Below are 130,932 nucleotides of genomic sequence, written 5' to 3'. Positions count from 1 at the left end.
TGACCATCTTAGTCCCCCATGATTTTTTTCCTCATCCAGACTCCAATAGTCCTTAATGTCTGTCCCACTCGTTTGATACATACTTAGATCCTGTCTTATGGTAAGGTTTACTTCATGGATGAAAGTCTTCTCTCTCCAGCTACTGGATAAATCTTTGAAGTCATGGGTGGCTTTGGCTACAAGTCAATTCAAGTATTTTCAATACTACCTCTATGCCAATCATCCACGACTCCCCTCTCTTAATCAGTGATGTAGCCAAAATGACCTCTCTGCTCTTCACACACAATGCTCGCTCCCAGCTGCACCAGCTGTTCCCAGGCCTGAGATAGTGCCCTCCTTCTCTTCCAAGACACAAGTACCTACCACCTGATACATGAAGTTCTTGATCCACTGAGCCGCTGGGGCCTCGCGCTTGAACAATTTCATGTATAACTATTATATTTGTTCTCTTTATTCTGTATATGTCTGGTATATGGCCTTGTCTCCCCGTTAGAATGTCAATTCTTTGTGAGTATGACTTGTTTCATTTGTTGTATCACCGTCTGGCACGGTGGCTGGCACCCAGTAAACACTTAAATACTTCTAAATTATAGAGCTAACTGCCAAGACCTGACTTTCAATTTCCACCTTTTTTACACACCTCTTCTGTACTAAGCAATAGATATGGCATAGACCATGAGAGGCCTTGCTCCCAAGGAGCTTACAATCAAAATTCCTTCTTTAAATTTCCTGTAATAAGTAAATACTCATAGATTTAAAGGTGGAGGGAATTTTGACAGCTAGCTCTTGTTTTTACACAAGGATTAGGTCCAGCAAGATTAACTGACTTGGCCAAGGTCATGTTGGCAGCAAGCATCAGAGGTGGCATTTGAACCCACATCCTCCGATTCCAGAGCAAGTGTACTCTTTAGATAACATCACCCTTGAGTTTACCTGCAGAAGTTAGAAATGGCCCCAAAATGCCATTTCCTTCAGCCTATTAGGATCTAATCTGTGTTTTGTAACTCCAAATTTCTCCCCAAAACAAAGGTCCATTTTTTAAAATGCCAGTATTCTTGTACAACAGTACAGCTGCCAGTCTTGTAATGCCCCGGTCTCCTATTTAAAATGAGTATCACCTAGAAGATAATGGGAAGGCGAGTGTGAGTGAGCAAGGTGTAACACATAACTCAAAGAATAAAGAAATGTATGGGGGAGGGGCAGGGGAAATGTCTATGGATAATCCATGTGCTCTAGTGATATGCCTGGAATATGAAGAGAAAATGAGGAAGACTGCCAGCACTTTGGGTGGATCTGTGTCAAACTTACGGGAAAATGTACAAGAGTCCGTAGAATGAGCAGGCATTGAGTTTTGTATCACTGCAAATACCCATGTTGATAAATCACAGATCTGTTTGGGTATTACCTCTTAGCTGAGTTTAATGGTTTTTTTTAATCCAAAAAGCCCCATTAATCCTAAATTTACCCCGCTTCAGTTCATAGAATGCCCCCTTCTAGAATTTTGGAATTTGCTTCGTAAGAAGCCCTGGGTTCACCTTGTCCATACTACTCATGATTATAAAGATTTCAATGCTATCCCTTCAGCTTTTGTCTTTCCAATGTGGATTTCTGAAACTTTAAAAATCTGCCTTCATATGGATGCCTCTGGATCCTTTTGTCATCTTGGATGAAATTCTTCTAGTTCTCACTGATGCAGTATGACCAGAGCTGCCGGTTAACGCGCCAGGAAGGGCTGCAGTTTTATCTTAGGTCAACATGACATTTTCTCTTGCTTCCAACACTTCTTGGTGATTATCCACAGCAATATTCTGCCTACAGTAAACATCTAACAAATGTGAAGGTAAATTGGACGCCCAAGATTTTGTTGGCCTTAATAGCAGAGAGTGAAAGGGATATGCACATCCTGGGAAAAGTTTTAAAACTGCCCTCCTGTGTTGGAAAATGATGACAATGATGTAATGCTGCCCACTCGTCCATTCCAGACTTCCCAAGTAATACATGTGGCTCAGTATCACAAAATAAATCACACGAAGACTGAAAAGTGTATACTTTAGCAAATTGTCAGTGATCACTTGAAAATGCCCAAATTCTAATCAGATAAATGCAGATTTAAACAGTGCCTTTACACCCACCAAACTGATGGTACAAAATGATGAAATTCAGTCTTGAGGATGGTGTCATGGAGGAAGATTTGCTTATGTTTGTGGAATTGTGAGTTGGTACAATCTTTGTAAAGCAGCATGCTATTATAGAGTGTTATGAAACTTCTCATAGACCTTCAACCCAGATATCTTCCCTCCTAGAACTGTTCCCTAAGGATGTTAAATAAAATAACTAGAAATCCATCTGTACAAAAATATTCAGAACAGCTTTGTTTGTAATAGCAAAAAAAAAAAAATCCTGTCCAACTATTAGGGAATGGTTGGACAAATTGTGTAATATAAAAATAATGGAATATCGTAGCACTTTCAAAAATTACAAGTACGAATTTTGTAAATGTTGGGAAATACTATTAGATGCGGTGAAGGTAGAACTGTAGCAATATTGGGAAACTGATATAGCTATAGCCAACTGCAGAGAAGACCAGATAATAAATGAATAGCAACAAAAACACTTTAAACACACAGAAAGCCATCAGAAGAGGATACAGCAGTTAAAAGGAATGTTTTTTGCTATTTTATTAACATGCGTGTTCTTTTGACACATGAATATTTGGAGATTCACAGTCCTAACCATACACTGAGCCATTCAATTTCTTCAAGGAAGTGACTCCCAGATCCCTTTCCTGGGTGTAATACACAAGATGAGGAAAACAAATGTAAAAAGATGAGATGAATAATCTAGTTTACCATAATCTAAATCTTCTGAATCATTTGTGACTGTGCTGACTGGTATTCATAGAATGAATGAATAAAACTATCAGCCACAATTTTTTTTTCATTTGACAATTTTCATCACTTTCTTTTAAGGGCTTGTGGCATTTTAAATGAACTATGCTCTTAAAGAAAAAATATTTTAAATGTAAAGAGGGAGCTCAATATTTGAAGGAATCCTGTTGTCAAAACAGAAACTACCACAGGCAAGCCAGGATTCTACCTCAAATACTGATATCCTTCCCTCTGCCTCCCTGTTCCTTATCTGTCTCAGAACACTGTCCAACTAACCAGCCTAATCCCTTGTTTGGCACCCAGGTTAGAGTCTGTGGCCGCCACACCCTTCAAGACAGCTAGGTGGTGCAGTGGATAGAGAGTGCTGGACGGGGAGTCAGGAAGACCTGAGTTCATATCTAACCTTAGACATTTACTAGCTGTGTGACCCAGGGCATATCACTTAATCCCTGCCTGTCTGAGTTTCCTAGTCTGTAAAATAGGTTATTGTTCGCATCAAAGGAGATACTGCCAAAATGCTTTGTAAACCTTAAAGCATTGTATAAATGCTAGCTATTACAATGCTCCTCTCCCAGCAGAATGGCTTTAAGTGCCAAATTGCCCTGGAGACCCATACCACAAAACCCACGTACACACTGTTCCAGAGTACTAGCCCTCCCCAGGCCCTACGGTTCTCTGTCTTCTTTTCTTTACAAAACCCTGGGCTCTGTTGTTGACAAACTCCCCTTCATCCTAGATCTCTTAGTACACTGCCTGGCATACAATAAGTGCTTAATAAATGCTTGTTTCCTCTCTTCATTCTTCCTATATCTCAGACACTCAGATCTGGATATCAGCCTAGAGCTGGAAGTCTCTTAGGAGTCAGCTGATCTCATCCCCTCATTTTATAGATAAGGAAAGTGAGTCCCAGAGAATTAAGTTGACATGGGCAGGGTCACATGGGTATTAAGTTTCAGAGCCAAGATTCCAACCCACGTCCTGTGACCCCAGAGCCAGAGCACTCCTCAATGCCCCATGTTCTATCGCATTTCTCCCTTCTTCTAGTGGTCACTGAAACCTAGTTTTCTCCTGAAGATACACTTCTAGTCACCTTCTCCAAGGCCAATGATTCCATCTCTCATACTCCCCGACATACAGGACCCTGGGAGGAAGAGTTGGCATACTATGTGCTCCCCACTGCCACTTTCAGATGCTCTCTTTGCCACCACTGGCAGGAATTGCCTGTTTGAACGTTCACTGCGTCCTTTCCAGATACTCATTACTGTCATCTCTGATCCTCTGGGTCATTCTCCTGCCCATCTCTCCAGCCCTGTTATTGTTGTTTAGTCTTTTTCAGCCATGTCCCCATTTTGGGTTTTCTTGGCAAAGATATTGAAGTGGTTTGCAGTTTCCTTCTCCAGCTCATTTTACAGATGAGGAAACTGAGGCAAACAAGGTTAAGTGACTTGGCCAGGGTCACACAACTAGGAAATGTCTGAGACCAGACTAGAACTCAGGTCTTCCTGATTCCAGGCCCAGCAGTCTATCCATTGTGCCCCCCTAACTGCCCTCCCTGGCCCACCATTAAATAAATTCAGTCTTTGTCTCACCATCTGCCACTCTGGCCTCCCAGTTACTTAACTTCCTCAGCTCTCATGACATCTGTCTCTAGATGTCTACCTGTCAGCCATACGCATCCCTTTTGTCAATCACAACAGAATTTGCTCCAGGGCTCAGAATTCCTAGTTTATGACTTTGCCTATCATGAATGGTTTAGTAAAGATTCTACTACTAGACCATAAGCTGGATAAAGATATGGAATATGTTCTATTATAACCCCTTATAAATATTAGAATCACAGAATGTCAGAGATGGAAGAAACCATCTAATCCAGAACTTCTCAACCTGGGACTGATGGATAGATTTCAGAGGTCTGTGAACTTGGATGGGGGTGGGGGGTGAGGGGGATTATATCTTTATTTCAATGATTGGTTTCCTTTGTAATCCTATGTATTTTATTTTGTACATTTAAAAACATTCTGCAAAGGGGTCCATTGGCTTCACGAGACTGCCCAAGGGGTCCATGGCACCAAAAAGGTTAGGAACTCCTGTTCTAAACCAACCTCCCTCTTTTTAAAGAAGAGAAATCTGAACCCCAGAGAACAGATGGAAAGAATTATAGAAGAAGAGGGGTTGTTAACAGTAGAAGAGAGTTCCAGGGAAAACAATGGAATACTAGAAGAGGAGGGAAGAACTGGATGGGGGCAAATTGTAACCAGAGACAGATTTTTTTTTTTGCCTAGTTGGTCTTTGACTGAACCACAGGGATTCAGGTGAAGAAGAGGAGAGAATTTCCCAGCCAAAGGATAGCAGATTGTCATCCCTCTCTCAGTAACAATAATTCTACCTCCAGTCCACCTTGGGTGTTGATTTTATTTTCCCCTTCAGGTTTTCTAACTCCCAGACCAGTACTCTTTGCCTACTCCACTAAGCATTCAATACATATCTGTTGAATGAATGAATGAGTAAATGAATGAACGTAGCTATCAGTCGTAGGAGCTAATGCTGAAAGAGATGATGGAGGTCATTTAATCCAGCTCTACCATTTCGCAGATGTCTGATTACCCCAGAGAGACTCAGAAACTCATCCAAGGACAGAAAATCAAGTCAACATCTGAACAGAAGGCTGAGGTAGAGCTGCCATTGGGAAGGATGAGAAAAGCAACCAAGACAAACACCAGGCCTCTCACCACCACAGATTCAAGGACTCAGCTTCCATCCCCAACACCCTTCTCCACTTCTTGTTATTCCTTCTTTATTTTTTGAAGAGTACCACTGACATCACAAAGCGTCTTGATTTGCCTGCGAATTGGATTTTAGTGAGGCAGAATTGCACAGTCATCAACCTCACTCTTCCGGAGTCAAGGTCCGATGGTGAGATGGCTGGTGATGGCCCTGGGATGCAGCAGATGACCTTGGCTTCTTTGATGCCCTAAGCGCTCCACAGCACTTGCTTCAGCCGCCCTCATGGCCATTGGAACAAATTGTTCTCATCGCCCCATTCTGCTGGGAAAATCTTCACATGCTTGGGGTAGACATCCCACTAACTCACCAGTGGGTTTGAGACCTTTTGGTTGCCTGGTTTAGTCCATCTGCAAGATGGTCTTACTGGGATGGGGCCGTTGCTCATGCTACAGCTTCTTGGAGCCCCAGGTGAGAGTAGCTATCAAATCAACATCTGAGCTGGACCTTGGAGCTAAGCTGTTGCCTCCTGAGAAGGAGGTGATCATCTACTGTCCCTTAGCAAGCGAATTCTCTCCTCTTCTTCCTTTTCTGAATCTGAAACTCCTATCCATGCTCTCTGATGCTCATCTATCGATTTTGCCCTGTCCTTCCTTTCTATTGCCAATATTTGTTTCGAAATTCCCTGAAACACTAGGCCTCCCAATTTCTCTGTTTCTCACTTCCCATGATCTATTACCTTCTCTCAACTTGTCACATACAGGAATGTCCACACCCATGATCTCACCATCAGCCATGACTATTCATCATCCAGAACTCTGAAATTCTGCTCAGACCATCACCTCTTATCATTCTGTCTCTTCCTTCTATCATAGTCCTCCTAAATCTGTACTTCCTTCAGCCCACCCCACTTTCCAGCCTCACTTTTCCTCTGTTCCTAATAATGACTTTGTAGTTAACTAAGTTAACTTTAGACTGTTCTCTACTCTGAAATCCCTTGTTTCTGCATTCTTCTGCCACTCATAACTTTCTAAACACAAACTCTGGGATTTCCCCACCATCTCCCTTTTCTCACTCATACTCACATACTACTGAATGTCACTGGAAGAAGTCAGACAGTCATGCAGATTAGGTCCACTATAAAATTATGTTATCTAAGCTCAGCCGGGCTCTGGGTAGCAAAGAGTAATTCTTTTAATTGTCCTTGATTGACTCTATCACAATACTCATAGCTGCTATAACCCAGTAGAATTAGAAAGGAAAGTCTTCGTGTGTGGCTTCTGTTTTATTTCTTTTAAGACTGTTGGCTTGTGCATCAGAAGACCGAGGTTCAAATCTCATCACACTTACACCTCTAGGACGTTGTTGTTTGTCACTTCCTTCTCAAAGAGGGCCAATGACATCAGGAGAGTGATATCTTCACAGGGAGCTGGATTGAAGTGAGGCAGAACAGAGCGAAGTCATCGGCCTCACTCTCTCCTCCAAGGTCATGGAACCTTAGACAAGTCACTTAATTCTCTTGGCCTCAGTTTCCTCATCTATAGAATGAAGGAGTTGTACTAGATGGCCTCTGATGTCAACTCTAGATGTATGATCTTTCGATTTTTCTCTTTAAGTTATCTACCTCATTCCTCCCCTTCTCTCCTTCCAGAGTAAGACTTTTACCTAAAAATTTAAAAATCTCTCTCTGGGTAGAGGGGAGATATGTTTGTAAGTGAAGATATTATAAAAACAAAATATATCAATAAATATTTAAATGGTGTTAAAAACACATAATAATACGTGTTAAGGTTAAGTGACCTGCTTAAGATCACACAGCTAGTAAACGTCTGAGGCCAGATTTGAACTCCTAACTCCAGGGCCAATGTTCTATCCACTGCAGCACCTAGCTGCGCAACAACACACCTTCAAACAGAAATAAAATAGAAGCCACACATGAGGACCCTCCTTTCTAATTCTCCTCAACATTCTCTCTTTCTTTGTTCCAGTCTCTAAAGAACAGTCCTGTCTCCTTGTTAAAACCAACCTCTCTCCTTGTGCCATCGATCTCACCTCTCCCATCTCCTCCAGGAGCTCGTCCTTTCTAGCATCCTCTCTTGCTATGTAAGGTTCAATCTCTCTTTATCCACTAGCTTCTTCTCTGCTGCCCACAACCATATCCAGATATTAAAAATCCTTAAAAATCATTCACCTGACCCTTTTATCACCTAAAGCTCCATTCTGTCGCTCTGGTTCTCAGACTCCTAGAAAAAGCCACCCACTTTGGCTGCCTTTACTCCCACACTCCCCTACTCACACCTTAGCCCCTTGCAGTCTGACCCTCCCACTTGACTGAAACTGCTCTCTCCAAAATTACCATCATCTCTTGGGGCCAGAGAGAGAGACAGAGACAGAGAGAGAGAGAGAGAGAGAGAGAGAGAGATGCATATACAGAAATATATGTATATATAAATCATATATATTTAAATGTGTGAATACATGGACATGTATGCATATATACATATATTATATACATGCATGTGTTTTTCAGTCATTTCAATTGTGGCCAACTCCTCATGACCCCCTATTCGGGGTTTTCTTGACAGAAACACTAAGAGCTATTTGCCATTTCCTTCTCCAGTTCATTTTACAGATAAGGAAACTGAGGCAGAGTTAAGTGACTTGTCCAGGGTAAAATAGCTAGCAAGTACCTGAGGCCAAATTTGAACTCAGGTCTTGTAACTCCAAGCCTAGTGCTCTATCCAATTCACCATCTAGCTGCCCCCATAATGCATACAGATAAAGATATATATTTTTAATATATTCATGCAAATACATACATACATACATACATATATATATATATATATGTATATTGAGGGGGGGAAGGAGAGACACAGAGATACAGAGAGAGACAGAGAGAGAGAGAGAGAGAGAAAGTCCGATCTCTCTCAAGTGGCTTGGCCAGGATCACACAGAGATAAGACTTGGACCCAGGAGTTACTGGCTTTGAGGTCAACTCTACCCACTATATCACATATAAATATGCATCTTCAACTCTTAGATATATATATTCTCTTTCTCTCTCTCCCTCTCTCCCTCCCTCCCTCTCTTCATATCTCTCTCTCTCTCTCTCTCTCTCTGTCTCTCTCTCTCTTTCTCTCTCTGTCTCTCTCTCTCTCTCACTCTCTCTGTATCTCTGTGTCTCTCCCTCCCCCCCATTCTCCTCCCCCCAGCCCAGATATATGTATGTGTAAGAGGGGGCAGTTGGCCACTGACCAACTGATTTGCCCCACCAGAATGTAATCCCAGATGATGAGGTTTTAATATGTCAGTAAAAAGTTAAACATCCTGTTACTCCTTTTCATACTGAGAACATTTTTCTCTGATTGGACTTGAAGCAGCACCATTGGCTAGTCTACACATGAGCTCCACCCCTAGGGACCTTTGAATAGGTAAAACCTAAAGAGTTAGAGGCATTTCAGGCCAGGAGCAGTTCTGTGGAGGCAGACCTTTGTGCCTGTACCAGAGGGCATCTGGAGAAGGAATTTTCTCTCCTCCCTACCTCATCAGCCATGATGCTTTTTTTTAGCGGAGCTATGGGATGCTTAGGAGGCACTCCATCCTACATGAAACAGACAGACAGATGGACAAAGAAAAACATCACTTTGAAGAAATCAAAGAAGAGAGTTGGTTATGGACTCTAACTTTGCACAGCTACCCTTTTTAATGGCGAGTTGAGAGGCACAGACCAGAGGAGCCCAACTGCGTGAGCTGCCCAGCAGAAGGCACTTCATCAAGTGTCCTAATACCTACGAGCAGATAAAGGACAGTGGCTCACTAGTTCCAGAGTCATGAGTTGCTTTGGCCACATGTGTTCCCTACATATGTGCCTCCTAAGTTTGTGCACACTTTTCCCATGGGTGATGCATTTATTTGTGAGGGAGTGTACCCTAGATTTCTGGACAGGGATGCTTTATAGCTTCTTATTAGTTGTTCTTATCAAGTCATTATAGTAAATGTCTATGCCGTGACCCAAGTGGGTAGAGCGCTGAGCCCAGAATCAGGAAGACTGAAATTCAAATCCAGCCTTAGACACTTCCTAGCTGTGTGACCTCGGACAAGTCATTTAACCCCAATTGCCCTGCCTTCCCCCCTCCAAAAAAAATTTAAAAAATAAAAAGTGCTTAGCACAGTGCCTGACATATAATGAGTGCTATTATTTGTTTATTTATTTATATTATTTCATTTATTTATATTTGTTATTATTTATGCTTATTATCTTCCCTCCTTCTATTGTCTGACCATTAATGGAAAGTGAAGATTTGTGAGCTATGGTTTTAGTTCAGACGCATGAGGTACCCAAGAACCTGAACAGTAGCAGCCACTCTCTGAAGACCCAAGCCGAGGGTGGGCTCTGAGTGCAAGTTAGGAAAGTAGCCCAGATAGATAGATAGATAGACGTAGCCCCATGTACATACATGTATGTATACATGTATGCAGACATCTATATCCACATATTTTAATACTTTTTGTCTGTACATCAGTTCTTTTAACCCTCCCCTATCCAGATTGAACCCTTCCTTTTGATAGACAAGCAGTTAAGCAAAAACGTCCAATCCAGTAATAATCTATACAATATTCTGTCCTTGTTATCCCCTTCTACTTTCCCCTGAGAAAAGAGGCATTTTTCAGTATTTGTTCCAAAGCCTTCATTCTTTCTTGCCATTCCCCAGAGTTTTACTACCTTTTAGTGAACTTTTCACTTAGGAAGCTCCTCCTGATTCCTCCAGTTGCTGGTGCCTTCTCCCCCAGAAATTATTTTGCATGTAATTTATATTGCATTTTCTAAGAATATGCTGTTTTCTCAATTGAATGTAATACCTTGAGGACAGCGACTGTTTTACCTCATGCTTCTGTATCTAGCACCTAGCCCAGTGCCTGGTACATGGTAGAGATCACAGACTAACGCAACCAGAGACCCTAAATGCCACCTAATCCAACCCCCCTCATTTTATAGAGAAGGAAACAGGTCCAGGAATTTTAAGTAACTTTCCCAAGGTCACAGAAATAGCAAGAGTCAGAGGTGGGGTATGAACTCAGTTCCTCTAACTCTTAAGCACTTTAGCTATTGAACTGTGCAGGGCATTGTAATAACTGCTTATTGAATGAATGAACAAATGAATTAATGAATGGATATTGTTGCAGGTGTGTATATTATTCTTGTTTCTGCTTATTTCACCTTGCATCTGTTCATACAAATCTTCTTGTATTCCTCTAAATTCCTCATATTCCTCGTTTCTTGCTGCACTGTAATATTCTCTTTACATTAATAGGCCAATGTTTTTTAAGTCATTCCCTAATTGATGGGTGCCCTTTATATTTTCAGTTCTTTGCTACCAGAAAGAATGCTAGAAAGGATATTTTGGTTTACATTAGATCACTGTTTTTGTCTTTGACTTAAGTTCATGTGATCCATAGTAGAATCACTGAGTCAAGGAGTATAGACGGTTAGTCATTCCTTGCATAATTTCATACTAATATTTATAAGTTAAACCAATTCATCACCTCCCAACAATGTATTAGTGTGTCTATACTCCCATACTCCTCTAACTTTGACTATTCCCACTTTTTTTTTTATCTTTTCATCAACTTTCAGGGTAGAAGGGGAAATTTCAGAATTATTGTCATTTGCATTTCTCTTGCCACTAGAGATCTGGATCATTTTCCTATGGACAGTTATATTTTGCAATTCTCTTTTTGAAAACTGTTTGTTCCTCTTCTTTGGACCAGTTATGAATTTGGAAATGGACTCATGGTTTCTTCATTTCAAAATCTAATCATTCTTTTCTTTGTCATCACCCAATTTTAACCTCTCTTCAGCATTCAACATGACAACCCCATCCTCCTGGATATTTCCCTTCTGGGATTTTCATGACACTTCCCTCTCCTGATTCTCTTTCTGCTTTTCTGACTCACTCTCCTTTCTTGGCTCATCATTCATGCTCTGCCCTGCCATATGTGAGTGTACCACAGGACTCTCTCTTAGGGGCTCTCTTGTCTAGCTCAGACCTTTTATCAGTCCATCCTATCCTCTCTTCTGGTTCTTGCATGAATTTAGACATAGGTTCAACTAGCTAACACACAATTAAGTCAGAACGAATCAGAAAACAGAGTTTATTACACAGAGTCTCTGTGAGTGAGAGAGGTGACAGGAAATGTCTTTTACCTTTCAGTCTGCTGCACTTACACACTTACAGGAAATTAAAAACAAACAAAAAAGATGGTTGTTCATTATACAAAGTATTCGTGTTAAGGAGAATGTATGCATATTCTTAGCTAGAGGAGAAAGGTAAGGGATGTGTCCTTGCTAGCATATCTGGTTTCACTAAATCAAAAGGAGCTTCTTGAAAGGCTAGATAATGGAGGTGGACGTCCCAGAGGATGAAATCCTCTCTTTTTAGCAATTTAGTCTTTTTGTACCAACGACAGCAACAAAAAAAGACACTTAAGAGAACCAGCCACTGCCACTGGTCCTACAGTTCATGCATAGGTCCTATATAGCAAAACATTAATTACGTTCTCCCAAAAATTCACTTTAAACAAAAGTTGAGCCAGAAATTCTCTTATGACATGGGTAAACCCATCAAGTTCAAGGATCATCTCTATGCAGATGACTCCTAAATCTCCATATCCATCTGAAAGGCAGCTCTCATGAGAACTGCCTCTATGTTAAAGGAACACACAGAAAGCCTTTCATTGGTTCCAGGTGACAGAGACCCAATGGGGCACACTCAGGGGCCATCTGCTTCCTTTGATCTGTGGGTTATAAGTGAGTTGGGAAAGAACTCCCTTTCTAGCCCCCTAGAACTCCCTCATTGTTTTTTCCCTTGCATATTCTTCAGGAATGCAGCCAGGGTGGTTGGGAGAGGGGGATGGAATAGGAGAGGTTTTTCCTTGTCTATTCCCCCACAAGAGAAACTTACAATTGACAACAGAAGCAGCACATGGCAGATGCAGACTTCTTTCCACACTACCTGAGGAGGGGAATGCAAAAATTCTGTTCCTGAATCCCAACTTCCTGCCAAAGAGGGATTTTTAAATTCCCTAGGTAGCATGATCCTAATCTTCTAGTCTGAAAAGATACTGGGTAGCACCAGCTTTGCAGTTAATTCATGAGTGATCTCAAATTTGAGACAGCCTAGGTTCAATGATTTGGGCGGGAGCATCCTCTAAGAAGAATTTCTACGATGTGCTTCTTGGATAAGGAAGAGAATAAAAAGGCCAATAGAAGCTGACCTTTCAGCCGAAGGACTAAACCTATGCCATGAGACATCTGGATCTTACTAACTCTCCCTGGTATTGCCTGGGCAGTGCAGACTCAAGGTGAATGGGGGAATGCCATGGAGCAACCCCAGAGTGTCTTTACCTTATGGCCTGATGGTTTATATTTCTGTATTTGTCCACAGGTTCCTGTGAATTCTATGCATTTTCTGTGGCTGTCAAAAAAAAAAAAAAAAGGCTGACCCGTCTATTGAATGCCTGTGTAAGAATTCCTGCTACCCACATTATGAAAATTTAGACATGAACCAAACCTAAGCTTTATTCTGGAGATATCCCCAGAGTAAAATGTATAGGGTTGGGGCAAGAGCCAAGGAGAGAAACTAACCCTTCAGGGAGTCTAGCCTCCAGGATCAGATCCATGTGAGCCGAGTTCTTTGGGAAGCTTTGAGCCACAGGCGGGTGTTTGCTGGTAAATTTTTAACAACCAGATCTTGGTGGGTGTATGCACAGCTTACTGAATTTAAATTTAATCTGCATCACTAACATTTTCTCCACCACTTTCAACAAGACAAATCTAACTATTTCAGAAGGGCAAATGCTTACACTGAAAATTTAACAATTGGCACTTTGGAGCAAAAGTTGGCTCAAACACACCCCTGTCAAGTTACTTTTATTTATGTTCTTCCTTTCTTTCTACATTTCTTTTCTTTTTAAATTTCATTACCTTTTCCAACTGGCTTCCCTTGCCTACAATAGAACCCTCCCTTTTAATAAATAAGCCTAGTCAAACAAAACAAATCATTGGCCATATCTGGAAATGTATTCCTCATTTGGCATTTCTAATCTACCACCTCTCTGCCAAGAGGTGGGAGGAACACTTGGCAGTCAGTCTTCTCAAGTTAGGACCGACTACCACACTGACCATAAGCCTGAAGTCTCTGTGCTATTCTCCATGGTACTGTGGTCAACCTGCACATGGTTCTGCCTCTGATAATACTGCCCTGTCTCAGCTGTTAGGAGTCTTGCCAAGTTTCTCAGAATTCTTCATATGCATAATTTCTTTTTTTCTCTTTAAATATTTTATTTTGCCCAATTACATATAAAGACAATTTTTAACATTTATTTTTAAAAAAAAATTTCAAGTTCCAAATTCTCTCCCTTCCTTCCCTCCCTCTTCCCTAAGATGGTAAACAATTTAATACAGGTCATACATGTACAATCATGTAAAACATATTTCCATATTAGTCATGTTTTGAAAAAAAAAGACATGGACCAAAAACAAACAAACCATGAATAAAATAAAGTTAAAAATAGTATGCTTCCATCTATATTCAGACTCCATCAGTTCTTTCTTTGGATGTGAATAACATTTTTCATGAGTCCGCTGAATTGTCTTGGATTGTTGTATTGATCAGAATAGCTAAATCACTCACAACTGATCATTGTATAATATCGCTGTTACCATGTACAATGTTCTTCTGGTTCTGCTCACTTCACTCTGCATCAGTTCATGTTTTTCCAGGTTTTTCTGAAATCAGCCTGCTTGTCATTTCTTACAACACAATAGTATTCCATCACAATTATAAACCACAGCCATTGCCCAACTGATGGGCATCCCCTCAATTTACAATTTGTTGCCACTACAAAAAGAGTTGCTATTTCCCCCAGCCCTCCCCCACTTTTAAAAAATCTCTTTGGGATACAGCCCAAGTAGTGGTATTGCTGGATCAAAGGTATGCAGTTTTATAGACCTTTGGGTATAGTTCCAAATTGCTTTCCAGAATGGTTGAATCAGTTCCCAACTCCACCAGTTAGTACAACATTAGTGTCCTAATTTTCCCACATTGCCTCCAACATTTATCGTTTTCCTTTTCTGTCATATTAGCCAATCTGTTATGTGTGGGTGGTACTTCAGAATTATTTTAATTTACATTTCTATAATCAATAGTGATTTAGAGCATGTTTTCATATGACTATAGCTAGCTTTGATTTATCTGAAAACTGCCTATTTATATCCTTTGACCACTTGCCAATTGGGATTTACATTCTTATAAACTTGACTTAGTTCTCTATACATTTGAGAAATGAGGCCTTTATGAGAAATACACTTACACTATAAATTTTTTCCCCAGCTTTCTGCTTTCCTTTTAATCTTGGTTGTGTTGGTTTTGCTTGTGAAAAAGCTTTTTAATATAACCAAAATTATCCATTTTATATCTAATAATGCTTTCCATCTTGTTTGGTTATAAATTCTTCCTTTCTCCATAGATCTGACAGGTAAACTATTACTTGCTCTCCTGGTTTGCTTATTCTATCACCCTTTATATCTAAATTGTGTACCCATTTTGACCTTATCTTAGAATACATGTAAGATAGTACAGTGTAAGAGGTTGATGCATACCTGGTTTCTGCAATATTTCCAGTTTTCCCGGCAGTTTTTTGTCAAATAGTGTGTTCCTGTCCCAAAAGCTAGGGTGCATTTGCATCTTCTCTGACAATAACAAGTCATCCTTGGCAAATAATTTGCCCTCATCCCTTTCTACCATTAAACTGGACCCACCCTTGGCTCTGATTGGTGAATTTTTGCCTTAACTTTCAGGGGCCTAGGCCACTTTGTCTGCTCCATGCCCTGCATGTGTAACTCACTGCCCCCCCTCCCCAACTCTCCCTTTCCAGGGATAGTCTTTCCCCATTAGAATGTAAGCTCCTTGAGGACAGGGACTGTCTTACTTGCTTGTATTTGTATCCCCAGCTTAGCATAGTGCCTGGTACATGGTAAGAACTTCATAAAAGCTTCATCTCCCTCCTTGCTCTCTTTCTCCTCTCTCTTGCTTTTCCTTTCTCTCCCTCTGTCTCATTACCTCTCCCTTTTTGTCTGTCTTTCCCCTTCCTTCTCTGTCTCTTTCCATCTGTCTCCCTCTCTTCCTCTCCCTCTCTCTTCATCTGTCTGTCTGTCTGTCTCTCTTACTCTCTCTGTATATTCATATATATATATATGTATATATATATGTATATACACACACACACATTTTATATAATGTATATATGTACATATGTATGCACACACACATATATAGGCAGTTAGGTGGCATAGTGGATAGTGTTAGACCTAGAGTCAATAAGTTCTGAGTTCAAATCCAGCCTCAGACTCTTACTAGCAGTGTGACCTTAGGCAGTCACTTAACCTCTGTCTACCTCAGTTTTCTCATCCGTAAAATGAGAATTTGGGGAGTGGTTCTTTTTTAATTGTATAATTCATTTATACAGACCTCCCCCCATTTGGTTTCATATATGTACAAATTTCTCCAATTCTCCTTTTCACTGCAAAATATTTAAACTATGATTAAAATTTTAGCCAGTATGGGGCCGCACTACACTTGTGTGTGGTTTTTTTAACAGATGGAAAATAAAATTCTAATTACTTTTTCTGATAAATTAGCCTGGAAACATTTTGGAAAGACCTCATAAGCCTTTCCTTCCTATAAATAACCACCAAAATACTACCACTATCCGACTTTGTCAAGATAAATGAGAATACTAGTAGCACCTACCTTCCAGGCTTGTTGTAAGAGTTAAATGAGATAATATTTGTAAGGCACTTAGCGCAGTGCCAGGCAGAAAGCAGGCACTATTGGCTATTATTAGTACTTAACCTCTGGCTGCCTCAATTTTCTCAACTGTAAAGGGGCTGGGTGGGGGAGGAGGGAGGGGTAGTGATGGTGATGGTAATAGCATCTACCTGCCAGGGTTGCTGTGTAGATCAAATGAGATAATTTGTAAAGCGTTTGGGATGAACGTGTAGTAGGTGTTTAATGAATGCTTGTTTCCTTAGTACCTACTATGTGCCAGGCACTGCTAAATGCTGGGAATACAAAGGCAGATTGACAGCCCTCAAGGAGTTATAATTTATAAAGCGCTTTCCTTTCAGCAACCTAATGAGGTAGAGTGTGTGTTATTAACATTCCAAATGAGCTGAGGCTTAAATAAGTGAATTGATTTGTCTGCTAACAGACTGGAGAGATGGAACCAGATCTCAAGTCTCCTGATCCGAAAGTTCAGGGTTTGTTTGATACCTGCCAGGTGCGGCCACCAGGTGGAGTGACAGTCCCAGGTATGGGACTGCTCTAAGGTCCCCTGATCTCAGGAATGAGGGGCAGAGCTATTCCTGGGCATGGGGCACATGGAGGGGAAGGCAATACCCTGCAACCCTGTTCTCAAATGACTTTCCAAGGCCAGGGCTATTCCCCATTCCCTGCTCTTTCAAAACACACACACACACAGAGCCAACTTCCTTCCCCGGTGGGGGGGGGGAACATTCCTAACCAACAAGGCTGTGAAAGGGGCAAGCCTGGGACCTAGTCCCTGTGACTCTCCAGGAAGATGATGAGTGCTAGGGGTAGTGAGAACATGACCAGTCCAGTCAGGAGCTACTGTGATTCTTGCTTCACTCAGGATAGACATCCGGTTTCAGCCGGCTGGGGAATTTGGGGGCTTAGGAGAATGAGTCATAGGTTGGGGGATGTGCGTGTACTATGGGGAGTTCCCGGCATAACCTGCTCAAAGCAGCCTGAAGGTTGGAATTGTGCCTGACAAAGAGGAAGAGGGGGATGGGGGGAGAGGGTAAGAGAACATGGCGGTGGGATACCCTATGGTTTCTACTATGTGCCCCAATTTCAGATGCAATGATTTCCACAGGGAGAAGAGGCAGCCAGCCCCAGGAAAGCTTGAGGAACAAGACGGTCATAGGGGCCAGAGGACTATTCCTTCCCTTCTTAGCCAGGGAGACGAGCCAGGCTGGGGGAATGAGAAGAGAAGGCTGCAGTGGGAGACCGGAATGAGATAACAAGATAAGGGCTACCCAGAAGGGTCTTTCTCCTAAGCCTCCATCTGTCTTTACTGGCCTCTATTCAATCTCTGGCTCTATTTCTGTCACCATTTTCTATCTCTTAGCCTCAGTCCCTCCCTCTCATCAGGCCCTCGATTCCACAGTTCTCTTAAAAAGCCCCAGGGCATCTCTGGGCTGTTGGGGTGGGGCGAGGAAGGGAGGTCAAGACGTCAAAGGAGGATGAGATATTCCACAATTTCACAAAGTTTTCGCAAACTGAGTCCTCGCTGTCCCAGACCCCTGCCCTGCCCCCCCTCCCCACTCCACCCTAAAGCATTGTCTTGGGCATTGATTTGCATAAACCTGGGAAGTCATTACTAAGAACTTTCAGCACCAGGTAATTTCCTCCCTGAATAGCCCATCTTATAAAGGCTTCAGGCAGCCAGCCCCAAACACAGTTCAGTGCCTGCAGCTCCCGACCCAAACGGGCCCCATCTACCAGAGCCCATTCTACCTAGGCCCCTCGACCAGACCAAAGCCCCATGAAGCTCCCCAGTGAGTCTGGCGACATAAAGGCCCTTTTTCCTTTGTCTCCTAAGATGGGACTGCCTGGTCATTCTGCTTAGGGTTAGGAAAGGCGCCTGAATGAGGAGGGATGGGGATTCCCATTGACTTTGCAATGGGCGAGGTGGGGAGAATCAGGAACAGTAGAGGGGATTCCATGTTGGGAATGGAAAATGTGTCTTGGAGTCTTGGGGTGGAGGGACTGGGACCCTTCTCTAATGAAAGGCTCTCTCTCTTGATAATCCCCTTCCCTCTCACTCCCCAGACCTGCTGCTATTCTGGCTGAGTGCACTCTGGCCTCAGCTCCTGGCCATGCCCCTGAGCTCCTCCAACTACCTACCCCAGAGCTTCCTTCCTCAAATCCAGGAGCAAGTGCGGAAGATCCAGAATGACATCGAAGGGCTGCAGCAGAGATTGGTGAGAAGGGGACCCAGGGGTAGGGAAATGAGAGGCCCAGTGGTAGATTGGGGTGAAAGTGGTAGCACCTGAGAGAGCCTAGGGAAAGGACATGGGGAAAACAAGTGTGAGCTAGAATAGAGACCAGGAAACCAAATGAATGGGGGCATTAAGAACAATCCCATTGAGATAGAAACTGAGGAGGTACAGGAGGCAGATAAGGATCATAGAATTTCCAGCTAGAGATCATGTGGCCCAAGTTCACATTTTACAGGGTGGGATATTAAGAAAAGTTGAATCTGTTCAAGCTTGCCACATGCTATGATTAAGAGCCAGGATTTGAACTCTGGCTCCAAATTCAATATTCTCTATCCACTGACATCAGGACAGACAGTCAGACAGAAGCTAAGAAGCAAAGACTCTATATAGAGCCCAGGCATGATCTCCCACCTCCAGCTCTACTAAGCATTCGATTTTTGCCTTCCCAGTGTGCCGACTACAGCCTATGCCATCCAGAGGAGCTGATTTTGGTTGGCCAGTATCTGGGCATCCCCAAGCCACCTCTGAAAAACTGTTACAGCCAGGACTTAAGATTGGTAAGTGCCCCCAAGCTCTTCTCTGATCTCTGGAGCCAGGGATGGAAGGTATGGGAAAGTATAAATTCTTCCTTTCCTCTGTGATGGTGGGTGGCCAAAAAAAAAAAAATCCCAACTGCCTGGATTTCACTGATTCTACCCTGATGCTCAGTGCCATGAATTAGGGAGGGGAGGTGGGGATTTGAGAATTTCATGGAGGGAACATGGGGTTGGAGGGTGCTCAGCCCAGCCCCAGGCCCTTTACCCTAACACTGCCAAACCCCAGGTAGTCTGCCTGAAGCAGCTGCACTATGGACTCCAGCTCTACCAGGGTCTTGTGAAAGCACTGGGGGGCATCTCCCCTGAGTTGGCTCCGACTTTGAACATCCTGCAGCTCGATGTTGGTGATTTTGCTGCCAACATCTGGCAACAGGTGAGACTACTGTCTAACTCTTCATTCACATTCCTTTATCTGTCAAATGAACATCCTTCCTTTTCCCTTCCTGATATTATAGACCTGAAATGATGTTTTTGTTCTTTAGGGAAAATCCTATTTAGAAGGGTTGGCTAGGTGAGGTTATGGGTCAAAGGTCCAAAATGAACCCATCCCTATTGTTGGTCTCAGAGGGCTGTTAGGGTGTGATCTGTCAAGGAGGCAGGAATCTCCTAAAGGGTGGGATTCAGCCATGGAAGGCAGTGGCTGAGAAGCCCCTTGGACACAGACCTGCTGGCTTCCCCTCCAAACTCTACCTCTGACATCTTCCTCCTTCCACAGATGGAAGATCTTCAAGTGGCTCCTGAGATCATGCCTACCCAGGGAACCCTGCCCACCTTCAGTTCCTCTTTCCAGCGTCGAGCAGGGGCTGTCCTTATCTTTGACTACTTGCAGGGCTTCCTGGACATGGCATGCCGGGACCTGCGCCATCTTTCCCAGTCCTGAGTTAATCCCATATTTATCCCCTATTTAATATTTATATATTTAACTTTGCAAGATATTTAAAGGGTGGAAGGGACTGGAGTCCTCCCCTTCAATCCCATTCTAGGTCACAGTCTCCCTGCTCATAGCAGGAGAAAATCCTGACCAGCCATCCTGGGGGCTGGAAGACAAATAGGTAAATACCAAGTATTGCCATTAAATGACCAATCTCCAGGTGGGAGATGCTCCGTTGTTTAATATTTAAACAGCAATGTTCCCTAGGTGAGTACTGGTACCCACTCTCCTGGCCTAGCCATGGCTGGGTGGGAGGCAGAGCCCACCAGACTTGCCAGGGCCAATCCAACTTTGTTCTTTGGTTTTTCCTGTGCCTCATGGGAAAGGCTCTTTGCAGAACAAAGGAAGCTATGGCTGGGAGGTGCTGAGAATGTAAGCTCTTGAGAGCAGACTGTTTTTCATTTTTGTGTTTGCATCCCCAGCGCTAAGCACATTGTAGGCATTTTAATAAATGTTTGTTGAATTGCTCCTGAAATCCTATTGATTCTGTGTGGAGTCATTTTCTTTTCAAGAATTTGGGGTATGTAAAAGGTATTTATAGGAGATCAGAGGAGGTCCCTGGAGTCCTTCTAGGCTCTGGGCATTTGTGATGGCCTGTTATTTTTATTCCTGGTAGATAGCTACCCAGTAGATCCCCAGCTAGCTTTCCAAGAAAGGAAGGGAGGGTTGGGTGGGCTCCCTGAGCCCGAGGTTGGTCCCCTTCTTTTACATTCCCAGACAGCTCTGCTGTCAATCCCCTCTGAAGAGAGAAGGGGCTGGGTTTGAGTCTTCAAAGCCTGACTGCTTCTATTAGCCTGTCTGGGTTGCAACTGTCGATTTAATTATAATGGCGATCATGGTAGGAGAGGCAGAATGGGGTAGTAAATAGAGATATCCTTAAAACTAGAACAGAGGGAGGCCTACAGATGGCAACATCTGACAAGTTAGGCTCGGTACACTCCCTACCACCTCCATGCAGACTCTCCTTGCTAACCTCCCTCCATCCCCACATTTGTGTCAATTCTGTCCGAGCCAGATGAGCAGCCTCCAGTCAGGTAACCACCATATCCCAGGGCAGTTCCATTGGCCCAAAGTGCCACAACGGCTAGCTTTCTCTCTCCATGCCTAACAACTGCCCACCTTCTAGTTCACCAGAAGCCAGATTTCCTTTCCCTGCCTAGTTTCCAGAAAAGGAGTCTCACATAAGCTGTGCTAGAACAATTTCTCAGCTTGGAATTACAAAGAACTTTAGGGTGCCTAGCTCTAATGGACTAGGAGTTAAAAGAACCCCATCTTCCAAATCCCCCTCCTGAAGAAACTAGCTAAACTAGAAGCCAACTTTGGTTTGGCCTCCTAAGTAGTGTTAAAGAGGGCGAGGGCTGGAAGGAGTTACACTCACACATATGAAAGCTGGACTCCAGACAGAGGGGGAGCCTAGGGGAGGGGGCAGATGGCATTTATCTCTTCCCTCCAGTTGACACTCTAAAACTGAATTGAGCTACTCCTGGATGCCCCAGAGGAGTGCAGGCCAGACCTACAGAAGGAAACACACCAATCCTCACGAGGAATAGCAGAATAGCACGTTCTTTATAATGAAGATGGGGTGGAAATTGGACCCAAAGGCATACAAAAAAATATTTCTCAACCCCAGCAAGCTGACTGCCACTTGGAAAAGCAGAATACAGAATTCTGTCTTACTTTACTGACTACATTTGTTACAAGGGTTTTGTTATTCTTATGTTGAATCAGGGAAGGGAGAAAAGGAGGGAGAGAAAACAAATACTTAGTATGTGAAAAAATTTTAATTAAAAAACAGAAAGTTCCTTCAAACTCTAAAACAACCTAAAAAAAACAGAAAGAAAAGAGGTAAAAAGGAGGTTTAAATCTACAGTCTAATGAACTAAGGTATGATGAGAAGCTCTCCAGGAATTTATTCCTTGACCAATAGTCAAAGAGGCAGCTGGTGGCTCAGTAGATAGAGCTCAAAGCCTGGAATCAGGAAGACCTGAGTTCAAAATCCAGCCTCAGACATATACTAGTTGTGTGACCCTGGGAAAGTCACTTAATCTCTGATTGCCAGACAAAAGGATCCACTGGGGAAAGAAATGGCAAATCACTCCAGTATCTTTGCCAAGAAAACCCCACGGACAGCTAAGGTCCATGGGATCAGAAAGGATCGGACGCAGCTGAACAATAACAACAACAAAGGCCAAGGAGCGGACATTACAAAAAAGGCTCAGAGAAGTCCTAGATTGGAAGTCAAAGGAATGATTTAGAAATTGCCCTCTCATCCCAGATAATCCCTATCCCCTCTGTGGGTGCTGGGGGTGCACTGCCCACACCTCCCCAGATTCACTCCCCAACACCAAAGAGCAGAGCCACCAGCTCTCTCCTTTCAGCAGGATGTGGGAGATGGAAGACAGTGCCCTAAGGGGCAGCACAGGACCCCACACACACACACACACACACACACACACACACACACACACACACATCTGCCATCCCTCACTTGGGCCCCACAACTTACAGTGGTGAAAGGCATGAACTGCAGGATGCTGCCTCGGCTACCAGGCAGCCCACACACTCCTCCATGAACCACTGCACAAACTGGGTATGAGGGCCTGCCGTCTTGGCCCCCAAGATGGAGGAGATGAGCAGGAACAGGTTTGCTGTGCATAGACAGAGACAAGAGGTACAAGAGGATCAGTTAGAGGCACAAGGGATGAAGGAAAATCTGTAGATGGAGAGGGAGCATAAAGTGCAAAGGAAGCTCCAAGGTAGGAAGAAAGCAGAGAACGGAGAGGTGGAGAGCAAGAGGAAAGGAGAAATCAGGAGAGGGCAGAACAGGTGAGGGTCAAGAAGAAAGACAAGAAAGATGGTGACAGAAGAGAAGATAAAAAGGAAGAAACAGGAAGAGGGTAGAAGGGAGAAGATGGTTTGGTACAGGGGAAAACAGGAAGTCCTCAGGGGAACACTAGGAGAGTGTCTCCACCACCAGGGAAGACAAGGTAGAAGAAGGGAGTCTTATGCCCAGCTGGCCAGGCTTAGGGAAGACAAGGAACTTACCAAGGACTCGGTTCAAAGGGTCTCTTATATTCACTGTGTGCATCTGAGAGGCTGAGAGAGAACTGCTCATGGATATGTCAGCTGGAGAATGGGAGGAAGAGGCAGAGGTGAAGACAGTTTGTTTAAAACCCTCCCTTCCCCCACAAGGGAAGCCCTCCTCAAACCCCGAGGCCTCCCCAGCCTGCCTTCCTGGTGAGATGAACCCCACTCTGTTTAAAGTCCAGGGAGGACCCTAAGTCAAGGTACACCCCCTTCCTCACAGAAGAGAGCCTCCCAAAATAAGGCTCCTGGCCTAGGAGGAATCACACAGAGGGCTAAAATTCCTGGCTGCTGACAGGAGGTCTCAAGGAGGAGATGAGGAAATGGCACCCCAGGTTGCACAATGGGAAGATAATGAAATCAAAGGAAGAGAGGAGGGGAGGAAGGGGGCACCCAAAGGACACCAATGCTGAAGAGATCATGGGGTGGGGGGAGGAATGAAGCCTCTCGAATCGAGTGCTGGAGGGGGACAAGGGAGAAGGAGGCTGCAGTGACCTGCAATAACTAACATTTATGTTGTGCTGATAACCTGTGTGATGAAGAAAAACCAAAGCCACAGAGCCTGGTGAGTGAGCTCCTGGGGCTACCAGCGCTCACTTGTAGGAGCCTGCTTCTTCTCTCAGGGCATGGGGCTCAGGGAGAAGGAAGCTGAGCAAATGGGGCTCACAGGAATGAACCCAAGGGGGAGCAAAGGAATTTCAATCCTCAGATGAAGGAGTCCCCACAATGGGCTCTGTGCCAGCCAATGGGAAACGGAGAGAGGAACACCAGATCCCAGAGACAGAAATAACTTAGGGACTGGAACCAGGCAAACCCTGGCCATCGGGCCACTTTCCCTGTGCCCAGCTCCTTACAAGAACTTGACAAACTGCTCCCAGGACTAGGATAGCACTAGAACAACCTCCTTTGGGGACATCTGTCCTGAAACCTACTTTCTGCTCTACTGAACACTCTCTCTCAGGTCAACAAAGACCTCCTACGTGTCAAATCCAGTGGCCTTTTCTCAGTCCTTATCCTCCTTCCAGACCCATTGACACCACTACTCCATTCCACCCCCTTCTCCCTTGCTTTCAGACACCACACTCTCCTGGCTCTCCTCCCTCCCCACCACTCACTCCTTTTCCTTCTCCTTTCACAGTCACAGACCTCAGAGACCATCCAGTGCCATGAGTACCTGAACAAGAACATCCCTAAGAAGAGATCATCTAGCCTCTGCTTAAAGACCTCCACTGATGGGGAACTCACTCCCTATAGAGGCTGCCCATTCTATCCAGTGTTTTTGGACTACCCTGATTATTAGGAAATGTTGCCTCAGACCAAGCCAAAATCTGCTTCTTGTACCTTCCACAGACTTCTCCTAGATCTGCCTTCCAGGGTCAGGGAGAACTAGGCTGGACCATTTTCTCTCACAGACAGTCCTTTAAATACAAAAAGCCAGCTAACCGGACAGGACCCCATATATACATAAATACTTATAGCAGCACTTTTTGTGACGGCAAAAAACTGGAAACAATGTGGTTATAGACTTGAGAACAGCTAAACAAATGGTGGTGCATCAATGTAATGAAATATTACTGTGTTGTAACAAATGAGGAACATGATGAATACAGAGAAGCATGGGAAGATCTACATGAACTAATGCAGAGTGAAGGAAGCAGAGACAAAAAAAAAGATACACTGCATTGGAGTAAATGGAAAGAATCACACACACACAAAAAAATCAGAAGTCAATATTTCAAAATTATGAAGAACAAGACTCAAAAGTAGAGATAAGGGAAGACACCACCACCCAACACCTTTAAAGAGGTGGCAGGTCCACAAGGACTGTACATTGCATGTATTTTCAGACTTTTTTGATGTACTGATCAGTTATGCTGGTCTTTTTTCTTCTTCAGTTTCTTTTTCTTTTTTGTCTAAAAAATGTCTTATATGGGATGGCTCTTGGGGAGGGGGAGAGAATACTAGAGGAAATGTAATATATAAAAAAGAGAACAATAAAACTTATTCCTAAATAAAAAAAAGAATAGTAAGCAGGGCAAGGAAAGTGACAGATGCACTTTATTCTACTTTGGTTGGACAATATCTGTAGTAATGTTTTTAGTTCCAGTAACCACATTTTAAAAAGGATATTCATAAGCAGGAGAGAACCAGAAAAGGGCAATGAGGATGGTGACCAGCATATGCCATATAAGAATCTATTGAAGGAAATAGGGATGCTTAACTTAGAGAATCAATCCATCAACAGACATTTATTCAGCACCTACTATGTGCCTGACAAAGAATGAAACAACCTCTGCTCTTTAAAGAGCTTATATTCCACTTGGAGAAGAGCTGACTTAGAGGTGAGGGAACATGGGAGTTATCTCAGAGTACTTGAAGGCCAGTCATGTGTTAGTAATCAGTCTTGTCTGCTTGGCTCCAGAAGAACAAGGAGCAAGGGGCAGAAGTTGTAAAGATGTGATTCTATGACGGCATAGAATAGGGGGAGACAGAGAACTCACAGGGCAAGAAAGGACCAAGAAAAAGTTTAGGAAGAGTAAGGCAGTTGGAGAGCTGGGATCAATCAGAGAGACACGTTTTGGGAGGTGGAACAAGTTGGGATGATGGTGAGATCTAAGATGTGACCACCCTGGGGATGGCTGAGTATAGAGGAAGGCTCAAGGGCACTGAGGTTGGTGAACCTGAAGTGTCATTAACATGCACACTGAAATTATCAGAAATGTGGGCAGGGGTTAGAGTAGCAAGGAAGACCATCAACTAAGCACTAAAACCATCAAGAAAAGAGAAGCCATACAGACCAAAATATTTATAGAAGCTGTTTTAGTAGCAGCAAAGAAAAAGAGAGATCCTTTCTTCATTGTAAAGGTGAGGGGTCAAGGCTATGGAATATTGCCTATAGAGTCACAATTCACTGGTATAGGATTATTTTCCTTGAAATGCTTTTTTCTTTCTATAGACAACAGACAATGCAGATTCAGGCAGATGTGACACCTGACAAGAAGGGGAAACACTATTATGGTTAAACCTTCCCCCCTACTCTCTACAGATCTATGCTACAGAAAAACTCCAGATCAATTAATCTACAACAAGAGGAAGCTCCCAGTGGCTCTACCACCAAGGCCTGTCTTGTTCCACAGCAGGACTGAGAACACTCTATGTTCAAAGGGGAAATAGCCCCCTTCCTACAAAGCATTCCAACCTGTTTTCCCCGGCATGGGGCCCTGCCACATTTAGTGTAAATAAATAGAAGTCATTTCCTATGAACCAAGTACCTGGGTGGAGAGGCAGGAGGGGGCAGGAAAGGGGGACCTCATATTTCTCAGGCTCTAGCCCAGGCTTGGCCCCAGCCCAAAATAAACCAATACTTCCAGGAGAAGGAACATAAGCAGGGACTGTCCCTATACAGCTCTTCCCGGCTCTGGGTTAGTTGGGCAGAAATGGGTGGAGGCAGAATTCTCTAAAGAACAAAGAATCTTTACACTTAGGTCATGGTACTAAACCCAGTTCTAAGAATGTTAACTGATCTTTAGAGAATGCATCTCTCTTTGGACCATAATTTGTTCATGGTCCAATGGGTAGAGTGCTGCACTTGGAATCAAGAAGATCTGAGTTCAAATCCTCGCAAAGAAACTCAGAAATTTGCAGGGTCCACTTAATTTCTGTCAGCCTCAGTTTCCCATCTGGAAAATGAGGGATAGCACCTACCAGATGAGACTATTGTGAGAATCAAATGAGATGATGCAGGTAAAATATTTTGCAAATTTTAAAGCGCAACGTAAACATTAGCTATTATTATTATTATTACACTGGAGTCCCTGCTTTTCATCCAGAATTTTAGCAAGAGAAATCCTTGAGAGAGGGAACAAGCTAAATGTTCTCATTTATGGTCAACTTTCTGCTGAGGGGAGCAGAAATTATCACAATGGAATGGACTCTACAGTGACAGTGAAAACATTTTAGCTGAATTTTGTCATCTCTTCCCTTGACAAGGCATGAGCTACAATTGTTTTCCTCAAAAGAGGTGCTCCACAAGTATTTACTCAATGAATGACTGAAGGAAGGTGAGATCCACAGGAGCCTAAAGAGCCCAAGAAAAGGGAAAATGACCCAAGGATCAACGGCTGGAAAGGAAGGCACAAGGCCTCTCTGACCCACAGATGAGGGCTCCCTCCCACGAGCATGCAGAATTAGCAGCACAACAGAAACGATTGGTTTTTCTAGCCCAAAAGCCATCATGGTGATTGGAGGCACTGAAGGCAGAAGTGCATGGAAAAGCCTCGAGGGGAAAGGGAAGATTACAGACCTCTCACTGTAGAACTGCAGGGTGTTTTCACTGCAGAGAGGCCCCACCAGCTGTCGAATCATCTGCAGTGATTTCTCACGCTCATCCAGGCCTAGCATACGGACATGGGCCACAAGCCAAGCAACCGCACACACTGCCAGGCTGCACACCTTTCCCTTGATGTTGTCTGTGATTTTCTAGGATGGGAAACATGTTAGCTGCAGGTACCAACTCCAACCCCAAGGCCTCCCCTACACCCTCTCCCTGGTCACTGCTGCCCTTGGGAAGCTTCAGATCTCACCAAGTTGAGCCCCGGGACCACCATAATCCACTGTGCCCCCACTGACCCTGAGAGCTGGGAGGGAGAGGGAGGAATGACCTAGAGACCTAGAAGTGACCATGGCTACAGAAGGAGAGACTCCAGATCCTAGAGTTCTACAGATGGGGAGATCTGCTACCCTAAGGAGATGCAGGATATCTGGGACTCACACCTGGCTCTTAGGGGAAGAGAGAAGAGTGGAATGGATGGGAAATGATGTCATATCCTGGGACCAAAGGGCATAACTGGGAACTGAGAGGAATGGCTACCTGGATGGACTCAAAAGCCAGGACTCCATTCTCCCAGGCATTCAGAATCTCCAAGATGGCTGCTGAGATGCTGAGACAGGCTTCATGCCACTTCATCTGCCTGTTGGGAAGAAGTGGGAGGAAGGTCACCCAAATGGCAGCAAGTGTGGTCTTGAAGGAGAAAGACCCTGACTGCTGCCCCCACTTGCATCTCTCCAGGCCACCTACATGTGCTTCATTTCAAACGTGCTGTTGAGCAGGGCAACTAGGGATTCCACGTTGGTGGAGTTAGGCCGGAAGCAGGGGTGGTCAGGATTCAGGATCTTGCCCTCCTCAGGCATACATGTCTGCATCCAGGTCTCAAAGAAGGGCACTTCATCCACAGTGCTTGATTCTGACAGAATGACCTGGATGGATGAACAATTCAAGGAGAGGGATAAAATATGTACCCACCAGGTACCCTTTACCACAATGATAACTGACAAGAGCCTTCAGAAGACCACTGCCACCCCATCTCTGCCTGGGTGGGCCCCAACCTTTATCCTCCCAAAGCTGACATTCTCTCCTACCCACCCAGATAGTTCTAGGGGAATGAGAATCAAATGAGACCCATGCCGCCATCTTGTGGTCAATGAGGATATGATTCCTAAAGGTACGGCAGGAGCCCAAGAAGAGGAAGGAGGAAGAAGGGATGCCTCTCCTGATCAACTAGGCACCCATCAACTACTAGCATAGTGTGTCCCAATTCCTGAGATCTGGTGATCTATGAAGGTTTCTTTGGCTTTCACAAATGGTTTCTTCCCCTTTGCCGCAGCACCAAGCCCCTTGTCATCCCCTACTCCATTCCCTACTGCTCTTCCCCTCTCACTGACCTCTGAACCATAGGTCTGGGCCACATGGCACAACATGAGGAAGGAGATGTCAAAAAGCAGAGCACGGACTGAAGCTCCTTTGGCTGTGGGGAGTAGATGCAAAAGTGAGAAGAAGCCTTGCTTGCCCAGGGCTGAGGGCAAGAAAGGTTCAAGTCAAGGAAGGTCAGGAAGAGAGCAGCTCCATCACAGACCTGGGACTCAGGCTCCTTTTCTTGGGGTTTCATTTTGAGCATCATTCCTCCCTTGAAATACGGGTACTCCCTAAAGTTCTGAGACCCTCCTCTGCTCTCCCTTCCTGCCCCCCCACCCCACCCCAAACAGCAGACTTGGGTTCACAAAGAGGACAGGCAGGCCCAACTTCAGAAGAATCCTTGGCTTGTCCTCACTTGGCCTTTCCAGGGTCCTTAACCAACCCTGATTAGTCATCCATGGTAGGGCAGGCTACCTCCTCGGTGTGAGAAAGAAAGAGAGAGAGAGAGAGTACACTGGGGTAGAGGGCAAGGAGATGACTTACAGTTTTCATTATTGATGTGCTTCATGAATTCATTCAACCTGTGGAAAGAGACTGGGTCAAAAGAGGGGCCTGGGACAACAGGGACAGCTACAGACAGCTGAAGGGAGGGACATCTGTGCTTCTCAACTAGTGTCAGTCACCAGCATTGAAGTTATAAATCATGTTACACTAAAATATGGCTTTATCACCACAATCTCTAACAACATCAAACGCCAGCTGATGGTCCACTAAATACAAGTTCTAGTACACCTGAAGAACTCCCTTCCCCTGATGATGGCTGCAACAGGATTGCACAGGAGATTATGAACAGTGGAATGGCATCAGCTGGAAAGGTCCTTAAGTCAATCTAGTCCCCTTATTTTAGTGAAGAAATTTATGCTGAGGGGCAGCTAGGTGGCACAGTGAATAGAACACTGGCCCTGGAGTCAGGAGGACCTGAGTTCAAATCTGGCCTCACACACTTGACACTTATTAGCTATGTGACCTTGGGCAAGTCAGTTAACCCCAATTGCCTTGCCTTCCCCCCCCAAAAAAGAAATTTATGCTGAAAAGGGTCAAGTGAATCACCCAAGGTCACAGAACTCCTTAGCAGCAGAATCAGAACTTTCCAGGTCTCCAGGTCTCCTGCCTCCCTAGTCCAAAGCTCTTTCCAATATAGCCTCTTCTAACTTGTATTTGGCTAATGACCGCTCACTCCTCATGCCCAATAGTTTTAAAATTAATTTATTTATTTTTAGTTTTCAACATGCACTTCCATAAGATTTTGAGTTTCAAATTTTCTCCCTCTCTCTCTCTTCCCCCCTCCCCAAGACAGTGTGCAATCTGATATAGGCTCTACCTATTCATTCATATTATATATATTTTCACATTAGTCCTGCTGTAAAGAAGAATTAGAACTACTGAGAGGAACCCCATGAAAGAAGAAACAAACAACAAAAGAAAAGCAGAGCAAATAGTATGCTTCCATCAGCATTCAGACTCCACAAGTTCTTTCTTTGTATGTGGATAGCATTTTCCATTGTGAGTCTTTTGGAGTTGTCTTAGATCCTTGCATTGCTGAGAAGAGCTAAGTCTATGAAAGTCAGTCATCACATAATGTGGTTGTTACTGTGTACAATGTTCTCCTGGTTCTGTTCATTTCACTCAGCATCAGTTCATATAAGTCGTTCCAGGTTTTTCTAAATGTCATTTGCTCATCATTTCTTATAGCACAACAGTATTCCATCACATTCATATACCACAACTTGTTTAGCCATTCCCCAACTGACGAGCATCCCCCCAATTTCCAATTCTTTGCCACCACAAAATGAGCTGCTATAAGTATTTTTTTACACGTGGGTCCTTTTGCCACTTGCATGATCTCTTTGGGATATGGCCCTAGAAGTGGTATTGCAGGATCAAAGGGTATGCACAGTTTTATAGCCCTTTGTGCATAATTCCAAATTGCTCTCCAGAATGACTGGATCAGTTCACAACTCCACCAACAATTATGCCCAATATTTTTAAAAATATTTTTCCCAACTATATATAAAATTATTTAGCATTTGTTTTCTAGAATTCTGAGTTTCAAATTCTCTCCCTCTTTCCTCATTGAGAAGGCAAGCAATCTGATGTTATACATGTTATGCCCAATATTTAAAGTACCTTCACTTCCACTGGCCTACATTCCATCTTCTTTCCTACTCTCATCTGAGAGAAAACTGAGGTAGGAGATGAAAAGAGGTAATCCTACCATGCCAAAGGAAAGAGGAAGGAGCGGAAATGAGGATCAAAATCAATTCCTGATCTCCTGAGATACAGAGAGGGGGCTGAGAGGCTAAGGAATAAATGAATGCCTAGACCCCAAGCACAGAGTACAGGCATTTGGCCCTTCCCTTGGACTCAATAACCCAGCCACAGTCACAAACTCAAACATGAGGCAGAGAGGCCCCATCTGGGTCAACAGGCACAGAGAGTGGAAGAGAGAGCAGCCAGGGTTGGCCCAACTACACATACACTTACCGCTTTTCCTTCAAGTTGTTTGTGTTCAATTCAGAGAGCAGTCCTTGTTTACTACACTCCTGGAGAAGCAGGTCGATACAGTCATAGCTGGGAGGCAGAAGAGGGGGCAGTGGGGAGAATAAGGTTTGAACAGACACACAGGGGAACCTTTAGAGCAGAGGGAATGTGGCTTTTCCAGACTTGCTCCAATCCTGGAAGCAGAGACTTCTAGAAGCTTCTCTGGGGGCCTGAGACAGGGAAGCAAGGAAGCACTAGACTGTGCACAGGCTGCAGGTTTGCCTGCCCCACCTGGGGCATGTCTACCCAACTTGTGGGGAATTCTGTCTGACCAAGGTCTCTTCAGTCCCACTCTTTCCCAGGGAAGGAGGCATCTAAGGGGAGTGAATCAGGAGATGAGACATCTTCATGTGTAACATTCTAGAAGTATGTCCCAGGAGAGCCAGAAAGGAGGGGAGACCTAGAAAGAGAATGGCTTCTCTTGGGCACATCAGCAAGACAGAGGCCATGGGAGTACCCACTTGCACCGCTGGTCAGCCTTGTCTAGCAAGGGTGTGAGCTTCAGCAGGAACTCAAAGGCACAATTGACATCCTCAGTGAAGTCCTACAAAGAGCCAGAAACCCCAATCTGGGCTCCATGCCGCCTTTTCCGTTTCTAGTCACACATGGCAATGCTGGGCACAGGTGTTATTTTGCTAGGCCGGTGGCCCAGGCCAACTGGCTGGGTATGCCCAATGTTGTGATGGAAAGAGAAGTGGCATCTTGCCTATTCTGGTAGTAGGATGATGATGATGATGGTGATGTGTGTCTGGACATGTGTGTTTACTTGGGGGTGAAGCCTTTATATATAACAAGTAAAATACGCAGGATTATAAAGGAATACACAACTTCCTGATCTAGGGATATTCAAACAATTCAGTTCCCTGAAGAATTCCCAGTTGCCCAGCCCCGGCATATGACCACAAATTTACTTCTTTCTCATCGATATCCAGTTCTGGGCTGGGCCATAACTGTTCCCTTCCTTCCTGTTCTCCTAAGGCAGCAGTTTAAACCTTAAAACTGCTTTTCTGGTCTCTCCAGTCGGGGAAAGCTTAACTCCTTCCCCCTCAGGGTATGTGTTCACTTTCACCCAAACCTAAGGAATCTGGAGGGAAGATGAAGAAAAAAGCCACACAGCAATCAATTCCTTCACCCTTCTTCCGCTTGGGTAATAGTGGTAGATGGGGAGAGTGGGGTGGGGAGAAGCCCCATCCCAGGCATAGACAGGAACATATCTATCTCAGTAGCAGACAAGAATTCACTAGTGTCAGAACAGAGAGACTAGTATGTGTCAAATCATCCTGGGCTTGTCAGTCCTCAACTTCTAGGGGCTATGGCTTTGGCCACATTCAAATAACCAGAGTTAGCAATAAGTATGATCCCAGAGAGCTCCATGCTCTGGCTCCCACCCTACCTTCCTGCACTAGGATCCCTGTGGTAAAGAGCAATATAACACAGAGCTCAATATAACTAATTTATCCAAGGCAAAATATGACCTTTCAATAAAATAGAGGACTTTCAAGCTTTCTCAGTGAAAAGACCAGAGCTGAATAGAAAATTTGACTTTCAAACACAAGAATCAAGAGAAGCATGAAAAGGTAATCAAGAAAAAGAAATTGCAAGGGACTTACTAAAGTCGAACTGTTTTGTTTACATTCCTACATAGAAAGATGATGTGTATGATTCATGAGACCTCAATATCATAGTAGCCGAAAGGAATATGCATAAATGTATGTGTATACATATATACACATATGTGTGTGTCCATGTATGTATATATATAGGTATATATACATGTATATATATATACATATATATACACACTCAAAGGGCACAGGGTGAGTTGAATATGAAGGGATGATATCTAAAAAAATAAAATCAATTTAAGGGATAAGAGAGGAACATATTGAGAGAGGGAGAAAGGGAGAGATAGAATGGAGTAAATTATCTCGCATAAAAGTGTTAAGAAAAAGTGGTTCTGTAGGAAGGGAAGAGGGGGCAGGTGAGGGGGAATGAGTAAATCTTGCTCTCATCGGATTGGACCTGAGGAGGGAATACCACACATACTCAATTGGGTATCTTACCCCACAGGAAAGAAGGAGGAAGAAGATAAAAAAGGGGGGATGATAGAAGGGAGGGCAGATGGGGGAAGGAGGTAATAAAAAACAAACATTTTCGAAAAGGGACAGGGTCAAGGGAGAAAATTCAATAAAGGAGGATAGGTTAGGAAGGAGCAAAACATAGTTTATCTTTCACAACATGAGTATTGTGGAAGGGTTTTACATAATGATACACATGTGGCTTATGTTGAATTGCTTGCCTTCTTAGGCAGGGTGGGTGGGGAGGGAAGAGGGGAGAGAATTTGGAACTCAAAGTTTTAAAAACAGACATTCAAAAACAACAACAAAAAGTTTTTTCATGCAACTAGGAAATAAGATACACAGGCAATGGGGCATAGAAATTTATCTCGCCCTACAAGAGAAGAAGGGAAAGGGGGATGGGAGGGGAGTGGGGTGACAGATGGGAGGGCTGACTAGGGAATGGGGCAACCAGAATAAACGCCATCTTGGAGCAGGGGGAGGGTAGAAACGGAGAAAAAATTTGTAATTCAAACTTTTGTGAAAATCAATGCTGAAAACTAAATATATTAAATAAATATGTATAATCAAGCAAAAAAATATAACTAATTTAAAGCTCAAGAGAAAATGAAAGGAACCTGGCAGAGGCAGAAGTTGGACCTAAAAACCTGGATAGGTGGCCAATAGCAGTAAGGGGGAGAGATCACTTGGGTTTCCTAAGACAGCCCTCTTGTGCCCATCCCTTCCCACAGTGATAAAAGAGCTCTGGGAATTTGGGATGGAGTTCATGCAAACAGTCATGCCGGGATGAAAGAGCCCTTCCCTAGCCTCCATTCTAAGAACTAAGAGATTAAGGGGTGATCTCGAACTGTATTAGAATGGGGGTCCTCAACTACTGAGCTCTCTCCTCCATTAAATAAGGGTTCTAGGGCCTATCAGTAACTGTCCAGAGGCTTCTTCTCCCAGTGCCCAACAAATGCAGCTCAATGATCTGATTTCTAGCTGGATGGACTGCCCTAGGGATGAAGGCACACACAGTCCCCACACCTGCAACCTCTTCACCATCATCAGCTGTTCAACCAATAGCTGCATCTCTCACGTCAGATTCAGCACTCTCCAGGAGGACCACAGAATGCACTGTGGGGAACCCAGTCTTGTGCAGCTATTCTGGGTGCACAGATAGCATGATGGGAATGTTGAAAGGAAGCCAAACAGACTAAGTTTGGGCAAGGGAGTAAAAAGCAGAGCTCAGAGAAACATTTTCATGATACCTTTTTTTTTTTTACATCACATACATTTCCCAATGTATTCCTCTACCCACCCTCTCACCCCCCAAAAGCCATTTCTTTTGATAAAGAAGTTAAAAGTCTGGTACTTTCCAATCCACTGGAAAAGGAAATGACACTATTCCAGCATATTTGCCAAAAAAACTCCAAGAACAGTATGGTCCATGGAGTCACAGAGTCAGACACCACTGAACAACTGAACAACAATTTTCTAATGAACTCTTTAACGAGCTCCACACTCTTCTGTTTGACCCTGGAGGTGGCAGTTGCTAAGACTGGCTAAGGTCTTCCCAAGCTTCAACACTGACTGCTCAATGGCTGTCCAGGAGGCTGCTGGAGAAGAACTGGAGGAGGTAGGAAACAGTGGCCTCTTTACACTATGCTTTACAGGCGACAACTCACAAAACAGGTACTCTTGGAGAACAGCAGGTGCCTGAGTGGCAGCAAGCACTTTCTGCCTTTTTCCAAACAGGATAGAACAGTGGCTGACATTTCTAAAAACCCTTCCTAGTACTCTGGCATCCTGAGGATGCATACTGCTGGACCTGAGGACTAGGTACGACATTATCACAAACAACAGAGGCAGGGTGAGAACCGATGGCAGCTGGGAGGTTCCTCAAAGTATTCCTGTCTCTGGAGCCAACCCACACATGGCCTTGAATCTCGAGTCTAATCAAGCTGCTCTCCTCACTCTCCCGCAGTCTCCATGACTTTGTATTTGCTCTTCTCTCCCAAATGCCATTTCTTTTCATCTCTAACTACCCAAGTCCTATCCGTCCTTCAAGACTCTGTTCAAATCCCTTCCCAAGGTTATTTCAGCTCAGATTGCTCTTTCTGGTTCTTCTCTGAACTTCTGTTCCATTTCACTTAATTACATGAAAAAGAGAAGTATAGTGGAAAGATCCCTGGACCTCAAAAGGATATGCATACTTGAATCTCAAGCTCTGACACTTACTAGCTTGTCTTCTCAGACAGACCGTAAGTACACACACACACACACACACACACACACACACACACACTTCTCTTGTATCCTCAGTAGCACTGAACACACTAACAGGCACATTGTAGTTATTCATTAAATACTTATTGTTTGACTGGGGCGGAAGGCAGGATGCATAATGTGGCTGGGGACTGGATTAGATGATCTGACATAACCCTTCCAATTCTAAGTCTGTGAGTCTACAGTGGCAGGGGTGGTAATGAAGTCAAAATCCCCAGAACATACTCAAAGTTTACAAGACAAAGAAAAAAACGATGTGGAATAGTTTCGCAACCTGCTAAAAAGTGTAATGCTGTTGTGCCTCATCTTCTTTCACTTCATATACTGAGTAAAGAAACGGTGGAAGATGTTATCCACCTTCAGAGAAAAAGATGTCAGGAAAAAATAAGCCAAGTGCAATCTTATATGTATGTGTATGAGTGTATATGTGTGTATGTTTATATATATGTATATATATCCCCGCTCAAGTGTAGACTTCTTTAGGGTGCTGGAGGGAAGAAACGGGAAAAATAAAGCAAAAAGTACACATCAAAGAATAAAAGAAAATCACTAAGGAAGCAGAGAAAAGCTGGGTAGTTTTGAAAACAATGTGTAGTATTTATTATGTAGGTTTTCTTGAAATAGAAATGTATTGTTTGATATCGAATCCTCTCATATGGTCTACTGTGTAACATGGCAATGTTTTTTTTTATTTTCTCATTTTGCATTTAAATTTAAAATAAAAAATTTAAAAACAGGAAGTTTTTGATAAATGTTCCTTGCTTGTGTGCTTTAAGTACATCATGACTTCAGCCCATTAGTTCCAAGGCTGTCTCACTTGCCTGTATTTCGCTCTGAATCTTCTAGAGCCGGCCCTTCCTGGAGGGTTCAGATACTGTTGCTGTTCTGTACTTCATAACAGGGCAGCTACACCGCACGGTGGATACGGCTCTGGAGTCATGAGGACCCGAGTTCAAATGCAACCTCTTTGCCAAGAAAACCCCAAACGGGGTCACAGGGAGACTCAATTCCATACCCATCACCAGCAGATCCAAAGTTTGGTGGGCATGGAACCAGACACTCTCCGGTTGCAGAGAGCATATCTGGGGGCTGACGGCATACTTCAGGTACGACGGAATGGGAGGGTTAAGGGCCGGTCCGATCACGGTCTGTCCCTCTTTTCCGACTCCACGCTGCCGTCCTCTCCCTGCTTCCCTCCCTCCAGATCTTCCAGAGCGAGGACTTCCCAGGTGGCCCGCGGAATAATTTCTTCACGTTGTCGGCTCCCTCCGCGCCTGCAGGACGGTCGGCTTGGAAACAAGAGGGCCGCGGGTCAGGGCCCGGGAGCCGAAGCTGGCCTGGTTTCGGGGTCAGGAACCCCTACGGTCTCGGAATGCCCTGGAAAGGGGCAACTCTCAGGGTAAGCTGTCTCCGGCTGTCAGCAGCAGCCCCTCATTCCGGGGTCCCCTTACCTCACCACCCCCCAACACTCTAGTCACCCAGACTCTTCCTTGTTCAGGCCCTCTCCCCAGTCACGGAGTATTTCGCAGAAGAAACTCAAGAGCCACAACAGACACACACGCCGGAAGCGACTTCTCTAGCCGGGAAACAAGGCCAAAGAGCTCCTATCTGATTGGTCGGGCGCGACCACCGAGAGCCAATAGAAATAGAAGCATGAGTTTGCTGGACCTTAGCTTGATTTCTGGGAATTGCTGTTTTAGACCCTACTAACAAGCCACCGGGCAATTGGATTTTGCCTTGGCCCTGCCCCTACTTTGCCTTTCCTAGGACGGGTACGTCATGGCAGGACCTCGCTGTCTTCCAATGTTTTCATCGCCCTCTAGAGCTAGGATTCTGAACCTTTCTTGTTTTGGGCACCGCTCTAGTAACCTGGTGGAGCCTATTAACCTCCTCTAAGAATGTTTTTAAATGCCTAAAATAAATTACAACGGATTACGATAGAAACCAATTCCACTAAAACACACTAATTTTTTAATTGGTCAATTATTCCAGATTAAGAAACTCCAGCAGTTTGGCTGAGTGACGTCATACCTGGCCGTCTCTAGGAGATCACGCCTGCTAGGGGTGGGATGAAGGTGGAGGATAGGGAGTGCACTGAATTCTGCACCTCTTGCCCCTGCGAGTGAATTGTTTTACACACACACAGAGGGACAGGGACGGGGACGGGGACGGGGAGGGCCCATCTATTCCCGGGAGGAGAATTTAGCTGTAAGGAACCAGAAAAAAAGGGAGAAGGCAGTGGGGTGTGAGAGTGCAGCACTTGAGCACCCTTTTCCTCCACCTTCAAACCTGTCTCTGACATCTGGTGTTCCTCTTCTTTAGGAAACTTCCTTCTCTCTGGGTCCAGAAGGGAGACTGTCCAGAGTATTGAAAGGAAAAATCTGAACACATCTTAGGGCAACCTCACTGTTACCTTTCTACCTCCCTCCAGTCTTCTTAAAGTCAGCTCTTTACCTGTCCTGTGCTGAGCTCTTTCACTTAGTTTTCTCCCATGGTGTTTCCTCTAATACCTTTTCCTCTCTTTTTGAATCTCTAACTGGGGGAAGGAAAATCAAAGGCCAAGGGATCAGAGAAGCTAGGGCTAATTATTGTGGGGGACTTAGGAGCCTCCTTAGTATTTACCAGGATGATTGCTCAATAATTTCCCAACTATCTGCCTTTCCAGTCCTTTGTTCTCTCAGCTATACAATTCTGCTTTCCCCCACCCCATCTCTACCCTCACCACATTCTCACCAACTGCTTCTTTCTTCCATTCCCTATAACCCAATAACCAATCTCTTTTTTTGAAAAATAAAGATTCCTGGTAGAAAAAGCTGTATTCCTAGTTTCATCAACTGTGCCTCAGTTTCCCCTGCTCTCCATTTCCTTTTCCCCAATTCCCAAGAGTCTGCCAAGCAGTGAGGTAGAAAGTCTGAGGGAGCTTGTTTGACCCACAGTAAATCACTTAAGAAGCATTTATTAAGCTTCTACTATGTACCAGGCTATGTGCTAAACAATGGAGATAATAAGGGAGGGGGGAGGAAGAGCTCAAAGTCTAATGGCGAGGAAGGAGTAGGAATAATATGTGAATCACTATACATAAACAAGATACATACAGGACAAATTTGGGATAATCTCAGAGAGAAGCCACTAAGATTAAGGAGGACTTGCAAAGGCTTCTTTCAAAAATTGAGACTTGAGGGAAGCCAAGAAAACTGAGGTAGGGGTGAGATGGGAGAGAAGGGAAACAGCATTCTGGACAGCCAGTGAAAACAGCCTGAGGTAATATGGCACCACTGGAGTTTACTGAATAGGAGAATGGGGTCACTTTGGTCTCGGGATCAAATATAAATCCTCTCTTTGGCTTTTAAATACCTTCGTAGGGGGCAGCTACATGTTGAAGTGGATAGATCACCAGCCCTGGAGTCAGGAGGATCCTAGCTCAAATCCGACTTCAGCCACGTTGGGAAGGTCCCCCTAGGCACAGGCCCACTTGCTTCTCCTGCATTCCAAAGTGTAAAGGCCACAGATGATGGAGCCTTAGGGATAACATCAAGAGACACAAGCTCCCAGCCCGATGCCTCTGTCAAGCTCTGAAGCTGGGTCTTATTAAGGAGAACTTGGGGGAATGGAAGGTGCTTTCAATAGCTGCCCACCACTTTCACCATTTCCTATTGGGTGTGGTTGAGGGATGGCCTAGTGAAAGGAAGTGATCAGGGTTTCAATAATCCTAAAGAGTTCTATCACTTTAAGCAAGGCTTAACAAAAAAATCAGTAAATATTTCTATCTTTTTTTGTATGACCAGAGTTTCTCAGTACCCATCTCCCTCCCAGAAAGTCACCCTGTATAACAAATATTTTTAAAGAAAAAAAGGAAACTAGAAAAACTCATCTATACAGAAAAAAAATGTCTGAAAATATATGCAATGTTAGTTTCCAATGGAGAAGGTATTGGAGTGAGGCAGATTAAGTGAATAAAGAGAACCCTAAATAGCATAATATAATACATCTAGAAAATTAAAAAAAAAAAAAGAAAATACATGCAATGTGCTATACCCAAAGACCTCCTACAACAAGGGGGCCAGGGATGAGAAATGAGGCAGTCTGTCCTCTCATCTCTTGTTCTTTGTAATTTTGTAGCATTTACTCTCCGTTGTTTCATGCTTGCTCTTTCCATTTTCACTATAGCAGTCATCATAGTGCCTATTTATTTCTTGGTTCTGCTTCTCTGTATCAGATCTTGTGAATCTTTCAATGCTTCTCTATATTCATAGTTTGTTACAGCAGAGTAAATCATGGGCAACAATTTGTTCCACAACGTTGCCAGTTCTTTGCTACCACAAAAAGTGGCTGCTATAAATATTTTGGTATACATGAGAGACTGTTTTCTTATCAACGACCTCCTCAAGATATAGGCCCAGTACTGGACTCTCTCAGTCAAATGGTCATGTATATTTTAGTCACCTTATTTGCATAATTCTAAACTGCTTTCCAAAATGGTTGTCCTGATTGACAGCTCCACTAACAATGATCTAGTGGGCCTAGCTTCCCACAAGCCCTCTGCACTGACTATTCTCATCTTTGCCAATCTGAAGGATGAGATAAAACTTCAGGGTAATTTTGATTTCTATTTTTCTTATTATTATTGACTTAGAGCAATCTTTCATAAGGATAATAATTTATAGTTCTTTTGAGAACAGTTTGTTCACATTCTTTAATCATGTTTATTGGGGAAAAGTATTTGGTATATAGCTAAACTATACAAACACACAAACACACACATACACACGGGTTATTTATATATCTTGGAAATGAAAGCCTTATGTGAGAAAGTTGATACAAAAATTTTTGTCCTATTCAACTGCTTCCATTCTTATTCTAGATATAATAATTTTTTTTTGTGCAGAAGTTCTTCAGTCTCATGCAGTTATCTATTTTATCTTTTGTAATTGCCTCTATTCTGCATTTCAACATGAATACACTTCCTACCTGTATTTGTGAAAGGTGTATGACCTGCTTCTCTTCTAATTTTTTTAGGATAGGATCTTTCCTATGACAAATGTCTTATACCCACCTTGAACTTAGTGTAGGATATGATGTAAGATAGTGGACTTAGTATCGTTTTTGCCAAAATACTCCCCACTTTTCCCAGCAGCATTTAACAAACAGAGTTCTTTACTAACTAAAATGTGTTTCCCACTTATGAAACGCTAGGTTGAGCTCCACTGTTTCTGATTCTATTCTTTTAGCCAACAGCAAATAATCTTAAAGACATTTGCTTTACAATAATTTGAGGCTTGAAGTGCTATTATCTCTTCATCCTTAACCATTATTTTTCTTTTCTAGCTCTTCTATTTCTCCAAATACATAGCTGTAAGAATATTCAATACTTGAGGCCAGGCTGTGCCAACATAATACAAATGATAATTCTCCTAAAGTTAATTTACACTTCGAATGCAATACAAATCAAACTATCAAAGCAATACTTCACAGAACTCAATAATACAATAATAAAAGTCATTAAAGAAAGGACCTATTCTTTCCAAGTCTCAGTTCCATTCTGTAATATGGGAAAAGTTATCACAGAATCCAGAGATAAAAGGGACCTCAGCATCCATCTATTCCAACCCATACTGGGAAGAAATCCACACCATGGAATAACATAGTAGGCTAGGAGAACACGAGAGACTGGTCAGGAAACAAAATCAAGCGCTTGTCTGTGGTAGTGTATGGTTTATAAAGGACTTTACCAATAAATAATCTTGTGGGACAGGAATCATGTGTATTTATTATCCTCATTTTATAAAGAAACTGAGACCTATGGGGCAGCTAGGTGGCACAGTGAGTAGAGTACCAGCCCTGGAGTCAGGAGGACCTGAGTTCAAATCTGGCCCCAGACACCTGACACACTACTAGCTGTGTGACCTTGGGCAAGTCACTTAACCCCAATTGCCCTGCCTTCCCCTCCTCCAAAAAAAAATTAAAAAAAAAAAAGAAAAAAAAAGAAACTGAGACCTAGAGAAGTTACATGACTTGCCCCATGGTCATACAACATGATTCAGCAAACAATGATTAAGAGCCTACCAGGTGTAAGGGGCAGCATGGTATAGTAAATAAAAAGCTAGCCTTGGCCAGAAATCCTGGGTTCAAGTTCTGTCTTTGACAAACTGGCTAGTTCTGTGACCCTGGGCTAGTTATTTAACCTCTTAATGGCCCAAGCAACTCTCTTTATAAAGACTCTTAAGTTTATAGGTAAGTAGAGCAGGTACCAATCTTCATGACTACAGAAAACTGAACAGCTGGCATGTGTACAGTGGTTTAAGACTGGCAAAGCTCTTTACATACATTATTCCATCTGATCCCCACAACTGTGAGGTAGGTGTATTATTATCCCCATTTACAGCTGAGGAAACTGAGGCTGGGAGCGGGTAAGTGAACTGACCAGGATGGCACAACCAGGAAGTCTCTGAGGCCGGATTTGAAATTGGGTCTTCCTGACTCAAAGTCTAACACTGCAACATCAACTGTGCCACCCAGCCTTGAATTTCCTCACCACTAGTTCCCTGGTCTGGTCTGAAAAACTGCAAGATGCTGTGCCAAGCACTGGAATATAAAAATGACAGCAGTCCCTTATATTCTGCTGTTTATGGAGGGGTCAGAAATACAGTATATACATAAAAAGGGAGTGAGGAATAACAACCACCAGGAGGGAAGGGGCGGTTTTCAGGAAAGGCCTTGTTGAAGAAGTTGGCATGTGAGTTGGGCTCTGAAAGAAGCCAGGGATTGCAAGAGGCAGAGGCAAGTAGGGAAGGCAATCAGGGCATCTGTCTCCAGATAACAAGTGTTTGCACCAAGATTCAAACTCAAGATACCTCACTCTGTTCTGTGACTGGAGGTAGGAGTGCAGAACAGATGGGAGGGATTGTCATTGTCCTTCTACAGTGGTCCTGGATGACTCAAAGAGGGTGGCAAAGCGCAAGGTGATCGAGGAGAACCGGGAGCGGAGGTGCAAGGATGATCCATTTCCAGGAGCCACATTCCGTCCCTGAGGAATGGGACTTTACTCGTCTGGTAATGGAGGCCCACCAAAGCACCAATTCCTAAGGCAGGCAGAGGAAGCAGAAACGGAAATTCTGGGTAAGCAAAGGAATGGGAAGAGAACCAGGAACAAAGAAGGATGGACAGAGGACAGATGGATGCTAAGACAAGAGGCACAGGCATTCTCCAGAAAGTCCTCCCTGATTAATAATCAGTCAATGCATAGAAGAGTTCCTTGGTCTCTCAGTTGTTCAGTCTCTCCTGCTGCTCTATCTGTTCCTCAGTTTCCTTCATTCCTCAAATGTAACACCCCCCCAAAAAAAGTACTTCACCTCCACCACTCTCAGAGTGCAGCAATGGCTTTGGCAGCCACCCGTCGGCCCAGAGGGAGACTGAGGTCCGTGATGGCCAGAACCACCTTGGGGCTCGACATGGCTGATACCTTGACCAATTCTGACACCTGCCACAAAGAAACAGAGGTAATTACTGTGCCTTCCTTGCAGTGGAACAATGGGACACCACAAAAGGAAGTACACTCCTCCCCCACCACCAAAGAGCACAGCCGCCAGCTCTGTCCCCTCAGCGGGATGTGGGAGATGGAAGACAGTGCCCTAAGGGGCAGCACAGGACCCCCGCCCCACACCCGCCATCCCTCACCTGGGCCCCACAACTTACAGTGGTGAAAGGCATGAACTGCAGGATGCTGCCTCGGCTGCCCTGCTCCAGGCAGTCCACACACTCCTCCATGAACCACTGCACAAACTGGGTATGAGGGCCTGCCGTCTTGGCCCCCAAGATGGAGGAGATGAGCAGGAACAGGTTTGCTGTGCATAGACAGAGACAAGAGGTACAAGAGGATCAGTTAGAGGCACAAGGGATGAAGGAAAATCTGTAGATGGAGAGGGAGCATAAAGTGCAAAGGAAGCTCCGAGGTAGGAAGAAAGCAGAGAACGGAGAGGTGGAGAGCAAGAGGAAAGGAGAAATCAGGAGAGGGCAGAACAGGTGAGGGTCAAGAAGAAAGACAAGAAAGATGGTGACAGAAGAGAAGATAAAAAGGAAGAAACAGGAAGAGGGTAGAAGGGAGAAGATGGTTTGGTACAGGGGAAAACAGGAAGTCCTCAGGGGAACACTAGGAGAGTGTCTCCACCACCAGGGAAGACAAGGTAGAAGAAGGGAGTCTTATGCCCAGCTGGCCAGGCTTAGGGAAGACAAGGAACTTACCAAGGACTCGGTTCAAAGGGTCTCTCATATTCACTGTGTGCATCTGAGAGGCTGAGAGAGAACTGCTCATGGATCTGTCAGCTGGAGAATGGGAGGAAGAGGCAGAGGTGAAGACAGTTTGTTTAAAACCCTCCCTTCCCCCACAAGGGAAGCCCTCCTCAAACCCCGAGGCCTCCCCAGCCTGCCTTCCTGGTGAGATGAACCCCACTCTGTTTAAAGTCCAGGGAGGACCCTAAGTCAAGGTACACCCCCTTCCTCACAGAAGAGAGCCTCCCAAAATAAGGCTTCTGGCCTAGGAGGAATCACACAGAGGGCTAAAATTCCTGGCTGCTGACAGGAGGTCTCAAGGAGGAGATGAGGAAATGGCACCCCAGGTTGCACAATGGGAAGATAATGAAATCAAAGGAAGAGAGGAGGGGAGGAAGGGGGCACCCAAAGGACACCAATGCTGAAGAGATCATGGGGTGGGGGGAGGAATGAAGCCTCTCGAATCGAGTGCTGGAGGGGGACAAGGGAGAAGGAGGCTGCAGTGATCTGCAATAACTAACATTTATGTTGTGCTGATAACCTGTGTGATGAAGAAAAACCAAAGCCACAGAGCCTGGTGAGTGAGCTCCTGGGGCTACCAGCTCTCACTTGTAGGAGCCTGCTTCTTCTCTCAGGGCATGGGGCTCAGGGAGAAGGAAGCTGAGCAAATGGGGCTCACAGGAATGAACCCAAGGGGGAGCAAAGGAATTTCAATCCTCAGATGAAGGAGTCCCCACAACGGGCTCTCTGCCAGCCAGTGGGAAAGGGAGAGAGGAACACCAGATCTCATAGACAGAAATAGCTCAGGGACCAGAACCAGGCAAACCCTGGCCATCAGGCCTCTTTCCCTGTGCCCAGCTTCTTACAAGAACTTGACAAACTGCTCTCAGGACTAGGATGGCACTAAAACAACCGCCTTTGGGGACATCTGTCCTGAAACCTACTTTCTGCTCTACTGAACACTCTCTCTCAGGTCAACAAAGACCTCCTACATGTCAAATCCAGTGGCCTTTTCTCAGTCCTTATCCTCCTTCCAGACCCCTTGACACCACTACTCCATTTCACCCCCTTCTCCCTTGCTTTCAGACACCACACTCTCCTGGCTCTCCTCCCTCCCCACCACTCACTCCTTTTCCTTCTCCTTTCACAGTCACAGACCTCAGAGACCATCCAGTGCCATGAGTACCTGAACAAGAACATCCCCAAGAAGAGATCATCGAGCCTCTGCTTAAAGACCTCCACAATAGGAAACTGACTCCCTATGGAGGCTGCCCATTTCATCCAGTGTTTTTGGACTACCCTGATTATTAAGAAACGTTGCCTCAGACCAAGTCAAAATCTGCCTCTTGTACCATCCACAGACTTCTCCTAGATCTTCCTTCCAGGGCCAGCGGAGAACAAGGATGGGCCATCTTCTGTCACAGACAGTCCTTTAAATACACAGAGCCAGCTATTAGGTCCCCTTCAGGTCCGTCGATGAGGTCCTCCTCTGCCGTGTCCCCTAGCTTTCTCACCTCCTGGCTGCCCTCTTTTGTCCATCTCTTCCAGAAGTATCCTCAGCTGGCTCTCTCAAGGCCTCAAGGGCTAGGGGAACTCCCAGACTCTGCCCTTGGTCTTTCCTTCTCTTCTTTCTGCATTTTCTGCCTTAGCAGTCCACTAGTGTCTCTAGGCATATGACTCGCCACTATCTATCCTCAACCACTCCTCTCTCTAGAGCTTCAGAGAGGCATTTCCAACTGTCTGTAGGTAGAACAGTTCCCTTTGGATGCTCGTTATTACCTCCAACTCACTGTGTCTCACCCAACCATGTCTCCTATCTTCCCCCACATCTGCTGCTCTTTTCTGTGACGCCACCTTCAACCCAGGCTCTTGTGTTTAAAACCTCAAGGTTATCTTTGTTTCTCTTCAACCTGTCATATGCCAGAAGTTACCATGTCTTCCCACTTCTACTTCACCAGTCCCTCAGGCACTCACTTTTTCTTCTCTATTCCTAATGACCAAAGTAATTCAGCATCTCCTTGTCATTACATAATAGAGATCTGAAGCTTCAGGTACAATCCTCTCCTTCTGTGAGTGTATACACACATGTAATATGCATATATACATACATGCATCTATGCATAAATACACACACATGGGAATTCACTTTATTTGATGTTTGATTAGTTCATAATTTTTTTTTAAAGTCTCATTATCAACCCAGGATTCCTCAGAGTTCCCATGGCTCCACTTTACATCTCATTAACATCCTCTTTCATATCAATGCTAGGTTAATTTCCTTTATGAACAGATCTAGTGATATCACTCCTCTGCTCTCAACCCTTTAAAGCCACCACCATCTCATTCCAAAAGGAAGAGGAAGGTGGGAGAAGGCAAAAGAGAGCTTCCTTGCAGACCACTGTGCCTAGCTGGTCCCAGTTAGAAATGAAGAGAAACTTACTGAGAGTGAGCAAGTTCAAACTTTTTAGCTTGGCATTCAAGGCCCTTTACAACATAGCACCATCCTATCTTGTAGGGAAGAGGAAAAAATCTGGAGTGCTAGTGAGCCTCCAAGAAGTAGGAAAGTGATACAGATGAGAAGCACAGTGGAGTCCTGATGCACTTTTAGAAGAGAGGCAAAGGAATCTGCTCATTCCCAGGAAACTGGAGCTTCCCAAGACACAGGCTGCATCTCCTCAGGCAGATTTAGGCACAGCCATCAGGATGAAGCCTATTTCTAGCAAACCAGTCCCCAAGTCAGCACCATCACCAGCATGTCACTACAGGCCCAGAACAGGGAGATACCAAAGGAAAGACCAGGCTACAGGCCCTTGTGATTCATTCCTCTTCCTAGGCCAGGGGTGGGGAATCTGCAGCTTTAAGGTCACATGTGGCCTTCTAGTTCCTTAAGTGTAGCCTTCTGAATGAATCCAAATTTTACAAACAAATTCTTTTACTTTTATTAATACATTTTTGTTCATCTTCTATATTTTTGTTTTATTTTTTAAATGAACATAGTTAAAATACCAAAGAATAAAATAAGTTTCAATGAAATCATCCTCCTAGATTGACCAACACAATTAGAACATTAGTAAGCCATAAGGGCTAAATTGATGGCTGCTATGCTCATTATTTAGTTCTAACTTCCCCTGCCTAACTGGTGCCACTACTGTAAAAGGCTGGCAATCTGTTACCAGCTCTTGACAGTGGTGCACTGTGTTTCTGTTGGAAGTAGAATTTGTGAATAGTTGCACAGCTTGACAGTATTTTTTAATTGTTCTGCTCAGCAGCCCACCCTGTCAAAGAAGACCAAGAGAATGCTGAAGGAAGAAAACAGATTTTTTTAATGAGGATTGGGAACTGCAAAATTATCTTGTTTCTGCTAAGGATAAGATGATTTGCTTGCTTTGTGATACTGCAATATCGACATTAAAGAAATTCAATGCTCATTAGCATTATAATACTCATAAGGACCACAAACATTTTAAATTAGAGGGAGAGGCACAAAAGGTTGTATTGCAAAAATTAAAAGCAAAGACAATTTTTTCAAGCAGCAATAAGACCTGGAAATAAGGTCACTGAAGTAACTTACAAAGTGGCTTATATATCCAGGGGGGACAAAAGGGAAGCCATTCAATGATGCAGAAATTGTGAAAAATGCATTGTCGAAGTTGTAGGATGCTTAGACCCCTATAATGCTTCGAAGTACAAACATATGCCTCTTTCAAGGAGAACCATAACTGATCGGCAGCATGAATTAGCCTTCAACTTAATAGAACTTCATGCAATCCTTCAAAAGGAAAATATATATCATTCAATGACTTTGGATGAAATCAACTGACTCAGCACAGGTTTTATACTTCATTCAGGTCATAACAGAAGATGGTCTTTGTTATACGAAGAGTTACTCGCTTTGGGCACTCTTCCAAACAGAACATGGGGAACAGATATCTTCAACAACTTTCAAAATAAATGTGAAAGTGGACTCAATGTGGTAAATTTAGTGAGTGTATGTACCGATGATGCACCTTCCATGATAGGAAAACATGAAGGGTTTGTTGTACAGGAAAAAAAAGTACTAACAGATACAGATGCTCTCAACTCTTCATTTTATCTCTCATCAGCAAAATCTCTTGTGCTTAAGTTACTATTTTAAGTGACACTTTGTAACAAATTGTAAGTATTGTTAACTATATTCATGCAATTGCAACATGGCATCATCAGTTTAATAACATGCTAAAGTTGGACAATGAGGTATTCACTGTGGATCTGCCTAGCCAAAATTTTGTCTCTGCGAGAACAGAAAGTTAAATTTTATGAAGAACAGAATCAGCAATATGAATTGTTAAAAGAAGATTTCTATAGGAATGCTGGATTTCTGCGTGATATGATGTCAAATCAAAATGATCTGAATATTTCTTTGCAACATAAAACTAAGTCTGTATATATGATATGTGGCAAAAAATCCAAGCATTTAGAAAAAAGCTGTCTTATTTCAAAACACTTCTTCCAAAGGAAATTTCAGATGAACATTTTCCCCAGTTAGCAAAGGTCACTGATAAGCAGAATGACATATTCGAATCATGTGAACGTATACAGCTGTTATAGACCTATTAATTGCAGAACACAATGAAAGATTCACTGACTTTGGGAACCACGACATCACACTCAAATTAGCATTTCTGCCTCACCTAAAGAACTATAGATGGAATTGACTGAACTCTCATTAGATGACATTTTAAAGTCATTGTTTGATGCTAAGAAAGATCCAAGTGAAATACGGAAAAATGCAATAGAATACCCATGCCTTCCGCAACATGCCTGAAAAATGCTTTCATGCTTTTCAACCACTTATTGCTGCGAATCTACATTCTCCTACCTAGCCCAAATTGAGATGCCATAAAGGTCACAACCAACTGATACCCATCCAGAAGATCAACTGAAACTGTGGACCTCCATGCTGCAACCAACTATTCAAATGTTTTCCAAAAAAAGAAGACACAACAAAGTCACTGAAACGCTAGTTAGCTTCAAAATTAACAAAGAGTTTTCATTTTTTGAAATTATTAAGTACCTAGTAGTTAGATTTTTACAAAATAATGTGTATTTTAAGTATATCTAACTGAAGTTTCTCGAATGCAGCCCTATTTCATTATAGTTAAATATTAACGTGGCCTTCAAACACAAAAGGTTCCCCACCCCTGTCCTAAGCAAATTTGGTCACAAAGGCAAAGATGACAGAGATGACTGCCAAGACACTTGACACAAAAATGAATGTAAAGTACCACCAAGGGCTGGTCTTCATTGGGGAGATGGCTACACAGATGAGAACACCATCTGGAAGAAGAATGACTTTCTGCCCCAGATATCTGAGAATGGACCAAGGGAAAAGACTGAAGGCCTATTCATTAGGATGAAGTGATATAGCAATGCCTGGTATAAAACCACTGACCTTGGGTAAACAGGAGTCATGAGCTGGTCCCAGACAAAGAATTCACGGAAAAGCACCACCATGGCATGGTGCACACTGGACTCATCAGGCCCTGTTCATGAACCTCCACTGACCAATGTGGCCAACACTATGCTGCAGAGAAAATGTTATCTTCTTCTCCCCAAACATAGTGCTACCTCCTGGGCCTGGGAACCCTGACTCGGTCCCCGCCCAGCAGCCCCAGGACCTGTCATCCTCACCCAGGTTTTCAACCTAGGGGTCATTCAACACTTGACTCTCACTCACTCTCAATATCTGACCACTTACCAAACGTTACTGAATCTACTTCAACATGTCTCAAAGTCCTCCCTTCTTAGCTCTGCTCAGACCACAACCACCCAGTCTAGGCTCTCGTCACATTTTATATGCACTAACCTCATAGCCTCCAGGCTCTCCCTTCTCTAATCTATTGGCCATACGGGGCCAAAGGGATATTGCTAAAGCACAGGTTTGACCATGTCATGTGCTTCTTAAGAACCTTCAGTGCTTACCCAGTGCCTTTAGGCTAAAATACAAATTCCTTTCACTGGTGATTCAAACCCTTCCCAGTATGCCTCCAGTCTGTTCCCAAGCTGATCATACATTGCTCTTCCTCCTTCCCTCTACACTTCAGCCCACATGGCTACACCACTGTTCCCTGTACACAGCATTCCATCTCCCACCTTTCAGCCTTTGCCCAGGCTGTTCCCCACCTTTTTTCCCTCCCCGCCAACACACCTCCCCCAGTTCAGTAGTGTCTTCCTCCTCACCCCTTAGACTCAGCCCAAAGGCTACTTCCTTCAAATAGCCCTTCCTGATGCCCCCAGGGTCTATCTCAGTACCTACAACAATGCCTGGTAAGTAGTATATGCTTAACAGATGCTTGTTGAATGATTACCGAGTGTAGTTATGAGCAAGGGAACAAATTATCTGGGCCCATTTTCTTATCTGTAAAATTAGGAACCTGAACTAGATAGTCTTTAAGGTCCATTCAGCTTTAATCCTATTATCCTATTAATCCTAAACATCTGTTGAAGGACACTCAAAGTTCCCTCAAAGGGACCTGGAAAAAAGTTTGCTAGGGGGTATCTATTTCTAGGGTGTCCAGCCCCTGCCCATGCCTGCCAACCTCACATACTCACTGGGGCTAGCAAGAACATTGGCATCATCCTCATTGGAACTCAGAAGTCGCATTAACTTTGACGGCTGTGTATCATCCAGGGGGAAGAGGCTGATGTAGTCCTAGGGAATGGGATCAATAGGGTTAATGTCACTCAAAATCTAAATACCATGAAGAGGAAACCAACAAATCCATTCCCCAACTCCTACTCCCATGAGTGGCCTTCTAACTTCAGGAAAGTACAAAGAACCCGGCTATGAAGCAGGAAGAGGCTCTTGCTTTGAAAGGCCTTTTGAACCTCAAAATTCAGAAATCCTTCTGGTTACTGTCTTCCTCTTCCTTCTCTCCTGAAAAGAGGGAATGAGGGGATGGAAAACAGCTGCTCCCTTTCATGCGAGAAGAACCTCCTAGAGGAGTAAAGATTAAGTCCCTGCTTCAATTTTATACTCAATTTTAACAGTCAGAGGAGTCACTTCTGAGTCCAGGGTACCAATTGTGGGCTACACTTGTACTATAATTATTTGTAAGTACTCACCTCAATGTCCTCACGGTGTCTCTTTTTCTGTCGGGAAGATGCCTGCCCCTTGTGAGAGGAGTACGAGCTCAGGGCACACCACACTGCAAGCCTATGCAAATAATTGCAAGAGGGAAGGAGGAGAGAAGAGGAAAGTCAGTAGAAAACAGGCAAGGATCTTTGTATCTTCTAAGCAAACCCAAACCAACAGTAAAGAATAGGTTGTAGGAGGCTAAATTCACACTTTAACCCCTCTGCTGTGACATGGAGGGGACAGGCTCTCCTTTCAGGATTACTCTGAAGCCACAGGAAATGGGAAGGAGGAGGGGGGAAGCTTACTTGGCCAGGGCTGTGCCTGGGGGATCCATGAGGCTATGCCACTTGGCAGAGTCTGTGAGAAGGCCAGGAAGGATGTGGCCCAGCAGGATCAGGGTGACTTGCTGCATGTCTAGGCAGAAGATAGAGTAGAGTAGATCCACAGCTCGAAGGGTATACTCCTTTCGAGTCTCCTTCAGCAGCTCCTGGAAAAAACAGGGAAGCAGAAATAGGTACATAGGACCCTCAACCTTAGGCAGATGTCATTTCCTCTTCTTCTGCAACCAAGTTCCTTCTTTATCCGTTACAACCTCTGACTCTCCAAGAATCCTTCCCAGACAAACTCTACCTAACTCTACTCAGCATTTCTTGGCAGCTACCAGTCTTGATTTATGCCTATTACATTCAGTTCAATAAAGATTTATAAAACATCCACTATATTTAAAGTGCTAAGGATACAAAGATAAAAATGAAAGTCCCTGACTTCAAGGAGCTGAGAGATACATTACAAGTGGCTCACAGAAAAAGAGGCAAAGAGAAAATCAGAATGTCCTAAAGATGGAGAAAGCGAAGAGCCCTAAGAGTGATACGAGTGGTCAAGAGCAGAGAGGGAGAACAGGACAGTTTCACACACGTTTTAGCTCTTGAACTGAGCCCAGAAGGGTGGAAATGTTCCAGAAATAGGAGATGATGAGTCAATGCAAAGACTCAGAAGATGGCATGGACCCCCTGTTTGGTTGAACCTATCAAGAAAAATAGGGCAGGAAAGAGTCAAAGGAGATAGACTTTAAACACCAGAATGAGGAGCTCCTAGGGGCAACAGCAACCTACTGAAGGTTTTTGGAGCAGGAGAGTGACATGGTTACAATTGCAGCTGTGTGAAAGATGGTTTGGAAGCAGAGAAAGCACTGTTATTACAGGAGTCCAGGCAAGAGAAAACAAAGACTTAAACTAGGGTGGTGGTGGTTGTGGAGACAGAACTGACAGGACTTGCCAACTGAATAGATGTGGAAGGTGAAGGAAAAGGAGGGGTCAAAGATGATTTAATCTAAGGCTATGAACCTGGGTGACCAAGAAAATAAGTGGTACTCAAGTGGAACACGGAAGTTTAGAAAGGAAGGCCTCATGGCAAGAGGGAAGGGATATTTAAGATAAGTTCACTTGGATTTTCTTTTTATCAACCTAACAAGATGAGATTTTATTAAAGAGTGGGGGGCGAAGTGATAAAAATTTTGAATATGGTATCTTTTCATTTTTATATCATAGTCAATTCTTTTTGGTCTCCAAGCACCATGAATTCAGTTTTCAACATGCTCAATTTGCGGTGCCAACAGGACATCCATGTAGTCATCGCCAAACATCAGTGGGAGATACAGGGCTGGAGTACAAAGGAGAGATCAAGGCTAGATTTGAACATTTAGGAGTCATCTGCATGAAGTGATCACTTAACCCATGGTAGCTGACCAGATCACCCAGGGAGTGAGTCTATAAAGAGGACCAGGGACAGAGTCCTCAGGAGGCACCCAAGTTTAGAGGGCACTAAATAGACAATGGACCACAAAAGCAAATGGAAGAGAGGTGACTCAGACAGGAAGAGATCCAGGAGAGAGTAGTGACCCAAAAGTTAAGAGAGGAAAGAGTTTTGCTAAGGGAATTGTGGTCAAAGAGTTTCTAAAGCCACAGAAAACTCAAAGAAGATGAGGACTAAGAAAATGCCAGTGGATTTCACAATTAAGAAATCACTGGCCAAGAAAAAGTGACTACAGTAGAGCAATAGGGGATGAAACTAGAGAGCAAAGGACAGAGAAGTCAGTGGTAAGAAAATGGGGGCAAGCAGAGTAAAGATTCAATTGTAGATATTTAACAGGGAGAGCTACAGAATGAAAGAGAGCTCTAGGAACTGGCAGAGTCAAAGGAAGGAGCCAGGAGAGGAGAGAGTGAAAATGGCAGAGGGAATGACATAGGGCAAGATATCAGAAGACACAGGGGGGATCGAAGGAAGAAAGAGAAGGGTTAGTCTTCAAAGGAAACACCAGCTCATATTCTCAGACTAGACAAGAAGTAAAAATGTATAAATGTTTTGAGGTAAACAGAGAGATATAAGGGCGTTTATAATGAATGGCCTCAAATTTCTCTGTAATAGGTGACAACATCACCTACTGCGAAAGAAGGTTTTGGGGACTCAAGAAGATAGAAAGTTAGCAACAGCACCTATAGGAAGTGTGTTTGGAGAGACAACCAGAGATCATCCAAAAAAAGGACCTCCATGACATATTAAGGACCCAAGCAATGTTAGATAACTAGTACTTATAGTGAGCCTCATTGGTCTGGCTACATGACCTTCTTCAGAAGTGTTTAGTGGCTTATGGAATAAAGGTGGAAGTAAAAGTGGTGATGGTGGCACCAGATTGAAGTCTGGCAGCTCATTAACATGAGGATATGAAAAGAAGAGATTCAAGGATCAAGGACAGTGCCCTGCTGATCTGCCTAACTCTAGGGCTAAGACTACGAAGGGAACAAGTAAGGTCAGAAAAGGGTGAAAGACTAGAAAAACAGAGACAAACAATAAGGGTATGGAAGCAAGGCACATGAACCTATTAAAAAGACACAAATTAGACATCACAAGTATTAATTACTGAGATATGCTGGGACTGGAATATTCTTTTAGGAGAGCACAGTATTCAAAAAGAACAAGAGAAGTAAAGCTAGAGTAAGTACCATATATGCATAAGATGTGGAAGAACCAATAAGAGGAAATTCTATTCTCGATTTAATTCTCACTAATAGGGAAGAATTTGTTCTTTGGGATGAAAATGATGGAAACCTTTAGTGCAGGGAATGACCACTCACTCCTGGAGTTGGGGAAAGCAGATTTAAAAGGATTCAGACAAATGACAAGTAGCACACTGTGGCCTAAATTCTACTAAGGAAGTTACTCCAGGAGGGAGAGGAAGCTCTAAAGGATACAAGACATAAAGAAATAATTTCAACAAAGAAAAAAAAGGGCAGTTATCTAATGAGAATAGTATAAATGCTAAGGAAACTCACTGAACAACTTAAGATTAGAAAATTTAAGAAAAAGTTAAGAATTAGCAAAATCAGGGGGAAAAACACTTTCCATCAAATATTTATGTCAGGAAACTGACACAACTGTATAAGACTCCATTGGATAAAAGGCCAAAGCAGTTGTCAAAAAAAAAAAAAAAGCAAGTTGTTAATACCACATGAAAGATTACCCCACAAATCACTGAAAAGAGACATGAAATCAAAACAGCTGTGAGGTTTTGGCTCACACCCTGACAACAGGTAAAGATGAAAAAAGACGGAAACATAATGATGGAAGCATGAGCTGCAACAAGATAGGAATACTAATAAATTGTTGGTGGAGCTATGAATTGGTCCAACCCATTCTGAAAAGCAATTTGAAATAATGCCGGAAATATGACAAAAATGCTGATTCCCACTTCTAGACAAATCCCAAAGGTATCAAAGAAAAAAAGAAAAGTCCCATATATACCAAAATATTCACAGCAGCACTTTTTGGTTGTAGAAAAGAAGCAGAAGAAATTAAACCTGAAAAATGTCAATGAAATATGGAATGACCAAACAAATTGTGATTATATAAATACAATGGAATATTAATGCTCCATGGAAATGGTGAATATGAATTCAGAGAACCATGAATTTATATGACCTGATGGGAAGTAGACTAAGCTGAATGAGGAAAACAATATATACAATGACTACAGAAATGTAAAAATACAAAACCCCATACCTAGAATGTTCTCCCTCAACTCTACCTACTGACTTCCCTGGCTTTCATTAAGTTCACACTAAAATCCCATCTTTTCCAGGAAGCTTCACTTAGTTCTAGGGCCTTCCCTCTGATGCTTTATACATATTTGCTTGCATGATGTCTCCCCATAAGCTCCCCAGGGCTTAGCACCCCACCTGGAATTTAATGCTTCTTGACTGGACATTGAACATCTAGAAAAGAAAATAGTGATCACAGTCACACCGTGGATTCATCAACAACAATTCACGCAAGACTAAGCACATTTCCTTTTTCGGCAAGATCAGTAGATTGGTGGGTGATGATGGTGAACGCTGGCCAGCATTTCGATAGGGCCTACATGTGCCAGACATGGCGTTTCACAAACACTATTTTTGTCTTCACAACATTCTGGGAGGTAGGTACTACTATTAGCTCCACTTCAGAGAAAGGTTGTAGATAGAGTTTACATGTGACAAAGTCTCTCACGCTCTTCTTGTGGATGAAATAGAGAGATGTGGACTAGATAATTACTCTTAAGTGTATTTCCACAGGATGAATGGCTGAACTCTCCCACAGACTAGTCCTGGTGTGTTCACTGTACACTTAGAAGGAACTAGTTCTTTCACCCTCACTGAAACTCTTCAAGTCTGACTGACCCCTTACTGGACAGGGGGAGTGGGTTCTTACTCAGGTATGGGTTTGCCCACGGGGTCTCTGAATTCCCTTTCAATTCCAAGATTCTATGGTAACCTCTGCACCAAGATGAGGAGGATCTATCCTTCACCCTGGGACATAAATAACAAACACATCTAATTTCCTAATGACACGAATTAGGGAAGGATCGCTAACATAACAGATGACAGAGTAAGGATCCCAATAACTCTTAATAGGATACTGATGTAAGAAAACCTAATGGGGTGACATTAATAGGGGAAAATATGAACTCTTACCCAACTTCAAAAAACGAACTTCAGTGACATGGCTCAACAGCAATTCTACAAAAATGATCTGGGGGGGTTTGACGGCTTATTAGTTCAATGGCAGTTAACAGTGTGGTGTGATATATCCCAAAAAACAATGTAACTTGACTTTAGGCTACATTAAGACAGACAAAAGTGAACAGGCCTAGGGAGCTGAAGACAGCACCACTATACTCTGTTCTGCTCTGACCTGTGACACTGTGTTCAGTTCTAGGAAACATATTCTAGGAATGACACTGATGATCAGAACATCCTGAGAAGGGCAACCAGGATGATGAGAAGCTAGTGTCATACAAGGCTAAGTCAAAGGAGCTTAGCTTGGTGCATCAATCAACAAGCACGCAGTAAGCATCTACTATGTGCCAGGCAACGTTCTAAGGGGACAAAGAATGAAATGATCTCTACTCTTACAAAGCTTACATTCTACTTAGAAAAGAGCTAACTGAATGGTCAGGGAATTTGAGAATCATCTCAGAGTACTAAAAGGACTGTCATGTGGAAGTCATCAGCTCTGTTCTGTTTGGCCCTGTAAGAACCAGGAGCCATGGGCAGAAGTTGTAAAGACCTGATTCTGTAACAGGGAGGACAAGGAGGGACAGAGGACAGAGGTGAAGAGAACACCAAAAACAGGTTTAGGAAGAATAAGGCAGCTGGAGAGGTAAAAACATGTGATCAGAGAGATGTATTTCAGAATCTGTGGAGACAGAACAATTTGGGATGACAGTGAGAACCAAGATGTCGGTGGCTGAGTGTACATGGTAATCAAGGGCACTGAGACTGATGAACTGGGAGGCCATGGTGTCTGACATGTCACTAACATGAATATCAAGATCTACAAGAAGGAGGGCAGAGGTTAGGGTAGCAAGGAAGATTGTCAGCTAAGTACCAAAACCATTAAGGAAAGAGAATCCATATAGACCAAAATCTTTACAGTAGCACTTTTTCTAGTACACCACAAAAAAGAAGACAATCCCTTCTTTCATCATAGAGGTGGAGGGCTAAGGGTGTGAAATACTGCACATACAGTCAGACTCCACTGTGTTGATTTGCTTTTTTTCCCCTATGTTATAACACTACTACATACAGAAGACTGGAGACAGGAGGAAACGTTTGGAAATGAACTTGATTTAAAAACCAAAGACATCAATAAACAAAGGATAAAAAACAAATTTGTACAGGAGGAAGAACGACCTAGTAGTCATCAGATGATAGCAATGGGACATCAGATAGGTCAAAATGATGGTTTGCTGGGACACACTAGATGTTCGATAAAGACTTCTTAAAAGGTAACTGAGACCAAGGCCTTCTCTCCTCCCCAGAGCTGTCTGGCTTATTTCCAGCCCACAATACGCACCTTGACCAGGTTGTTGCAGAACCAGTAAACACCACCCATATGCAGCAGGGTGTCAAAGATATGGATGGACCGGCTATCCACCCAGCCCTTCTCCAGAACCTCTGCAAAGATGCTCGTTAGCACCTCCTTGATGGGTCTTTTCGGGGGCAGAAGGTTCCAATAGGGCATTGTATCCATACCAGTAGATGGGAACTTGATCTGTGTGGCTGTCTGCTGTAGAACATCAGCACACATGTGCTCCAGAATTGAGCTCATGATCACCACCCTGGGGACATGGAGAATGCAAATGTGAACAGATGTGGTACCTGCCAAGAAGGAGAGATACCACTAGGGCCAAGTAGCAACCCTTGCTCTCCAACCCTGGCTGGTGGTACAAAACAACTCAAGAGGAAAAAAATCCACATTCTGCAGTAGAAATTAAAAAGAGGAAGCTCCTAGCAGTACTCCATTGGACAGCAATGGCCTAGGAAAGTGACCTAACCTACATAGAAATAGGAAATACCTCTCCTTCTTCCAAGGTATTCTAGCAGGCTTCTCTCTTTCACAAGGCATTACCAAAACCTTCATCTAAGTAAACACATATCACATCCTAAGAACTAAGTGGCTACAGGTAAGGTAGGAAATAGGTCCGTGGATTTTTCAGGCTCTAGTCCAGGCTTGGCCACCACTCAAAACCAAATAATTTTTCCAGACACAAGAACATAGGCAAAGACTGCCTTGATACCTATTCTGGGGTCTGGCTCACCTGGGCAAAAATAGATCCAGGCAGAATTCTCTTAGGAATAAAGAGCCTTCGAATAAGAATCACTATATTTGAATTGGGTGCTAGCTGTTCCCAAGACCATAAATCATCTTTGGAATACTATTATTAGTATTCAGATTCTCAATCTCTACACTAAAATTTTTCCTTTTATCCAGAATTTTAGCAAGAGAAATTCTTGACAGAGGGGACAAGCTAAATATTCTCATTTATGGTCAACTTTCTGCTGAGGGGAGCAGAAATTATCACAATGGAATGGACTCTACAGTGACAGTGAAAACATTTTAGCTGAATTTTGCCATCTCTTCCCTTGACAAGGCATGAGCTACAATTGTTTTCCTCAAAAGAGGTGCTCCACAAGTATTTACTCAATGAATGACTGAAGGAAGGTGAGATTCACAGGAGCCTAAAGAGCCCAAGAAAAGGGAAAATGACCCAAGGATCAAAGGCTGGAAAGGAAGGCACAAGGCCTCTCTGACCCACAGATGAGGGCTCCCTCCCATGAGCATGCAGAATTAGCAGCACAACAGAAACGATTGGTTTTTCTAGCCCAAAAGCCATCATGGTGATTGGAGGCACTGAAGGCAGAAGTGCATGGAAAAGCCTCAAGGGGAAAGGGAAGATTACAGACCTCTCACTGTAGAACTGCAGGGTGTTTTCACTGCAGAGAGGCCCCACCAGCTGTCGAATCATCTGCAGTGATTTCTCACGCTCGTCCAGGCCTAGCATACGGACATGGGCCACAAGCCAAGCAACCGCACACACTGCCAGGCTGCACACCTTTCCCTTGATGTTGTCTGTGATTTTCTAGGATGGGAAACATGTTAGCTGCAGGTACCAACTCCAACCCCAAGGCCTCCCCTACACCCTCTCCCTGGTCACTGCTGCCCTTGGGAAGCTTCAGATCTCACCAAGTTGAGCCCCGGGACCACCATAATCCACTGTGCCCCCACTGACCCTGAGAGCTGGGAGGGAGAGGGAGGAATGACCTAGAGACCTAGAAGTGACCATGGCTACAGAAGGAGAGACTCCAGATCCTAGAGTTCTACAGATGGGGAGATCTGCTACCCTAAGGAGATGCAGGATATCTGGGACTCACACCTGGCTCTTAGGGGAAGAGAGAAGAGTGGAATGGATGGGAAATGATGTCATATCCTGGGACCAAAGGGCATAACTGGGAACTGAGAGGAATGGCTACCTGGATGGACTCAAAAGCCAGGACTCCATTCTCCCAGGCATTCAGAATCTCCAAGATGGCTGCTGAGATGCTGAGACAGGCTTCATGCCACTTCATCTGCCTGTTGGGAAGAAGTGGGAGGAAGGTCACCCAAATGGCAGCAAGTGTGGTCTTGAAGGAGAAAGACCCTGACTGCTGCCCCCACTTGCATCTCTCCAGGCCACCTACATGTGCTTCATTTCAAACGTGCTGTTGAGCAGGGCAACTAGGGATTCCACGTTGGTGGAGTTAGGCCGGAAGCAGGGGTGGTCAGGATTCAGGATCTTGCCCTCCTCAGGCATACATGTCTGCATCCAGGTCTCAAAGAAGGGCACTTCATCCACAGTGCTTGATTCTGACAGAATGACCTGGATGGATGAACAATTCAAGGAGAGGGATAAAATATGTACCCACCAGGTACCCTTTACCACAATGATAACTGACAAGAGCCTTCAGAAGACCACTGCCACCCCATCTCTGCCTGGGTGGGCCCCAACCTTTATCCTCCCAAAGCTGACATTCTCTCCTACCCACCCAGATAGTTCTAGGGGAATGAGAATCAAATGAGACCCATGCCGCCATCTTGTGGTCAATGAGGATATGATTCCTAAAGGTACGGCAGGAGCCCAAGAAGAGGAAGGAGGAAGAAGGGATGCCTCTCCTGATCAACTAGGCACCCATCAACTACTAGCATAGTGTGTCCCAATTCCTGAGATCTGGTGATCTATGAAGGTTTCTTTGGCTTTCACAAATGGTTTCTTCCCCTTTGCCGCAGCACCAAGCCCCTTGTCATCCCCTACTCCATTCCCTACTGCTCTTCCCCTCTCACTGACCTCTGAACCATAGGTCTGGGCCACATGGCACAACATGAGGAAGGAGATGTCAAAAAGCAGAGCACGGACTGAAGCTCCTTTGGCTGTGGGGAGTAGATGCAAAAGTGAGAAGAAGCCTTGCTTGCCCAGGGCTGAGGGCAAGAAAGGTTCAAGTCAAGGAAGGTCAGGAAGAGAGCAGCTCCATCACAGACCTGGGACTCAGGCTCCTTTTCTTGGGGTTTCACTTTGAGCATCATTCCTCCCTTGAAATATGGGCACTCCCCAAAAGTTCTGAGACCCTCCTCTGCTCTCCCTTCCTGCCCTCCCACCCCAAACAGCAGACTTGGGTTCACAAAGAAGACAGGCAGGCCCAACTTCAGAAGAATCCTTGGCTTGTCCTCACTTGGCCTTTCCAGGGTCCTTAACCAACCCTGATTAGTCATCCATGGTAGGGCAGGCTACCCCCTCCATGTGTGAGAAAGAAAGAAAGAAAGAGAAAGAGAGAGAGTGTGTGTGTGTGTACTGGGGTAGAGGGCAAGGAGATAACTTACAGTTTTCATTATTGATGTGCTTCGTGAATTCATTCAACCTGTGGAAAGAGACTGGGTCAAAAGAGGGGCCTGGGACAACAGGGACAGCTAGAGACAGCTGAAGGGAGGGACATCTGTGCTTCTCAACTAGTGTCAGTCACCACCATTGAAGTTATAAATAACGTTACACTAAAACATAGCTTTATCACCACAATCTCTAACAACATCAAACACCAGCTGATGGTCCACTAAATACAAATTCTAGTACACCTGAAGAACTCCCTTCCCCTGATGATGGCTGCAACAGGATTGCACAAGAAATTATGAACAGTGGAATGGCATCAGCTGGAAAGGTCCTTAAATACCAGTTAGTCCAGTCCCCCTATTTTAGTGAAGAAATTTATGCTGAAAGGGTCAAGTGAATCACCCAAGGTCACAGAACTCCTCAGCAGCAAAATCAGAACTTTCCAGGTCTCCTTCCTCCCCAGTCCAAAGCTCTTCCCAATATAGCCTCTTCAAACTTATATTTGGTTAATGACTGCTCACTCCTTATGCCCAATATTTAAGTTGTCTACACGTTCACTGGTCAGCCTGTCTTCTATCTTCTCCCCTACTCTGCTCAGAGGGAAAACTGACACAGGAATGGAAAGGGACAATCCAAGAGGAAAATTGATAATTCAATCCAGAGAGCATGGCTCTGGACTTTGTACGCATCCTAGGGGCCAGTGCAACCAGACCACCTACTCTTGGGGCTCCAAGCTTCTGTCCTTGGGATCTCAGGGACTTCTAGGGATTTACCCACTACCACCACTTCCCAGATCTTAACACCTGGTCTCCTCTAGACTGTGGACCTTTATTTCCAACTTCCCACCTTTGTTCTCTTTCAGAGCACAAGCATCCTAATACTCACTTAATGAATTTTTGGGCAAAGGACTTGAGCTTTCCAGTGGCAGCAGCAGCAGCTAACAACAAATCCAGGCTCTTCCCAGAAAGCATGTGGCCGAGAACCCCCAAGAGTCCTTCTGGGGTCTTGGAGTGATCTGCATCCATTGTCTGGGAATAGGGACAAAAAACTGAGCTCTGCTGGGAAGTCCCCAGTACCCCCAAAACTCTCTTGCCTATGATCTAGACCACATAGTTTTCTATCCAAATCCCACACATGAAACAGGACATTGGCCAATATCCTCTCATCTTTTTGTCCTCTGTTCTGGGAAGCCCTTTTGAAGTTTTGTTTTCTGACACATCAGACTGGGAACAGTTCATCAGACACAGAATGAGGGAAGGGGCTTTTAAGGGACATGAGCCTGACACTTATCTAAAACACTCTAGTAGTACCATGGTAACTATGTAAAAGTAAAAAGAGGAAGACAGGAGCTAAAGACTGAATTTCTTTAATCAGGAGAGAGAGCTCAGGGAAAAGAGACCTCAAGATGGACTGAGATGAGGACACACCTTGAGAATGTTAGTGACTGTGGGCTCTGCTCGGAGAATCAGCCTTGGATTGGGCTGGATGTTGGCATTTTCAGCTGATTTCAACCAAGGGGCCTCTTCTCGGTCAGCTGCACTGTGGAGTGCATGGGAGTGGGGAGAAGCAAGAATCAAGGTCAATTCCTGATCTCCTGAGATACAGAGAGGTGGCTGAGAGGCTAAGGAATAAATGAATGCCTAGACCCCAAGCACAGAGTACAGGCATTTGGCCCTTCCCTTGGACTCAATAACCCAGCCACAGTCACAAACTCAAACATGAGGCAGAGAGGCCCCATCTGGGTCAACAGGCACAGAGAGTGGAAGAGAGAGCAGCCAGGGTTGGCCCAACTACACATACACTTACCGCTTTTCCTTCAAGTTGTTTGTATTCAATTCAGAGAGCAGTCCTTGTTTACTACACTCCTGGAGTAGCAGGTCGATACAGTCACAGCTGGGAGGCAGAAGAGGGGGCAGTGGGGAGAATAAGGTTTGAACAGACACACAGGGGAACCTTTAGAGCAGAGGGAATGTGGCTTTTCCAGACCTGCTCCAATCCTGGAAGCAGAGACTTCTAGAAGCTTCTCTGGGGGCCTGAGACAGGGAAGCAAGGAAGCACTAGACTGTGCACAGGCTGCTGCAGGTTTGCCTGCCCCACCTGGGGCATGTCTACCCAACTTGTGGGGAATTCTGTCTGACCAAGGTCTCTTCAGTCCCACTCTTTCCCAGGGAAGGAGGCATCTAAGGGGAGTGAATCAGGAGATGAGACATCTTCATGTGTAACATTCTAGAAGTATGTCCCAGGAGAGCCAGAAAGGAGGGGAGACCTAGAAAGAGAATGGCTTCTCTTGGGCACATCAGCAAGACAGAGGCCATGGGAGTACCCACTTGCACCGCTGGTCAGCTTTGTCTAGCAAGGGTGTGAGCTTCAGCAGGAACTCAAAGGCACAGTTGACATCCTCAGTGAAGTCCTACAAAGAGCCAGAAACATCAATCTGGGCTCCATTCCACCTTTTCCATTTCTAGTCACACATGGCAATGCTGGGCACAGGTGTTATTTTGCTAGGCCTGTGGCCCAGGCCAACTGGCTGGGTGTGCCCAATGTTGTGATGGAAAGAGAAGTGGCATCCTGCCTATTCTGGTAGTAGGATGATGATGATGATGGTGATGTGTGTCTGGACATGTGTGTTTACTTGGGGGTGAAGCCTTTATATATAACAAGCAAAATTAACAGGATTACAAAGGAAACCAACTATATTGAGTTATCAAAAATATTTTCAATACACAAGTTCCTGATCTAGGGGCATTCAAACAATTCAGCTCCCTGAAGAATTCCCAGTGGCCCAGCCTGGGCATATGACCACAAATTTCCCTCTTTCTCACCAATATCCAGTTTCCCTGTTGGGCCATAAATGTTCCCTCTCCTCCCTCGGTTCTCCTAAAACAGTACCTTCTACCACAATACTGAATATGAGCCCTCTTCAGTCTGGGGCAGCTCACCTTGTCCCCTTGAACATATTTCTTCAACTTCACCAAAACCTGAGGAATCTACAAGAAGGAAGAAGAAAAAGGCCACAGGGGAATCAGTTTCTCCTCCTTTCTTCCACTTGGCCCAGGAAGAGAAGCCCCATCCTATACACAGACTGAAATGTATCTGTCCCAGCAACAGCCAAGACTTCACAAGTGCCAGACCAGAAAAAGAGTCTAGTGTGTGTCAGAGCACCCTGGACTGGACAGCTCCCAGCTTCAAGGGACCATGGCTTAGGGCACACAATCACAGAAGTGGAGTTAGCAATGAGCATGACCCTGGAGAGGCATGAGCAACCCCATGTACCTCCATGTTCTAGCTCCCATCCCAACTTCTTGCACTACAACGTGGCAAATGTTGAACTACTTAGGACACAAATGGTGAAGAACGAAGGGGTCAGTCACGGAGCTCAATTTAACTAATTTAAACTCAAGAAAAATGAAGAGGAACCCGGTAGAGGCTAATAGCAGAGGGATATCATCTGGGTTGTAAAGTGACCATCTTGCTCCCAAATCCCTCCCCCAGTACCTTGAGAAAAGTGAAGGCTGTCCATTTGAGCTCCTCGATTCCCTCAGGGGATTCAATGAGACCCACAAAACAAGCTTTCCAGATCTCAAGGACAAAGAGTGGGGTGGGAATACGCTAAAATGGAAAAGAAAAACAATAATATACATTTACAGTGGGGGGACACCAGACAAGAACTCCTGATGGGGAGCGTTCCTCTCCTAGTAAAGATCAGCACAAGCACTACAATCCCAGCCAAAGGAAGTTGTCTAGGGCCCTGTGAGAGAACATGACTTTCCCTAGATCACAGAGCCAGCATGTGTCCAAAGGAGACCTTAAACCTACATCTTCTTAACTTGGAGACCAGCCTTCTTGTCACTTTGTTGTCATAATTATATTAGTATTTTAAAGTTTCTAAAGCACTTACTTCACAACAACCTCAGGAGGTCATCAATTTTAATACCTTCATCCTATAGATCAGGAAATTAAAGGCCACTGGCCCAGCATCTAACCGCCGGTAAGATTTCAAACTCAGTCTTTCTGGCTAGTGCCAGAATGGAAGAACCCTTCCCTAGTCTCCATTCTAAGAATCAAGAGATTAAGTGGTGACCTCAAACTGTATTAGAACGGGGGTCCTCAACTACTGAGCAATCTCCTCCATTAACTAGGGTTCTAGGACCTATCGGTAACTGTCCAGAGGCTTCTTCTCCCAGTGTCCAGAAAATGCAGCTCAATGATCTGATTTCTAGCTAGATGGACTGCCCTAGGGATGAAGGCACACACTGTCCCCACACCTGCATCCTCTTCACCATCATCAGCTGTTCAACCAATGGCTGCATCTCTCCTGTCAGATTCATGGTGCCCTCCAGGAGGACCACAGCATGCACTGTAGGGAACCCAGTCTTGTGCAGCTGTTCTGAGTGCATAGATAGCATGATGGGAATGCTGAAAGGAAGACAAACAGACTAAGTTTGAGCAAGAGAGTAAAAAGCAGAGATCAGAGAAAAGAGTTCAGACCTCTAGGAGACATTTGGGCTGATGAAACTCTGCTTTTTCCCCAAGAGGCTCACTGGACTAATATACCCATCCCCTTTTTTAAATTAAAAAAAAAACAACAAAAAACCAAACAACAAACCCCCTGAACATTTTCTTGATACCTTTTGTTTTGGCATCACATACATTTCCCAATGTATTCCTCTACCTACCCTCTCACCCTCAAAGAGCCATCCCTTATGATAAAGAAGTTAAAAGACTGGTACCTTCTAATGAGTGCTCCACACTCTTCTGCTTGACTCTGGAGATGGGAATTATTGAGGCTGGCAAACATCTCTCCAAACTTCAATAGTGACTGCTCAATGGCTGTCCAGGAGGCTATTGGAGAAAGACAGGACGCAATGGGAAACACTGGCCTCTTTTAAAAACAACAACTCACAATATTAGGTACTCTCAGAGAACAGGGCACGTACACAGGAACCTGAGAGGTAGCATGTACTTTCTGTCCTTTTCTAAACAGGGTAGGAACAACAGTGGCTGAAATTCCTAGACAGTTCTCCAAGTGCTCTGGCATCATGAGAGTTTATACTGCTGATACCACTACTTGCTCAGTATGCCAAAGAGATCAAAGAAAAGGGAACAGGACCTGTATGTACACAAATATTTATAGCAGCTCTTTTGGTGGTGGCAAAGTGCAAGGATACCCATCAATTAGAGAATGGCTAAACAAGTTGTGATATATAATGGGGATGGAATACTACTGTGATAGAAGAATTTACAAGCAGGATAATTTCAGAAAGACCTGGGAAGACTTATATGAACTGATGTAAAGTGAAGTGAGCAGAACCAGTGTAACACTGTACATAGTAATAGTAAGATTGTCATGAGGGATCAACGATGAAGGATTTAGGCATTCTAGTCAAGACAATGATCCAAGACAATTCCAAATGACTATTGATGAAAAATGCTATCCACCTCCAGAAAACTATAGAGTTCTGAGTGCAGACTGAAAGCATATTTTTTTTTACTTTGTTTCTTCCTTTTCATTTTTATTTTTTTTTCACAAAATAGCTAATAGAGAAATATGTTTTACATGACTTCACATGTATAATTGATATACTGCTGGCCTTCACAATGGGCTGGAGAGGGGCAGAAGGGAGAGAGAGAATTTGGAGCTGCAATTAGTTAAAAAAAATTAATGCTAGAGGCAGCTAGGTGGCCAAGTGTACTGGCCCCGAAATCAGGAGGACGTGAATTCATATCTGGCCTCAGACACTTACTAGCTATGTGACCTGGGCAAGTCACTTAACCCCAACTGCCTCTAAAAAGTTAAAAAAATTAATGTTAAAAATAAACTTATGGTACAACACAGTCAAGATCCAGAAAGATTTCAGTAAGTTAAACATTTAGGCTAAATCTATAAAATGAAAATAATAGAGATTTACAGTGGGGGGACACCAGACAAGAACTCCTGATGGGGAGCGTTCCTCTCCTAGTAAAGATCAGCACAAGCACTACAATCCCAGCCAAAGGAAGTTGTCTAGGGCCCTGTGAGAGAACATGACTTTCCCTAGATCACAGAGCCAGCATGTGTCCAAAGGAGACCTTAAACCTACATCTTCTTAACTTGGAGACCAGCCTTCTTGTCACTTTGTTGTCATAATTACATTAGTATTTTAAAGTTTCTAAAGCACTTACTTCACAACAATAGTTGTTGTTTAGTCATTTCAGTCACATCCAACTCTTCCTGACCCCATTTGGGATTTTTTGGGCAGATACTGGAATGATTTACCATATTCTTCTCCAGCTCACTTTATAGATGAGGAAACTCAGGCAAATGGGGTTAAATGACTTGTCTAGAGTCACATAGCTACTAAGTGTCTGAGGCCAGATTTGAAGTCAGGAAGATAAGTCTGACTCCAGGCCTGACACTCTTTCCACTGGGACACCTAGCTTACAAGACAATTTTACAAAGTATATATACCTGCTGGACCTGAGGACTAGGTATCTAGTCATTATCAAAAAAAGCAGAAAAAGAAGGTTGAGAACTGATGGCAGCTGGTGCAGGCAGGACATGCCACAAAGTATTTCTGCCTCTGGAGTCAACCCACATGTGACCTTGAATCTTCCATTCTAATCAAGCTGCTCTCCTCTCACTCTCCCTCACAGTCTTTGTGCCTTCATATTTGCTCTTCTCTCCAGAATACCATCCTTGTTCATCACCAACTACCCAAATCCTATCCATCCTTCAAGTCTCTGCTCAAATCTTTTCCCAAATTATTTCAGCCCAAACTCCTCTCTCTAAACTTCTATTGCATTTCACTTAATATTTAATTACATTTTTTTAAAAAGAGTACAACAGAAAAATCACTGGACTTGGGAATCAAGAGATGCATCTTTGAATCTCATGAGAGCTCTAACACTTCCCAGATACGTGATTTGGGCAAGTCACTGACGCTCTCTGAATCAAAACTGCCTCATCTGTAAAACGAGGACAATAATACTTACACCAATAATTTACACAGTTCTGTGAGAAAAAGCACTTTGCAAAAATAAATACACTACATGAATAGGAGTCAGTGTTAGGATCAATGAAATTATTGGTATTCATCATGAACTTCCTGAGACTCAAATACTGGACAGCACCATATAACTGAGAGATTTCCAAATGTCACAACAACAAAATACAAGCTGTGAGATTGAGTTAAGACCCTAACCTGTTTTTATCTAGAAGCCAACTTCTCACGTAGGACATAAAAGTTTTCATAATTAGTGTTATCTAGTAAACCAAACTCAAGCCTGCCCTTCTCTACAGTTAGTATCTAGTCATTTAAAATCTGAGTACTTATCACCTCCAGGAACTCAGTCTGCTACCATAGTCTCAGTTTTTCTTTTCTGCCTCTAGAGGTTCTGAGTGTTACATAAAATAAGCAAATAAGCACGACACATAAAAGCATGCCATTATGCACACTTAAAAGGACATTTGGGAGAAGTATACATGTCAAGGATTAAGTTATGTCCAAATGACAAACTAACAAAATGAAGCCCGGGGCTACAAACCAAGTTCTTACTCTTTGTTGTTTTGTATTATTTTTCTCATATACATAACTGTCTTGTCTCCCCAGTTAGAATAAGAGAGCTCCTTGATGACAGGGGTGTGTATATCTTATACCTATTTTGCATCCCCAGTAGCACTGAGCACATTACTAGGCATGTTGAAGTTACTCACTAAAAACCTCTTGATTGACTGTGACTCTTGATGACCTGTGAGATCCCTTCAAACACTTAAATCTGTAAGTGTATGGTGGGAAGAGTGGTACTATAGTCAAAATTCCCAACACCTGATCAGTGTTTAGAGGGAGAGAAAAGAAGAGGATATGGAATAGTTTCACAAAACACTGAGAAGGGTAATAGCATCCTGCTTCACCTCCTTTGACATCACTCACTAAATATGGAAATGGTGGTTGATAAGAATTAGGAGGCAAAGACAACATACAGACTTCCTCCAGTTTGGCAATATGTAGCAGGGCTCGATTCTTCGTGCTGCTGAGGATCTTCTGAAGCTGCTGAAGACACATGGTGAGTTGTTTCTCCCCTGTTGTGGCACCCATCTCAAGGCCCTCCCGAAGTCGCTCTGCTGAGGCAGTTGTGCATCGAAGCAGCCAATGAAGGGCACTGAGGAGGGCACGGCACAGACCTATGCACTCCTCTGCCTTGCCATGACAACTGTGGAAAAATGCCCACCTGGCTTTGAGTCTCCCTTCCAGTCCACTCACATAACCTCCCTCTACCCCGGTCACTACAACAATGGTTCTTAACCTTTTTGCGTCTGTTCTGGACAACATAGGCAGGCAGGTAAAGTCCTTGAACCCCTTGTCAGAATTAGGATGTAGAATAAAGGAAGCCAATTATCTCAAATACAGGTATTAAAATTTTTTTTAAAAAGTTCACGACCCCAAGTTAAGAACTCCTGTAGTAATTCTGACCAGCCCCAACATGACTTCTTCCCTTACTCTGCCTTGGAGACCTTCAGAATTCTTCCTCTGGAAACTAAAATCACAGGGGCCAAGAATAAGAGTACAGTAAGGTGAAACAAGGTATAAGTAGTCCACCCAACTACTCTCAGCCCATGCTAAGTGTATTTCCCAAATTAAAAGTCAACCCCTATGTTCCCTGTGGGGAAGAGAATCTATGATGCTACCTTAGCCGGTCACAAAACATGTCCATAATATCCAGTAGGGCTTGAATACAGAGGTCACGGGAAAAATCATCAAACTGTGGGAATAACAGAGAAAATGATGTTCAAGGCCAACCCATCTCCTTCTTCCAGTTCATGGGACTCTCTACCCACTCTCTCCTGGTGATACCTACTGGGTTCAATTATCACCTCTATGCAGATGACTCCCAAATTTACATAACCTGCCCTAATTTTTCCCTGAACTACAGTCCTTTATTGCCAACTGCCTCCTGGACATTTTGACCTGGATGGCTCACTGGCACTTGAAACTCAACATGCGCAAAATTCAACTCATCTATACACAGTAACAGCCACATTGTGAGATGACTGACTTTGATAGATTTAGCTCTTCTCAGCGATGCAAGGATCTAAGACAACTCCAAAAGACTCACGATGGAAAATGAAAGAACTCTGGATTCTGAATGCAGGTGGAAACATGCTAGTTGCTCTCCTTTTCTTTTGTTGTTTTGTTTCTTCTTTCTCATGATTCCTCCCCTTAGTTCTAATTCTTCTTTACCTCATGACTACTGTGAAAATATGTTTAATATGAATGTATAAGTAGAACCTATATCAGGTTGGGGAGGTGGGAGGCGGAGGGGGAGAAAATTTAAAACTCAAAGTCTTATGGAAGTAAAAGTTGAAAACTAAAAATAAATTAATTATAAAAAAAAACTGAATTCATCCTCTTCCCAATGTACTTCTCCTCCAAACATCCTGATTTCTATTGAAGGTACCACCATCTTCTCAATTACAATTACCCAGGTCTGAAAAACCTTGCAGTCACACTTCTAAATCTTCTTTTCCCCTTATCTCCTATTTTCAAATAATTGCCAAGTTTTATTGATTCTAATTCTACAGCTTCTCTCCCATCCTCATAAGGCCACCACACTGGTTCTGGCTCTTATCATCTCTCCCAAGGATAATTATTAATAGCCTCCTAACTGGTAACTGGTTCTCTTTCCTGCATTCTCTCTCTTCTGCATTTTCTCAAATATGTCCTGCTGTAAAAATAATCCCCCTGAGGCACAAGCCAGACTCTGTCAACCCCCTTGTTCAAAAGCCATCAGTAGTTCAGTATCAAATGAAATAAAAATTGTAAAGCACTTAGCACACTGCCTGGGACATAGCAGACACTATAAAAATGCTTATTGCCTTCTTCCCTCTTCCCCTAGTTCCCTACTGCTTAAAGAACAAAGTGTAATAGCCTTACCCTGGAATTTAAGGCCCTCTGTAATCTAGTTCCTAACTTATTTTGCATTATTGGCCCCTTTATATACATCCTCTATTCTAATCAACTCAACTATTAGTTGTTCTCCTACCTTATCAAGCTAACTCCTGCTTCTATGCATTTTTTCCCAAGTCATTGCCCACACCTGGATGGCACTCCTCATCTCCACTTTTCCAATTTCATAACTTTCTTCAAGACTCAGCTTGGATGCCACTCTCTCTGGGATATCTTCCCTGATGACCCCATGTTACTCCTCTTTCCCTGCTTAAACATTCCTAGGGCACTTTGATCTCTCCTTTGCCCACTTTACTGCTTACCTTGTATTATGCATAATTTTGTACACATCATTTCCTGCTGCCAACGCCAACAGAATGTAAGCTTCCTGAGCTCAGTAGCTCTTTTATGATTTCCTCAGTATTTATTACACAGGCAGTTAGTGTCTTTATTGAACTGGATGGTACAAAAAGAGTACCCAAGTACCACTTCTCAAATGCCCTCTACCTTATGTCGGGTTCATGAGTAGTTATACCCAGAGTCCTTCAGCACTAGAAACTTTCATTTAGTGGGCAGTTCCAGTTGACAGCATAATGTGCCCTGTACTTCTGGCAGGTAAAAACAACATCTCAAGGATTAGCTGATCAGAAAAAGCAAAAAGCTGTAAGGCACTCTATCACTGATATCTTATAACACCTCCCACACCTTACCTGATTATAATGGAAAAGAGGTTAAGAATATACCTTGCTGATGGCTGTGAGTACTGTGGAGTAAGACACCATCTGAGGGAGAAAAGCAGATAGGAAAAAAAAAATAGAGTAGACCTGACTTAGGGAAGAATAATTGCTAACTCAAATGGTGTGTTAAGTCAATGTTGCTAATCAGAAGAGGTAGGCTTAGGAACAAGACATATTCTGGAAATCTCATTCTTTCAAGAAATATTCCCCAATTCATGCTAAGAGTGGTAGAAGCATGCCATTCCCTCATTCCTTCTTTGACAAAAATGTAAATGGGTGTCATTGGTACAACTATTAAAGAAATAGCTGATGAGTCTTATAAGGTCCTTTGTTTACACTCTAACTCCTTTATAAATTACATTCAATGGTCAATTGACTGAGGATGGGCTGAAAAGTAAAATGTAACTTCAATCATAGAGAATGACCTTTATGGACAAGGACTAAAGAAAAACATTTTCCGTAGTAAATGATTTGTGCAATCATAAAATCACAACGGACTTTAAAAGTAGCTGGTTCAAGTCTCTCATTTTACCAATGAAGGAACTGAGGTAATGAGTTTGCTGAACTAGTATTTTAGCTATTATACACTTGATTTGCTTTAAGGACACATTCTTTGGAATACATGCATTCCAGGAAAGTCTGCTAACAAAGATAATTTCTATTAAATGAATGCATTTAAAAATTTAATAAATCTTTTAAAATTATACATCAAAAGGGAAGTGATTGATAAAACAGGACTGCTATTACGACTCTTAATATTTGCATCAATATTGTACCTTCTTAAAAATTTGTATCTTCTGACCATAAAAATGTAGTGGAAAAAATATAATTTAAAGAATTGTAATTTTTTTTAGTGTGGGTATCCCTTCCACCAATGAAGATTACAACCGTTCTACAATTTAACCAAGTCCTACTCTGAAGTCTTCTCACTTTAGAAGACCTATCAGAGTTAGTCCTCCACTAGCATAACCCTCAAGAATCCAGGGTAGCCTAGGTAAGATATCACAACAGGCCTGTAGTAGAAGACCAAAAAATTAAAATACAATAAGCAAGCACAATTTATGGTCAAGAATTTAGTGACTGGCAAATTAGTAAACAATTTCTGTAAAATGAATGTCCTGCTCCTTGTGATTTATTTAGGTCTATGTCTATCTCAAAAGGAATGTACTGGTCTTTGTTGGATATTCACCTAACAAACTAAAGAATAATACGTACTATAAAAAGAATCTGATACTCTTGCCAGTAATGGAGGCAAGGACTCAATGATAAAAGAAGATCCCTAAATTTTACTAAGTTCTATGGCTACCATTTCCCTCAAGTGAATCCCTTAGTTACTGATCAGCTAGTTGGTGCAGTGGATAGAGTACCAGGCCTGCAGTCAGGAAGACCTGAGTTCAAATCCAGCCTCAGACACCTATTAGCTGTGTGACTCTGGGCAAGTCATTTAACTCCATTTGCCTCAGTTTCCTCATCTGTAAAATGAGCCAGTGCAGGAAATGGCAAACCACTCCTGTATCTTTGCCAAGGAAACCCAAAATGGGGTCACAGAGAGTTGGAAAAGACTGACCAACAACAACGTCCTTAAGTTCCAAATTCTTTCAAAGGAGTTTGATTAAGTGGTTAACCTATAATATACCTGTAATCAGATCAACAAAGTACAAAACCATAGGGAGGACACAAAATACCTTTTTACATAGTGTCTTGTTAAGTTATATCCCACTGCAACTAGTTCAGTCTTTAATAACTACTCCCATAATGGCAACTGTCTAAATCTTACCTCCCAGCAGGCAAAGGCTCTGTGCAACTCACACGATACTGCCCTGACTGGGAAGTCACCACTTTTTTAAAAAGAAATTTTATCTTATTTGAAAATATCATGTATTATTTCTTTATTATTACTATGAAGTATTATATTATTCTGAACTTAAATACCAGTAAACGTGAATGTTTTCATGGGCAAAGAACAGGAAAAGAGGATTGTATATGGAACCATAAATCTCTGTAACCTCAGCTCGTTTTTCTAAAGAACACAACTTCAGCATGATAGTTACAAAGCTGTCCCACTTGCCTGTGTTTCCCGCTGAACATCTTTTTAGAACAGGCCCTTATTGGGTGATTCGGCTACTGCTGTAGTTCCCTACTTCATAAATGCTTTCCTTTCTAGATCCATCACCAGCAGCTCCAAGGGGACTTCACGTTGGCTAGGCACGGAACAAGACACCTCTGGTTCTAGAGAGTAAGAGGGAGCATACCTGGGAGCTGATGGCATACTTCAGGTACGACAGAATGAGAGGGTTGGGGGACGGTCCGATCATGGCCTGCTCCAGCAGGGCTTCTACAGGAGGAACACAAAGGCAATCAGGTCTGATTCGGGGCACCCCTCTCCTTTCCCCCCTCCAGGCAGCCGTCCTCTCCCTCCCCCCAGACCTGCCAGATTGAGGATGTCCCACGTGGCTCCCTTGGGGAAGAATTTCTTCATGTTGATAGCCCACTGATAGTCGCTCCATCGCTCCTTCCACGCCTGCAGAATGGCCTGCTTGAGATTCACCACCTTCATGGCTCCCCTCTGAGGCGGTGGAGACAAGGAGAGCGCCGGGTCAGGGCCCGGGAGACGATGCTCGCTTAGTTTCGGGGGTGGGAGTCCCCGGGCTCTCCCCGCTTTTCAGAATGGGGCAGCTCTGAGACTAGGGCTGACCAGGCTGCGAGGGGTTAAGCCGCCTCTGGCTGTCACCAGCAACCCCTTGCGGCGGGGGTCCCCTGACCTTCTCCCCACACGCCCTCGCCACCCCGACCTCCCCCTTTCTCTCCAGCCCCTCGTCCCGGTTGTGGAGTTTTTAGTTGAAGAACTGCAGCCAAAACACTCAACGCACGCCGGAAGCAACTTCTCTAGCCAGGAAGCACGGCCATTTTGGCTTCTGCTAAAGGGCTCATATCCAATTGGTCGGGCGCAGCAGCCACCGAGAGCCAATGGAAATATCCGAAGAAATGAGCTTGGACGACCCTCGCTTGATTTCTGGGAGTTGTAGTTTTAGCCGCTGGTGACGCGCTGGGTAACTGAGTTAGGTCGTTAGGGAAAGCTCGACTTGGTCCGCCCCTCCATTCTCTTTTCCTAGGACGCTGACGTCGCAGGTCAAGACTAAGAAGTTCAGAATTTTTCTGCGATCATAGCGTGGACCCCTTTGGCTAGTAGATCCTATGAACTTTAATATTTTTAAATGCATAAAATAAAATACATAAGGCTACAAAGAAGATCAATTCTACCGAAATTCAGTTATTAAAATAATAATAATAATAAAAAAACAATCCAAATTCTGGACCCGAAGTTAAGTATCCTTGAATCATACCAGTTGCTTTGTGATGTCATATGGTAGTTATTTCACTGTGCCCGCTGGCAGTTGGGTGAAGGTCGTGGAGGGGTGCACTGAATTCTACACCTCCTGCCATGTTCTTGAATTCTCTTCCGTAGGTGAGAAGCCTGGAGGGGCGGGGGTGAGGAAAGGAGAGGACCATTCATCCTGGCTTTGCACAGGAAATTGTGGCACAAGATAACAGGTGTTAGGGCAGAGAAGAGTGCCCTTACTTCATCCTCAGCCACCAACATTCCTCTTTGAATGGGCAAAGGGGAAACTGAGGTACGAAATGAAGATGTCTCATTTATTCCAAGGTGAAGAGTATAACTGGCAGAATGCCAAATACCACACATCCAGCCTTTCTGATTTAGCAAAGGGGAAACTGAGGCACGAAACAAAGCTGTCCCACCTATTCCTAGACGAGAGTCTAGCTGCCCAACTCATCTGTCTCAAGCACGCTGCCTTTTCAGATATCGGTCTTCCCCCATTGGGAGCAAGGAAACAGAAAGCAGAGGGAAGGAAGGAGTAGAGTGCAGAAATGACCACCCCTTCCCCCGGCCTCTGAAATTGAGGCTTCACAGCATTTGGCAGCTAGGTGGCGCGGTGTACAGCGCTCTGGACCTGGAGCTGAGTACTTAATCTAGTCTTAATGCAGGACAGGTCGCTTTGTCTGTCTACATCTGCAAAATGGGGATAATAATAGCACCTATCTCACTGGGTTATCTTGAAGATCAAATGAGATATCTGTAAAACACTTTGCAAATCTTAAAGCACCATATTCATGCTAGCTGCCTCTCCAAAACTCCCCTTCTCCTTTCCTTGTTTCCTACCATTTACGACTGGTGTTCCTACCTTACTGATATCGTAGGGAATAGTATTTATACAAAACATCTGACAAGGCAAGAAGAAAGATGAGCTTAGGCCATTTGCCTTGAACCCCCTGCCCCACACCTTACTGTGACCATTTTCCAATCCCAAGAAGTGCTCCAGCTCTCTCTCTCTCTCTCTCTCTCTCTCTCTCTCTCCCCCTCTCTCTCTCTCTCTGTCCCTCTCTCTCTCTCTCTTTCTCCCCACTGTTTCTCCCCACTCTTCTCTCTCTCTTCTTCTCCCTCCTCTCTTTACCTGCCTTTCCTTCCTCTCCCCTTCTTTTATCTCCTCTCATTATCTGTAAAGCTTTGATCTTATTCCTTCAATTCCCTCACTGAGCTGTCCCTGGTCTCAATTGCCCCTCTCTACCTAATCCCACCAATGGCTAGAGAACATTTGAGGATTGTAGAGGCAGTTACTCAGAGAGTGGAGCCCATGGTAGGAGGGAAGAATATCTAGGGGATGAGGATGTCAGCATTCAGAGTGTAGACCCTCCCCCTCTGGCAAAGAGTACTGAATAACTGTCTCTGAGGCCTCCCCTTCCCCCATTTCCAGTTCCAGACTAGAAGACATCCTCTATAGTTCCCTCCTTCCTCCTCCCACTTCCCCTCCTCCCACACCAACTCTCTCAAAGATCAGGGAAACAAAGATTTTCCTCAGGGTTAGACTACAGTTCCAGTCTATCTCTATTCCAGTTTTTGTTTCAATATCTTCTTCCTTGAACAAGCTCCTTGGAAACTGCTGACTCTCTTTAGCCAGCTGCCTTCTTCTCTTGAACTTGAGACAGCCTTCCCCTGCCAGGACAACTCCCAACTCCCCACCTGGCTATGCCCACTGTAAGGATAGGAGCACCACTTCATTACTTGAGATATTTATGATACGACGAGAGGACTGGGTCTTCACGGCTGTCACCATGAAAGCCACAGTCAAACTACATTCAGGCTGCCAACAGCCTCTTCCACTATTAATTCAACCTCACTGTTACCCCACTGTTCCCCCATCCTTTTTAAAAGGAACCTAACCTACTGTTTCTTAGACCCATTCCTCTCTCCTCCTTCACTTCCAGAGTTAGACAGAACCAAGGGAGGAAAGGGCTTGAGTGTTGAAGAAAGAGCTAGTTTCTACCCATACTGGGGAAAAGTCCATGGAGAAAGAATGTTGTGGCAACGTCTGGTGCAGCTGCAGAGAATCTGGAAGGGAGTCTAGGAAAGGTCAGTGAGGAGTCAGGGTATTGGTTGATGAAGTTTTATTACCCAAGCTAGGAAAGGGTGTCAGGAAGGTGTTTATTATATGGCACAGGAGTGTCAAAGGACTTCCTGGTGTAGGACACCTGAGACATATCTACCTATTTTCCTTCAAAGGGAGACCAAGACTCTGGGCTGGATGCCTCTATTGTAGCACTGCTTCCTGAAAATCTGCGCAGGTGCCAACTGAGGGGAGTCAACTGGCAACAGATGGGGCAAAGAGAAGTCCAGCAAAGTGCCCCCACACACACACACAAATAGCTAACACTAGGCCAAGCTTACCTCAGAAGTGACTGCCTTCTATTCCCATCCCTAACTCCTAGCCTATATCTTCCTTTCTGTAGATGCAGAGAGGAAGATGTCCACAGCTTTGTGCTCCTTTACAAGGATCAATTTCTAAGAGAAGAAGCCAAGAATCCCCTTCATTCACCCCTGAGAGGGGACTTTCACTTTCTTTGTTTCTCTGTCCTATCTCTATAATTCCCTGAAAGAAATGGGTAACTATGACTCCCAGGAGTAAAAAGGAAGTGAAGGATAGAGACTGTCCAGGGTGCTGAAAGGAAAAATTGAACCCAGACCTTAGAGCAGCTTCACCTTGTCTCAGTCACCAGAACTCCTAAGAAAATCTCCTGTCCTCAGTCACCCAACATGTTCCCTTCATCAGGAAGAAGAAAATTGGCCACCTGACCTTGGCACCTAGATACAGAAAGGAGCCACATGCAGCCAGGCCTTAATAATTGTTCCCTCTGCCACATTATCCCTTCTTCCATCTGCTTGCCTCATATTCTGATAGCAAAGGACCAACCCTCTCCCAGACAAAGTGTGCCATCATCACTCTTCTTCTAGACTTAGGGTATGACCTTTAATCTTGAGGTTAAGGGGGTGGGAATGATTAATACTTCATAAGTGTGCAGGGGGATTGTAATAAGTTTGGTGTAAATAGAACTTGGCAAACATTTATGGGAAGAGGAGAGAGTTCTTACAGAAGGTAGGAATCAGAGAGAGAATTTTAGGGATCCATGTTTATCCCACTTGGAGACAGCCCAAAAAATCTGGTTTGGTGAAGGGCAGAGGTCAACCATCCTCAACCTCCCTCTTGTGTTATACTTAAAATCATCCTCTTGCCTGTCGTGTGCTGAGCTTTCTTATTTAGTCTTTTCCCATAGTCCTTCCCCAAATACCCTTTCCTGTCTTTTGAGTGCCTAAGTGGGGTAAAGAAAAGTCAGAGACCAGGGGAACAGAGAAAGCAGGAGTAATTATTGTGGGTGACTTAAGTGGCTTTCTTAGTAATTATCAGGGCAATTGCTTGATAATTTCCCAATTGTCTGCCTTTCCCAGTCCCTTGTTCCTCCAAGTCTACCAAATCTATTCTCCCCACCCCCCAACATTCCATCCCCACCCACCGCACACTCTTGTCTAACATTTGTCTTCCTTTCTTTCCTTTGCATCCCAATAACCATTGAAAAATGAAGATTCCTGGTTAAAATACCTATATTCCTGATTTCATCAACCATCTGTGCCTCAGTTTCCCCTGCTCTCCCTTTCCTCTTCCCCAACTCTCAGAGTTCTGCCAAGCAGTGAGGCAGTGCCAGGAGAGCTTAGAGAATTTCCTTCACATTTCATCTGCTGGTACCAACTCTCCTTAGGCTAGGGGAGTCCTGGGGATGGGGGAAGACAGAAAACTTATTTCCAGAATTGGCTGGTTGGTGCCCAGTATCCCCCACCTGTCACTAGGATGTGGAATGATTCTGGGAGCATGGAGTTGTGTGGGGTGTTGGCTCTTAGGCAGAGGTCTTCTTAGGGAGATAACTGTCTAGAGCCCCTACTGATAGGGGAATGGGAGAGGGAGAAATTGTGGGGGTATTCCATAGTAGTAGACCCCAGCTGGGAAAGAAAAGGTGTTTGGATACAGCTTCTATCAACAATAGCCAGAGAACAAGCTATTCCTGCTGGCTGCTTCCCTAACTTACAAGGACTAAAGAAAAGGTGGCCCTTAGACTACCATCCCTCAGGTTCCTTTTCCTGCCTCTCCTATCTTTAACATACTATGGTCTCCTCTTCCCCTCTCCTTTCTCTTCCTTTCCACCACTTCAGAGTAGGAAGGAAGATGGAGGGATAAGAAAATCCATGTTCACTAACTATTAAGCAAAAGCTGAGAGTAGAAGACAAAATTCTTGCTGGGTAGAACTGGTGCCAACTTAGGTCTCTATCCTCATGCAGCCTGGTACCACTGTCCTTGAGGGAGGAGGGAGTGAATTGGGTCTGGGAAAAACTGGAGGCTCCCAGGGGGAGGATGGTTAAGGGATAGAAGAGGATTGCCTGGGCTGGGTGTCCCAGTGTTGGGTTGACTCTAAGCAGCTGGCATGGTACCATATCTCAGGGAAGCATACCAGTCATTTCCTGCCCTTGCCCCTGTCCCCTAGCCTAGATGAAGTGCCAAGGGATAGGGCCTGAGCTAAGGTTGGGGGAAGGGAAGAAGAGGGTCCCATTGTCCAATATCTCCAGGTCTTTCATTTTTAGGGAGATTGAAAAGGTGGTGAGGGCACATGGAATGAGCAGCCTCTCCTTTCCCTTCATCTCCCTTCTCCCCTCATTCTTACTCAGATCCAGGTCCCTGCCCATGCTTAGCCCCTCCCCCACACCTCTGCCCCCACTAAAGAAGGTCAGGTGTGTCAAGGGAAGGAAGTGTTGAGGGATTCTTAGTTTGAGGTGGTCTACTTGACTGTACCCCTGCCTTCAGCATTACTGGCTGTCCTGCCTCCAGGGAGTGTGGTCACTGGCAGTTGCCTACCTAGGTAATGACTCCTGTGCTGCCTTTTCCATGCACGGGAATCCTATAGTTATGTTCTACCACCCTCACAACCTTACACACTCTTCTGTAACTTGACATTGTACCTTGTATACAATACCTTGACATTACATGGTGAAATCCCTCCCATCATCACTATGAGAGGCAGTGGGTTGAAAAAGAAAGCTATAGAAAGATTTATCATCAGAAGACCTCAGTTTAAGATCCTGACTCTCTGTGTGATCTTGGACAAGTCACTTGAACTCTCTGGCGCTCAGTTTCCTCATCAGTAAAATGAAGGTGTGAGTCCAGAATAACGTCTACAAAGGGTTGGACTCGATGATCTCAGAGATTGTCCTCTTCATCCTCCTGATCCCATGAGAGATCTGGAGGGCAAACCTTCATGGAAGACAAGCCCGGGAGAAAGTCCCCCCTGATCCCATCCAATCTGATCCATCCAGACTGCTGTCCATCAGACAAATTTTCCAAGTGTAAATTAGGTGATCGACCAAACTGCACTCCCACCTCCCCATGAGAAAGGAGCAGGGGAAGAGGGGCCCCACCCTGGGGAGCCGTGGGAAGGCAATGGCCTCTGCTGGTAAAACTGGGCTAATGACAGCAGGGGAACCGGCAGGGCCAGAGTGGGGGGCTGGGGTAATTAGAGCTCTGCCCGACCTGGAAGATCCCAAGATGAAAAGGGCTTTGGCGTCACTGGTTTGGTTTTATGTCCATGAATGCAGCTGTATGTGTATGCATGGGAAGGTGTGTAGGATGGGGGTAAAAGGAGATGGCGCATTGGAGAGGTCTCTTTTTGGATGAATCCTACAATCTGCATATACACAAAAGGGTTCTGGGTTCCAGGTTCTGAATTCCAGTTCGGTTCTCCACCCCGTTAAAAAAAATCAAATTCTTTCAGCATCACGGTGAAACATAAGAGCAGGACGGGAGAGATATACGTATGCATCTCGGAGATACATAGTCCTTTCCCGGTCTCTTCCTTTAGAATGTGAACTCCTCGAGGGCAGGGACTGTGTTCTTACTTTTCTTTGTATCCCCAGTGCCTGGCTCATAATCCTAGAATAAATGCTTGTGGAGTGACTGACGGGATCCTCTCGCTTGGGAAGCAGAGGGTCTTAAGAAAAATGGCTGGTGACCAGAAGTGGCCAGCAGGAGGAGGGAGCCTAGTGAAAGGAGGAGGGCTCAGAGTAGGATAGAGAGAAGCGTCGAGTGGAACGGAGTGTCAGAGAGTAAATTAACGAGAACCGAGGGATTCACTGGGGACCGATCCGGCGGGGATGGGCATTTGTGAGTGAGACGGCATGGGATAGGATGGGACGAGGGGGGGACACGAGAGATGCATGCATGGACAGAGTGCAGAGTGCAATCAAAGTCAGAGTAAGATGAAGAAGGTGAGAGGAGGTAGGGGCGGGGCGGGGTCGGGCGGAGTAGAGCCGACCTGGCCGGGATGGCCCGGGCTGGGAGGGGATGGGGGAGGCCTCCGGGCTGCGAGGCTCGGCCTGCAGGGAGCAGCAGTGAGCCAGGCCCGGGCGGCGCGGAGCCTGGAGCCCGAGCCCGAGCCCGAGCCCAAGCCCGAGCGGAGCGGGGCGGGGGAGGGAGGAGCTAGCACGGCCGCCGCCTCTGCCGGAGGAGCCGCGGGGCCGCCACACTTGCCCCCCTCCCCCTCTCTCACTCGCACTCACACCCGGGGACAGGAGGCGGGCGGCCCCGGCCCCACCGGTCCCCCATGGCCACCCCCGGGCCCCGGCGCTGAGCTACCCGCCACCCCTCCCCACGCACAGCCCAGCCCGCCACGCCGAGGTAAGGGGGAGGGGGAGGGGGTATTAATATGCAAATACATTGCGATTGATTATGCAAAGCCACCGGACGCTTGCTTGCTAAGGTCCTAGCCCGGGCTGGGGGCGTCCCGAGGGACCCGCTGCCTGCACAACCAGCCCCTGGGTGACACTGTCAGCGCTGGGGTGCTTGCAACTTATTAACTCCCGGGAGTAAATGGAGGACTCGGGCGGGCGGGGGAGGGGGACGGGACGGTTGCAGCGGGTTGGTCGCCAGGAGGGGGGCGGTGGTGTTGCAGGGGCAGATGGCGTCCGGGCCTCGCCCCCCACCCCCACCCCGCCGCCGCCGCCGCCCCACGGGTCCCCGGCCTCTCCTGGTCCCGTCTGCTACGCATTGTCGGAGCCGCGGCCCCGGCTGCCAGGCGGCCCCTGTTCCCCCGCCAGTCGCCGCCGCCGCGGTTTGTTTACGGTACGGGCGGCCTGTTTCTCCCCCCACCCTCCGCCCTCTCGACTGCCGGAGCCGAGCTGCTTTTGCAAAGCTTCCTCAGGCGGGGGTGGGGGCTGGGGGAGGTGGGGCGGGGGTGGGGGTTGCAGCTTACCCGGGTCTCGAGAAGCTCCCCAAACCCTTCACACTCCTCCCCAGTTCAGGGCTGCATGGCCCTCCAGTTGCAACACTCCCAATTGCAAAAACGCGGCTGGGGGGATGAAAAAAAAAGGAGTTGGTAAGAGAACTCCGGGGTCCCTGGGAAGCGCCCGGAGAGTTGCATGCTCTGGGCCACTTGGGGAAGTGTGAGAGAAACAGGGAGGGAGGTTAAGGGGTTTGCAACGTGTCTCTCGAGCCCCTGGAAGATGGAGTTTCCCCCTCTTCTGGATGGGAAAAAGGCCTAAGGGGTGGCGGGGTCAGAGTTTGAAGGGAGGGTAAGGTAGGAGGAGCAAGGCACGGTTGGTAGTACTCCGGGAGCCCTCTGACCTGGCAGAAGCTCTCTGACGTGAGGAGGAAGGGGATTGTTGTCCGGGAGGTGGAGGGTAGGGGGGAGAGGCTGTGAAAGCCAGACATACTGGGATAGGCACAGAAGACACAGGACGCAGGGAGTCAAGGACAGGAGGGTGATAGACACACCCACACTGGGCCAGGAAGACCGAACACTCGTGAGCAAGTGCACACGCTGAGATGGACACACCCACAGGGGGACCCAAGGACAGGGAAACAGACACGGGCACATACCCACACACAGACTCCTATACACAGACAGACATTACTATACATAGTCCCAGATGTAGTCACAACCAACAAACAAATACTGTATTTATGGAGGACCTAGTGTTTAGGCACCACTGTGCTGCTCTTCATTGAGAGAGATACCAAAATAGATTCTTGCCTTCAAGGAGTTTAATCAACCCATAAATATTTATTAATCGCCTACTATGTGCCACGCACTATGCTAATAGAAAGGGATACAAAGAGAGGCAAAAGACAGGCCCTCTCCTCAAGGAGTTTACATTCTAGTTGAGGAAAGAAAAATGACACAAAAAAAAATAAAAGCGATCTCAGACAAATGCACATTATACATACTCTCCTACTCCAAGGGTTCTTAACCTATGGACCATAATCTTGTTGGTTTTTTTAGATACCTATTTCAACATAAATTGTTTCTTTTTATAATCTTATGCATTTAAAAACAACATTCTGAGAAGAATTCATAAGTTTCACCAGACTGACAAAGGGGTCCATGACACCAAAAAGTTAAGAACGCCTCAGTATTTAGACTGAGGGCAAGGATAGTATGTATCTTGTCCGAGTTTATGTCCAACAGCATTTAGGCCAGTGTTTGCCACATAATAGCTGCTGTGTAAGTATTTGTTGATTGAATGACAGAGTAACCAATTTACTGTGTCACACATACAGGCATTCACGGACACAAACGCACACATTCTTTCTCTATCTCATGCATCTTCCTGTGTCTCCCTCCTCTAAGGGCATGGACTGTTTTAAAGATTGGAAAGAGAAATCTGTATGAGGGAGGGGAGGTAAGGGGTTTCTGAGGACTGAGACAATGGCCCCAGCCAATAACCCATGACAACTGGAGGCAGCAAGGTTGTCTTTAGGGGAACCAGGCTTAACTCTCTGCCTCCCACTTCTCCACCCTAAATCCAACTTGGGGAAGTCATTTGCCTGAATCTTTTCCTCCTTACCCCAAAGCCTTCCCCATAACCTCAACTAGGTGTCTTTCTACTATCCTTATTGTTCCCACCTTTTGCCCCTCTATTTGTGTGTGTGTTTGGCCCTTTATCTGTTTAGCTCTCTGTCTGGGCCCCTTCTCTTTGACTCTCTATCTCTATTTATTCCTGTCACTTTCTTTTGAGTGTCTCCCAGTCTCTGTATCTCTCTCAGCATTATAATCTTCCCTAGAGCTAGGGATTGGCTAGGACATCCTTCATATTTCTCTGGTTGCTAATAGTGAGCTTTTCCCTGCTGCCTCCCCAGGGGTCAGCAGGAGGTTGGGGTGGGGGTGGGGGGTGGAAGGGGCTCTGCTGGCTTCTCAGGACATCCTGGATTTCCTTACGAAGAGAAAAGCACAGCTGTGGCCACCAGGGTTTCGGGGATGGGGGTGGGGAAGGGTGCTTCATATGGTTCTGTTCAAGCAGGCCTCTGTACCTGGCTAAGCTAAGCCTAGACACAGGGCCTAAATAAGGGTAGCTCTAGGGAACTATCGGGGTTTCCTAATACCAATGGGGATTCCTATCTTTTTGGCTTCCCAGGGCTCCCTATCCAATTCTAAAGCTTAGTAGGTAAGAGTATTGGTGTTTCCTATGCCCCACCCATCCTAAAATCTATGGGAATTAACACTTTGGGGAAAGGGTTAGGAGTTAGGCCATTGACACTGGAGTATCACTCCCATTGGGGCCTATTCCAGGCTCTTAAAACTCCTTATTTTGTTGAGACTGACCCAGAACTTGCCTTGGGGGGCCAGATTAAGGGACTAGCCCTGATTTCTTTCTCTCCCTCCCTCTCCTGATTTTTCCCTCACCTCCAGCTTTGCCACTTACTCCCAAAGCCCAGCCTACTTTATGCCACCCATATACTTTGCCACCAACATATCTTTGAGAGTACCCTTCTATTTCGTGGATGTAGAGACATTTAAGGCCCAAGAGTAGTGTGTGAAAGAAATGGCTAACCCTGCCCTCAGAAGCTCTCAGAGGATTTTGTGAAGTGAAGGGGAAAAGGAAGGAAGAGAACCCTGGAGCCTGATTTGGCTAGCCCCTCCCCTTGTTCTTCCTCTCCTGTCCCTCTGGTGTCACTATGTGATGGCTAGGATAGACACCTGGGTAGCTATCTCCACTTGGTCTGGGCTTCCCTCATTCCATGGTTCACCTGGAGGAGGTAGCATAGGGTCATTCATCAAAATGATACTGATTCCACATTGCCCATCCTGTGTTTCTCCATAAAGTCCTGGTCAGGGATAGAACAAGCTGAGGAAAGGGACCATGAGCCTGGCTCTCATGGGGAGAGGGCTGTAGGAGCTGGGAAAAGTTGGATGAAGGAAAGGAGAGAGTGTGGTTGACGCAGCCTTCCCTCTGGAACATCCCGGAATGGAGGAAATATGGACAGGTCTGTTCTGCAGATTTCCTGTCTCTTTCTCCTAGCCCTGACTCAGAGACCCCTCCCCCACAGAGGTGGGGGCTTGGGGGTGGGGAAGGCAAACAAGTTTTGCAACCTGGAGACTTGTGGAGAAGAGTTTCTGGCTTGGGAATAGGGCCCCCTGGGTACCCTCTTCCCTCCATCCCCCTCACTCCCTAGAGAAAAGGGACTTCAGAATGGGGATCCCCCCTGCCCTGTTGTCAGTGGTTGGGCAGGTGGGCTGGGTTAATTATTGGCATCTCTGTCTGTGACTTTATTTGTCCGGTTCTGTTGTACTTGTGGGGTTGGGAGTTAGGTCAAGGGGCAAGTTCCCATTGCTACTCAACTTGACATCAAGAGCATAGTTGGGGAAGGGTGTGTTTGTGTTGAAGATTCATTTTTCTCTGCCAAAGCCAAGGAGATCTCCCTAAACCCAGGAATACTGTTGGAAGAGGTTGGGAAACAATGGTACCAAGTAGGTGAGGGGGAACTTATCAGGTGAAGCATGAAGGTTTGGGACTCAACCTGTCCATCTAGCTAGGTGACATCTCCCCGCCTTCTGTTGCCATAGTGATGGATGTACCACCTCCCTTCCCCCTACTCCTGCCCCTATTATCAAGCTGCCAGCTCCACTTACTCCAGGTAAGGCATGGGACAGTTAGAGGAACCAGGAAGGGCTGCCACCACCCGCCCAGTGGAAACAGAGAACTCTGGAAGGGATACTTCTTAGAGCTGCCAGTTTGTTTGGAGGTGGAGATTGGGGAAGCACTGCTAGAAACCCATGCCCTGGATAGTATTGGCCATTTGCAATGCTCATGGACCTGACTCTTTCAAATGTCTGCAGCCTTCCAATGCCAAGGCAGGAGGTGGAGAGCTGATCACTCCCTGGTGGGAAGACTGGACATGCCCAACATCGAGTGTGTGCTGCCTGCTACCTTCTTGACTGGGAGGGGCTTAGGTGCCAGGCAGCTCCAAGGGCAAAGGGGATAGATATGAAACCAATAATTCACCTGGCCAAAAAGCACAGGTGTTTTCCCAGATGTACTCCAGTGTTGCCCCTGAAGGCAAGTTGGGTGGAGAAGATGACTTTTTTGTGTGTGGGTGGGGGGGTTAGAAGACAGAGTCTACATAGAAGAAGTTGTTGCCTGAGGCATATTAGTCTTGGGGCTAGAGAGAAAGACTGAAAGCGTGCCCAGTAAGTGAAGGGTTAATACGTGCTCCATCAGCTGGCCTCACCTCCAAGAATGGAAGAGGGCAGTGGGATTAGGGCCAATCCCACTGCCCACCCTATTCTCAGTACTCCCCTATTGAAGGTGTTCTCAGTAGCTGTTTTTTACCTCAGGTTTTCTTTGGAAGAGAGAAAGTACTCATAAGGGAAAGGGAGTCGGAGAGGCACAGAGCTAGGTAATATTGTGCTCCGGATGTGCTAGGAGATTTTCTGATCTCAGGCTGGGTGCTGCAGTTTGGGGTGGGGTTGGGGGGTGGGCAGCACCATTCCTGCCTTCTCCTGCTAGTCTTTGGTTGGAAGCCCAAAAGCCTGAGCCTCTGGCAGCTGCCTGCTTTTATGTATGAGCGTGTGTGTACATGTGTGTGTTCTTGTAATTGTGCATATGTGTGAGCCCAGGGAAGAAGGGGGCTGGCATGGAAAGGCCGTACTGGAATAGGGGAGCCGTGTGCAGTGTTGTGTGGGCCTCACGCATGCGGGGTGGGTGTGCATGTCTGCACGTGTCTGTGTGTGTGCGCGAGCTCTTGGTGCTCAGCTGCACTCGCTCTGTCTCTGTCTCTCGCTCGGTATTTCTCTTTTTCTTATTTGTCTCTGATTCTGCTTGCCTCAGAGTATGTGGGCTTTGGGGCTCCACCCCACTGAGGAGTAGCAAAGGAAGATTGCCTTGTTCCCTTGTTCTCCCCTTCCCAGATTGAAGGTGCCATACCTCTTTGATCCCCCTCTCTTGTAGCCCAGGGCACTTTCGTGTGTTTGTGTTTGTGCTTGCCCTCCCCCAGGGTGAGAACTGGGAGGATGTGGTGGGGAACCCCCATGCCCAAGAGACTCCCTGCTTCCCCTGCTGTGCTGTCTGTGGTGAGAGCCCCTGCCTCTTGACATTCATACCTCCAGTTTTCAGCTGCCTGCAGTCGGGGCTCCAGTTACTCTGGCTCTTGGTTGAGCTCCTGGGGGAAAAGGGAGGGAGCGAAGAATGTGCTAGGTTGAGAAAGGGAACTCACCCATCTCTGGCTTCCCAACCACTTTAATCTTCCTCTTCCTTCCCAGAGGGGACTTGGAGGGTGGGGGGAGGGTTTGGGAGAATGCCTGCTGTCCAGGCTGGTGGGAAGGCAAGCCAGAAGGGGATGAGTCTAGGGCTAGCGAAGTGAGGGGTGGGGTGGGGGTAAGCAGGAGGAGCCATTGGAGGTTGGGGCATGGTTATGGGCACTGCTAATGAGTGGGGAATGACCCCCTGGGTACTGTCACCCACTTACTTCAGTGCCAGATATGAGACTGACTGGATTTGTCCCCAGGGTGGGGAGAAGGAGAGCCCAGCAGGTGGGTGAGGCTGGGCTCGGGAGGGGAGAAGGAGGCATAGTCCTTTGATGCTAGCTAGCACTGGGCATAGTGCCCAAGTCAGTGGCTGCTGTTTATGTCTCTATGTCTCTGTCCTGGGGTGGGGGGAGGAGAGGAATTTCCTGTTGTATTCCTTAGCAGAGGAGGGGGCTTCTTTGTTAAGAAATAAACCCATTTCTCTCCCTTCTCCTCCTCTTTTCTGACCTCTGGGTTCCACCTGGGCACACTCTGACTCTACCTCCTCCCTTGTGGTCTAACACACTACTTTATGGGAAAAGGGAGAGAAGCAGGGTATTAGCTGGGAAAAGGAAAGTGTTTTCTAGTGGGCCAAATGAGAGAATCCTGCCTACTGCTCCCTTGTCTTTGTCCCCCAGCTGTCCAAAGCTGTGCAGTAGTCTGCACTCTTTTTTTAAAAATATCACTCTTAGGAGGTGGTGGTTTTCTCTCTGTCTCCCTCTCCCCTGGCAGATTGAGAACCGGGGGGTTTGCTTAGAGTACTATCCTCACTGAATGAATGGTTGATGAGCTGTAAGTTAGCTCTGGGGAAGGAGGTGAGCCTGGGCTCCAACCCCAGGGAGAGGTCTGCCTTCTTGAGAAGCAAGGGCAGTGAGGGGGTTTTGCAGAATACTTAAGGCTCTCTGTGTCAGCCTGTGCCATCCTGTGGCTGAATGTGTGTGTCAGTGTTTGCCTCCGTGTGGATTTCTTCTTGTGGATCTGTTTTCTCACATGCTGGTGTTCGTGGATGTCTCAGTGAGCACGGACAGGTCCTTTTTTGTATGTGGACTCTGGTTTGCATGCATTTGTCTGTTTCTCTGCCTGTGCCTACATCCATGTGTATCTCCACTTGCCTCTTGCCATGGTTTAGGGGGATCAGCCCAGGGGGGGCCTCAAAGGGAATTCCCCTACCCCCACTCTAGCAGCAGACTGAGGGGGGAGGGGGAGGGAAGTGTGAATGCACCCACGACACTATTAATAACCCACATGCCAGGCCACCACGCACCAGCTGTCACCGTGGAAACCACTCCTCCTTCCTTCTCTCCCCTATCTTTGACGGGGTGGGACTTAGGACAGAATGCCCCTCACCCCCACTCTCTTTGTCTCCCTTTCTTTTCCCTCTCTTATTTCTGATTGCCTCTTCCTTTCTGTCACCTCCTTTTCTTTGTTTCTGCCCCTCTTTCCCATCTGTTTTCTCTCTTTTTATCTCTCTCTCTCCCCATCTCCCTCCCTCTCATATCCCTCCCTCTCTCCCCATATCCCTTACTCTTTCCCCTTCTCTCTTACCCTTTCTCCCTTTCTCCCTTTCTCCTTCTCCCCCATCTCCCTCCCTCTCCCTCTCCCTCTCTCCCTTCCTCTCCCACCATTTCCCCCATCTCCCTCCCTATCGCCCCAGCTCCCTCCCTCTTTCCCCATCTCCCTCCCTCTCTCCCCAGCTCTCTCACTCTTACCCAATCTCCCTATCTCCTTCTCCATCTCCCTCCCTCCCTCTCTCCCCCCCTCTCTCCCCATCTCCCTCCCTCTCTCCCTCTATCTTCATCTCTTCCCCCAGCTCCATCCCTCTCCCCCATCTCCCTCCCTCTTACTCCTTCTCCCCCACCTCCCTCCCTCTCTCCCCAGCTCCCTATCTCCTTCTCCCCCATCTCCTTCACTCTCTCTCCATCTCTCTTTTCCCATTTTCTTCCTTTCTTACCTATCTCCTTGTCTCTCCATCTTCCTCTCCCTTCCCTCCTTCTTCTCCCCCCCCATTTTCCCTGTCTTTCTTCTTCCCACTGCCCCTCCTTTCTTTCTGTGTGTTCCCCTCTGTGTCTCTGTCTCCGTATCTGGCAGGTTGGGGTGGGGGGCTGGGCTTTCTCTCCTGTGCAGTATGGACAAAGTTCAGGGGACTTTGTTGGGTGGGGCAGTGAGCCAAGAACAGACAGACACCAGAGAGGTAGGAGGTGGGTGTGTGGGTGTGTGGATGTGGTGGAGGAGTTGGGGTGAAAGTAGTTGAGCTTTAGATTCTGAGGAAGGGGGTAGAGATGAGGATATATACATTTTTTTCCTAGTTCTGGGAGCTCCCCAGTGGCATAGAGACTGCCTACCCCTAAGTTGCTTAAGTATTAGGATCAGACTGCAGGACAACATGGAAATGGGGGCCGGTTGGCAGTGGAAGGTTGGCACAATGCCTATGGATGCCGCATTGGCCTCATGTCTCCCCCCTCCCCCCATTACTAAAGCACTCAGACTTAATGAAATGCTTCCTTCTCCATGGGCACAGTGCCCACACTGCCACCCCCAACAGCTCTAAAAGGGGAGGGGTGAAGAGTGATGTCAACTGACAGGTGGGCCCTTGCTGTCTCTCAGTCTGTCATTCTAGTTGTTCTGGGTTGAGAGTGAAAAGCCCAAAGTGTTTTTCTTCTCCTTTCAGGAAGAAGCTTTGAGCATTAATCTCAGCATACTGGGGGAGGGGAAAGGGGGAGAGAGGAAAGGCCACCTCTCAGGCTGGGCACTGACTCTCCAGTTCCCCTTGGTCGGGGCACTATACTCCCCACACCGTACTGCCACATGCAGGCATACATGTGAACCTGTGCAGAGATCCAGGGGGGTTGGGAGTCCTGGGAATGGGATGAGAAGGACAGGAGTCTCTGTCTGGCTGTTTCCTGTCCTCTGCTTTACCATTCTTTTGCCTAAAAAACTTGGGTATGGCCTTGAAGAAGGGAAAATGTCCCTCCCTCCTAACTCCCCCTAATGACAACAACAACAAAAAACAAACCTAAAACACGGAAGGTAGAGACAGTGTCACATAGTGAATAGATGGCTAGAGTCTAGAAGACCTGGGTTCAAATCAGCTCCAAACTTAAGCTGGGTGACCACGGGTAAACTCCTTAACCTCTCTGATACCATTTCACCATCTTTAAAATGAGGATAACATCTACCTCACAGAGTTGTTGTGAGGGCTCAAATGCCAGAGTCCTCTATGCAAAGTGCTTTGCACAGTCTGAAGTACTATATAAATATTGGCTATCATAGTTATTATCAACTTCATGTTATTACCAACTTTATGCTGGGATGCAGGCATGGATACCCAACCTGTGGGCAATACACCTCTTTTCCCTGGCAAAGGAGGTTGAGATAGACAAGGCCTATGAATGACCAGGAGGAGCACATGTTCCTAACACCTTGGGCATCAGTCAGCTCTCTGTAGGTGTCCTTCCCCTCAGGGGCATAAGTGTCAGCCCGGACTATTACCTGTGTCCTTTTTAAGTCAGGGCCTCAGTGGGACTGCTGCATTAAGCGTGGCAGCTACTTTGACATCATGCCTAGGCCTGTGCTCCCTGAGAATGGGAAGGAGTTCCAGGAGCTGTGCCCATCCATTTGAAGTCTGGGTTAGGACCATAGGGATTTGGAGCAGGGTTGCCAAAGCTAGTAGATGCTGACACTACCACCCCTGGTCTCAATGAACAGCTCTACAAACTGTCCTCCTAGGCTCTAGGACCGTGGCCTGTTTCTGGGCCCACTGTCCCTCTCATGCCCACTCCTGTACAGGCCCTCCTCCTTTCCCTAGGGGTGCTCAGGCCTCCTGCTGGTGAGTGGATTTTTCCAGCTTCTGTAAACAAGTGGTGGCAGTGTGCCAGGCAGGCAGGAGACGGGCGGGGGCAGTGCCCACAGCCAGGGTGTGCCAAGCACCAAGGCATGGCCTGGAGGGAGACAGGGAGACACACAGAGACAGAGACACCAAAGAGACTGAGCACAGCATCAAGACAGAAAGAGGGCCAGAGAGATACAGATACCAAATACTCTCATTGTCCAGCTCCCTTCTACTCCACCATCCCACCCCACCCCCAGCCCAGAGAGCAGCCCCTTATCCACCCCCCCCCACCCCCGCCCTCGTGTTGCCCCCCCTCCAGGGAGTAGGAGCCCACAGTGCTCAACCTTCAACCCTCCCCTCTTTCCCCCCTCCCTCAACCCTCCCCCACCCCTAGGGCTGGCTGCACCATTATAAATTTATAACAGGAATTTCTCCAGCAGCCAAGAAAAACTTGACCTACTTTCCTGATGGCTCCCAGCCTGAGACTCCCCGCCTGGCCCCCCAGCCCCCTGTTGGGCCCCCCAGTCTCCTGCCAACCCTACCCCCCAAAGATATCTGTAGCAGAATGGGCAACCCCTCTCTTTCCATCCCCTTTCAACTCTGAATCTAGATCCAGGGACCCTGCTTCTTAGTTCTAGGCCTCTTGCCCCATGCCTAGACTCTTTTCCTTATCTTTCCCCCCAGTCTCTTATCAGCTTCCCAGGGGTGGGGCTTGGGGGCCCAAGGGCGAGGTCTGTGGTGCAGAAGCCGAATGACCTTCTGCCCTCTCTCCTCTCCACATATATAGCTATGAATTCATGTATCAGCACCCACAAGCACACCCCAGCCCACAATCTCTAGTCTTATACCTGTGCTAAGATATCAGGGTGACAGTGCTGAAAAGATGGATGGTCCAGGACAGCCTCATCCCTGTCCCCCTCCAGCCCCTCTGGGGAGCAGGAGCGTGACAGCCCCACTAGCTCGGGCACAGGTGTAGGTACAGGTAAGGTGGAGCTTAGCTACGGCAGCAGACTTTGTGGGATGAGGGGGCTTCTGAATCATTGAGGAAGAGCCATCACTTAGTAGGTTGGCAGAGGGGGGAATGGGGAACATACATATGGAGAACTGGCTACATTTCCTTATCTGTGAACACATTGTATCTCCTCTGTAGAAGGTAAGCTTCTTCAGGGTAGGGCCTATCTTACTTCAGCACTTGTAGTTAACAGTAATAATCATAAGAACTACATAAGATTTGCAAAGCTCTTTATACATTATCTCATTTAAGCCTCACCACAACTCTGTGGAGTAGGTGATTGTATTTTAGTAGGTTATATTATTGATTCCCATTTTACAGATGTGGAAACTGAGGCAGAAATAAGGGACTTACCCAGAATCATATTTAAGTATGTGCTATTTAAGTAAGCACTTAAGTCAAGATTCAAAGTCAGTCCCTCCTGACTCCATCTCTTGTGCTCCATCCTCTACATCAGTGGTGTCACTCAAATGGCTGTAAGGACCCCTTCAGGCAGCATATTGACATAGAAAACCACATATTATTAGCATCCTCTGTGTTCTATTGTATTTGCATTGATTTTTGTTAAACGTTTCCCAGTGACATTTTAATCTGGTTCAGACCCCACTGAGGAGTGATGGCAGCATGGGGCCGTGCCTGGAGTGTTTGATGCCTCTGCTCCACACACCTAGATGCCTCTGGCACCAGTGGCTCCTTTTCTGTTTGAGTCTGACACCACTGCTGTAAAAGATAGAGCGCCAGAGCTGGAGTCAGAAAGGTCTGAGTTTGAATTTTCTCTGAAGCACTTGCTTAAATATCCCATCTTTAAAATGGGAATAAATAAGATAATCTTCCTCATAGGACGGTGAGAGGGTCTCAGTTCCTTAACAGCGTACATGGCACAGTAGGATTGATGGGCAGAGAAGTCTTTCTTCTGTTCTCATCTTCTCCTTCTCCTCCTCCTCTCTCTCATCATCATCATCATCTGGCATTTATATCTTGCCAAGTGCTTAAAATGTTATCTCGTTTCACCCTCCTAACCACCCTGGGAGATAGGTGCTGTTATTTTCCCCATTTTACAGATGAGGAAACTGAGGCAAACAGGGTGAAGTGACTTGCCCAGGGTCACACAGCTAGTAAGTATCTGAGGCTAGATTTGAACTCAGGTCTTCCTGATGCCAAGTCCAGCACTCTACCTCCTCCACCTGGCTCTCCCTAGGAGTTCGGCTTGTTTTTGGTGGCATTAATAGAGAATGCCAAAATTGGCATTTGACATGTTGTCTCATCTCTCTTTGCTTATGCTACCTCCTATCCCTTATGAGCCTTGCTGAATGTTTAGGGAAATTGGGCTGAAGGTAGAGTAGTTATCCCACTTCTTATGGTATCAGACCTCCTCCACTCTGAGCCTGACTGGGGGGATGGGTGATGGAGGAGGGAGGAACATTTTAGATGCCTAGCTCTCCCCTTGTCTTCACAGCATCAGCTTTCCTTTGGCACCAGCCACCAGTTTCATAATGGGCTTCAGGTACCCTTACCGCTAGTCTGGAATAAACCCCCCCCCCCACCCCTATGGGTACCTGTCTCAATCCTTGCTCTCTCTTCTTTCCTCAGGGCCCTCAGGACAAGACTCTACAGCTGCTTCCCCCTCCCCCCAACTCAGGACTCTCCCCAAGAGCCAGCTTATACCCCCAGCCCTTCCACCACATTACTCCCTGGCTATCCCCCCTGCCACCCACCCCCTGTGGGGCATGGGGCATGGCATGGCAGGCCAAACGCTGAGGCCAGGCACCATGGGCACTGTACCCTAGAGCCCGGGTGGTGGGGGGGAGGCTCGTGGCTCTGCCCACAGGAGGTTGCTGTGCCTACTTCAGTCTGTTGGAGTGCTGGGGGAGGGGGGCAATCCTGGATGGAATTGCAGTGAATGGAACAGAAGCCAAGCAAACTGGATTGTGGGTCTGACCCAGAGGAGAACAGGTAATGAGCATGATAGGCCTGTAGCCCCAACCCCCAGGGCATCATCTCGATGAATCAATGATGGAAGATTTAAGCTTATTCATTTTTTCTTTAGTTCATAGGTTTAGAGATAGATCGAGTGGTTGAGTCTCATCCCTCTCGTTTTACAAATGAAAAAAAAAAAAAACAAGGCTCAGAAAAGTTGTGACTTGTCTACAGTCCCAAGTGTAGAGTGATAGAGTTGAGACTTGAACCCAGGTCCTCTGATTTTAGATGCAGAACTTTTTCCACATGCCATGTTTCTCTGAGGATAACTATGGCAGCAATGTGTCTGGCTGACCACTATTCCCCAGACGGCCCCTTGTTTTTTCTTGAAGGAGATATGGTTACCTCCAGATTCCCTAGTAGAGCAGGTAGTAAGGTTCTGGCAGGAGGTGATGGTATGCAGCAGAGAGGTTGGGGGAGGGGAGGTTGGTGAGCAGGTGGACATATAATGTTTCCACAGTACATGTGCCCATGGACAGATGGTTACTCTGCACATACATGTTTAGAACATGTTAGGTCCCTGTGAGCTCTTCTTTGTTCATATAAGGGCAAGGGAAAAAGGAATCTCTTGGGGTTTCCCCAGGCAGTAGGAGTATATACCAGCCCCTAAGGTTTTGTGTATGCCTATGGGGAGGTAGCCATTTGAGCACCTGTATGTGGAGGAGGGAATGCTGTTTTTGCTGTGTGTGAGAAGAATTTAGGGGAGAGGGAGAGGGTGTCATTGCCCACCCTGATTGTCTCCATGTGGCACAGCGCCCTGTCCCAATTGGCATGGGGCCTAGAGTGCTGGGTACAGCCTGTGCTCGTGGCTGGGGAGGGGGGAGAGGGTGCTCTGGGGAGCGGTGTGGCTGTTGCCAAGGAGACGGGAGCTCCGCCAAGAGGCTTGAAGCCCAGCCTGGCTCAGCAAACTGGTGAGGGGGGATAGGGCCACAACAGGGTCCCAAGGGAAGAGGAAGAGGTAGGTGAAGCCTGAGAACTCTGGCCTGGATAGGAGTGGGTTTCCTGGGAGTACATAGAAGCTTCCTATCCATAACTCCCTCTGGATGTTTCTTATATACACTGTGTCCTGATGACACCTGGCTATGGGTGCCTGAGGATTGCCATCCCTGGTTCTTCCAGGGCTGAATCACGGATGTGCTAAATGCTTTGTGAAGCATCTCTGTGTCCCCTGATTAGTCTGGGAATGGTGGGGACTTACTGGACCCAATCCATGCTAGAGCACGTCCCACCCTCTCAGCTTCCTCTTTACCCATACTGCTTTAGGGTGTCCGCTGCTGTCACTGCCCCTACACCACCACCACCACCACCACCACCACCACCACCAGGATCACCACCACATCTTTTCGCCACCTTGTGGCCATTCCTGGGATTGTCTGTACCCAGATATTCCAAGTCAGGGATTTTCAGGGAAATGAGTGAGGCTTGCCCTCACCTAAAAACACCCGGCCCAGAAGAAAGCCTCACCCTCCAGCCGTTTAGGAACCAGACACTGAGACGTTGAGTAATCCCAGTGAGGCATACATGAAGCATATATGTATTTGGGGTTACCACTGTATAAAGAGGGACAGGGAATAAGCAATCCAGCACTGGGGGGGTGGGGGGAGTAGGGAAGTTATACAACATTGGTATGCATATAGAGGGTTATATAAAGTGTGTGTGTTGGGGATTATGCAATATGTGTGCATATACTAAGGGTTATATAATACATGTATCTCTTGAGGCTGTGGAACATGCATGTTTGTTCTAAAAGTTGCTTGGTATGTTTTTGCATGTCAACATGCATATGCCCTGGAAATTATGCATCATACATGTGCATGTGTTAAGCTTGTGCAGTCTGCCAGTATGTTCATCTTGAGAATTGTATAACCCATGGGCATATACTAGTTATGTGAATGTGCTATTACTAGGAATTCTATAGAACATGCAGGTTCCAGGGCTTGTCACCCAGATGTGTATATATGTACTGGGACTCTGGAACTTGCCCGTGCCCTTATCTACCAGCTCTAAACTTCTCAGATAGCAGGACCCTTCCCAGCCCTGTCAGGTGACCTTGGAAGTTGGTAGGGCTTAACACAAGATGGGAGGTAGTTGGAAGTGGGAGGTGGAGCCAGATGTCTCCCTCCAGTAAGGTTTCCACCAGGGACCAACCAGTAGAAAGTTCATATGGCTTCCCCTATCCCTCAACCAGGTCACTGGATGGCAAGCGGAAAAGAAAGACCAGCCAATGTTCCCTGAAAACCAGCATGTCAGGTGAGATGGACTGTCTATATTCCTCCTCACCCCTTTTGTCTCCCCTAAGCTATTCCAGGCTAATTCTGGTGACTGGGCAGCTGTCAACTCTTGTGCCCTGAGAGAAGGGTTATAGGTCTTTACTGAACTCCTAAAGGAAGTTAGAGTGTCTAGGGGTCATATTCTTGACCTTTGAGCTTTGAGTCTAGGAGGACAACTGTTTGCCTTTTAACATACATCCCACTTGGTCCTGGATTGGATAGATTATGAGACTGACTCAGCATCATCTTTCTGATGTTATCTTGACATTATGTATGCCATAGCATGTCCTCACCCCATACAACCCATTCCTCTGTGAATTGTATCAAAGGAATAGCCCAAACTGGGGTGGGAAATGGGCTCAGGCTGGCAATGAAGTGCTGAGATATGGAGAGGAAGAGTAGCCTTGGCCTTGAGACTCTACCTGCCACCCAAAGCTATGTCTCCTTGCCTCCCTTCCTACAGGGTACATCCCTAGTTACCTGGACAAAGATGAGCAATGTGTCGTGTGTGGAGACAAAGCCACAGGTTATCATTACCGATGCATCACTTGTGAAGGCTGCAAGGTACAGACCCCGACACTGCTCCCTCCTCCAGCTGGCCTCTTTTCACACTGCCCCCCAGCCCCTCCTACTAGTTTCTGTTATCTTCTCCCATCTTTGCTAGGCGCCCATTCTAAGACCCCTTATCCCCTCCTTCTTCTCCATTATCCCCAACTCCTTTCACCACATCCAGGCCCATCTCACCCCTGGTTGCTGACCTTTCAAAACTGTCCAATTGTGTCCTCCTAGGGAGACAGTGTGTGAGCTATAAAAACCCACCGAATTCTCTATGACCCCACCCCTGTAGGCTGTGGCGAGGTGTCTTCTCTCATCTATCTCTTCCTTTCAGGCTTTTTGGTTCAAATGTCTTGTGGGTTGGAGGGGCAGGAATCTAGAAGCTGGTCCTTTATCTGCACCCATCTCCTAGGGCTTCTTCCGGCGCACGATCCAGAAAAACCTTCATCCCACTTACTCCTGCAAATATGACGGCTGTTGCATCATTGACAAAATCACCCGAAACCAGTGCCAGCTATGTCGCTTTAAGAAATGCATCTCCGTGGGCATGGCCATGGACCGTAAGAGAGCATGGAGTTGGGGAAGCAGGGTTTGGGCAGAGATAAGAGAACCAGGGTCGAAGGACTTGCCTTCCAGCATCTCAGTCCCCTGCCCATCCTTACCAGGACTGCTCGTCCAGTTGCTCAACAAGCACGTTTTATTATTAAATGTCTTCATTCATATAGGCTAGGGCCTAGTGCCGTGGAGGTAAAAATTCACATCGCAGAGCACTTTCCTCACAGCAGCCCTATGGAAGCTCAGAGGCCACTTATGTTCCTTATTTTCTAGATGGAGATACTGAGGCCCTGAGAGGTTTAGTGAATTGTTCCTGGTCCCCCAGCTATTAAGTGTCTGGAGTAGGATTTGAACCTGGGTCTCATGACTCCGAGCCCAGCACTTTCTGCCAAACTGACTCTCAAAATAGATAGGACACAGATCCTGCTCTCAAGGGGGGGCTTATGATCTGATGGAGAGCAGGACTGGGCTACTGAGTGAGATGAGCCTGTGATCTTGCTGGGACACTCAAGTCCTGGGGGAGCAAACTCCCTTAGCAAACGGAGGGTGTCACCTCCTCTGCAGCTCACAGTCTTCATAGAGTTTCTTAGGGCACTGTGAGGTTGCCCTGTGCAGTCATACGGCCAGTGTGTGTCAGAGGTAAGACCGCAACTCAGGCTTTACTCACTCCGAAAAGTCAGCTTGATAACCACTATGCCCTGCTGTCTTACTGCAGATGGTAACTCACATTTACAGGATGCTTTAAGTTTTACAAAGGACTTCATTTATGCCCTTTGAGCCTCACAAGAACCTTGTGAGGTAGATGCTGATTATCTCCATTTTTCAGATGAGAAAACTGAGGCTGAGTGACTTGTGCAAGATAAATTCAACAGAGTCTTACAAGTCAAGTGCTGGGGGGAATTGGAAGCTTTCACCTTTGTTCGCTTTCCAATATCTCTTTTCTTCACTCAAATGGGGCATTCGATGAAGTGACTCCCTCAGAAACAGGTGGACAGTTTCTAGGGACATACTTTTTTTTTTTGAGGGGGAAGGCAGAGCAATCAGGGTTAAGTGACTTGCCCAAGGTCACATACCTAGTTGTGTCAAATGTCTGAGGCCAAATTTGAACTCAGGTCCTCCTGACTCTAGGGTTGATGGTCTATATGCTGTGCCACCTAGCTGCCCCTCTGATGATGTTTCTTTTTTGTAGGGGGAAAGGCAGGGCAATTGGGGTTAAGTGACTTGCCCAAGGTCACATACCTAGTGTGTCAAGCGTCTGAGTCCAGATTTGAACTCAGGTTCTCCTGACTCCAGAGTCGGTGCTCTATTCACTGTGCCACCTAGCTGCCCCTAGGGACACTTTTAAGCCCCTGTTACCACCTCCCCTCCCTTAAAAAAAATGTTCCTGCTAGGCACAGGACCTGTTGCCTCTTCTGCCTTTCAAAGTGTAAAGGCCAGGGACGATAGAGCCTTAGGGAAAAACAGGATAAGGAGGGAAAAGATTCAAACTCCCAGCTTGGTCCTGTTCTCCCTCTCTAAAGCTGCATCCACTGGTTACCAGGGAGGATATCCCATTCCTGACTGGGGAGTGAGAGAGGCTTCCGGTAAATGGCCACTATGGCTGTTGAGCTCTTTTTTGCATTGGTTGAAAGAATGAAATATATAGGGTCTTTGTCTCCAAGCCACCCAAGAGTTAAGGGATGGCCTAACCAAAAAACAAAACAAAACCCCAAAACCAACAACAACTGGTCAGGGCTCAAGGCCCAGAAACTTTCCTAAAGACCTTTGTCACTTTAAGCAAAGCTTTCTAGGTCTCAATTTTCCATTCTGTAATATGGGGAAAGTTATCACAGAATCTAGAGATAACATAGTCCTCAGCAACCATCTATTCCAATCCATACTGGGAAGAAATCCACACTACTGTATCATATAGTATGTGGGAGGATAACATGAGAGACTGGTCACGAAACAGAATTAATGGCTTGTCTGTGGTGGTGTACGGTTTATAAAGCACCTTACCAATAACAGCCCTGTGGGGTTAGTATCATGTGGATTTATTATCCCCATTTTATAGATAAAGAAACTGAGGCCCAGAGAAGTTACATGACTTGCCCCATGTTCATACAACATGATTTAGCAAACAATGATTAAGAGCCCACCAGGTGTAAGATAAAGAGGCAGCATGATGAGATAGATAAAAAGCTAGCTTCAGTCAGGAAGTCCTGGGTTCAAGTTCTGCCTTTGACACATTGGCTAGTTCTATGACCCTGGGCTAGTTGTGTAACCTCACGGTGCTCCAAGCAGCTGTACTTATAAAGACCCTCGAGGTTTATAGGTTGGCACAGCAGGTGCCAATCTTCCTGAGGAGAGAGTGGAATAGCTGGCATTTCTATAGTGTTTTAAGACTAGCAAAGCTCTTTACGTACATTATCCTATCTGATCCCCACTACAATTTTGTGAAGTGGGTGTGTTATCCCCATTTACAGATGAGGAAACAGAGGCTGAGAGAGGGTAAGTGACTTGCCTACAACCAGGAAGTGTCTGAGGCAGGACTTGAAATCACGTCTTCCTGACTCCAAGTCTAACACTGCAACATCCATTGTGCCACCCAGCCTTGAATTTCCTCACCACTAGTTCCCTGGTCTGGTCTGAAAAACTGTGCAAGATGCTGTGCCAAGCACTGAAATATAAAAATGACAGCAGTCCCAGCTCTCAAGGGATTTATATTCTACTGGTTATGGAGGGAGCAGAGATATAGTATATACATAAATAAATACAAAGTAATTTCAAAAGGGAGTGAGGAGTAACAACCACAGTGGGGGAGGGAAGGTGGTCAAGAAAGGCTTTGTGAAGGAGTTGGCACTTGAGTTGGGTTCTGAACGAAGCCAGGGAATTCCAAGAGGCAGAGGCAAGTAGGGAAGGCAATCAGGGCATCTGTCCCCAGCTAACAAGTGTTTGCACCAAGACTCAAACTGGGGTCACCTGACTCTGTTCTGGGACTGGAGGTGGGTGTGCAGGACAGATGGGAGGGATTGTCACTGTCCTTCTACAGTGGTCCTGGATGACTCGAAGAGGGTGGCAAAGCGCAAGCTGATCGAGGAGAACCGGGAGCGGAGGCGCAAGGAAGAGATGATTCGATCACTGCAGCAGCGGCCAGAGCCCAGCCCTGAGGAGTGGGATCTTATCCATCTGGTAACAGAGGCCCACCGAAGCACCAATGCCCAAGGAAGCCATTGGAAGCAAAAACGGAAATTCTTGGTAAGGGGGAGGGAGAAGTGAACCAGGGACAGAAAAGGATGGATAGAGAATAGATGGGTGCTGAGTGGCCATTAAGAGGAGAAACACTGGCATTCTCCAGAAAGTCCTCCCTGATTAATACTGGGCCATCACAAGGAGTAGGAAATTGGGCAGATAGGAGGGTATGGACTGTGATCAGGCTGAAAAACTTCCTGAGGACAGGGCTTGAGGCTCCCTCTGGACTTAGACCAGAAGTTCCCTTGCTGTAAGGACTGAGTCTTCCCCATCAGACTGGCCTGAAAATAGGGATGGTAGGTTTTTCTCTCATTGACTGGGAGTTCCATGAGGACTGTAGTCTGTCTTTTTCTGTATCCTCCCCACCACAGGACAGGTGGGGATAGGCTGAATGAAGTCCCAAGTGAATGGGCATCTGGGGGAAGAGACACACAATATCAGAACAGGAAGCTGGCATCAGGCTGCCAGATTTCTGTGCTCTGCCTTTGGTACTCCCTGGAAGAAGGGGAAAGGTGGCTACCTGAGTGCCAGCCTCCTCCTTCCTGAGCTGCCCTGGAGCTCCCCCTGGTGGGCAGTGTCGTATAGTGAGGGGTTAAATGGGGTCCCTGGCCCTACCTGACCCCTGACCCTTCCTCTAGCCAGAGGACATTGGCCAGTCACCCATGGCCTCAATGCCAGATGGGGACAAGGTGGACCTGGAGGCCTTCAGTGAGTTTACCAAGATCATCACCCCGGCCATCACCCGTGTGGTGGACTTTGCCAAAAAACTGCCCATGTTCTCCGAGGTGGGTATCGGGAGGGAGAAGGGTGTGGGACTTGGGGAGGCAGTTTGGGACAGGAGGGAAACCTGGGACTATTCTCAAAATCACCCCATCTGACAATGTTTATCTGAGAAGCCCCAAAACCACCCCATTTCATCCATTCATCGCCAACCACTGAGAACATGAGGTTTTTCATAAGAGAATTGCCACTGGTTTCTTCCCTTTCTTTCCCTCATTCATTCATTGTTGTGCCAACTGATATCTGGAGAAAGAGACAGTGTTGGTTACCCTAACACCCCTCCCCCTGTTCCCCACCCCCACCTCAACAGCCTGTCCTAGTGTTTTCTACCATGTGTATGCCAGAAATTTCTTCCATAGTCTAACCAAATAATAACTGATAATTATGATTATGTATACCTTTTAGGTTTCCAGAGTGCTTTACATACATTATCTCATTTAATCCTGATAACCCAATGCGATAGGTATGGCAGGTATTATGAGTTCTATTTTATAGATAAAAAATTCTTAAACTTGGAGTGATTAAGTAGTGAGTGTTGGAAGGCAAGACTCTCCTGATACCAAGTTCAGCACCATCTCCATTACCCCAGGGGTTTTCAATCTTTCTGTGGGTCATGGACACCCTTTGGCAACCTGATGAAGCCTATGGACAGAGGTCTCAGACTGTTCATGTATGCATAAAATAAAATGATACGATTACAAAGGAACCTGATTCTTTTGAAATATAGTAATCAAAATCTTTTTAAAAAGCGATTTTTGGACTCCTAGATTAAGACCCCCTGCATTACCTTCATGCTACCTTTCTCCTATCTGCTGTTGTAGCAACAACTTCAGCTTTAAGGGGACCCTTGGTGGGGAGGGGGGAGGTGGAGGAAATCTAAGGACCACAGAAGTAAGGACTGACCTTCCTGCCTCTTCACCCCATTTCCTTCAGCTGCCTTGTGAAGACCAGATCATTTTGCTTAAGGGCTGCTGCATGGAGATCATGTCTCTGCGGGCTGCCGTACGCTATGACCCCGAGAGTGAGACCTTAACGCTGAGCGGGGAGATGGCAGTCAAACGGGAGCAGCTGAAGAATGGTGGCCTGGGGGTGGTCTCCGATGCCATCTTCGACCTGGGCAAGTCACTCTCTGCCTTCAACCTGGACGACACAGAAGTTGCTCTGCTTCAGGCTGTGCTGCTCATGTCTTCAGGTACCAGTTGTGAGAGAGAAGACCCTTGGGAAGATGCTTTGGGCTCGCTGGTCTCTTTCCACTCTTCCTGATGTATCTGTCTCCTTCAATCTCTCTATCTCTCTTCTAGCTCCCTGTCCCTCAAGCTCTCTCCTAAGTGGTCTTCACTCTCTTTCTCATTTCCTCATTTTCTGCCTCTTCTCCTCAGTGTCTTCCCCACCTTTCTCTGTCTCTCAGCCTCTTCGTCTCCCTTAGTTTTCCCCTATCCCTCGTCCCTGTCTCCCTACTGTTCCTCAGTCTTTTCGCCAACTCTCAGTCCCCTAGTCTTTCCCACAACTTTCTCTGTTCCTCAGTCTCTCTCTCAGGCCTCTCAGTCCCTCAGTCTCCCATTGGTCCCTCAGTTTCTCCTCCCCAGTTCTCTGTCCCTCAGTTTCTTTCCCAGTCCTCAGTCTCTTAGCTCCATTCCTGTTCTGTGTCTGTCAGAGTCCTTCTTCTGTCTTCCCAGTTTTCTTTCCCTAGCCCTTCCCCTCGGGGGTCCTTTGCTGGCATCTCCCTCCCTTTGGGATCCTCTGGCCTTTCCCCAATTGTCATTCTTTGCCTTCCTTCTCTCCAATACAGACCGCTCGGGCCTGCTGTGTGTGGACAAGATCGAGAAGTGCCAGGAGGCTTACCTGCTGGCTTTTGAACACTACATCAACTACCGCAAACACAACATTCCCCACTTCTGGCCCAAGCTGCTGATGAAGGTGACTGACCTCCGGATGATCGGGGCCTGCCATGCCAGCCGGTTCCTACACATGAAAGTCGAATGCCCCACCGAACTCTTTCCCCCACTCTTCCTCGAGGTCTTCGAGGATCAGGAAGTCTAAACCCCCAGTGCTGGGGGATGAGAAGAGGTGGGGCCTGTGGAGCTGCAGGGGGTGCAGCAGGAGAAGGGGCAGGGCTAAGGGATACCACCCTACATCCCTCTTCTGTCTTTCCTTCTATATATTTTTGCCTCCCACACACAGCCTAGCCAAGATCCCTCCTCAGAGACCTCCTTCCTGCCCTGGGATCAGGCAAAACAAACAAACAAACAAAGAAAAACCAACTCGAGAAAGTGAAAAAGGACGATGCCAGTGGGAAGGGGAGTCCTCTGGCAATTTTTAGGAGCCCCACCCCCCAGGGCAGGGGGAAACTGGGGAGAAGAGATGGGACAAGGAGCCATCTGAACTGTAGGGGAAGGAAGGGGGGTTGTGGGGGGAGCTGCCCTCAACCCCTCCCCCCACCAAAAAAGCCTCCCCCTCTTCCTCTTATTCCTTAACCCAGGTCCTTGACTAGGGCCCCTCTTTTCATGCTCAGATACCTGGGTTGCACAGAGAAGCCTCAGCATTGGCTCCTCCCTGGGAGGTTAAAAGTTATAGTCACTCTAACTGCACTTTGGAAGCGAGAGGGTAAAAGAAAGAAAAGTGGAGAAAAAAATAGAGAAAGAGAGAAAAAGACAAAAAAAAGAGACAGAGAGATGATGATATTAAATTATTAACTGAGGCCGGCTGGGGAGAGGACCTGGGGTGGGGGAGATAGGACAAGACTTACCCATCCCAATGCACTTTGACAGCTGCCCCCCCCCAAAAAAGTGAGACCCACCATAACAACCACCTCCTGGGTGGGGCTGCCAATCAGAATTAAAGCCACAGAGTCCTGGCCACCTTCATTTCCCTCCCCTCCCCACTTGCCTTGCCCCCTTGGCGCACACACTTTTGCACCCTCTGCTCGCCACTTGTGCCCGCTAATTCTGAGCTCCATCTACCTCTCACACTGGATGCCAGCCAGTACTCCCTATATGGCTCCCTGTTAAAATGCCCACCATCCCAGAGACTTTCCTCCCCTAAACGGTGCCCACCACCTTCCTGCCCCAGGCAGGCACCAGGCCACTTTGGCATCCACACTAGGAAAGACTATGTTTCCAGCTCTCCACCCTCCTCCCCGTATCCTGCAGAGTTAGCTACAATCAAGAGGCTGCATTGGAGGGTATTTTTGAGTCTGGGTGTCTCCCCAATTCTCTACTCCTAGGCCACTCTTCTCCAAGATTGCAGTCCCCTCCCCACACAAGATGCACTAACCCCATCCCTTCTTTTTCCTTTCCTCCATTCCTGGCAGTACCCTGATGTCTCAGAAGGCACCATGATGGTGATAGTACGGAGGGGCTAGGGAAATGGCACTTAATTTTTGTTTTGGGGAGGACATGGGGGTTTTTAAGGGGATGTTCATTTTTTGTCTCTGAAACTCTTCAGCCCTGTCTGCCACCCTCCTCCTCCCCCAACCAGGGATTCCCTGCTCCTTTAAACTAATTCAGGAAGTCCAGCTTGAGCTGCGCTCCTACCCTCACCCCAGGAAAGTGAAAACCAGGGAAGGGGACTGTCTTTCTGGCCAGGGTTCACTGCTTTGATTGTTTGATTTGAGTGTGCAGCCTACCTCCCCCTGCCCCCAACCAGGGACTGTAGGAACTAGCCCCCCAGAAAGGGAATGAGCAGGTTAAGAGGAATATGGGGTCACATATATGGGCAAGGATGGAGACACTTGCCCCAAGAAGCCATGGGTGATGGGATAAGAGTGTCGGGGGGTGAGGGGGTTGTGGATTTCCTCCTCTTTGCACTACTTGGGCAAAAATGTCTTAAGCAGTAGAGGATTTGCCACCTCTCCCCTTGGCCTAACCCCCTGCACTGACACCCCACACCACCCCTCCTCAACCTTCAAACCCTGGCCCTGCTCCACTGAGCAAAGTATGGCCTTCTGCCCATCCAAGGAAATCTCCTGGCCTGAGACTGAGAGATGCCATCCTCACTACCACCCCCTCCCATTGCCCAACACACCCCTCATACACATAGCCCAGATCTGAGGGGTAGGGGGTTAGGAGAGACTAAGTTGTGTATGTGCGTGCGCACACAAGCATGTGCACATGCGTGTTTGTCCGTGTCTGTCCTTCACATTTACCTGGCACACTTTCTGTGTCACTTTGTCTCTTTATCCTGGGGCACTGATTCTGACTCCAGGTCACTAGGATGAGTCTCCTTCCTCGGAGTTTCCACCCCTGCCCCCCAAACGGGGCCAGCAATGTACTTGCTTGGTCTACCGTCTACTTTTTTTCAGCCATGGACACAGCAGGGAAGGCTTGGGGCTAAGTGGGATTGGCCCCTCTATAGGCATTTGGGAATTACTTCCAGCACACCACCCACCCACCCCCAACCACACCAGATGAGCTATGACCTACCCCCATGTTACCCTGCATTGTCTTGGTATCAGGGGTGGGGGATGGACAGCAGCCTGGGGTAAGGTCTGTCCAAGTATGTGTATGGATGATGCATGTTGTGTGTGTGTGTGTGTGTGTGTGTGTGTGTGTTTGGATGAATGTTCCAAGTTCACGTGTATACTTAATTTGGGGAAGGTCTGGAGGGGCTGTGGAAACAGGGAGTCTTAGAGCACCTGCTCTAGATTCATAAATTCCCCTAGCCCTACTGTGGGAAGTAGTGGATTAGGAGTCCCAACCTTGGAGATCATTGGTGCTAATAAAGGAGGGAGGGGTAGACAGACATGACTTGAGGGTGCTTAGCAAACCCCCTCCAGTATTGGGCTAGGGCACTTCAGTGGTGGGGGTGGGGCCTAGTGTTGCAGTATTGGCTGCAGGAGGGGTGCCCAGGATAGGATGAGGGGGGCCCTAGAGCCATGACCACTACACTGCCCCCTTCCCACTCCCTACTCCCACCCTGCCTCCTTCCCCATCTCAGTATTCCCCCACCCATCATTCTTAACACACATACCTCATCCAGTTCCCCACCTTGCTCTGTCCCAGATGGGGGGAGTGGGGAGAGAGGAGGCCCCTGTCCCTGCCCTCATCCCCTGGTGGCCGGCCTACAGGGTAGAGAGGGGGTGGGGGGCAAAGACACCGTCCACAAGGGGGACTAGGGGAACCCCTACCCCAAAACTCCTGGGGGGGTGCTGCCTGGGGGCGCTACTGAATGTATGAGAAGCTGGTGCTGTGGGGTGGGGGTGGGGGGGATATGGCTGGTCGGGGGTAGCTCCTTCCCTTAGGGAGGGATAATGGCCGGTAGGAGGAATGGGGGGGGGAGGCCTATCCTGACCCCCACCCCATATTGACAATCAGTATGTCTGTTATGTGCGATTTTTCACCCCGTTGTGTTTTGGGTCAGGATTTTAAAGAAAGATATTTTTATGGTAATTGTCGCTCGTCTATTTTACTATATATTTATGTAATAAATATATGATGAAAATAACTCCCTTTGTGGACCCTTCTATACCTGCATCTGTTATATGTTGCCCCTTCCACCCCAAATTTGCTGGGAGAGTAGGCTTTTGATCCAGAACGGAGAACCCTCTTTGCCCACCCCTAATACACACCACAGAAGCCACATCAGATAGATGTCAACTACTGATTTGAGATGGGAACAGGACACATCAGGTGACTGGGGGTTCAATGGGAGGAGATAGAGCAGTTCCATAAGAAGGGAGCTATTTACAAGAATGCTGGGGTGGGGGTAGGGCAGAGGCTCATCGTGGAATATTTTATAACAATATAAATAAGATTCTGGGGGGAGGGGTGGTGTCTGTTTTGTCTTTTTTGTCTCTTAAAGGAGAGAGAAGTGCAGAGTTCGGTTCTGTACAAGGAGAGGGCCTGATAGAGACAGCAGTCGGTGGGGAGGCTGTGGTCACTGGGCATCTACTCGGAAGGACAGCAGCTTCTCGGAATGCATGTTGTTAAGGGTACGGAGATCAGGCAGCTTCAGCAGCAGCTTGGTGAAGCGGGAAGTTTCTGAGGGCCTATTCTTCAGGACCAGTGCCCGAAGTGCCCGGAGCAGGGTCTCTTGCAACTGTTCCACAGAGGCCGAGTTCTCCATACCTGATCGGTCTGTTGGAAGAATGGAAAAGGGCAGTGAGTGACTGAGCGGGGCATCAGGCTGGAAAGGTCCCTGGGCCCGGGCGCTACGTTGTTCACAAGAAATCCAGGGTGCTGGGAGAGGATACGAAAGGGCAGGACACACTGCCCCTAGGGACCAGAGAAGGGAGCATCAAGAGTGCAGAGGTGCTATCTAGCATGTGAGTCTTCAGATGACATCAACAGAGAGTGCAGGCTCCTCCCTGGCAACCCTCTGTATGCAGGAGGGACCCGACTAGGAACTGGGAGGCCAAGAGTTGGCAATGTGACTGTGGCAGCACCCCCTCCACATACCCTCTGGGTGGGGTCATACCCTACCTGCAGAGACCAGCACTACTGCAGTAAACAGCCCCAGCTCCTCTTCTGTGAGGGCCAGGGAATTCAGCTTTTCACTGAAGTCGAACATGGCATTGAGCAGGTCCCCCATGCCCATAGCACCCAGTTCCTGCAGACTGTATGTTGTGCGGCTCAGGAACATAACTGTTTGTTCTTTCACATTGAACAGTGAAGCAAAACGTACCATCAGTACCTGGGTAGAGATGTGACAGTCAGTCCAGGAAGTTGGGGGGGATAGGAACCGCCTGCCCTCTACAATGCCAAATCCCACCAGGTAGAGGAAAGGACACCAAATTTTGCATTTGGACGGTGTATTTAAATTTCCAGGATGTATTTGGATTATACCTAAAGAAGAACTTCCTGTAACCAGAGTCCTTCTGAAAATGGAGTCACCTTCCCCAAGGTGAGAGAATGGGAGAGCAAACATCTTGCTGTGGGAATAAACAAGATAACCTCTCCTATTCTCGGGCCAAGGGGAGATTGGTGTCAGGGTAGGAGTACTGGAAAAGACAGGAGAGGTGAGGGAAGAGTTTAGATTCCCAAAGACCTGGGATGGGTATTAGCGTCCAACTCCAGAAAGAGGCATCCCTGTCTCCCTACCCCGATACTCCAGGTCAGGGACACTTACCTCAAAGGTACCAGCCTTGAGCAGAGTCACCTGGTCGTGTTGAGAGAGGTCACAGAAGCCTGGGATATGCTTGGCAAACTCTACAACTTCACGCACAGCAGGCGTGAAGCTCATGGAGAAGTCCTCCCAGATCTCCTGGACGCTTCGCCCACTGCGCCCATGGGGGTACATATTCATGGGGCATGCCTTGAGGAAGAAACGACAGGAGAGATAAGCTGAATGGCTCCAGTGGAATTCCAAGGCATAAACCTCTGCAGGAAGTGGATGCCCAAAATGGATTGTACCATAGACCGGACTCCTAAAGGATGGAATATTCAACTTAATAGTAAGTAGGGATGAAGGTGAAGACAGAGCCTAAGTACCAGACTGGAGGGAGTGCCTAGGCAAAGCCTTGACTAGATCATAGAATGGAACACCCTCCATAGTAAACAGGCCACACCCCCAAGGGTCCCAGACTACTAGGTGGAACACTGAGAGACTCATGCTACCCTTATCCTCTTAGAAACAGAGGTTCCCCAAAAGTTGTGAAAAATAATATTTTATACTTAGTAGTCCTCTGCCACCCCATCTCAAGTCCAACTCCAAGACATAATCTCAACTCCAAGCTCACACCTATTTGGGCTCCCACTCACCAACAGAATGTTCTTAGAGCGGTCCTGCCAGGGGCAACCAGTTGAGGTTTCTGCCTCTGGAGTTTGATACATGTGGGTAGGGCAGAGGCGGTGGCCATTGCTATTATGTTGGTGGCATCCATGGTGGGGGGTAGCTGGCCAGGTTGGTGGGTAGGAGTTTGGAGCTGGACGAAGTCCATTTCGGGCTTCATTATGGCGCTGGGTGGCAGCAGAGTTGTTGTCATCAGGAGGTACTGGAGGACAGCAATGGTTTTCCCAGCGGGGTGCTGTAGATGTTGGGGGGCCACTGGGTGTCTGGTTGGCATTCAGGCCATTGGGTGCAGTGCCCAGCTTGTCATGGGCATAGGTGAAGATCTCTCTGTGGGCTCGAGCCACCTGGGAGATCACATCCTCTACTTTGGCCTCGGGGCTAGGAGATCGAGGTGGTGTCAGCTGCTGGGGAAACTGGGAGAAACCCACGAGGGGCGAGGGAGCTGGAACTGGGGGTGGTGAAGAGCCCAGCGGGCCAGGCGCCGAGATTCTGGCAGGTGAGGCCTCAGGTGGGCACTGAGTGCTTAGCTGGTTATTAGCCAGGTTCATGGCACTCTGCATCTCAGCAAGCATCCTCTGCTTCTCTCTCTTTGGGATCCGCCCAAAACGCACAGCTAGTGGGTAGGGAAGAGAGAGATGTCAGGAAGCTCTCCTCCCTCCCTCACCTCCCTTCCTTCCCCAGGATCAAATATCATCTGCTCCCATTCTGGAGAGAGGGGGGTGTGAACAAGGGGTTCATGACACTGAATATTGGAAGGGGGAATGGGGTCAGAGAAGCCAACTCCAAGCTTAGCACGCTAAGCAGATAGGGACAGTCCAGTCTGGCCAAGAAGGAGCTAAAGGATGACTCGGGGCCCTGATCAGAGCCCTCAAGGGCACCTGGAACAGCAGGAAAAGCACTGCGTCTGGGAGTCAAGAGACTAGGTTCCAATCTCACCTCTGTCATTAACCTCTGTGAACCTAGGGGAGTCCCTCAGCCTCTCTAGGCCTCAGTGCCTTCCTCTAACAAAATGAGGGAAGTGGATGAAATGACTGACCCCTCAGGACCTTTCCAGCTCTCACAATTCTACAAAGCCATGTATCTGTGGATCTGGTGCTCCCTGATGGAAATGGGATGCAAATTATTCTGTAAATCCATTTCAGTTTTAGGAGTGAGAGAGAAGAAAGTCTTTTAAAAATCAACCCTGAAGGGCATAAGGAGTTCAGATCTAGGAAGGAGGGATCTAGGGAGGGAGGAAGTGGAGGAAGGAAGGGAGAGGGCACTCGCCCTCACCATCTCGGGACATGCCCACAGACAGGCATTTCTTGAATCGGCACTGCTGACAGCGGTTACGGTTGATACGGATGATGGAGCAACTCTCATTCTTTAGGCACTTTTTGTACTGGATGTTCTGCTGAATGCTTCGTCGGAAGAAGCCCTAGAAAGGAAGTGAGGGGAGGCATTAGCTGGGTCAGCAAGGCCCACGGCAGGCTGGGGGACTAGAAATAGCCATAAATCTTTCCACCACCACCCCTGTGCCTTTGGACTCAGAAGCCCTGGAGATCAAAAGGCTCAGTTCTCAGCCCTTCCTCAAATCCCTGGGAAGCTCCCCAAGCCCCCTGTACCCTGTTCACCTTGCAGCCTTCACAAGCGTGGACTCCATAATGGAAGCCGGAGGCAACATCCCCACACACCTTACAAAGGAGCACCATGCCATTGAGCTCTGGAGGAAAGGATGGGTGGAGGGACAGAAACAAAGGGTAAGCCAGCCTCCTTGGGGGGTGCTTCATTGACCCCCAGATAGAAAGGGTTCAATCCCATAGGTCAGGGTTAAATTTGCCTATAGGAGGCAGTGATTTTTTGGGAGGGGAGACAGTGAGAAGGGACAATTCTATCCATTTTTAAATGAAATGAAAATTATGCAAACAAGAGGAAAAACGAGCATCTATTCCTTAACCAGTACCACCCTCAACCCACTCCAGGACTCACTGGTGATGCTGCTGGTGCTCTTGCTGGGGGACACTCGGCTGCTGTCCTCCATGGCTACCTGCAGTCCTCCAGGGGAGCCTCCATTATAGAAGGAGGCAGAGGAAGAAGAGGAAGATGAGGAGGAAGATGAAGATGATGACGAAGGGGAGCCGTCTTCCCTCAAGCCAGGAGGGCCACTCCCAAAGGGCCGGCCTGGGTCCTGGTTGAGGGAGCCAGTGGGGGAGGGTGGAAAGTAGGTAGGGAAGGTATGTGTCAGGGACTGGAAGCTGCCATTGGAGCTCTCACTGCAGAGAGAAACAGGGCTGGTTCGGCTAGGAGATGAGCCATTGGAACCGATGTAGGTGATGACTCCACCTGACAGGAGAATAAAGACAAATAGAGGGGGAGGTTAGGTTATACAGAGATTCCGTCTGGGGCTACCATGTCTTCTCAAAGTGTTGTTTAACCTTAAAGAGTTATCCACCTGCCCTGTCTCAAGCCCCTGAAACTGGGGTGCGTAGAGGCTTCCCCTGAGGTCCTCTGACCCCCTCAAAGAGCCATGTTTTGCCAATTCTCTTACTCAAAAGAACAGGCCTAAAATGACTGATGCAAAGTTCTTGATCCTACGCCAGCAGGCACATTTCTCTCACCCAACACATAATACTGTGGTAGGGAGACTGGTTGAAGGCCTTGTATTCCGGCTCCCACACTTGCCTTGGGTCCCCTCCCCTAAAGAACATGAGTTGCTATGGCTGACCTAGTTGTGCATGGCTGAACTTGGGAGGATGAAAGGAAGGAGGAGCCGGGTCACAAGACCCATTTCCTCCAGGACATTTCCTCTTAGTACCAAGACCAGCCCCCAAGGTGACAATTCAGCCTAAGACTGACTCCTCCAGTGGAGAAATAGGGCTCATGTTAAATTAGGTAATGAAACACTCTTCCCTAGTTTTCTCAGTTTTCAAGATCACGTCTTCTGTTTTCCCAGGTTTGTAGGAAATACATATTTTTGGGGTTTTTTTGGCAGGGCACGTAGGGTTAAGTGACTTGCCCAAGGTCACACAGCTAGTACATGTATCAAGTGTCTGAGTCGCATTTGAACTCAGGTCCTCCTGACTCCAGGGCCGGTGCTCTAGTTACTGCGCCACCTAGCTGCACGGAAATAGAGCTGTTAAAGGACTTTTATAGGACCTCTTGACTTCAGGGTTAGCATTAGGGAAAATGCAGCTTGGTATAGAAATGACTTGCCCAAGGTCATACACCCAGCAATTAACTGGATCGAGGATTCCAACTCAGGTTTGTGGACTCTAAATGTAGTGTTCTTTTCACTGCAAGAGCTATCCTTTTTATAGTCATTATTCCACTCGTTATAATAAGGTCAATCCCTGTGTTGGGGAGGAAAGTCCTTCTCGACCTTCTAGCATGGAGTCTTGAAGGGAACATGGCCAGAGTGCACTTTGTTCTGAGCTCCCTGGACAGGCATAATGGTTTAAGTGGTGACAGCTGGATTGCAATATGAAGAGTCAGGCCGAGCTAGAGAATACAACTTCCCAGACTCCCTCCAACAAGAGCTTTGCCCCTTTGGGTAGTGCTCGGGAAGACACCTGAATAGCCACACCCCCAGGGAGCCCATCTGGCACTCAGAGGAAAGGGCCAGATGCCTGCCACACCCATGTGGAACCCTTGACCTGCCTTGTGTGCGGGGCAGACCGGGGTGCACCAGGGAGGTGAAGGCGGAGGGCACGTGTGGGCAAGCATACCACACACGGTGCCTAAATAGGCACATGCTGCCCGCTCACACACACAGACACACTGAGATGGGCGGGGACAACCTCAAAATAGCTCAAGAACGATCTGGGTAAACCCAACTCTCCATAAACCAATTGCGCAATCATCCGACTCCTGGAGTTTCAAAGTTTGGGGGGCAGGTAGAGGAAAAACGAGCCTGAGACCAGTAATAAATCAATCCGACCCAGGCTCCCCCCAAGAGGTCCGTGCTATCTATAATTGCGCGGGGGATGGGGGCAGGGAGCCTCGGGGCTCACAATTGCGCTCCTCTATGATTCGGCTTGTGTTTTCCCATTTGCTTCTAGGAGCTGAGAGACAAGTTGTTTCTGGTTACGACTTGAGAATTCATAATTTACATGGGGGGCAGCGGGGTATGTAGGACAAAAGGAGCCTAGCGAAGGGCCTAAGCCACGGAAGACACAACAAACGTTTAATGTATTGGAAGCCAGGTAAGCCTCTGGAACACGGAGATAGAGGCCAGGACAAGGGGACCGGGATGCAGGGAGAATGCGGCAGTGGAAGGAGGCACCGAGTATAGGTGCGGGGCTCCTTGGCTTTACAAACTGGAAGCAGCGCAAGGTCACGGCCGGCCCCGGCCAACTCAGCCACCCGTGGGGGAGGTGGAGAAAGGGAGGCAGGCGGGGGCAGTGAGTCAGCCCAGCTTCACCCAGATCCCGACGCACCGGGCGGGGAGGGGCTGGGCCCTCAGCCGGCCACACGTCCCCACTCCACGTGCGCCGTTCGCACGTGGCTCCCCAACGAGGAACCCCGGAACTGGAGACCCCGCCCCACACGCTTCCCGTCAGGCCAGGAGGGGCCCCACCTCGACCTCCGCGAGCCTGGGAGTCAGGGGCGGAGCTGAAGGGAGAACCGGCAGAGCTGGAAGGGGAGGGAGGAGAGAGGGCGGGGGAGGGGGACCCGCGTTGCCCCGGAGACGGGGAGGCGGAGCTCATTATGTAACGGGGCCGGGAGGCGTCGACCAATGGGGAGGCAGCCGCGGCGACGGCTGAATGAAAACAAACGCAGCACGTGGGCCCAGCCCGGCGGCCATGTGAGCCGAGGGGCAGCCCGGGCTCCCAAGCAGACCCCGGCCTTGGCCCGGCTCTCGCATACTCTCTTCCCTACCCCCACCCCCACCCCCAGCCCAGGAGGAGGGTCCTCTCGCCAGGTGCCCCGATCCCAAGCCCGCTGCAGGCGTCTCCAGCAGCCCATCCCTAGGAAGGATGCCCCGCTCTTCAGCTCTGCTCTGCTCCCCAGCCCCAGCCCCAGCTAGCGTAGCCTTTCCCTCCTCTCAGGTTTCAGGGAAGCCCCGGGAGGGGAGGGGAGGGAGGCCAGGCAAGGCGAGGCGTCCGCCAGCTGCCCCGGCGCCGAGGCACATTGCAATGCCGGGGGGCGGGGGGCGAGGGGCTGCTCGTTTGGTCCCCGGCTCAATCCCTTTACTCTCGGTGAATACCCAAAGGCCCTCCTCCTCTGGCCTCCGCAGCCCCCAGTGGAGGGCTCCAACAAAGATACCCCTTTCCCCAACCCGGGGCCGTGAACATCCTCCCCGAAACGCCATTCGGACCCAGGCCGTCACATCTGCCCCCTCCCCCTCAGGAGGCGCTAGTGGTGCAGAGACGGTATAGCCCAGGGGCCACCGTACCTGTGTTGTTGTTGGAGTCCAGAGTGGTCGTCATGTCTTCACCAACTGACAGCTCTCATTCAAACAGGACTGTGTCTGAGATTGTAGTTTCGGACTGCGGCCCTCACCGACTGCGCACCGGCTGACGGCGGGGAATCCCCCAGCCTAGTGCAGTCAGGATCGGGTCCCTGGGACCTGGCGACGAAGTCTTTGGATGACTAGATGGCAGAAGTCCTCCAAAGGGGGACGAAGCTGGGGCAGCAGAGATCCGCTTTGCATGGGAGGAGCGGCAGGGGAGAGAGGGTGCAATCAGTCTGCAGTAGCTCTGGCTGGAAAATGAGGAGAGGGGAGGGTCTCTGCAATGCACTGTAGGGGCTACTGCCCGGTAGCTTTGCGGCAGTGCAGCGTAGCAGTCCCTGCAGGAGGTGGCCGATGCCAGTCGTCCCGGAGAGAGAGAGGCTGGAGTCGGGAGGTGGATAGACGATGGGGAGAAGACGAGTGCCCTGATGCGCTCGCTCAGCTGCAATATTTCACTCTGCCAATCTCAGCCGCCTTTTGCCCGAGCCGCTTTCCCTGGGACAGTGGGCTCTGCGCAGGCGCCAAAAGCCCAGGGCTCCCGAGCCCGCACGCGGCACTGGAGCAGGTACCATGTGATCCCAGGGAGCGCCTCGTGCCCCAGTGACACACTTTTCCAGCAGCAGGCACGTTGAACTCGGTGCGCCTGCGTCGCCCGAGGATTGCTGGGATTTGTAGTTTATGCAGGAGGCAAGCTCCCTTACAATGTTTTATTTCCTTCTGCCTTAGAAAACCTCTAGCGTGGCCTTAGGCGGACCTGGAAATGGAGTGGGATGGGGGGAGAGTAGAGGGTGGCGGGTTTGGGAAGTGTATGTGTGTGTGTGTGGCAGAAGCATGTGAATTCCTGAGGAGTGACTGGCAAGCCTGGCTGCTCCCTTCGAGATCAAACAGCCCTTTCTGCAACCTTGCAAACGTGAAGGGTTCACGTGATTGCAGAACTGACCTCGGGCTGGGGTTGCCAACCACATGGGGAAGAACAACCACTGCCAGGATGTGGGAGCCTACCCCAGAGCCTGGAGGCTAAGCCTTCCAATGCCCCCGAGCCCAGGCCTGAGGCTAGAAGGAAATGGGACTTCTCTGTTGCCAGTTCCCTCCATACTCCCGTTCAAACTCCAAACCCTCCGGGGGGACACCTCGGGGATGAGGAATTAAATGCCCTTTGCCCCTGGAGCACAAGAAGTGGCTGGTTAGAGGGGAACCTAAGGTGCCCTAGGAAAGCCCTGGCCTTTTTGGCTGACAACACCACCTATTTGAGGTGACCTCAGGATGAGTCATTTCCCCTCCTCTGGGAAGAAATATGGGGGAGGGAGCAGCCTAGTGAAAGTGCTTTGAGATCTTCCTGTAGTGAGACTGGGCAAACCCAAATTCTTCGGGGTAGTAGAAGGAGGGTGTCCTGCAATTGCTTCACCCTCCCCCCCACATCTCCCTAAAATTCTAAGGATGAGCCTGGTATTGTGACTGTGAAAGTAGAGGTGCCTGAGTAGGCATGTGGAAAAATATGAGTATGGTTGTGGAAAGGCCAAGAGCAGGGTGGGGGAACAAAGGGAAAACCTGTCTGCTCATCAGCCCAGTAGGCCCTATAGTGGAGAGAATGCAGGACTTGGATTCAAAACCTAGGTTTAAATTCCACCTCTACTATTGACTAGCTTTTTCTGAGACTTAATTTCCTCATCTCTAAAATGCCGATAGTAATACCTGGAGTAATAGCTACCTCACAGGGCTCTTATGAAGCTCAAATAAGATAATGTTTGTAAAGTGCTTAAAAATAGAAATACAAATGTCAGTTATTCTTATTAGCCCTTCCCATGCCCAGCTGCCTATTTCTCAGTCTCACAGTGCTTCTAGGAAGGCTTTCTTCATTAAGTTCTCACTCTCCCACTTAGGACCTCCACTTAACTCAGATTCTGTCCCTGGGGACAGTGTCTGCTGGGGACCTGAGAGAGAATAATAATCGCCATCTCCAGGGAGTGGCCTCTGGAACCAGTGTGGGGAAGTTTAATGGAGTGGTTAGGAAAACACTCTAACAAGACAGAAAAAGTCCAAAAGGGGAGAAAAGCAGCTGAACTGCTGGCTATTTCTGGCCTAGTTCTATGCAGAAAGCAAACTGCCCTTGATGGGGTGGGCCTTCACCTTCCCTATCTCACCACTTCTTGGTCCTCTACCATTACAAGGGGTCTTTGGTGAGTTGAGAAAAAGAAGTGTGCCATTTCTCCCTTCTACTCAGGCATATCTAGCCCTTTGCCCAGAGCCAGTGAGGTTGCAGCTGGGTCTGGGAGGGACCAAACCACACAGGCAAAGAGACTTTTCAGGAAAACTTGGTTCCTAATGCAGACTCCTCCTGCTCCTCACCACTGCCCCTCCTCTTTCCTACCACAGAAGAAAAGGAAGAGGAGAGGCAGGTTGTCATACCCAGTTCTGCCTACTTTATATCACCTTTCTGGCTAGACTAGAGCCCAGAATGGAAACAGCAACAAGAGAGCCATTCCCTCTACCCCCCAACCCAGATGATCAGGAGATTCCAACCTTTCTTCTCCTCTGAGTAGACTCTCCCATACCAGGTCAGGGTCTTTTCTAGAACCATATGGTTATTGTTTTTTTTTGCTAAACTCTTCTCCCCTTTTTCATTATTTTTTATCTATGGCTTACCCATTTGCCATTTTGAGATACATACATATATGAATACAAACACACACTCCAGGGGACAAATCCCTGAGCTTTGCAATGAATTAGGAAGGACAGAGGTGGGGAGGGCAGACTTAGCTGGGAGTCGCATTGAAACCAAGACCTGGTTTCCAATCAGCAAAACTCTTATTACTGGTGAGAGATTGAATTGTTTGTGAAGACTGACACAGGCTTGTGTTAGGGTGTTGGGGTGGGGACTGCTCTCTACAGGGCTCTTCCTTTTATTTCTGATATAGAAAAAACTTTGGGACTCTCCTTCCCAAGCAACATGGGAAGGAGAGATATGGGGGAAAGAGAAGAGAGTTCAGTTTTAGGGCTGCCAGTCTCAACCCTGGTCTTCCCCTCTGTACATTCTGTTCCTTAGGCAGCTGGGGGTAGGATTGGAAGATTAGCGGAAGTTTCTGTTTTACTAGGTTACCAGGCCAGAAACTGAGGAAGAGGATGGAGTACCTGTCCCCCCAAAAAGGGAAGGGGGGCAAAGGCTGGGTTTCTGGTCTTTTGGGGATCCAGAGATGCCTCTTCTCATCTCTCCTTCCTCCCAACCTTTCATCAACCTTGAGGCATCTCTGTGACTTTGACATAGAGCAGGTGCATCTTAGTACTGCCCACCCCACCCCCACCTCGAGGTCAGCATGAGAATCCTAGCCTTTCCCTAACCTTTCTTCCATTGCCAAATCCAGCCTAGGAAAGGACAGGGTTGCTAATGAAAGGTTAAACCAGGATTAATAGGAGATCACTAAATACCCAGTGGCATGGTGGACACTACCTGTTTTTCCTAAAACCTGCTGCCATCTCTGATGCCTAAGAGTCAGGGATTGAAGGCTGGTCTCATTGTTTAAGTAGACATTTGTCCCAAGTAGGGATTGTTTCCAAAGTGTGTTATTCTCCATGTCCCCTTGATTTCCTTGGCAAATTATTAAAGGGGCTGGGGGCTTTGAGCTGAAAAGAATCTAGGAGCTTAGAGCTTTGGTAAAGGTATTGGGGTAGGAGACCCCAGGGGCCCAGCAATCTTCCTGTCAATATTTAGGGGTAACGCCCAGTGGGTGGCCTAGATCTCTGGCAGACTTACTGACTTTGGGTGGGTCCCAGTTGAAAACCAGGTCAGGTTACAGTCTAGCTCCCAACCCTTCCTCCCCTCACCAGGTGAACCACTGCCTAGTGTAAAAACGTGCCAAGCTGTGTGGTGTCACTCAAAAGGGAAGAAGACTGAGGTAAACGGGGTGGGGTAATGGCAGTGAAGTGCAGGGGAACAGATCTGTCCTAGACAGAACTTCTTCCCCTTACGTCCCCACACTTCTGTCCCTCTGTTTCCCTCTGGAAGGAGCCTGGCCTCATTACATTAAGAGCAAGCTATCCTATCTCTCCCTCAGCCAGAGAGCCAGGGTGTCCTCCTGATCTGCCCAGATTGAGTATCAGGCACACACTCCCAGCAGGAACAAAGTCTGACCCATATGGCCTGGGCAGGAGGTGGGGGGAGGGGAGTAGTTAGATGACAAGACACTTGTCCAGGGCTGGGTCGGAAAAAATGTCTCTTTTTTTTTCCTCTGGACCTCCCAGCTCCCTTTCCTCACTACCCCCTGCCTTTTTCCCCCTCAAAAAAGCATTCTTGTGAAGTAAATGATGTCAATGTCTAAGGTATTTTTTACAGGACCATCTTGGTATTAACTCAGTTTTCCCTTTGGTGAGGGTATGGTGGTAGCTTGCCTGGTGGGTTGTAGAGCCTCCCTTCCCCCCAGCTGGCTGGATACAGGCAAAGAAGGAAACAAGCATTTATTAAATGCCTGCTGTGTGCCAAGTACTGTGCTACAGGCTTAGGCTTTGCAAATATCTCATTGGTCGTTTTTGAAAGGAAGGATTTGATCCTCACAACAACCCTGGGAGGTGGGTGCTATTATAATCTCCATTCTGCAGTTAAGGACACTGGAGCTGAGAGAGAGGTTAAGTTACTTGGACAAAGGTCTCCAAAGGGTCCCCTGAAGCACTTCCTGTAACCTTTCTGGCCTCAGCGACAGCATCTTCAACCATGTTTTTTCTTCATATAAACTTATTCTCCCCACAATCTCTCAAGGCAGTGGCTCTCACACTTTTTGGTCTTCTGACTCCTTTATACTATGAAAAATTATTGAGGATCCCTGAAAGAACTTCATTTATGTGGCCTCTAACTATTTATATTTAACTAATTAGAAGTTAAAATATCTTATGCTCATAATTTACAGTATTATTATGAAAATAATTTTGAACTCTCAGATGCCCTGAAAGTGTCTTGGGGACACTCAGGGTCCCTAGACCCCAGTGCTCCTGGGCAAGGAGACAAAAGATGGAGGGACTTCTTGGTAAACGGCCAGATGAAGGAACAATCCTACTCTGATTTTTGCGGAACTTCAGAGGGCTGGATTCATAGCTGGATTTTCTGGCATTGTCACACTTTGCCTGTCACAGATTTTCAGTAACAGAGAAGATCTTAGAAATAATTTATTCCAATTTTTTTTCAGTTAATAAGCATTTATTTTCTCTCTTACCTTCTCCCTCACCACTGGGAAAAAGAAAAACAAAACACTTGTTTCAAATGGTCATGGTCTCTTGGAAAACAAATTCTCAGGTTGACCGTGTCCAAAAATGTGCATCTCCTACACCCTGAGTCCATCATCTTTTTCAAGAGGTGGGCAGTGTATTTCATGGTTAGTCCTCTGGACTCTTGGCAACACTCTTATTTTAGAGGAAAGAAACCCTTAGTGATTAAATGTCTTGGCTCAGGTCACATAGCTAGTAGGAGGCAGAGGTGGGGTTTTAGTCCAGGTCCCCTGACTCCGCTCACCTAGGTCAAGACATCGCCCTTGTGGTGTCATTGGTCCTCTTGGAGAACGAACAACAGTGACAACCTTCCTGTGCAAAATGCAGTGTTAAAACTGGCACTCCTGATGGCTGCTATCGTTAGGAGCGGCACCAATGGTCTGGCTGAAAGGGCAGATTTTAAGGGATGTTTTCTTAAAAGGAGGGAGGCTGTCTTGGCTGTAGTTGAAGATAGCAGATTCCTAACTGAAGGGACTTTAAGGATCATCTAGTCAAATTCTCTCATAATTTTTATTTTTAATTTTTACAGATGAAGATACTGAGGACCTGAAAAGTGAAATGACTTACCCGAAGTCATGTAAGCTGTAAGTAAGCCTGTATTCAAGCTCAAGTCCTCTGACCAGAAATCCAGAGCACTCCCATTGCCCCGCAGGGAGTTTTTATCTTCTAAGAGCAGGCAAACCAGGTCACCTTTGCCAGTCACTGAAGAGGTACAGAAACCCACAGGAAAAGAAGGCATGGGCAAAGGGGAAATGAGCCTTCCAGGGTATGGACTTCGACCTGCATTTTGGAAGGACATTGCCTTCCAAATAGGATTCACCGTGGGCTAAGATGAGCCATTTGCTGGAAGGCTAGCTACCAAGGTATTTGCCAAGGGCTTCTAAGCCCACTGCTCCAACATTTAGTTCTGGGAGGCAGCATGATTTAAGAAGATAGAGAAAATAGGACTTCGAGTCAAGAGAATCTAGATTCAAATCCTGCCATTAACATCTACTAGCTGTATGAACCTGAGGGGGAGGGAAGAGGGAATAAGCATTTACTAATCATCTAATGTGTGTAGTGCTTTACGAATATCCTATTTGATCCTCACAACATCGGACATGTATCATCATCTCCATTTCACAGTTGAGGAAACTGAGGCAGGCAGAGGTTAAGTGACTTGACTGGGTCGTACATCCAGTAAGTATTGGAGGCCATGTCTGAACTCAGGTCCTGTGCCTCATTCACTGGGCCATCTGGCTGCCTCCATCTGAGCAGGTAAATAACTTAACCTCCCAAACTTCAGTTCCCTCATCTGTAAAATGGGGATTGTAATAGCACCTAGGTCTCTCAAATGAGAGAATGTAGGTAAAATTCTTTGCAGACTTTGGTTCTATCAGCTTTTATTCCACTGACCAAATATTAAGTATGCACTTTGTGGGAGGCACTATTCCAGGCATTGGGTGATACAAAGATAAATAGATGAGAATCCCTCCCCAACACGGACTATACATTCATATGAAGAGATACAGCTTGTTGGCAGATAAGTAAATACAAAGTAATTTGAGGAGACTGGGTATTAACCAACAAAGAATTCGTTAGGATGGAAAGGCAGGATCGAGGAATACTTCCTAGAGGAGGTGACCCTTGAACTCTCCTCGGTGTGCTTTCTTTTGACAGCCCTTCTAGTGGGAAACAAGCTTCTGTAAGAGAATGTGGGAAACTCCTGAACCTCCCCCCATCTCCTCCCCGCCCCGGACCCCAGCTGGAGGAGCCACTTTCAACTAGTAAACGTCATCCTTTGCCTAGCCCATCCATGTTGCTCTTTACCACCACCCTGTCTCCAAAACTGCTTGGAGAAGCCCACAGTTCATAACAGTCCCCTTGAGAGAGGAAGGAAACCACCCCTATTGATTTGTCTGCTTGGCAGGCAGCAGGGGCTTTCATAAACTTCGGTCTGGGGCTGTGAGGGAAAGGGGAAAGAATGTGGGAAGAAGAAGGAGGAGAAAGGCAAGGACGTTGTAAAACACCCTCTCTCTCCTTCCCCCTCCCCCACCCCCCATTCTCCTTTGCCTCCCAAGCCTCCAAGGGTTCAGTTCAGCAGCGAAAGAGAAAAGCTCATCCTCCAGCCACCAGACAGTCAGGGCCTGCAGCTGTTAGAAACATTGGAAAAGCAGCAGCAGAGGGGGTGGGGGAGAATGGGGCTGCAACTTTGCAAATGTGGATATCTCTCTTCCCTTTCCACAAGGAGAGGGTGGAGAACAGTTTTTCAAAAAATTATTTGTAAATGAGATTTTTCAACCCAGTGTGATACGTTTTCACTCATTAGGATGCACAGTTTGCACCCTGGGGGGAAAATCTGTTGTTTAGCAAAAAAAAAATGCCAAGGCATGTGTAGGGGATCCAGTAGAGATTTAAAAAAAAAAAAGGGAAAGGGGAAAAAAAAAAAACTCCAGCTCTGCATTGCAGGATCTGGGAAGTTTTGGTGTGATGAGGAAATGTAGGTCGGGCTCCTTTTGCTTGCTTGTTCCTGCTAACCTACTGTCCGCCTGACTCAGGCACAGCCCCACATTCCACTAAGAGGCACTGTAATGCCCAAAGGGGGTCACAGGACAACAGAGGGGTAAAAAGACAGGAGAAAAGTCTTGGCAGGGAGGGGCTCAACCCTAGAGAGAGTAGAAGGCTGTGGAAGGGGGAGGGGAGGAGAGGTGAGTCTTCTGGGGTCCCTGGCTAGGCTTCTTCCCATCCTGTCTTGGTCTCTAGCTGTCACTTCCCACCCCACCCCCACTGTTTCTACTGTTGTTTAGGGGAGAAATAGGGCTGTGGAGGGAAGCTATCAAGAACCCTATCTCAGACCTTTTGCATTGTTATAAAATTCAATTCTAGCCCCCAGGAAAATCTGGTGGAGGGCTCTGCCTGAATCAGCTAGTGTAAGTGAAAAGGGCATTGAATTAGAGTTAGTGTACCTGAGTACAAAATTTGGCCCTACTGTGTGACCTTGGGTGAGTAACTTAGCCCCTCTGAGTCTATTTCCTTCAATGTAATTTGAAGGGGCTAGGTGATGTTTTAGGTCCCTTCCCCATCTAAATCGGTGATCCTATGACTGAACCTGCACCCTGAAGGGCCTCCCCTCATCTTCACAGATTCCTGAGGATTGAGTGACCTTCCTTCCCAAAGGAAAACTTGTAAGGGAAGGTTGATGAGGGGAGCAGAGGGTCCTGAAAAGTGAGCTGCCAGCTTTCTGAACCAGCCCTATCCACAGATTCTCTTCAGTGGCCGGGGTGGCACCTCTCTGGAGCTTGGCCAGGCTTTGCTTAGGACCAGAGATCATAGATTCAAAGCTGAGAAGGTGCTTAGAGGTCATCTAGGCTGACCCTTTCATTATACAGATGGGGTAACTGAGTCCCAGAGAAGAAATTCAAGCCCAGATCCTCTGACTCCAAATCCTGCTCTCTTTCCCCCTTTCAAGCTGAATGAGCCCCAGAAAGCCAGTCTCCTGAGGACCTGTCTACCTCCCACCCCTTGAGAGGCAAACTGAGGCCCCGACAAACAGAGACGGGCTCCTAGAGGAGAGGTCCCTGCTGGTTTTGCTTTCCCTCCTTCCCTGTCCACCATCCCCCTCCTGTGCTCCTGTTCCTGGTGGGCAGGGGAGGAGGGAGAACGGTAGGGACCTCGGTGTGTGTGTGTGTGTGAGTGTGTTTGTGCTTGCTCACGAGGGTGGCTCAGATCACATGGCCTGGGCATGTGCAGGCTGCTCCATTTTTACCACAACAGCTCTCATAAACAGCCCTGCTGCTGCCGCTGCTGCTGCAGAGACATGTGCAAGGGAGCGGGGGTGGGGCACGTGGCTCTGGCTCAGCCAAGGCAACCAGCTCTCAGCACTCCCTGCCTCTTCCCAATCGGGGCCCTGGCTCCCTCTGCTTGGCCACAGGAAATTCCCAGTTCTGGGTCCCTGCTGCAAAACATGTTTTGGGGAAGTAGCTTTCAATAAGGTTAGAGTCAATAGATCCTTAAAAAGAGACATTGAAAGGAGAGCTGGGGCAGGTGCTGGCTGGCTTTATGTATCTACCTTGGCTTCTTAGCCTCCTAATTCACTCCTTGTAAAAATTCAAGTGGGAGTAGCTTTGGGGGTAGACAGGCTTAGAACCCTTCCTCCTCCCAACCAGCCAGGGTCTCCAGTGTGAGCATCACTTGGGCAAGAGGGAGTGTGGCAAGGCCAGAAGTGGCCAGACCACAAAGTCCCTCTCCCCCAAATTGTTGTTTCCTAGGTGGGTGTATTTCTTTATTAGACAAAATAGAGGATCCTGACTTCTGAGGTCCCTGCCTTCTCTCGTGTCTGGTCTCTTGGTCATCTTAAAAGCTGGATAGGGTAGCATTGTGAGGGCTCCAGAGAACAGGGCAAATGTCTCCGAAATGCCCAGGAGGGTAATCAGCTGAGTGTCCCACAAAGGGAGGAGGATGGGATGATGGAGGAGGAGGAGATGATGGGAGAAGGGTAACAGGGAGAGAAAGCCAGGATTATAATTGTTTATCCTTCCTCCATCTTATCTACTTCTCTTCCTGTCCGGAACTCCATTTAGAGAGGCAGCTGTTTGTGGTTTTTTAAGGCTATTTGAAGTTGGTGGTGGGTCCTTGCCCTACCCCAAACTGCAAAGTCATTCACAGCCACCCCCTCCCCAAAATCCCTGTGGCAATGAGTATGTTTTCCTGAGCTCTCTCCTCCCCTACAAGTCTCAGGGGTATGGGTTCAGGAAAGTGGTGTAGAGCTATGAGTTCCCAGTGGATTGAGAGTTTCCAAAGCCAAATGAGTTTTACAGATACCAAGTGTCTTACTGGAGGAGGGTGGGGACACCCCTGTCTTATTCCAGCTTCTCAGCATCCAGGAATGTCAGCCAGAGGAGAACAGAGTAACTCAAGAGCTAGTTCACAAAAGCTCCTGAGAACCCAAATTGGGAGGGGTATGGAATTTGGTTACTGAGATGAGCTCCATGGCATCATAATATCTTAATTTTAGAGCTTGAAGAAGGGACTTGGGAGGGTTGAGATCACCCCTAAATCTATTTTAATAAAGATTTAATTTAATCCTGATTTAATTTCTAAAATTTCTACTTTAGAACTCATCTAGTTCAATCCTCTAGTTTACAGATAAGGAAACTGAGGCACCGAAAATAAAATTGATTGCTTCCAAAAGTAAGAAATTATCCAATAAAACTTGCTTTGTAAATGGGAAAAGAGAGGTCTAGAGACTGAAAATTATTTTCCCAATGTGACACAATTGAAAAAAATGCTGAACTTGTAGTTAGGGAGATAGGTTCAAACCCCAACACCAATACCTACTAGTTGTGGGCTAAAGCAAGCCACTTAACCTTTCTAGGACTCAGTTTCCTCAGTTGTGAAATGGGAAGTAATAACACCTCACAAGATTGTTGTAAATAGCAAATGATATAGTGAACGTAAACCTAAAGCATTTTGCATACTCTTAAAACACTGTCACTATCAGCTATTAAATAAATAATAGAATTCCGACCCTGGTCCTTTGACTTCCAGTCCTTGGTTCACTTGGACCAGGAAAGAGGAGAGGACTGATGGGAGGAATGGGAGTGAGGAGGGGAGAAAAACACAACAACTGGCAGCCACTGCCCTCTTTTCATTTGGCGACTTCCTTCTGCCATCAACAGCAACCTCACTAAGGACTAGTCCCTAGACTCTACCCTCTCCCTAGCTGGGTTGAGTGGTTGCTTCCTTTTTCTGGTACCTCTCTCAGTTACTTGTCTCTCCCTTCCCTGAGAAATCTGTCCTTTGATTTTGATTCCACAGGCACATTTTTAGATGCTTAAAAAAATGCTTGCTGAATATTTGTTGAATTGGATCATCCCTCTGCCTCAGCCTGGCCCTCTAAGCTGCTTCTTATTACCTTTTCTCAATGTTTCTTCACCAGATTTGAAAAGGACTCAGTTAAAGAAGCTGGTCCACCGTAGGTTGAGCTGTGACCTACAATGGTACCCTTACTGAGCCGGGGTATGAGGAATTGTAGCTTCAGGGCAGAGCTAGGCAGAGAGGTCTCTAGGCTGAGCAAACCCTAGCAGAGTGGCAAGAATGGTTTAGGGGAGCACATGGAGCTAATCCCCACACCATTCTGTTTCCAAAGTAGTTCCCTCAGTCTGAGGCCTGATTAGGACCTTCTGCTGCCAAGAATAGGAGATGCCCCTCCCCCCACCATTTCTGGGCAGTCAGCTCCTTGGACAGGATCCTGAGATCTCTGCCAGGTAACTCCCTAAGAGTCTTGGCCCCCAGTTCAGGGTAGAATCTGTGAGCTAGTATATCCCATTAGGAATAATGAAGAAGAAGAAACCTTTTAGCCTACTCCTCTCACTTGCTAGCCTCTATCCTGCTGCTAGCTGAAGAGTATCTTGATCTAGTCTGCTTAATATAGAGCCCAGAAGAGCCTTCTCAGGGAAGCAGGAAGAATACCAGAATCTGAAGTCTTTAACCAGATTCTGGGGCCAGTTACATTGACTGATCTCTCTTTCCGCAACTCTTTCACCCTGAGGATACCATCTAGCGCAGGGTATTATTGCTCACCAAATTTCAGATGTCGTCAGCTTGGGACAGACACTGATTGATCCATACTGTTTTTCAATCAGAGTTATAGTCAAATCACCAATCTTAGAGGTGGAGAGGGAACTTCTACAGACTAGTCCAGCCCCCAGCCTTTAGGCATGGAAAGTATTTTCCCCTTTCTTCTACTTCCTATTCCAAGTTTACACTCCTTGAGATGCCCGTGGCCTCTGGGATGTGGTGCATATCCTTAAAACTCTGATGACACCCAGAAAGAAAATTCCTAGGGTGGGGAGGTGGTGAGCTGGCCTCCTATGGAGGAAGGGCAGTGTTGGCTTGGGTGGTTCCCCTATCCTGGGGACTGCCCCTTTTCCTGGCCCCACCCCATAGCCTGGAGAGCCTGAAGCTGGACAGGCAGCCAGAATGAGGGAATTCTCTAGGAATCCTCAGGGTCTAGAAGGAGGCATGGACTTCACCAGTGGGAAGGGAGAGGAGGGTTGTAAAGGAACTATGTGATGGGATCAGAGAAGTGAGGAGCTAAATTTCCCCTTCCTAGACCTTCTAAGGAAATGGGTAGAGCAGAGGAAGGCTAACCCTAGGCTGAGGCCAGAGGACCAGCTGCCTCTCTCTGCTCTGGGTCACCCTGGACATCCCCAGTGCGCCTATGCTCCGCCCACTCCCTTCTTCTCACACTCAGGGATTGCGGTTGAGCTCTGGAGCCCCTGAGTGGTGGAATGATGTTATTGCAGCTGCTTGAGAGGAGGAGCCCAAGTTCTCTCCCTCCCCTTCCCCCCAGTTGCTTGGGTCTCTGGAAATAGCACCTTGTAATGGGAGTGCTGACAGATGCCTTATAGGAGAGCAAGTGTTCCTGCCAGCCTAGTCCCTCCACAACATTAGACACTCCTGTCCCCTGCCCCAGCCCCCACCTCCACCTAATGCTGTGCTCCCTGATGTCCCTCAGGTGGTTTTCCCACTTGGCCTCTAGGTCTCTTTTCTCAGGCCTCAAAGTCCACCATTCTTGGCCTCAGCTACTTTTTCTGTTTGTTGGGTAGTCATGACTGGGATGACCTTGGAGAGACAAATGGGTTTGTGATAACGGCACTGCTCTAATTTATAAATACCCCTCCTTCCCCATACCTCTCATTATCCAGTTATGTCATTCCTCTCATGTACTGTCTCAATACCCCATTCATCTGTCTTCCCCAACCCCACACCCAGTTTCCATCATCCACACCACAAGGAAAGAATACTACTAAATTGGGAATCAGAAGAAACTTTGACTCAGATCATCTCTGAAATTTATTATCTGTATTGCCATGGATAAATCACTTAAGACTCTGAGCCTCAATTTCCTTATCTGAAAAATGGGGATCAGTACTACCTATATCACAAAGCTGAGGCCCAAATGAAATTATACGTAAAGTACTTTTAAAACCTTTAACAGTTATAGACATTACCTACATTATGGTCAGTGGCACCCACCTCAGCTTCTTTTCCCCCACACTCCAGTCAGTTTACGACTCATCAGTTCCAAGCTTGACATCAAAATCTCATCCCTTTCTTGCCTGTATAGTCTTCCTTGTACATTCACATTAGGGGAAGTGGGGATGGGGCAAAGCCCAATTTAGGGGTTCTTGGAGGACACTCCCATATCTCCAAGAAATCACTTGTCCTGGCTTCTCCTCCCACTTGGTCTTCCAGTCTTGTGAACAAACTTCCCCATTTTGCTGTTAGTTGTCCTGCTGTCTATCTTTCCCCTCCCCTCAAGACAATCCCCTGTCTCACCCCCCACCACACTATATTTCCCAGACTTGGGAGAGGGGGAGAACCAATGATGGAAACAGTCAACCCTTGGTTTTTAAGCCCATAGGGGAAGAATCATTTCCAGAGTTTTTCCGTGTGTGTGATAGGAGACGATGAAAGTTTTATTCCAAGGATCCTCTTCATAACTAGGGAACTGGGTTCTTAGCTAGTTCCTGAGAATGTCCCAGTACTCTACTAACACCATGTGGAATCTGGAGGGAGGAGTCAAAGCGTCTTTGCAGCCATCAATCTAAAATGGTTTTTCCCAGAATGGCTGCTTCTGATGCTATCCTGGTCCCTGAATCCTCCCATTGGGTTGTGTAATTCTTTAAGTGACTAACTGGAAAGCTATGTCAGCCTGAAACCACTGAAGAAACAGAGAGGCTGCTTCATTCCGTATTGCACCCCAGCCCCCGAACACTACCCCTTGTGCTTTCCCACATTCACCCTGAAGAGGGCAGCTGTGCCCAGCCATTTGGTGGTGCCAACAATCCTGGGGAGGCTGGTTAACAAAACAACAGTCACGTGTTTGATGGGGGTGCCCGAACAGGCTGATGGGACAGGGAAGGGAGGCCCACGTGGGGTGGGTAGAGCCAAGGAAAGCTTTGGTGGGGTTGCCAGCAGTAGAAAATATCCAAACTTGAGCTGTTTAGAAAAAAAATAGCAGTAGGGAGGACGGCCTCCCAGTTACAGTTGAGAGGCCCCTACAGGGAAAGAGGGGAAAGGCGTAGGGGGAGGCTCCTTAACACACACACACACACATACATCCATAGCTTGTAGAAACTTGGAATGCTGGGCAGGATTTCTGCATGAAAGCACCCTTTAGATTAGAACCTCATCAGCCTATCCTCATCCCCAAAGGTCCAGGTTGGGGGATGGGGGGTAGGGGGAAATAACCTCCACTCACATCTGATTTTTGTGCCATGTGGCACAAGGTAGTGCTGGTCTGATGCCAACCACTCCACTGTAGTCTTTATTTATCTTTCCAAGAGCCTCAGGAAACCCACACTGATGAATCCCCTGTCCTGGTGAGCAGCCAGAATGTCTCCTCTCCTTAAGCCCAGCCTTGATCCGGGAAGCCAAGGGGAAACCAAGTCCTGAGAGACTGGTGCCAAACATGGGGTGGAGCACTATTGACTCCCCATCCTAGGCTCAGAGGCAATCTCTTCACTAACACAAAGAGCAAAAAGATGTTAGCAGTAAATTTGTCCATCAAAAAGCCAAAGGGAATAGGATTTAGAGCTTAAAAATGGTCTTAAGAGATCATATTTAAATGAATAGGGTAGATCAGATGAGAATGCCCTTAAAAAGGCGGTCTTGGGGAGCCAATCTTACAGGGTCCTTAAACTATTTTTCGTGAGTTTTTAGCTGTCAGTCCCATTCTTCTCCATCTGGAATGATCTTTGGGCACCTACTTCTTTTGGTCTCCAGTGTTGGCCATTGCACAAAGCTGAGTGGTTTGACTGCAGGGACTCTCTGTCTAAAGAATACCTACTTCAAGGCCCCTGCTGATTCATCCTACTCATGCAGGGTCTAGAGCTTAAGACTTCTCAGAGCCAAAAATTTCCAGCTGGGGGACTTTTAGAGGAGATAGATGCATGTTGGTTTAGGGGAAGGAAATCTAAATGGAAACAGGACTGCCGGAGTTAATGCCATGACAAGGAACCATGGTTCGAGGGTACTTTGGGAAAGAAATAGTCCTGGGCTAACAGAGAGTTAAATTTTCAGTTGCCGGGCCCCTTCTTGTGAGAGTGCTGGCCACGGGGAGGGCTCAGATCCAGTGGCTTAAACCTTTGAGTGTTTCATGTTCTTGGCCTGCAAGATGGGGGAGGGGCTTTAATTAGAGGATTTCAAGATGTACTAAAGGTTCTTACTCTCCCCCCTCCCCCCCTCAGGTGGGGCTCTGGACACAAGGGAGAAAAGCATTACACTGAAATCTTTTGATGTTACCCCCCCCCCCAGGGAGATAGGAATTCTGTGAGAAATACAAAAAGGCGGCCAAAGTTCCCATGGACGTTAAAAAAAAAAGGAAAGGATAAAGAACATGGTTGGCAGGGACAGTACTGAGCACAGATTACGGGAATAGTGCTCTCAAAGCCAACAAAAAATGTCCAAGACAGCAAGAAACAAAACAAACCCCCTCTTTGGACCCATAGAAGATGCCTTCAGCCCTTTAAGAGCCTTCCTAGGATGGGCTGAGGGTGGCTGTTAGAGATGGCAGTTGAGGAAGGGCAGTTGGGAGTTGGGAGCATCTCACTAGGAGACTGTGATGACAACGCCCCCCCTCCCCCCAGGAGAGCTT

At 46.6% G+C, this 130,932-nt stretch overlaps 5 protein-coding genes and 2 non-coding genes across 11 annotated transcripts; 2 read left to right on the top strand and 5 right to left on the bottom strand.

The window, feature by feature from the left end:
- The first annotated feature begins 17,502 nt into the window (after window positions 1–17,502).
- Window positions 17,503–20,172, top strand: CSF3 (colony stimulating factor 3). The gene is made up of 6 exons (XM_036755620.1): window positions 17,503–17,508; window positions 18,216–18,252; window positions 18,527–18,678; window positions 19,146–19,253; window positions 19,519–19,665; window positions 20,008–20,172. The coding sequence occupies exons 1-6, from the start codon at window positions 17,503–17,505 to the stop codon at window positions 20,170–20,172; spliced, it is 615 nt and encodes a 204-aa protein (XP_036611515.1).
- A 2,562-nt stretch (window positions 20,173–22,734) lies between these two features.
- On the bottom strand, window positions 22,735–29,578 carry LOC118848733 (mediator of RNA polymerase II transcription subunit 24-like). The gene is made up of 7 exons (XM_036757749.1): window positions 29,543–29,578; window positions 29,029–29,111; window positions 28,385–28,563; window positions 28,178–28,277; window positions 27,611–27,786; window positions 23,269–23,349; window positions 22,735–22,871 (listed from the first exon to the last, which is right to left on the bottom strand). Exons 1-6 carry the CDS (start codon window positions 29,565–29,567, stop codon window positions 23,346–23,348), a joined length of 567 nt encoding a protein of 188 aa, XP_036613644.1. The 5' UTR covers window positions 29,568–29,578; the 3' UTR covers window positions 22,735–22,871; window positions 23,269–23,345.
- Window positions 29,176–29,280, bottom strand: LOC118849359. The gene has a single exon (XR_005010405.1). It is a non-coding gene; the product is annotated as a small nucleolar RNA SNORD124 (small nucleolar RNA).
- An 11,047-nt stretch (window positions 29,579–40,625) lies between the features above and the next one.
- MED24 (mediator complex subunit 24) lies at window positions 40,626–74,661 on the bottom strand. Of its 4 annotated transcripts, none has more exons than XM_036754710.1 (27): window positions 74,149–74,641; window positions 73,974–74,056; window positions 71,728–71,766; window positions 69,727–69,800; window positions 69,022–69,251; window positions 65,792–65,903; window positions 65,327–65,477; window positions 64,557–64,670; window positions 64,001–64,048; window positions 63,389–63,471; window positions 62,868–62,954; window positions 62,489–62,600; window positions 61,947–62,089; window positions 61,058–61,095; window positions 60,528–60,610; window positions 59,884–60,062; window positions 59,677–59,776; window positions 59,110–59,285; window positions 57,719–57,983; window positions 55,561–55,596; window positions 51,634–51,815; window positions 51,316–51,406; window positions 50,803–50,902; window positions 44,185–44,265; window positions 43,639–43,787; window positions 43,296–43,423; window positions 40,626–43,025 (listed from the first exon to the last, which is right to left on the bottom strand). In XM_036754710.1, the coding sequence occupies exons 1-26, from the start codon at window positions 74,276–74,278 to the stop codon at window positions 43,307–43,309; spliced, it is 3,003 nt and encodes a 1,000-aa protein (XP_036610605.1). In that variant the 5' UTR covers window positions 74,279–74,641; the 3' UTR covers window positions 40,626–43,025; window positions 43,296–43,306. The 4 variants fall into 4 exon arrangements, with proteins under 4 accessions (XP_036610605.1, XP_036610609.1, XP_036610608.1 ...); XM_036754712.1 differs by having other exon boundaries at window positions 41,896–43,423; window positions 74,149–74,287; window positions 74,592–74,650; XM_036754714.1 differs by lacking the exon at window positions 55,561–55,596 and having other exon boundaries at window positions 74,149–74,661.
- LOC118849360 lies at window positions 60,675–60,779 on the bottom strand. The gene has a single exon (XR_005010406.1). It is a non-coding gene; the product is annotated as a small nucleolar RNA SNORD124 (small nucleolar RNA).
- A 6,895-nt stretch (window positions 74,662–81,556) lies between the features above and the next one.
- On the top strand, window positions 81,557–106,945 carry THRA (thyroid hormone receptor alpha). Of its 2 annotated transcripts, none has more exons than XM_036754136.1 (9): window positions 81,557–81,788; window positions 94,104–94,466; window positions 96,679–96,740; window positions 97,224–97,324; window positions 97,728–97,875; window positions 100,902–101,107; window positions 101,740–101,886; window positions 102,815–103,073; window positions 103,671–106,945. In XM_036754136.1, exons 2-9 carry the CDS (start codon window positions 94,414–94,416, stop codon window positions 103,919–103,921), a joined length of 1,227 nt encoding a protein of 408 aa, XP_036610031.1. In that variant the 5' UTR covers window positions 81,557–81,788; window positions 94,104–94,413; the 3' UTR covers window positions 103,922–106,945. The 2 variants fall into 2 exon arrangements, with proteins under 2 accessions (XP_036610031.1, XP_036610032.1); XM_036754137.1 differs by lacking the exon at window positions 81,557–81,788 and adding an exon at window positions 82,196–82,232.
- A 333-nt stretch (window positions 106,946–107,278) lies between these two features.
- NR1D1 (nuclear receptor subfamily 1 group D member 1) lies at window positions 107,279–115,551 on the bottom strand. The gene is made up of 8 exons (XM_036754135.1): window positions 114,984–115,551; window positions 111,578–111,931; window positions 111,223–111,311; window positions 110,882–111,026; window positions 109,579–110,222; window positions 108,947–109,132; window positions 108,301–108,511; window positions 107,279–107,955 (listed from the first exon to the last, which is right to left on the bottom strand). Exons 1-8 carry the CDS (start codon window positions 115,015–115,017, stop codon window positions 107,756–107,758), a joined length of 1,863 nt encoding a protein of 620 aa, XP_036610030.1. The 5' UTR covers window positions 115,018–115,551; the 3' UTR covers window positions 107,279–107,755.
- Window positions 115,552–130,932: the final 15,381 nt, after the last annotated feature.

This window comes from Trichosurus vulpecula, chromosome 4 (assembly GCF_011100635.1).
Source record: "Trichosurus vulpecula isolate mTriVul1 chromosome 4, mTriVul1.pri, whole genome shotgun sequence".
Taxonomy (NCBI): domain Eukaryota; kingdom Metazoa; phylum Chordata; class Mammalia; order Diprotodontia; family Phalangeridae; genus Trichosurus; species Trichosurus vulpecula.
This window is presented reverse-complemented; position numbering and strand designations above follow the sequence as displayed.

Bases quoted from the DNA above. Each gene is read 5' to 3' on its own strand.
- CSF3 (XM_036755620.1), top strand. The intron at 18,679-19,145 runs GTGAGAAGGGGA...TTGCCTTCCCAG, and splicing joins AAGGGCTGCAGCAGAGATTG to TGTGCCGACTACAGCCTATG. The intron at 19,254-19,518 runs GTAAGTGCCCCC...GCCAAACCCCAG, and splicing joins ACAGCCAGGACTTAAGATTG to GTAGTCTGCCTGAAGCAGCT.
- LOC118848733 (XM_036757749.1), bottom strand. From the start codon at position 29,567: ATGAAGCACATCAATAATGAAAACT. The intron at 28,278-28,384 runs GTAGGTGGCCTG...TCTTCCCAACAG, and splicing joins ACGTTTGAAATGAAGCACAT to GCAGATGAAGTGGCATGAAG. The intron at 27,787-28,177 runs GTAGCCATTCCT...TTCCCATCCTAG, and splicing joins TGGCTTTTGAGTCCATCCAG to AAAATCACAGACAACATCAA.
- MED24 (XM_036754712.1), bottom strand. From the start codon at position 74,278: ATGAAGGTGGTGAATCTCAAGCAGGCCATTCTGCAGGCGTGGAAGGAG. The intron at 63,472-64,000 runs GTGAGCTGCCCC...GGCTCTTTGTAG, and splicing joins AATATGTTCAAGGGGACAAG to GACTTCACTGAGGATGTCAA. The intron at 55,597-57,718 runs GTGCGTATTGTG...TTTCTTTTCTAG, and splicing joins TCTGCAACAACCTGGTCAAG to ATGTTCAATGTCCAGTCAAG.
- THRA (XM_036754136.1), top strand. From the start codon at position 94,414: ATGGAACAGAAGCCAAGCAAACTGGATTGTGGGTCTGACCCAGAGGAG. The intron at 96,741-97,223 runs GTGAGATGGACT...CCCTTCCTACAG, and splicing joins CCTGAAAACCAGCATGTCAG to GGTACATCCCTAGTTACCTG. The intron at 101,887-102,814 runs GTGGGTATCGGG...CATTTCCTTCAG, and splicing joins AACTGCCCATGTTCTCCGAG to CTGCCTTGTGAAGACCAGAT.
- NR1D1 (XM_036754135.1), bottom strand. From the start codon at position 115,017: ATGACGACCACTCTGGACTCCAACAACAACACAG. The intron at 111,932-114,983 runs GTACGGTGGCCC...TTCTCCTGTCAG, and splicing joins GGACTCCAACAACAACACAG to GTGGAGTCATCACCTACATC. The intron at 107,956-108,300 runs GTAGGGTATGAC...TTCTTCCAACAG, and splicing joins AGTAGTGCTGGTCTCTGCAG to ACCGATCAGGTATGGAGAAC.